This window comes from Agelaius phoeniceus, chromosome 16 (assembly GCF_051311805.1).
Source record: "Agelaius phoeniceus isolate bAgePho1 chromosome 16, bAgePho1.hap1, whole genome shotgun sequence".
Taxonomy (NCBI): domain Eukaryota; kingdom Metazoa; phylum Chordata; class Aves; order Passeriformes; family Icteridae; genus Agelaius; species Agelaius phoeniceus.
In genome coordinates, this window is record NC_135280.1 from 15,216,023 (window position 1) to 15,347,941 (window position 131,919).

General features: G+C 50.8%; 6 protein-coding genes across 13 annotated transcripts; 4 read left to right on the top strand and 2 right to left on the bottom strand.

Moving 5' to 3' along the window:
• Positions 1-2,945: 2,945 nt before the first annotated feature.
• On the top strand, positions 2,946-43,798 carry LOC129127389 (syntaxin-binding protein 4-like). 2 transcript variants are annotated; one of them, XM_077186862.1, is made up of 22 exons: positions 2,949-3,242; positions 4,735-4,808; positions 11,116-11,211; positions 12,010-12,079; positions 13,103-13,177; positions 21,413-21,498; positions 22,552-22,672; positions 25,688-25,829; positions 26,019-26,125; positions 26,872-27,025; positions 28,604-28,676; positions 31,596-31,693; positions 33,274-33,370; positions 35,355-35,482; positions 35,973-36,065; positions 36,548-36,613; positions 36,713-36,901; positions 37,350-37,466; positions 38,586-38,635; positions 39,489-39,619; positions 40,879-40,936; positions 41,703-43,798. In XM_077186862.1, exons 1-22 carry the CDS (start codon positions 3,025-3,027, stop codon positions 41,803-41,805), a joined length of 2,346 nt encoding a protein of 781 aa, XP_077042977.1. In that variant the 5' UTR covers positions 2,949-3,024; the 3' UTR covers positions 41,806-43,798. The 2 variants fall into 2 exon arrangements, with proteins under 2 accessions (XP_077042978.1, XP_077042977.1); XM_077186863.1 differs by lacking the exon at positions 39,489-39,619 and having other exon boundaries at positions 2,946-3,242.
• Positions 43,799-49,041: 5,243 nt separating this feature from the next.
• Positions 49,042-87,870, top strand: SEC14L5 (SEC14 like lipid binding 5). Its single transcript, XM_054644052.2, has 17 exons — positions 49,042-49,127; positions 52,796-52,901; positions 54,911-54,986; positions 68,994-69,143; positions 69,260-69,391; positions 71,514-71,642; positions 72,368-72,581; positions 74,214-74,326; positions 78,784-78,973; positions 79,835-79,923; positions 80,330-80,400; positions 81,043-81,214; positions 81,841-81,975; positions 82,940-83,077; positions 83,756-84,001; positions 84,883-85,061; positions 86,016-87,870. Exons 3-17 carry the CDS (start codon positions 54,924-54,926, stop codon positions 86,119-86,121), a joined length of 2,127 nt encoding a protein of 708 aa, XP_054500027.1. The 5' UTR covers positions 49,042-49,127; positions 52,796-52,901; positions 54,911-54,923; the 3' UTR covers positions 86,122-87,870.
• On the bottom strand, positions 87,407-101,584 carry NAGPA (N-acetylglucosamine-1-phosphodiester alpha-N-acetylglucosaminidase). 4 transcript variants are annotated; one of them, XM_054644059.2, is made up of 11 exons: positions 101,403-101,584; positions 100,671-101,156; positions 97,597-97,736; positions 96,500-96,608; positions 96,141-96,269; positions 95,167-95,375; positions 94,385-94,432; positions 93,941-94,069; positions 92,473-92,604; positions 92,260-92,320; positions 87,407-87,729 (listed from the first exon to the last, which is right to left on the bottom strand). In XM_054644059.2, the coding sequence occupies exons 1-11, from the start codon at positions 101,564-101,566 to the stop codon at positions 87,660-87,662; spliced, it is 1,677 nt and encodes a 558-aa protein (XP_054500034.2). In that variant the 5' UTR covers positions 101,567-101,584; the 3' UTR covers positions 87,407-87,659. The 4 variants fall into 4 exon arrangements, with proteins under 4 accessions (XP_054500034.2, XP_054500029.2, XP_054500030.2 ...); XM_054644054.2 differs by lacking the exon at positions 87,407-87,729 and adding an exon at positions 90,404-91,728; XM_054644055.2 differs by lacking the exons at positions 87,407-87,729; positions 94,385-94,432 and adding an exon at positions 90,404-91,728.
• Positions 101,585-108,471: 6,887 nt separating this feature from the next.
• ALG1 (ALG1 chitobiosyldiphosphodolichol beta-mannosyltransferase) lies at positions 108,472-119,003 on the top strand. 3 transcript variants are annotated; one of them, XM_054643764.2, is made up of 13 exons: positions 108,472-108,706; positions 108,882-108,959; positions 110,123-110,226; positions 110,703-110,851; positions 111,345-111,434; positions 112,094-112,204; positions 114,190-114,305; positions 115,194-115,232; positions 115,798-115,857; positions 116,553-116,663; positions 117,580-117,694; positions 118,389-118,464; positions 118,789-119,003. In XM_054643764.2, the coding sequence occupies exons 1-13, from the start codon at positions 108,502-108,504 to the stop codon at positions 118,921-118,923; spliced, it is 1,389 nt and encodes a 462-aa protein (XP_054499739.2). In that variant the 5' UTR covers positions 108,472-108,501; the 3' UTR covers positions 118,924-119,003. The 3 variants fall into 3 exon arrangements, with proteins under 3 accessions (XP_054499739.2, XP_077042931.1, XP_077042932.1); XM_077186816.1 differs by having other exon boundaries at positions 108,584-108,706; positions 108,850-108,959; XM_077186817.1 differs by having other exon boundaries at positions 108,683-108,706; positions 108,816-108,959.
• A 1,733-nt stretch (positions 119,004-120,736) lies between these two features.
• EEF2KMT (eukaryotic elongation factor 2 lysine methyltransferase) lies at positions 120,737-126,583 on the bottom strand. 2 transcript variants are annotated; one of them, XM_054643798.2, is made up of 8 exons: positions 126,396-126,582; positions 126,252-126,314; positions 125,567-125,647; positions 125,269-125,373; positions 124,518-124,651; positions 123,081-123,388; positions 122,037-122,186; positions 120,737-121,317 (listed from the first exon to the last, which is right to left on the bottom strand). In XM_054643798.2, exons 1-8 carry the CDS (start codon positions 126,477-126,479, stop codon positions 121,217-121,219), a joined length of 1,026 nt encoding a protein of 341 aa, XP_054499773.2. In that variant the 5' UTR covers positions 126,480-126,582; the 3' UTR covers positions 120,737-121,216. The 2 variants fall into 2 exon arrangements, with proteins under 2 accessions (XP_054499773.2, XP_077042934.1); XM_077186819.1 differs by lacking the exon at positions 125,567-125,647 and having other exon boundaries at positions 126,396-126,583.
• A 1,207-nt stretch (positions 126,584-127,790) lies between these two features.
• NDUFB6 (NADH:ubiquinone oxidoreductase subunit B6) lies at positions 127,791-130,572 on the top strand. The gene is made up of 4 exons (XM_054643605.2): positions 127,791-128,089; positions 128,165-128,257; positions 129,255-129,299; positions 130,420-130,572. Exons 1-4 carry the CDS (start codon positions 127,910-127,912, stop codon positions 130,486-130,488), a joined length of 387 nt encoding a protein of 128 aa, XP_054499580.2. The 5' UTR covers positions 127,791-127,909; the 3' UTR covers positions 130,489-130,572.
• The last annotated feature ends 1,347 nt before the right edge of the window (positions 130,573-131,919 follow it).

The window sequence follows — 131,919 nt, forward strand, 5'->3', positions numbered from 1 at the left end:
CCTTCTTCAGATTTTACATTCAAAAATCTTTCTGCTAAGCATACACATATCTGTGAGACTTTCTTGTCAACCTTTCATCCTTCCCAACACCTTGGAGTGGCTCAGCTGGGTCCCAGCTCCATAAGGATCTCAGGCACAGAGCACAGGCCCCGTGCCAGGGGGATGTTTGCCCTCAACACTGTTATACAAATTAGGCCTGGGACCCTTGGGTAGATCATGGGGCCTTACAAATCCTTCCTGAATGTGATCCCAAGTTGTAAACCACTGAAAATCCTCTGAACTGTTTCTGTTGAAAATTCCTCTGATAAGAGACGTGTTAATGAACGGGAGCAGCAGCAGTGTCTGATGCTTTTGCCAGGGTTGGTGTGTGTTTTGGAGGATGGAACTGAGGAACTGAGTGTTTGGAGAGAAAGTTGGAAGCCGAGCATTGCTCCTCTTCCCTGAGGGCCTCTTGGATTTGGTTTTCATTTCTTTTACCAGTTGTGGACAAGCCTGTGGTTTATTGCAACATCCCACCCAGTGGGAAGGACCAGGAACCCCAGCCTGGGGCAGCTGAAGGACTTTGTGTCAGAAATGTGGAGCCCCAAACACATCTGTCTAACCCTGAGTGTAGAAATCATTCCCTGAGATGCAGAAATCAGGGTGGGTGAATTACTGAAGTGCCAGGCAGGAAAATTTCCCCATTTTCCTGCAAGTTTTGGCTTGGCCTGACTCCAGTGAGCTTTCCTGCAATGCCTCTGAAACTGGTCAGAGAAGTGACCTTATCATAGAGCCACAGAATGGCTTCAGTGGGAAGGGATCCTCTCATTCTTCTCCCTGTCATGGGAATGGGCCCCTTCCAACCTGCCTTTGGACATTTCCAGGGATCCAGGGGCAGCCACAGCTTCTCTGGGCACCCTGTGCCAATGCTTCAACTTTATCCCACTGCCATTGCCTCCAGTGCTTGTGCAATCCCTTCCCTTCAGCATCCCTGATTTATCCCAGCCAAGACTCTGGCCCATGGATCAGGGCAGTAACTGTGGGACAATGCATCAGCAGAGTCCCAAGGGATCTGGGATGGTTGTACACAGTGTTTTGGTGGTGTTTTGGTGGTGGGATGGAAATGTCTTATCCTCTGACCAGGAATGTTCTTGATGCATCAGAGGGCCCTGGGTGTGATCCTGAGTGTGAGTGGCTGCTGGGTGAGGGGGGCCCAAAAAGGTCACCCCAAGCTGGGCATGGTGCCAGGGCTCTCCTGCCCCTCGGGAGCTGCTCTGGTGTGGAACAGCTCCCACTGTAGAGCAGGCACAGAGGGAGGGTTCCAGAGCCCAGCATTGAATTCCTGTGCATGTTCTGCCACAAAACCTCCTGGCCAGCCTTGAATGAGGCACCAACACCCAGAGCTGGTGGTCATCAGGTGTTGGAGTCTCCTGCCCTAATTTTTGGCTCTCCACACCCTGGTCCTTTTCTGTGGGATGGCAGGAGAAAGAGCATCTCCCTGCAGTTGGGTTGCTGAGGATGGGCAGGTTTGTGAGGCTCCTGCAGGCTGCAGCACCCAGCAGGTTTGGAGATGGGCCCAGGTACCACCCCCTGTGCTTAGTCTGCTTCAGCCCAAGCCTTGGCAAGGGCTTGAACACATCTTGCTGGGCTGGGGTGGGCACAATGATCTATCACCAGATGTATCTGTTTGTCTAGTAGGCATTACTTATCCAAATTTGATTTTTTTTAGCTAGATAATTTAATTTTTAGGAAAGTTTTGGCCACCTGAAGGTCAAATCTATTCAGGTTTTATATGTCATCTGAATGTCCTCAAGTGAAAACAATTTTTAAAAAAGAAGACAAAATGCAGGAGAACTTTTCCAATTTGTCTTTTTTTGAAGCACTTTGCACGAGACCATCGGGGAAGCTCCAGCTGATAAAATCAGTTGTTCAAGCATGGAACAGCACCATCCAGCAGCTTGGACTCAAGGGATGGTTTGGCAAGGGGTGGCAGTGCCAGGCACAGCTCTGCTAACAAGGGCAAGGGCCACTAATGGGGCCTGGCCAGGAGCCTGCTGAGACACTGGGAGCAGCACGAGGAGGACACGGATGGAGGAGTCGGGGCCAGGAGCTCCCCCTGACCTCAGATGTCCTCCAGAGCTGGCTGGGATGTGGGACCTGTGTCCTCCTGTGGATCCAGGGGAGTTCATTTCCCTTCTCAGGAAAGTCACCAGATCTTTCCCCCAGGGTGGCAGCCCTGCTCCTGCCAAGCCCCAAGGTGGCTCTTCTGGTCCATTTCCATCACTGGCAAACCTTGGATAATTTTATTTCAACCCTCCATCCCACAGGACAGGGGTGCTGCTGCTTCTCCAGCTGGATGGTGGCACCAAGATAGGGATGGAGGACACAGTCTCAAGCTGCACCAAGGGAAATATAGGTTGGATATTAGGAAAAAGTTTTTTACTGAAAGAGTGATAAAGTTCTGGAATGTTCTGCCCGGGGAGGTGGTGGAGTCACCATCCCTGGGTGTGTTTAACAAAGCCTGGATGTGGCACTGGGTGCCAGGGTTGAGTTAAGGGGTTGGGGCTGGGTTGGACTCGATGATCTTTGAGGTCTCTTCCAACCCAATGATTCTGTGATTTCTCTGGAAGGGGCTGTTCAAAGGCAAGTCAGGCTTCTGACCTCCCAGCAGACAGGGGACAGCTGAACTTGTCCTGCATTAAGAAGGAAATCCTGTGGGCTGGAAAAGATGCTAAAAGAAAAAAAAAATCAACATCAACCCTAAACCCGCTAAGTGCCACAGTCTGTTACTGCCTCCGGAGCTCTGCTATGGATTTTAACCCTTTAGAGATGGTGACTGGACCCATCCCACACCGAACGCTGCCCTCCATCCCTGGAGGGGCCGTTCCCAAGAACACATCCCAAGGAATCCCCGTTGTGCTGGGGATGAGGGGCCAGCCCCGCTCCGGCCCCCGCGCATTGGGAAGGAGCTGTCGGGGCCGCGCTGGCTCCGGCTTGCGTAAGCTTTAATCTAAAGTTGGAGATGTTTTGAGCTGATCTGTGTTAATGTTGGGAGGAATTAACATGCATACGGGGAGACCACGTGATGCCCTCCGACCTCCCCTTTTTTTTTTTTTTCTTTTTTTTTCCCATTTTTTTCCCCCCTTCACTTTAACGGATTCCTGCCAAATCCGAGCGGCCGGTGCTGGGCAGGGCCGGGCTGGCACCGCCGCCAAGATGCCCGCGGTCTCTGTGCTTTACAAGGGAGCCATCATCATCAGCAGGTAACGGGGACGGAATTGCTGCACAGAAACCATTCCAGCCCAGGCTGTTCCCTGTGGCTTCCCCCGGAGCGGGGTTGGGATGCAGGGATGGCAGGAGGAGCCCCGGACACCGGCGCTGTTGGGTTTTGTGCTTTGGGGGCGTTTTGTGCTCGGGGCTGCTGGGCGGCCGTGCCCCGGGCTGGGGATGATGATGATGATGATGATGATGATGATGATGATGATGATGATGATAAGAGCTGATGGTATCAAGGAGCATCTGCTCCGCTGGAACTGCAGCCGGGTGCTGCCTCCCCGCCCGCCCTGAGCCGGGCTCGCCCGGGGAATTTCCTCGGTAATTTACTCGAAATACCCCGAAAATCCTGAACCAGCCTGAGCCCAGGGCTGCTCTGCCTCCCTGGGATGCCTTCGAGCTCCATTTTTCAATAGCCAGATGTGGCCAGTTGTTTGTTCAGTCTTCAGTGGGGTGCAAGGATGGCAAGGAGGGGCATTTTTTACATGGAGAAAACGCTTCCAGTCCAAATCTTAGAGGTGGAAGTTACTGGCTTTGCTGGACAGCTCGATATTTTGAGTTTTATTTTGGACTCCTGGTAAGTCCCTGCAGGTTATTCTTACCCTGCATCCTGCTGGATTTCCAGCTGCCTCTTGTTTCCCACGCTGCTGTTCCTCCTCATCCATGCTCAGATCTGGGGCCTGATATGGATTGGGAAACACCTTATTCTCTCCTGGCACTCAGATGCTGGGGAGTGCTTTGGTGCCTCCTCAGCCCTGTTTCCCACCTGGCACATCTGGGCTGGGGTTTCTCAGATCAGGGCTCATCCATCCTGAGGAGCACAAGGAGAAGTGCTGGTGGTCCCGGGTTTGGAGTCTGGCATCTGTGGTTGGGGCAGGGTGGTTTTGGGGTCATTCATCTGGGAGCTTGCCTAAGGTGTTTGGGGGAGGCTGTGGCATGTTTTGGGGGAATCTCAGGTGTGTGATGCTCTTCCATCTGCTCTGGCTTGTGATGAGAAGCTCCCACCAGACCAGGCAGGACTTGGAGCAGCTCTTGCATCCCCTTTTCCAGACCCTCTGCTTGCACTAAAAGCCTTGAGAGTGGATTGTGCCTGTCTGTGTTCATTACAGGCTGTGTTTGTGAAAGTGCTTTATTCCAGAGCACGGCTCTGAGCTCTGATCTCATTTCCCAGGAGCTGCACAGCTGTCCAGCCCTGATAATCTGGGGTAATGAAGCACAGACAGGTCCAGCAGATTTGCTGGGTGGGGAGGATGATGCTCAGCCCTGCACATATTCTCTCATTTATCTGGGCAGAGCTCGGGGGGGCTGCCTGGGGGCTGTTTTGCCCGTGTGGGTGCAATGGTGGGGCTGTCCCTCAGCCTGGGTGTCTGCAGTGCCTGCTGGGCTGGGAGGGACAGTGTGCCCCAGAGTGTGCTGGCTGGGCACCTGTGCCCCTGTCCTTTATGGCCCATGACAGCAAACTGCTCCTCTTGCCTCCCCCAGGACACTCATGGGACCGTACGGGATGGACCGAGCCGTGCACTGCTTCGACTTCTACGAGTGTGCAAACGGGCTGGGTGAGTGCCTGGGATGGACAGGGCTGGGGGAGTGCCAGGGATGGGCTGGGGGAGTGCCAGGGATGGGCTGGGGGAGCACCAGGGATGGGCTGGGGGAGTGCCTGGGATGGGCTGGGGGAGTACCAGGGATGGACAGGGCTGGGGGAGTGCCAGGGATGGACAGGGCTGGGTGAGTGCCAGGGATGGGCTGGGGGAGTGCCAGGGATGGACAGGGCTGGGGGAGTACCTGGGATGGGCTGGGGGAGTACCAGGGATGGACAGGGCTGGGGGAGTGCCAGGGATGGGCTGGGGGAGTGCCTGGGATGGGCTGGGGGAGTACCAGGGATGGACAGGGCTGGGGGAGTGCCAGGGATGGACAGGGCTGGGGGAGTGCCTGGGATGGACAGGGCTGGGGGAGTGCCAGGGATGGACAGGGCTGGGGGAGTACCAGGGATGGGCTGGGGGAGTGCCAGGGATGGACAGGGCTGGGTGAGTGCCAGGGATGGACAGGGCTGGGGGAGTGCCTGGGATGGACAGGGCTGGGGGAGTACCAGGGATGGGCTGGGGGAGTGCCAGGCATGGACAGGGCTGGAGGAGTGCCAGGGATGGGCTGGGGGAGTGCCTGGGATGGACAGGGCTGGGGGAGTACCAGGGATGGGCTGGGGGAGTGCCAGGGATGGACAGGGCTGGGGGAGTGCCTGGGATGGGCTGGGGGAGTGCCAGGGATGGGCTGGGGGAGTACCAGGGATGGGCTGGGCTGGGTGAGTACCAGGGACTGGGCTGGGGTACATCAAACAGCCCCAGAGCCTGGGTCAGGATGTGCCTCCCTGTGTGCAGGCTGGTGTCCCACTGGATCTTGTCTTGTACCTGCCTGTGGTGAGCACCTTCTGCACCTTTTGCAGCTGTGACATTAAAAGAATGTCAAAATCCCAACTAATTCCATGGTAATGGTGAGCAGCCAGTGCTGGGAGCTGTGCAGGAGCTCAGGCCCCTTCCCTCAGCAGGATGAGGGGGAGGGATCTTTCAGAATTTTTTAAATTAAATCAATTAAAATGCTAAATAAATAGAAAAACAGAACCCTCAGCACTCCCCTGCCCCTCTGCAGACTGTTGCCCTGGAAAGCCACCCCAGTGGGGATGGAAGGTGCTTTCTGCAGCGCTCCTGAGGACTGGCATGCATGAGCTGGCTTTGGAAAGTTTGGCCAAGGGGAAGGGAATGAGCACTGGGTGAGTCAGGTGTCCTTCCAGAGCACTCTGAACTTCAAAGCTGGGAGAAAAGGGAAAGGAGAAGGTCACATCCATCAGAACGTGACCAAGTCCCAGGTTCATGACACTCAGCCCAGAGGGATCCAGCAGAGCATTTCTCTGACCTCTCTGTATCCAGTGGGGCTCTGCCATGGACTTTACATCATCTGTGATCCTGCATCAGGATTTCACAGCCTCTCCTGATCCTTAATTGAGAGTGCAGCCCACCCTCCACAGAGCAGCTGGGGACCCTTGGTGACACCCCTGAATGACCATTTGGGACAACTCCCAAGGAGTCACCAGGGAAGCAAGTTCAGGTTTCCTGAGACCTGAGATTAATGATGGATTCATTATTGGCTGTTTCCAGCTCTGGGGGGGACAGCTTTGCTGACTCTTCCCACGTTCATGAGGTTCATGGGAGCTCAGAGAAATGACTTTACTTGGTGAATATCATATTTTAATCTCCAGAGGTGGATTTGGTTGAGTTGATGGGATTTCAGCTGCTGGCTTAGATTAGCTCATTAAAGGAGGAGGCCCAGAAAAGCCTGATGGGGCCATCAGTGACCTCTGGGAGAAGTGACAGATGTGGCAGCCCTTTGTGAGCCACTTCCCTGGGTTCCAGCTCCTCTCCTTCCCCTCAGTCTGGGCCACAGGGTCTTTGCAGGGTCCAGCAGAACCTACAAAGCAAATTGTGGTGTACTGGAGGAAGCTGCAATAATGTGGATTTCCTAAAGCCATCAGCTGCTGGCTTCATCCTCTCCTGTGAGGCTTGGAGCACTCAGGACAAGCAATCATCCTCCAGAAATGATGGAATGGTTTGGGTTGAAGGGACCTCAAAGTCTCATCTCACTGCACCCTCTGCCATGGCAGGGACACCTCCCACTGTCCCAGGCTGCTCCAAGCCCTGCCCAGCCTGGCCTTGGGCACTGCCAGGGATCCAGGGGCAGCCCCAGCTGCTCTGGGCACCCTGTGCCAGGGCCTGCCCACCCTCACAGGGAGCAATTCCTAATTCCCAATATCCCATCCAGCCCTGCCCTCTGGCAGCTTAATCATCCCTCTCTGGTGTGTGGTGCTTACAGAATCCCTGTGCCTGCTCAGAGTGGGTTTATTTGGGAAAAGAAAGTGCCTTTATGAGTTTCTCAAGCTGAATGCAGGGTTATCCCAGCAGTTTCTCAGGGTTATCCCAGCAGTTTCTCAGGGCTATCCCAGCAGTTTCCCAGGTGGGATGCAGGGCTATCCCAGCAGTTTCTCAGGGTTATCCCAGCAGTTTCTCAGGGTTATCCCAGCAGTTTCCCAGGTGTTATCCCAGCAGTTTCTCAGGGTTATTCCAGCAGTTTCTCAGGTGGGATGCAGGGTTATCCCAGCAGTTTCCCAGGTGTTATCCCAGCAGTTTCCCAGGTGGGATGCAGGTGTTATCCCAGCAGTTTCTCAAGCTGAATGCAGATGTTATCCCAGCAGTTTTCCAGGTAGGATGAGGTATGATCCCAGCAGTTCCTTTGCAGCATCACTGCTGGCTGCCAGGTCAGCGTTTGGCCGCGGGTCTGTTGCTCTGTGGCTTTAGGTGCAAACCCACATGTGAACCTCAGCAGAAGTTCAAAGGGGTTACCTGGCAGCTCCTCCTACCTGAACCTCGAATTAAAGAATAGCCATCAAAGGGAAGTGCTGATTAAGGAGCATTTCTCAGAAACACTGAGATCCCATTATCTTGACCTTCATCTGCTTAGGACAGGGCAGGGAGTGATTCACCTCCAATCTGTCCCTTCCTCCAGACAGAAGAAGCTGGCGGGGGCTGCAAGATCAACAGAGGGATTAAGGGAAATGTAATTGAACATTGCCAGCTTAGGCAGGGAGCAGGCTGCCCCTCTCTGTGCCCAGCCTGGCAGGCAGTGGGGTCAGGATGATCCCAGTTGGACTAAACAACCAGATTAGCCAGGACACCCCCTGACCTGTGTGGATCCAGGAGCAGGTGAGATTATAGCCTGAGAACTGTGACTCTGGCATTAGTGGCAGTGGGATTAGAGGCACCAGAGAAGCTTGAGGGTCTTGGAGAAATTTATAGGATTGTTAAAAGCCTAAAGAAAACACAGACTTGGTCAGTCTTACCTCTAAGTCCATCTGGAGTTTCCCTGGCAAACTTTGTTCTGCAAAAGAGAAAAAAACCAGGGACATGGGCATCAGCTCCAGGACCTTTGCCAGAAAGGAAAGATTAAATAGAGGGATCCAAAATAGGCTAGATTATCTGGCCCTAAGTATGACTTAATAAGCATTATACTGGGACTTTGATGCTGTGATAATTAAAGAGCCGTTATTTACCTACACTGGGTCCCAAATAGAAATCTGATTGAGGTAAATGTTTATAAAATATGTAAAAAATTATCATCCCAGGAATGCTGCCACCACAGTCCTGGATGATCCAGGTTTGCTGCCATCCATCATCTGCTGTCCCCTGGAGTGGTCTGAGCCCTGGAATGGCTGAGCCCTCCCTCCTCCTCCTCCTCCTCCTCCTCCTCCTCCCTGCCCCAGTGGGGACTCTCCAGAGGATTTTGGGGGGCAGGACTGGCACCCAGAGCACCTTCTTGGTGAGGTGATGGGTGTGAGCAGTGGGCAGAGCTCAGCAGCATCCAGCTGCTTTCCCAACAAGGGAGTTAAAACTCAGGGATTTTTCCTCCCCCACCCAAGTTTGAGTGTGTCTGGAGCAATACTGTGAGTAATCAGTGATTTTAATAAAAAGATCGGATTTTCTCCTGACATCGTTGGGGATGAAGGAGGATTTGGGATACCTCAGCTATATTAAGGCATTATTACAATTGATTTGCAGACACAAAAGGGAAATGAGTCATTATTGATTTGATATCTCAGCACACACTGGCCTCCTGGGGGATGCTGTGGCTGGGCCTCTGCAAGGTGCAGATTTTGATATTATTTGTCTGATGTGCTTCTTCATTCCTAATTCCTTTGTGTTAGGGGTGAAGAAAGATGTGGGATGAGTTCCTCAGTCATGTCCAGCCTTGGGCTGGACTTTCAGGCTCTGCTCCATCCAGGGAACCGATGGGGCTTTGCTTCTGCAGGACCCCTCATGGTTCCTCAGGCCCATCCCTGGGGTGCCCCTGTTCCCTGGGGTGTCTCTGCACAGCCCAGCAGAGATCCCCTGGCTCCACAGCGAGCACAGGAATGTCCTGCTCAGCATCCCTGGCCATGGGCAGGTTTTACCTTACATGAATGCAGCATCTCTCCCACTTTTGTGCCCAGGTGCCTGACCTGACCCACAGGCTTGGTGAGGCTCATGCTGCTTATAGCTCCTTTTTGGGGGGCAATATTTCCAATTTTAGTGAATTTATTTTATAATTTACTATAAATTATAAAATATTATAAATATAAATTATAATAATATTATAATAATATAATTATTCTATTATTAATTATATAATGATTGTATTATAAATTAGAAAATATCAGTGCCCATTCCTGAGGTGTTCTGCTGTGAGTTCCCTGTTCCAGCAGTAAAACAGCTCCTCACAAGGGCCTGGTTAATGCATTAAGCTCAGTGAATAAACTGCAGCACTCAGGGCTGGCATTTGGAGCTTGGGAAAAGCAGCAATTGGTGCATATAGAAATGTAAACATCTTTATAGGAAATTGTAATAATTTAGTTTTAATCTAATCTAATCTAAAGGTGACTTGAGACACAAAGTCTTTCCCTGGAGGCAGATGAAAGCTGTGAGGGCCTGAGAGCAGAGCTTGGGTTCCCAGAGGAAGGGCAGCAGGGGTGGGAATGGTGCTATGTGCTGAGAAATCCCCACTCCGATCCCTCTCTGTCCTGCCTGTTTCACACAGGGTTCCCAGGTTTTAGGGCAGCAGCTGGGCCTTGTTCCTACAGCCCTGGACCTTCCAGGGCTCAGAGCTGGGGCAGGACTGGCCTGGGGCTGCCTCGGTGGCACTGCCTGTCCCCAGCCTGTCCCCAGCCTGTCCCCAGCCTGTCCCCAGCCTGTGCCCCTGCCACAGCAGCCAAATGCCCGATCCACGGCTCTGGGCACAGATTTGTTAATTAAAGCCAGGCTTTTTAATCCTTCTGTCCACAGCCTGGATCTTCCAAGTAGGACTTAATGAGGCCTGGATAAATAAGTCTCTTGGACCTTTTCCTGCCAGCCAGCTTAGGGTGGGCACAGGGACAGGCCCGTGGTGGCTCTGAGGTGGCTCTGAGGTGGCTCTGAGGAGCAGCAGCCCCGTGCCAAGGCACTGCAGGGCACCCGGGCTGGGCTGTGCCAGGGGGGGCACACATGGAGCTGGGATCTGCTCCTGCCCCAGCTGCTCCCCCAGCCCAGCTCTGACACCAGTGGCCTCTCCTGGGGGTGGCTCTGCCATCGTGTCAGGGGCTGAGGGGCTGCTGGGGCTGGCAGGGGAGCAGAGATGTCCCCAAGCCCTGGGGGATGTCCAGGTGTGCCCAGGGAAGGAATCTCCTGCAGGAACACTTGTCACCAGGAATGATTTGATCTGCAGCAGGAGCAGACCCTTTCCCATCAGTGATGAACTTGGAGCTGCTGGAGAGAGTCCAGGAGAGCCCATGGAGATGCCCCAGGGCTGGAGCCCCTCTGCTCTGGAGCCAGGCTGGGAGAGCTGGGGGTGCTCACCTGGAGAGGAGAAGGCTCCAGGGACACCTCAGAGCCCCTTGCAGGGCCTAAAGGGGCTCCAGGAGAGCTGGAGAGGGACTGGGGACAAGGGAAGGAGGGACAGGACACAGGGAATGGCTCCCACTGCCAGAGGGCAGGGATGGATGGGATATTGGGAATTAGGAATTGTTCCCTGTGAGGGTGGGCAGGCCCTGGCACAGGGTGCCCAGAGCAGCTGGGGCTGCCCCTGGATCCCTGGCAGTGCCCAAGGCCAGGCTGGGCAGGGCTGGGAGCAGCCTGGGACAGTGGGAGGTGTCCCTGCCATGGCAGGGGTGGCACTGGATGGGCTTTGAGGTCCCTTCAACCCAAACCATTCTGTGATTCTGTGAATTTAAGGTTGGGGCTGCGCCCCTCAGGCATGGCCTGTGCCAGCTCTGGTTCTCCTGCCTTTGTGCCATGGGCTGTGCTCTTCCTGCAGGCATCAAGGTCATTGGTGGCATCAAGGAGCCCACTGGAGAAGAATATGGAGTTTATGTCAAGAGGATCCTTCCAGGGGGTGTTGCTTATGCCGATGGTGAGTGGAACACAGGGCAGTGCTATGAGGTCTGAAACCAGCCCAGACTGAGGGCATTTATTCCACATATTTGTTTCATCTCTTATTAGATATTTTGAGTGCTTGCTTTGAGATTTTCCAGTGGTTGGGGGTATTTTTTTAGAGTGGCAGTTGTTCTAACATCTGACAGCAGCCTTGGACTGGCTCGTCAGCATTTGTTCTATTGCTTTGTGTGTGTAGAGCATGACCCATCTCTGCCACACAAGAACTTTCCTGTCCTTTCCCACCTCCCTGTGGCCCCAAAATGACCAGAGATCCTTTTGCAAACTCAGCTCTGCTCTGGGTCACTGATTTCATTCTGAATATGTTCAACTAAGTAGGTATTAGGGGTCTGCAGAGCTCACCTTTTACAACTTCAGCCAAAAAGATCTTTTTTTTCCCCAGCTGTTACATCATTTTTCCATCCAATAAAGGAAAATAAATCCAGAACAGGTGGAAGTGCCTCTCATGGTTTTCTACCTGACCTCGAACTGAACCACTTGACCTCAAAGTGAATTAAGCAAAAGCTTTATTGCAGTTTTCAGCATTTACTTTTGCAACTTCCTAGAGCAGAGGAAGTGCTGGGACCTTGGCACGGGCTGTTCTGGGAGGTTGCAGAAATTCATTTATGGACATCTGGAAAAACAGGTCAGACAAGCATCTCAGGAACAGCCCATGCATTTTTCATCCTGTCTCTGAGCACAGGGGGAATGCCCAGCCTCTCCCAGTCCCTTCAAGCTGTATTTTCCACAGTTTCTATCCATTAGTTTTCTTTTCTAGGGCGCCTGCAGCCAGGGGACCAGATCCTGGAGGTCAATGGAGAGTCCCTAATTGGGGTTACAAGTGAGAGGTACCATGTCCAAATGGAAATTTCCCATTCCTGTTGCTTTTGTGGGATTCTGTGAAGTGGCTTAGGCTGTGGGTTGCATGGAGGGGACACCAGGGCATCATTCTGTGTGCTGCTCCCAAGAGCCAACTTGGAAATGATCAGACGGGAATATTCAATATAAAAACAGACCAGAGAGACCAAATTGTATCTGAGATGCTCAGACATCTCCCCAAAAAGCTGGGTTTGAAACAGCTCCTGGCACCTCCACTCCATCTGCTGCAGCTTCCCAGCACATCCTGCAGCTCCCAGCACAGGAGATCAGCTGGTGCCTGAGCCTGACAGTGCAGCTCCAGTTCCTCCTGGAGCCACGATCCAGCCCCTGAGCTCCCCACCAGGAGAATCATTCCCAGCTCCAGAGGAGCACCAGCACTGTGGGGCTCTCCTTCCCCATGGAACACGGTGCTGTCCTATTGCCTGCCCTGCATTCCTGCACCAGGTGCTGAGGCTGGATGGGAGCAGCACGAGGAGCTGGTCCTGCTGCCAAAGCCCCAGAGCAGCTGGGCTTGGTGCTGTCCATGAGAACATCTCTGTGGCTGTGGGAGGCTGTGCCTGGCTCCCAGCAGCTGCCCTGCCTGCCAGGGGTACTTTTATTTTAACCCAGAAAATGGCTGTCCCTGGGATGGAAGCTTCCCCAGGCTGGGAATTACAGAATCCTGGAATGGTGTGGGTTGGAAGGGATGTTCCAGAGCACCTCATCCCAGCCCCTGCCATGGGCTCTGCAGGGGGATTTGCTCACCACCACTGGTGTCTGCTGGGCTTTGCTATCAGGGATTTCTCACTTCCTGCAGAAGTGGGAAGCCAGGATATGGCTGGGCTGCCCTCACCCTCGCTGCCAGGGCAGGGAACAGAGCATCCAGCCAAAGCTTGGCTGCTGGCAGGGTTTGCCCAGGTCAGGGCTCTGTGCCCGCTGTGGGGTGAGCAGAGTGGGGCCAGGGGAGCACTGCTGGGAGCTGGGACTGACCTGTCATGGTCCTTGTGTTCCAGGGCCGTGGACATCCTGAGGACAGCATCAGCCACCAGCCACATGCGGCTCCTGATCGCCCGCGATGACGACGCCAGGTCAGGGGACACTGGGAAGGGACCTGGTGGCATTCCTGGGCACCACACCTGGAGAGCCTTGGGGGAAATGGGGCTCAAAGCCCACAGGGAGGGCAGAGGTGGCCAGGGGTCTCTGGTCACTGTGCACTGGTGGGAATTCAGTGGAGCTGGAATGGAAGGAGGCAAAGCTTCCCCTGGTGGCTCCCAGCTCCAGCCCTGCCTGGGGGGGTCTGTGGGACGCTCCAGCACTGAGCAGATTTCCACAGGTGCTTCCCCAGGGAGGACCAGGGCTGCTCCAGTCGTGGCTGTAGGGTGGCACAGCTCCCTCAGCTCTGCTGTGGGGTGTTTCAGCACAGAGCTCTGGATGCAGATGTGCAGGCACAGCAGGATCTTCCCTTTCCTTCCTGGGAACATGGGGAAGGATTTTTCTGCTCTCCACTTTTTTTTTTCCACTTAGTTTTGTGTTTTATTGATGCCCTGCTATCTTTTAGGTCTGTCCTTGAGCATGGGTGAGCAACTGGCATGTATCAAACACATTGAGTTAAGGTCTTCCTTTCCCAGAGGTTTCCTCCTTCTCAGGGAGGATGAGGAGTTTCTCCCTAAACCTGTCCCCTTGTTGCTCCCTGGAAAACCTTGCTCTCTCTGGAGAGACTCAGAGGGTTTGGAAGGAGAAGGAAAGAGTTCAGTCTTGTCTTGACTGGGTTTAAGCTGTGTGGGACAATGATGAGAGGGGGCAGAGCTGTGGGAACCCAGGTATGGATTAGTGGAGTCTTTGCTGATATCCCACAGGAGATCTGGCACACTGTGCTGGCACATCCTCTCCCTTGACAGGAGCAGGGGAAGCTGAGGTGCTGCAGGAAGCAGAGGAATGAGGTGGGATGTGGCAGGGTGGCTGTGGGCAGGCTGTGCTCTGCCCGTGGCTGCCTCAGGTCAGAGTCCCTGCTGAGCACACCCAGGTCCCGTTAGTGTGGAGATGATGGATGATTAATGATGGATGCATTCCTTATCCATCAGCTGCTGTGCAGCCTTCCTGCCTTGGCAGAGCAGTGAGAGTGCTCTAATGACAGGCATGAGACTAATTCTGACACAGCAATACACTGCTGGAAGAATTATTTGCTATTAATGACGGGCTGCTTTTAGCCACCCTCTTCCAGGGGAAATGGCATCTCCTGTTATTACATCAAGTGCAAGTCCTTCAGCAGCTCTGAGGAAGTGCTGGGTGAGGCAAGTAGGTCAGCAGGGATCCTCTGCTCCAAGCGGGGATGCTCAGGATGCAGCTGTGGATCACAGCAGTCCCTTGGCAGGGCAGAGTGCCAGTGAGCATCTCGCACTCTCCCAGCAGCAGGGACGGATCCCACAGCTCCATCCCTGTGTCCAGCAGCAGCACGACTTGCTCTGAAACGCTTGATTTCTCAGCCACAGCCCCCAGTTCAGGTTTTCTGCCTCCACCGCGCTCTGTTCCCAGCTGTTCTGCAGCTCCCAACATCCCGAATTGCAGCAGATGTTTCCTGAAGCGCTCCTGGAGCAGGCGTGGCTCCGGCTCCCCCCGAGCCCTGCGGGGAGCTGGGGCAGGCCGGCAGGGCAATGGAACTTTAAGCGATTTATTTGGCCTCCGTTCACTGTTGGTTATCTGTTAAATCTGCAAAAGGTTAGCCAGAGGGAGAGGGGAGAAGTAATCAGTTTATTTATTCCTTTTTCCAAAAGATTTGCAGAGATTTCACTTACATAATCATCTCGCAAACTGTTTAATACACGAATACATATCTCCAGGATTAAGGGCTGTGGGAACATGGGGAAGGATTTTTCTGCTCTCCACTTTTTTTTTTCCCACTTAGTTCTGTCTTTTATTGATGCCCTGCTATCTTTTAAGTCAGTCCTTGAGCAGGGTGAGCAGCCAGCCTGGTGGGAAGGGGCCATCAGCTCTGGGGGTGATGCCTGGGGAGGTGCCATGCTATGAGCTGAGGGCAGCCTCCCACTTCCCCCTGCCCAGCAAAGCACCCCATGAGACCTGAATGCTGAGGAGGACATGGGGCAGAGCAAATTCAGTTTATTTTCAGATCCTTCCTCACCCAGAGCGCTCAAAGCATTCTGGAGGAGGGAACATCAGGGCTCTGGGTTTGGATCCAACCCTCCTGCCAATTTTCCCAATGACTCAGCTGAGTAGCATTTTGTTGTGGTTGCCCTCGGGTGAATTTGAGTCATAAACGCTATTATTTGTCTCTGGAGTTAATTATAGGCCCAAATTACCTGTGCTTTTCATGGCACTCAGTCTCTGGCATGTATCAGATGCATGTTTTGGGCCTGTCGCATCAGCTGGGCTGCAGAGAGCAGCAGTAACGCCAGGACTTGAAGCAGAGGATTCAGATTTGGAGCTGGACTCACCAGGTTTAGGTGATGCTTAAATCTGATTTTGGTCTGTGCTCACCTTCAGCTAATGAGGATAATTTTATTGCATAGTCATAATTATTGTTTATTCATTCTCAGCCTGAAAGTCACAATAGTTCCTTGTTTCTCTGCCTGGCACAGATATGGGCCTGGTCTGTCAGGTTTATCACTGGGAGGAGCCAGTTTGTGCTGCACCTCTGGGTCCTGGCAGGATCAAATACTGAATTCATTGTGTCTCCACACGAGATGCATCCCCAGCATGGCAGGAACAGGGGCTGTTGGGTTAGCAGGGCTCACACAGGCAGCAGGAAGGAAAGGCTGCTCCTCTGTGAGTGCCCTGCAGTACGGAGCAGGATCAGACTCACAGCATCTCTGAGGGTGGAAAAGATCTTCGAGTCCAACCTCTGACTGATCTCCCAGCCTGCAGTGCCATGTCCAGCTGTTCCTTGGACACCTCCAGGGCTGGGGACATCCCCACTGCTCTGGGCAGCCCCTTCCAAGGCCTGATCACCTTTTCCATGGAGAAATTCCTCCTGGTGTCCAACCTGACCCCCCCATGGCACAGCTTGGGGCCATTTCCCCTTGTCCTGTCCCTGTTCCCTGGAGCAGAGCCCAACCACCCCGGCTGTCCCCTCCTGTCAGGAGCTGTGCAGAGCCACAAGGGCCCTCCTGAGCCTCCTTTTCTCCAGGCTCAGCCCCTTCCCAGCTCCCTCAGCCCCTCCTGGTGCTCCAGCCCCTTCCCAGCTCTGTTCCCTCCCCTGGACCCCTCCAGCCCCTCCATGTCTGCCTTGTGAGGGGCCCAGAACTGCCCCCAGGCCCAGGTACAGGGGCAGAATCAGCTCCCAGGTCATTGTGCCCACCCTGTCTCTCCCGGCAGAGGGGCTGTGGCAGGAGCTGGTGTCTGGCCTGGTGTAGATGCAGGACAGTCCCTCCTGCCCTGCCAGCCCTGCCTGTGACAGTGAGAGCTCAGCCCATGGCCCTGTTGTTCTGAGCATTCAGTGCTGAGCTGGCAGGGAGGGCTGGGGCTGACTCCAGCAAGCCTGGGTGTGCCAGGGACAAAGGCTGGGCCTTGGGAAAAGCAGGCAGCCTTTCCCAGAGCACTGAGCTGCACCTGTGCCTGGCACTGCTTCCATCCCACCCGCAGAGAGGGGAGGCATTGAATGGGTTGGGTTGGAGGGGGTCTCAAATCTCATCCCATCCCACCCCTGCCATGGCAGGGACACCTCCCACTGTCCCAGGCTGCCCCAAGCCCTGCCCAGCCTGGCCTTGGGCACTGCCAGGGATCCAGGGGCAGCCCCAGCTGCTCTGGGCACCCTGTGCCAGGGCCTGCCCACCCTCCCAGGGAACAATTCCTAATTCACAATATCCCATCCAGCCCTGTCCTCTGGCACTGGGAGCCATTCCCTGTGTCCTGTCTCTCCTTCCCTTGTCCCCAGTCCCTCTCCAGCTCTCCTGGAGCCCCTTCAGGCCCTGCAAGGGGCTCTGAGGTGTCCCTGGAGCCTTCTCCTCTCCAGGTGAGCACCCCCAGCTCTCCCAGCCTGGCTCCAGAGGGGCTCCAGCCCTTGGGCTCCCCTGGACTCTCTCCAGCAGCTCCAGGTCCTGCTGCTGTTGGCCCAGGGCTGGGGCAGCTCTGCAGGTGGGGTCTCACCTGAGGGGGCAGAGGGGGCAGAATCCCCCCCACTGCTGCCCCAGGGGGCTCAGCCCAGCCCAGGGGGGTTTCTGGGTGCTCACAGCCAGGGCAGGTCCAGCTGTCACCCACCAACAGCCCAAATCTTTCTCCCAGAGCTGCTTTTGGTTCCTTCTCTGCCCTGCCTGGACTGAGCCTTGGAATTGCCCTGACCCAGGCCCTTGGCCTTGTTGTGCTTTATGAGTTTTGCACAGGTTGTGCTTTATGAGTTTTGCTTTATGAGTTTTGCATGGTTCCCCCTCTTCAGGCTGTCCAGGTCCCTCTGGATGCCCCATCCCTCCCCTCCAGGGTGTGACCTCCCCACAGAGCTGGGTGTCAGCTCCAGGCTGGCTGGGGGTGCCCTAATTCCAGTGGAGCCGTGTGAGAAAATCTGCCTTTGTGATGCTTTTGGAGTGCTCTGGGTTCATGGCTCCCACTCACCTGCAGGTTTGTTTTTTTTGAGACAAACCAGTAATTTCTGATGTCACAGGCTCCACTTTCTCTCCCAGCTGTGGTGCAGAGCTGAGGTTTCCAGACGCTGTGTAACCTTTGATGTAGGATTCTCCCTTTGTTCTTCCAGGAACAAAAGGGCAGGACAAAGAGGCATTATGAGATAAAATAACAATTTTCTGCGGGGAGATTGACCCCCTGCTGCTCAATCTGTAGCAAAGTCATCCTGGAGCTGGCTGCTGCTGGCAGACCCCCCATCCCACCCTGGGGCTGCCTGAAGGCTCTCCAGGGCCAAGCTCTATTGCAAGCATCCTCCAGACCTCAAATGTTTGCATCCTAATGAAAAAAAACTGGAGAAGGGCTTGTTAAAATGAACTTTCCACCTCATACAACGCCACGGTTGTTGTTTTTTAATCAAGCTGGGCATTTTAGTCCTGCAGGCACCTGACAATTCACAATGTTTTAGTAAGGGTCAAATTTTAAATATTAAAGACATCTTCTGAAGCTTCTTGGTGTCTGAAAGCACAAAGCAAGGCCTGCTGGCATTCCTTCAGTGTGCTCGTTCATTAATCTGCAATGTTTGGGCATTGTCTGCCCCATCCAGCTCCTCCAAACACAGCACTGAGCACAAAATTAATTCCCACGAGACTGGCACCAGAAAGTGCTTTACTTTCTGCTGGGATAAATGTGTGCCTCAAGTTAGTCATGTGTTTGTGTCCCTGGTGGAACTGGGGCTGGCAGGAGTGACCAACAAAGCAGGAGCTGGGATGGTGGCATTTGGTCACATTGTCCCTGGGCTGGACCCAGTCTCACAGCTCATTCAGGCTCCTGAGAAAATAATGATAAACCTCCTTTGTGGACGAATTTCAGGACACAAAATAAACAACAACAAGGAGTGCTGAGCCCATGCATGTGCTCACTTTATGACAGAGTTTGGCAGCACGGGTTGGTGACGGGGTTTGCAGGGTCACAGAGCTGCTGCACCAGTTGCATTTGCATTGACTAAGAGTATTTCAGCCATTGTTTGGCATTTATAACCTCCTCTGTGCTCTGCTGGATTATTATCTGAGGAAAATAGAACAATAGATGACCACAGAAATACCCAGCCCAAAACAAAACCTAAGTGCTGGTGGCTTGGTAACCACTGGGAATAATATGTGAGATTGCAGCGTGTTGGACCTGCCCCTGCAGGGGTCAGGGAGGGGTAAGGCCATGGCTGTGTGAGCTGCCAGTGAAACTGGTGTGAATCAGCTACAGAGGCTTTACTGGGAAACTGGAATAATTCTGCTGAGATCCACCCAAGGCTCAGCTCAGGGATCAGCAAAGCAGGGGCTGACTTGTCTTTCTGCTTTCCTAGTGCTTGTGGAATCATTTAGGCTGGAAAACCCTCTGAGACCCTCGAGTCCAACCCTTAACCTAGCACTGCCAAGGCCACCATTAAACCATGTCCTCAAGTGTCACATCCACATGGTTTTTGAACGCTTCTAGTGATTCCACCACTTCCCTGAGCAGCCTGTTCTGTTCCAGTGTCTGACATCCTTTCAGTGGAGAAATTTTCCTAATAATTTACATATTTTGGTGCCTTACATTATGAAACTGCCTTCTCCTCATGGACATTAAGTGCAGGTCACACAGGGCTGGCCCCACACAGCTGTCCCTTGATGGGCCACCAAAAATGCCTGCCACTGTCTGAGGGGTAGATCCAATAAGGAATTCCAGTGCTTGGAGAATGGCTTTGATCATCCTCTTGTCCCCCCTACTGTTTTATCACCACCATGACTGGGAGGTCACAGCATCTTCTGGGTGTCCTGGTGGCATCTTGGCTGTTCCTGGGAAGTTTGTGCCAAGAGGTGAAAGCCAAAAGAGCTCTGTGGGACATGGGGTTTCTGAACAAAGTCCTGGTCCTTTTTTAAGGTCATGGGTTTGGTTGATAAAGACAATAGTATGGATGCAAATATTGGGATTCACCAAGGCATGTCACTGAGCATTGTGTGACACTTGGGTTTTAAATTAGCATTAAATGGAATGAATAAGGCATAAATTTGATGGCAATATTTGATAAGGCATGCGCTGGTCTTTGAAGTTTGTTAATGAGCTGGTTGTGACTGGGAAGATGTAAATTACTGAGAGCATTTCCAGCAGGAACCTGAGGAGCTGATGATTCATTCATCATTTAATATTGTTGACTCTAATCTAGCCAATAACACCCAACATCTGTCCTGGTGAGGAACGCAGATGACGCAGCGTCTGCGAGTGTGTCACAGCAGTCTCCTTGCTCAGGGAACTTTGCTGTGGCTGGGTTCCTACAGGTTCACCTCTTGAGCTTGTCTGACTGTCAAGCCTGAGAGGGAGCCACTCATAACCAGGCTTTTCCTGGGGCTATGGCATCAGGAAGGCTCCTTCCCATGGGGATTCCCTCCTGCCTTCAAAGACGACATCTAATGGTGTTACTGTGGCCACTGAAACAACATTTTCAGGGTCTGTCCCACTGCCTGGATGCTTATTAACTGGCATGTGTAAGAAATTAGTCATCCTTGAGGATCTCTCTGCCAAAAGGTCGGATCCTTCAGTTGGGGTTGGGTTATGAAGGGAGAGAACAGCCCCCATTGCAGAGGGACAGCATGAGAGCAGCGCGGCAGGGCTGGATCAGAAAGCTGCCAAACATGAGCATGAGGAAGATGTGATTCCTTTCCAGGCCTCCTCATCTGAAAGGATGTGAAGGGTTCACAGCAACTCAAAGAAAGGTTACAAAAATGAGGCAGGAGCTGGTAAATGTAGTGGATGATGGTAGTTCTTAAGTTCCAAAACACAAAAAAAGGTCATGAGGAAAATCACCTGTTGTGTACAGGGAGTTCCAGCTCATCAAGGGCTCCACACATGGTGGTCAAACTCAACCTGGAACAAAGTGTCTGGTGCCTGGGCATGGAGATCACTTTCCAGGGGATTTTGGGGATGAGATTGCATGCAGGTCTTTGTTGAGCTGTCATGCTCCAAGGGTATAGCTTGTGATGTTCGTGGAGAAGATCATCATGGATGGGTTGGGAGAGTGGGCTGATGTTTCTGCAGGTGCCCTGAAAGCCATCTCCCTCTTTACTCCAGCAAGACCTACAGGATCTGATTTCTGTCCAGGAAAAGAGGAGGTAAAACAGAGAATAACCTGTTTTTAACTGTCCTAGAAGGAGTCACAAATAGGCCAAGAATTTCTGGGTTATGTTTGCAGTTACAGCTCCTTCTGGCAGGGTTTAATTTGTGTGGTGTGTTAGCAAAACTTTTGAGCCTTATAGTTGGGGTGAAAACATTCCCAGGAGGATCCATGAGGAGGGGTGCAAGGCAGGATGCAAGGCAGGGCTACAGTGTTCATCTGCCCTCTCTCAGGAATGACAGTTCTCAGCACAGAGCCTGTCCACAGAATCATAGGATCATAAAGATTGGAAAAGACCTTTAAGGATATGTCCCTTCCCAGCTCCTCTTGTCCTGAACACACTCCAGGGCAGGGAAGGAGCACTCTGGAGCTCCAGCCCATCACAGGAGAGCTGCACTGCCATGAGATTGATTATAGACCTGAAGCCTTGCACAAGCTCTTGAAAGCAGGGTGTTCCCCTTGTGCAGGAGGAAGCTTTGTCTGCTCCCACAGCTGGAGAGCACCAGCCCTGCAGCCTTGGTACCCAGTCCCTGCCATCAGGGGCTCTCTTGCCATATAATCATGTGGGGGGAGTTCTGAGCAGCAGCTGACTGCACCATGGTTTTGTTTGCAGGAGAGAGTTCTCTGAGCTGCTGGAGAAGTTTGGCTCCCAGAGCAACACGGGCTCAGCGCGGAGCTCGCCGGTCCTGCACGGTGGCAGTGAGTAGCTCAGCAGAGAACTGAAAGCCCCTCTCTCTGCAGAGAGAGTTTCCTTTATCCCAGTGTCATTCTGAATGAGCTGTGGTTCCATTTGAGCAGGTGTTGGGGTGGAGGTTTGAAGAAAGCTTGTCCTTATTGCAGACCCTTGGTACGTGCCAAGAGCGTGGCCAATGCTGCCACGGGGTGATCAAGGGAGGCTTGAATTGGGGTCATAACCACTCCCCTGATCCCCAGATTCTGCCTGCCTCATGTGCTGGGCAGGTGACTCCATCAGTAAATGCAGCTGTACATTTTTGCTCTGAATTTCAAAGTGTTTCAGAAATAATTCATTTAAAGATCATTATTTTTCGTTTGCTAATGGGAAATGTTTAATGAGATGCAACAAGGCTGACCTAGCAAGGTGCCAGCACAAAAAGCCATGTGTACCAGGGAAGAAAGCTTTCCCTGCAGCTTGGCATCCCACCAGACAGCTACTGGCCCTTCCCCTATGGCAGAGGTGTGTAGAGTTGGCAGTCCCACGTTGGAAGTGTGTAGGGGGATAGAACATAAAGTAAATAAAAGTAGTAACATAAGTAAAAAAAGCTAGTATAGAAAGTAATCTACTCCCTAAAGAGTTGCAGCGCTGAGCCAATTATTAAGGATTAGGAACAGGCCTGATGTTTACAGGCCACACCTGTAGCCAATAAGAAGTGTGTTATAAAAGAGTGGATTGGTTGGTTAAGGGGAACTGGAGTCAGTTGGCTGCTGTGAGGGCAAGGAAGAGTCAGTGCCTAGAGGAGCTGCCTACAAGAAACATCAAGGAGGTATGAAACTCTAGCAATATGGCACCCTTGCAATGTAATGACAGTAGAACTCTTGCACTATAATGACAACAGAACTGTGCCAAAGAGGCTGAATGTTTCCTCTCCTTAGCCCTATCCTGGTGTCTTTAACCACCATGTGGCTTTCCCCAAGAATCCAGGAGGGCAGCATCATCTCTCAGCAGCAGAGCAGGGGGGAGGGTGATGCTGGAGTGTCTGTGTGCCCTGCACTGACTGTACCTTTGGTGTTCAGGTCGGTACCTGGAGAGCACCTCCTCGGGCTCGTCGTCGCGCTCGCAGAGCCCGCTGCTGCTGAGCCCTGCCAACTCCCACGGCCCCTTCCTGGGGAGCCTGGCGCACGCTCCTCACGCACAGTACGTACAGGGCACCACCAAATGCCAGAGGGATACACCCACTAAAGAATTCCGGTGCTTGTTGAGTAGTTTTGTTCATCCTCATGACCTCTCTACTCTTCTATCACCGCAATGGTTCAGAGGCCACAGCATCTTCTGGATGTGGTGGTGGCATCTTGGCTGTTCCTGGGAAGTTTGTTCCAATGGGGGTGAAAAGGTTCCCAGTTGAGACAATCAATATGTCTGCACCATGCAGCAGCTCCTCTTCTGTGGGAGTACCAGTTGTCAGTTTTTCTGAGTCTGGACTGAAGGCACTTGAGACAGGAATTCAAGTGTTTATTATTTCTTATCAGTAAAACAGTCTCAATACTGTGAGTTTGGCAGTTTTTCATTAGAAGGCACAAAATGGCCAACAATCTCTTGCTACAAGGTCTTTTAAGACTAAACTATCCAATTAAGAACTGACACCTGGATCATTTCCCCTTTTAACCCAATAACTGATTCCTAAGAGCCCCCAATGGGGACTTTTCTGTCCAATTACAAAATGCCACCCAAACCCATGGAGAAGGAGGAAGAAGAAGGATGAAGAGGAAACCCAGGATGACACCCTGTGCCCTCCATCTTGCTTCCATCTACAACAGACTAAAAATCCCAAAACCTCAATTTCTCACCAAATGATACACCTACACTACTCTCTATAATAATTTTACACTTTTGTTGGTTTTTAGTTTATCTTGACTTCTAGGAAACTTTCTCCATGAATGAGGGCCAAAGTCAGTGCTCCCCTGGGGGTCAGAGCACCCCAGAGCAGACAGAGAAATATTCCCTGTGGTGCTCTGGGTTTCCACACTCTTCCTCCCCTCTGAATCCCAGGGAGAGGCCATGGTTTACAGCCAGCTGAGAGGGCCCTGCACATCACCTTGTAAACCACGATCAGACTGTTCCTGCAAGGCTGGTGCTGCTTTCAGGAGGTGCTTTTGGAGCTTGTCTCCTATTGCCCTGCTCCTGGCACTTTGACCCCATGCTCAAGAGCACCAGCACCGCTGCATGCAAACTTCCCTCGTGCCCTTTGCTTTGGGGTCATCAGCCTGCAGTCACCTCATCCTTTGGTGGCCAGAGCATCTCCCAGAGTGTGTTTCCATGTGGCCATCTGCCCTGGCACATTCTGCAGGGTCAGGGCTTGGGACAGGCTGAGCTGGTTTTTCTGCAGTCTCGTCTCCAGGGCCCTTCTCCAGAGGGACAGCTTGGAGGCTGTTCACAGTCATGGAATGGGGACCATTTGTCCCCAGGGCTCACAGCTCCCCTCCTTTGCCTGCACAAACAAGCCAAGGCACTGGTAAAGAGAATCAGCCCTCACTGCAGAACCAGTAAATCCTCTTGCTAAATACCAGCTTATTAGGGATTTGCAGAGGACAAATATTTGGCACCAGAGGTTTAAGCTGCTTGCATGGAGTGAGAGACCCACACAGAGGAGACACCAGATCATCTACTTGGCAGCTGCTTTGTTCAAGCCATCCTCACTGTGCTGTTAATTCCCTCCAGGCTGAGGTGTAGAATCCAGAATGGGTTGGGTGGGATGGAACCTCAGAGATCATCTCATTCCAACCCCTCAACCATGGGCAGGAAAAGGGGCATTTAGGCTAAAGGAGTCTGTCTTGGTGACCTCCTTGCCATGCTGTGCCATGTTCTGCTTGTTTCCATGCAGCTGCCAGGCCCCAGAGGTCCTCCCCTGGAATCACAGACCACTGGTTTCACCTGAGCATTGGTGGTCAGCTGTGAGATTTGGGTCATGGGTCTGTTCATGCATGTGGCTGCCGCCCCTTCTGCTCACCACAGGTTGTCCCCAGGCTGTGACTTCTCACTGTGGCATCACCTGAGGTCCTGCCCCTCCACTGAGCAATGGGAGCTGGATACAATGCAGTCTCACCACAGTCAGTGTCTGAGATTCTGGGTTGAACAGAGCATTTTAATGCTGATTTCATGACATCATTTCCCTAAGATTGTTCACCTTACAGCAATGTTTTTTCATAAGACTATGGCCCATGCACCCCTTCCCCTGGGGTGTGTGAGCCCCAGGGATGGCATTGCTTGGGAAGCCGTGCTGGTGTCACTGTGGGGCATGGGATGCTCAGCTGCTGTTGTGTCTGAAGTTGTAACACGAGGAGCCAGTGCAGACTCTTTGGGCAGGGGCTGCTGTGGAAATAAACTGAAAAGTGAAATGCCAGCTACACCCACCTGTTGCACCCATCCCATTTGGAGGAAAAGGTTTGTTGATTCTCATGCACCACCAAATCCTTCCCCAACCCCCCCTGTTGCAGTCTGCCCATGGGAGCTCAGTGAAATCTCTGCTCCCACAACTCTGCCTCTGCCAGACCTCCCTGCTGGCACGGAGCCACTGCTGTGGCCAGGCCTTGGTGGCCTGTTGAGTCCTGTCCAGCAGCTCTTGGAGGGAAGGGTTCAGCCTGTTTGGTGCTCCTTTCCATCTTCAACTGGGCAAGCCACCTGCCACAGCAGCAGCTCACAGTGTGGTGGGTGTTGCTGTAAAGGATGCCCATTTCTTAGGGCATCTTGCATGATTTTAGGTCCAAATCCTGGTTAAGACACACCCAGCTGTGTGTCCCAAGCTTCACTTTGAAGTTTCCTAAGAACTGCTTGATAGCTGGTCCATCTGTATGTTGCTGTCTGGTGATTTAGTTGGATTCAAGCAACAACCATGTTGATCATTTGTGTGCTTTTGGGTATAAAACCAGGAATGCCAAATATATTCTGGTTAAATCTTTAGTTTCTTCTCTAAACAAGTATTCCCCTATTGGGGATTAGGAAAAGCAGTCACTTTAACAACACTGAACAATGTCTGCCAAAGAACAGGAGGCCTCACTTCCCCTTTCCAACAGCGGGTGGAAGAAAGGATGCAAATAAAAGGCTGGGAGAAGGTAGAAGGATCACACATGAAAATAAATCCAGGCAGTTTGTTCAGTGATATGAGAAGATAACCCAGACCACCTTGAGTCACCTGCAGACTTCTCTCCCTTGCAGCTACTCCATTGACTCAGGAATCCAGAGCATTTCTGTAGCAAACTCCTCTGGCTTGGGGCTGACAATCAGTGGTGGATCCAACAGGCCTGACGGGCCCATGATCTATGTCCAAGAGCTTTTGCCAGATGGGGACTGTTACAAGGTAAGTCGGTGCGGAGACCCTCAGGAGCTCTGCCATGGGCACATTTCCTAGAGGCTGTGGCTGTTCTGAAGCAGCTTTTCTAGGAGCAGATGGATAATTGCATGGACTAATGAGGATTTGTGTTGCAGGAGAAGGCTTTGGGCAGAGATGTCCCTTCTCAATGCTGTGTCTCTCTCCCTGTTTGTTTAGGATGGTCGGCTCCGACCTGGAGACCAACTCATTGCTATCAACAGAGATTCTCTGGTGGGCAGCACACATGAGGAGGCCAGAAAAATAATTGAAAAAGCCAAATTCAGGTAGGCATAGAAAGTATTTCCTGTCATCATCAGGTGCTGCTGAGTCTTAGGCAGAGCACTTCATACCAAGGTTTGGCTTCACGGACACTATTAGCCTTAAATGATTCTTTAAGGTGGTCACATCAGGAATTCTTGAAGGCATGGATCATCCTGAAGTGTAATCCAGACCTTCCCAGACTTCTGGGCCTCATGAGTATCTCCTGCCCAGCAGAGCTTTGAAACAGAACTGAAGTTAAAAAAGGGGGAAAAAGGAGACTCAGCAGAGACCTTATGGATCTGTACAAGAGGGTGGAGCAAGGTGGGGATGGGGCTTTTTTCCCAATTAACAAGGGTCAGGACAAGAGGAAACAGCCTCAAGTAGTGCCAGGGGATGTTTAGATTGGATATTAGGAAAAACTTCTTCATGGAAAGGGTTGTAAAGCCCTTGGCACAGGCTGCCCAGGGCAGTGGTGGAATCACCTAGAAGCGTTCAAAAGCCATGGAGATGTGGCACTGGGGACAGGGGTCAGTGGTGGCCTTAGCAGTACCCAGGAAATGGTGAAACTCAATGATCTGAGGGGTCTTTCCCAACTTTAACCATTCCATGATTCAGTGGAATGCAGCTGGTGGAGATCCAGCTGCACTGGTGCAGGCTGCTCAGGCTTAGGTCAGGTTATCCTGGAGACAGAACCACAAGCACGGGAGCTCTGCAAATTTGTGCCTTTTGTTTTGTTAATAAGATGTTGTGTGTTTGTTGTTTGTTGAAGACACGAGGGAAGCACAGAAGTGGCCTTTATCCCTGGGAGGGGACGGTTACATCCTGGACTGTCAGTGCACAGCAACAGCCCATCCCCACCTCCAAAGGCTGTGGGAAATGGCCTGAGCTCCTGCAGGCTCAAGGTCCACGTCAGGTCCCCAGAGGTAGGTGGAAATTCATCTCTAAAGAGATATGATACCAATCCTGGAGACAGATACCAATCCTGGGATCTTGCCTTGATCAGAGAACTCTTCTTTAGGGAGTCCCTAGTAGTACTTCTGGAAATCCAGTGGGAAGTCTGTGCTGTTGATGTATTTACCTGCAGGCAGATGTTTTAAATCTGAAATAATTTTTTCTCTCTTGGGTTTGAGACAGAGATGGATCTGTGGAGGTAATGACAGGAGTTTCATCTCCAGGGCCTGCATTCAGACCTGTTTCAAGAGTCAGGTTTAAAAAAAACAAAGCCCTTCTGTGGATAGCAACCTGCATCTCATTCAGCACCAGTCATAGGGCTGGAAGGGATCTCTGGAGTCAGTTTGATCTAGGCTCCTAGCCAAAGGCAGGCACAACTCTTTATTCTTCAAGCCCTGTGATGAGGATGAATCCCCAGCATTCCTGCACAGCCCATTCCTGCTCCTGACTACTCTAATGATAAGCCAGGCTCATTCCTGCTGCAAAGCCAAGCTCCACTTTGTGTTTGCAGAGAAGTGTTCGAGCTGTGAATGGCTGGACAGGGTTTAACCACACCACCCTCAGGGTCTGCAGCTCCATTCTGTGCATTTGTCACTCCCCTCCTGGGCTGGTGCCATGCTGGGTGTCCTTTCTGCCCTCTCCCACACAAATTTCCTTCAAAAGAAGCTGGCTGGATGTTCCTTTCATGCAAGACCATTCACAAAACTCCTTGCTTTCCAGACCTGTGGGGACACAGGCTTACATGAATGTCACATATGTGCTGCCTTTGGGTGCACCAGGCTGGAGATGTACCCTAGAAAGGCACCAGAGCCCCTGGAGCTGTGGCTGGGTGCTGTGGTTAGACCCTCACCCCCAGCTTGTGTGGTGCTGTGCACTTGTATGAAATCTCACCATTGTCTGGACTGAAATGGCTCCTTTCCTCACTTTGCTGCTGAAAGATGGAGCTTCTAATGAAGTCTGGACTTCCAGACCAGGGAAAGAGTGCCCAGGCAGGTGTGCTGCCTGTCTGTCTGTCCTCACACCAGTCCTGTGCCCTCTTGGCACCCAAGTCCCCAGCTGGGTCACAGCTCTCTTGGTGGTGCTCACCCTCAGATTATTTTTCCCTCTTCCTTGTGCTTTCAGCCATGACCTAGCACACAAGGAAAGGTGTGAACTGATCTCAGCTTCCTGCCCTGCTCACTGGGATAATTATGGGTTTGGGCTAAATATTACACCTGGCTGTGGTCAGACTTGGGACCTCCCTGCTGGATTGGATGCAGAGCTTCAGGGAGATCCTCTGTGGAGAAACCAGGCAAGGCCAAAACCAGCCCCAGCACTCAAGCACAGTTACAGAAAGGACAGAGCTGTGTGTGTGTGACCAGAGGTTTTGGGGTGGCTCAGCCTGTGCCAGGTGCTCCCAGAGAAACCCCTGGAATCTCTTTAGGCCCACCTGCACAAGGGATGTATGTGGTGCCCTCATGGCTCTGCCTTGAACTCAATCTCCTGCTCATTATTTACAGCAACAGATTCTCCTTAGCAACTGTCTGTGCCATTTTGTCTTGTTTTTCTAGAATAGACGTGAAAATCCTTTTCCTGTGCCTTCTTTGTCTCCAGACATTTGCCCACCAGAGCTCACAGTCTCAGGTGAGTCTTGCTCAACCACTCTCTTTGTGAGGGTGACAAACAGCTGTGGCTCCTCAGAGCTGAGGAAATTACAGAATCACAGAATGGATTGCCTTGAAAGGGACCTTAAAGCCCAGCCCATCCCACCCCTGCCATGGCAGGGACACCTCCCACTGTCCCAGGCTGCTCCAAGCCCTGCCCAGCCTGGCCTTGGGCACTGCCAGGGATCCAGGGGCAGCCCCAGCTGCTCTGGGCACCCTGTGCCAGGGCCTGCCCACCCTCCCAGGGAACAATTCCTAATTCCCAATATCCCATCCAGCCCTGCCCTCTGGCAGTGTAAAGCCATTCCTCTTGTCCTATCACCACATTTTTTATCAGTGTTTCTACTGCTGGAGTGGAATTTAATGGGGTGATAGTGACACTCAGCCTGCTCAGAGAGAGGGCAGGCAGCAGCTTGGTTTACTCAGTGAGTAGTAATTATGTCCATGTTTGCCCATAGTAGCAAAACTCTTCACTAAGGCATTCAAGGACTGAGGTATTCAAGAAGACAAATTCCTCCACTCTCAGCCTGTGGTTCACTTGCAGCAGTGGCTTTGCCCACCCCAGACATGCAGCAGGTTCCCCACAGGCCACATTCCCTCCTGGGGGGAATGGGGGCTCTTGGACACACAGCATAAAAGCAGCCAGGTGGAGAGCTGGGATGTACACAGCAACCCTGGGCTCTGAACAGGCTTTGAGGATGCCCTCAATTGGCCAAACTGGGAAATGGCTTAGATGTTAAATAAATCAGATTTATCTCTACATCCAAACTTCATCCAAGTTTTTGCTTATTTTTCCATTCTGTGTTTCATCTTTATGCTCTGGGTCTCCTGAGCTCTTACCTTTTGTGGAGAGAACCACTCTGTTCATCCAACACTGTGGCAGCAATGGGGGTTGAACCTGAATCACCCTGCAGCTTCCCAAATCCCTTAATACTATTGAGGAAACCTCAATAATCCCCAGAGCCCAGGGAGACAACCTCCACAAGGTACCCCATACCCTTGTGAGAGGAAGATTACTCCTGCCCTGAGGGAAAGATGAACTTTCCCAACAAATCCTGAACAAGTGCTGCCCACCATTCTTGCAGCCTCAAATCCAACAGCCCTTCCTTCCCTGGGACATTGGCTCTGCTTACAAATCCCTGTGCCTTGCTGCAATTCCCCTCTGGAAGGCCAAGGGCAAGCCCTGGAGCTAAACTGTGTTTAGTCCATCCCTGGGACCAGCAGGAGATGGAGCAGCTGCTCCCAGGGATGCTTGCTCGCCTTGGGCAAGTTCAGCAGCTTCAGCTCTGTCTTCCACACTGCCCTGGAGAGGCCCTGGGATGGGGATGAGCTCTGTCCTCCCTTCCTGAGCACCCTGCAGGCGCCAGGGACACTCTCAGGTGGCCACCATGGACAGCCAGCCCTGGTGATGGGGACAGAGCAACCCAGTACCAGCAGTGACCTACGCATGGCCTGACTTAGCTGGGGATTTGATCACTCCAGGATTTGAATGTGGGATGCCAAGGAGGCTTTGTGTCAGTGTTGTCATCCATGGAGACAGACAGGCTCTGAAAGAACCACCAGGCTGGGAGCCTGGGCCAGGCAGTGCCTCTGTCTGGGTGCCTGGTGGATGCCCTGGATATGGCTGTGTCCAGAGCTGACAGCAAAGGCACATGGAGCTAATCCTGATTAGCCATGGCTCCAAGGGTAATGGCTCTGCCCTTGAACTTGGAGAGGGAAGTGCTGCTGGCTGATCCAGCAAACCCATTTGCTGCCTCTTGCTGCTTCCCAGCTGCTGGCCTTAGCAGAGCAGATGGAGGCCTGGATTAGGAGGATTATGCAGCTCCTCTGCTACTCACTGCCTTCTCCTGGCACCTGGGCCCTGCCCCGATGGCCAGGAGGGTGAGGTGTGAGGGAGAAATGCTGCAGGATTCCAGAGGAGCTGTGGGACCTGGCACAACAGGCTCCCTGTCAAGTTATCCAGACCCAGGCAGCAACAGGAATTGCTCCCTGGGTGAATCTTGTGACTGGCACCAGAAGGACCCTTGTCACCTGGGCTGATGGTTTGAGGGTGGGCAGGGGCAGGCACAGACACCCTGCACCCTTCTGGAGTCTGGTTGGGTTCTTCAGGAGCAGTAACACCTCCTGCAGCCCTCCTCCATGGTTCCTTACAGGCAAGGGTTAATCATAATTATGATTAGGTGGGGCTCCCTCCAGGAATGGAGGGGCAGGACTGGACTTTTGTGCTCTGGACCTTTTCAGCTGTGCAGCAGTGCTGGCAATGCTGAGCCAGCTGTTGGCAGCTGGATCCTCCAGCTCATGACAACTTTTCACTAATTCAGCAGCTGCTGCCTCTGCCTCTCTCTGCCTCTGTGCCTGCCTCACAACACATGTGGCTGCTTCTACCCAAAAACCCTGCCTGCCCAGCTGAGGGGAAAAGGGCTCAAGGCTTTTTGCAGTCTTGGGGAGGGAAAAAAATCTCAGAGTGGTGCTTTTCCACATTACTTTTAATCTGTTCATTCCCATGGGTGTCAGGAATTCTTTCTGTTTTTTTTTTAATCAGAGTAGAACAAGAACCAGGCAGATTTAAATTAATTTTTCTCACAATTTACCATAACTCAAAGACTCCACAAAATTCTGTGATTGGAAATTTCCAAAGTGCTGGAAATTTTTTGCAGTTCTTTGTCCCTGGATGAAACATCTCACTTTAAACCATGCAGAAGCCCAGTTTCAGAAGGATTTCCCCCAGTATCCAGTCTCTCCAAGAGGGCCTAGTTCAGCCTTCCAGAGATGGTTTTAGTAAATCCTGGACTTGGATTTTTGCCCTGCTGCACACACTTTATACGAGAGATCTGAGTTTTGCTTTGCAGACACCTCTACCCAAGTTCTTCCCCGTTAATCTTTGGTTTTGATTTTTCAGCACCTGCTTCAGCTTCTAACTACAAAGCAGCTTCAGGCACCAAACCTAAAGTAGCCCTGGATCCCCATATCCGGCTCAAGGATGGAAAACTGGAACTGGTGAGTGGCAGGGTCCCTCTCCCCACAGCAAGGTCTCCTCCTCGTGCACTGTGCAGGAAATAGCCCAGCTTCAGCTGAGCTTGCTGGAGGCTGAGTCCAGCCTCTGAAGGTAAAGAGGGTGAAACATCCTGACTGTGTCCAAAGGGGCATTAAAACATCCCTTGGCTCATCTTGGCTATTTCTTGGTGCTCCATGAAGTTCCAGAAGCCTTTTCTTGGCAGCTGCCCCTCCCTTGGACATCATGCCATTGGCTAAGGTTGTGCCCTCCAAACTTTTGGTGCTGCTGTCACTGCTAGGGTGCCCTCAGGCAGGCTGGTGTGCGGGAGGGAAGGCTGAGACAGGAGTTATCGAGGAGCCATCCAGAACCGCTGATTCTTCCATCATTTCGTGGAGAACACACTCCATGGGCATGGAGCAGAGCTGCCCATGTGCTCACCGAGACCCTGGGGAGGGACAGGGTGCCTTGAGGGGCCGTGTCCCAGTCTGGCACCTTGGGCTCTTCCGGCGTTTGAGGGGGGACGTGGGGCCAGAGCCCTTTGTGCGAGGCCCCGATGTGACGAACATCTGCTGCCCCCCGACGGCAGCGCCGCGGAGCCGCTCTCCGAGCCCGCAATTCTGAAGCGGACCCAGGGTGGCATTCGCACAGCGACCTCTGCTCCTCAGGGGACAAAGCAGCTCCTCTGGCTGGCAGGAGCGCAGCGCTTTGCTTCCCCTTTCTAAGCCGTGGTAGCTGGGGGGTGACACCGACTGGCACAACCCGAGGTAGCTTTGGGGTGGCCAACCCCACCAATATCCCAAAGTCAGGGAGCCTGCAGCAGGGCCTTGCTCGGGGGGTGGGCAGAGGAACGGGACAGCAGAGGGACCCCAGGGCCTTGGTGCTGGTGCTGGGAAGGTGAGCGAGGATCCCTCCGAGCCCCTTCCCAGGGAATTTCCAGGAGCTGCTGTGAGCAGGAGCTGTGAGTGCAGCCTGGCACTCGAGCGTTTCACTAGGGCTCGTTCCCAGAGTCTGCTGAGCTCGACTTTGTCTTTTAAAAGCTTCAGTTGCTGCTGCCAGCAGGAAAGTGGGGCCTGCACAGGCTTATCTGCTTCTGTGTGCTGCCCTGAGGTTGAACTGATAAATATCAGTAGAAGTTAGGGCATCAGGAGTAATGAGAGGGCAAAACATGCAGTGGAGGAGCAAAATGTTTGAATGTCTCCTCTCTCCATGAGAAACACTCTGTTAATAGCTTTTATCTTCCTGGTTCCAAACACAATTTCTGAGCAGTAAGAGAAAGGAGAGGTTGAGCTCTTGCCAGCTGAGTCTTGCTGAAACTCCACTGGTTTTTGATAAAAGTCCTGAAAACTCACTGGAGCTGCAAATCTGGTTGCAGATAAAATGTTCTTGGAGGGATGTGAACCCGTGTTCAGGAACAGACATTTCTGTACATGTGCAGCAAAGGAGAGACTGCAAATCCAATCCAAGCCTGTTCCTTTGGGAGATGCTGCCTGGAGAAACTCAGCACCAAGTCTTCCCAGTGCTTATCCCAAAGAATTGCTTTTCCAGTATTTTTCTTTTTAAAGGCTCCTTGTTTCTGCTCAAGGTTCTGCAGTACCTTGGTCTGGATGTGACTGAGGAGAAGAAGAGGCAGCTCCGGCAGAGCCTGACCACGGACTCACAGGGGACTGTGGCCTATGGAGGTGAGCAGGAGCTCTGCCCAGGGGGATCTGACATTTCTGTGCAGCTTCACTGGCAGCTAAAAAGGGAAAAAGGGACATAAATGGCTGGTGAGACACCTGCCTGGGTAGGGATAGAGCCTATAAAGAGGGGAAGTCACAAACACAAAAGAAGGCATTCTGTAGAATCATGGAATCCTGGAATGGGTTGGGTTGGAAGGGACCTCAAAATTCATCTCATTCCACCAGACACCTTCCACTATCCCAGGCTGCTCCAAGCCCTGTCCAAGAGGACACTTCCAGGGATGGATCAGCCACAGCTTCACTGTGAAACCTGTGCCAGGGCCCCACTGCCCTCATAGGAAAGAATTTCTTCCTAACATCTAATCTAAACCTACTCTTTGTCAGTTTAAAGCAATTCCCATTGCCCTATCATAGTTAAAATCAGACTAAAAGAAAGTTGGTGCAAGAATTTACTTTCCTTAAAATCCCAGCTTTCCTAGTAGGAACTGGCCAGAGGAGACACACAAAATGAAAGCCAGTTCTGCTTTCTGTGGCCTTCCAGAGCATGGCTGACCTACAGGGTCTGCTCCCCAGAAGGCTTTCAGCAAAAATCCAAAACCATCAGCAATGTCCCCAGCAGAGAGAACAGTCACAAGGCATCTGGATCAATGTTTTGTGCAGAGGGAGGGATGGGACACAGAACCACAGCCCTCTCCTATGAGTGACTGGAGTTGTACTTTGTGGAAACAGAAATGAGGATGACTGGGGGTATTTAGCAAATGTGCTGCTTTTGCAGACTCTGGCTCCTGCTGCAGCCCAGGGACCGTCCAGGACAGGCTTCAAGGTGGGATCATGAAGTTCAACAAGGCCAAGTGCATGTACTGCACCTGGGTCAGGGTAGCTGCAAGCACAAATCCAAGCTGGGTAGAGAAGGGATGGAAAGCAGCAGTGGGAGAGGATTTGGGGTGTTGGTAGGTGAGAGCTGGACCTGCCCTGGCTGTGAGCACCCAGAAACCCCCCTGGGCTGGGCTGAGCCCCAGTGTGGGCAGCAGGAGGGGGGATTCTGCCCCCTCAGGTGAGACCCCACCTGCAGAGCTGCATCCTCCAGCTTGGGGGCACCTCAGAGCCCCTTGCAGGGCCTGAAGGGGCTCCAGGAGAGCTGGAGAGGGACTGGGGACAAGGCATGGAGGGACAGGACACAGGGAATGGCTCCCACTGCCAGAGGGCAGGGCTGGATGGGATATTGGGAATGAGGAATTGTTCCCTGGGAGGGTGGGCAGGCCCTGGCACAGGGTGCCCAGAGCAGCTGGGGCTGCCCCTGGATCCCTGGCAGTGCCCAAGGCCAGGCTGGGCAGGGCTTGGAGCAGCCTGGGACAGTGGGAGGTGTCCCTGCCATGGCAGGGGATGGAATAAGATCATCTTTATGGTCCCTTTGTGCCCAAACCATTCCATGTTTCTCTGATTCTGTGACTGGAAGCTCTGGGACCCTGGTGCCACATCCCTGATGGTCCCCACCTGTCCCACACAGCCCCTTCTGCTGTGCCTTCCTTCATGTCTGAAAGCAAAATTAATGTGGATTTTCAAACTTGTAAATTTAACATCTTTTCTAAGTACTGAACTCACTGAGTTGTGTTTTTGTTTAAATCAGCAACATGAGAAATGGTCAGCAGGTGCCTATTGTCAGGGAAATGTGGGTTTAGCTTAAAATTTTAAAACTTTCAGAACCACAGTCGTGAAAACTCCCCTGTGAAAATATCTGGGGTTTTCTGGGTTTTAAAAATTTATTTTTTTTCAGTTGGATAAGGAACAGGAGTCTAATAAAGGCTGTCAACAACTCATTTCAGCTTGATGGGATTGCTGACAAACCCAGGATTATTAGGGAAACCAGTCTGGCATCTCTAAACCCTGCTTGGCACCAGTGGATGGCCCCGAAATCAGTGGCATTTTCTCCTAACCCACAGCAATTTTCTCTTTTAACCTGGTAAAAACTGCTTGTTTCTCACAGATGTTCTCCAAGCACTCAGGGATCTGATGCAGGAGGAGCTGGACGAGGCTGGTCTGGATTCCAGCTCTGTGCTCTTCACTCAGCACGAAGTGGCCAATTTGCTGGATACATCAGCTTTTCACTCCCTGGTCAGTCACCCCAAAGCTCTGCTACATTGAATCCATGGATCTTCCACATGAAATCCATGGAATTCTGAGATGGGAAAAGCTAAGTTACAATTTTCTGGTTGTTCTAGAGTTAGAAAGACAAAGCAGAACTATTAATTAATCATTTTTTAATAGAAAATTCTATAAAATACCTCAAACTTCTCATTTTTAATAAGGAAATAAGAGTATCTATGGGATAATATGAGGAAATAGCCTGGCAGCTATGCAGAAGGAGAAATAGCCATAATTAATCAGTTCTAAGTAATTTCATTTGGCTCACAAAGTGAAAATTCACTCTAGTTCAGCCATATCAGCAATGATGGGGATCAGAGAGTAAAATTCTGTGGGGCAAAATGAACCATGCTGGAGCTGAATTATTTAATGTGCCTTTTGATCTATTGCATTAAAATGCTGCCTCCTTTTTTAGGTGATTTTGATTCAATGTGTGATGAGTCTGTCCCTCTCCTTGCAGACCTTTGACTCTCTCAACTGCAATGGCAGTGAGGACCTGGAGCAGCTGCAGCTGGAGATGAGGGATCTGCGGCACGAAGTCCGCAGGCTGAAGGTTCAGAGCAGATTTCTTGGCTGGGGTGTTCTGCTGTAGCTCTCTGTGGGGGTAATGGGGTGGCCTGTCCCTCTGGAGAAGTCACCAGTTTGCATTCTGTGCATTCCTCGTCACACAGGAGCCTCTCACCCTCCACTCTCCTTAATTGCCTCTTTCTCGCTCTCAACCTCAAAGGAAAACTTATTTGTACTCAAAGCATGCAGTCCCTTCTCAGCAGGGAGTTAACATATTTAAAAAGCAGCTCTCATTAAGAATTCCAGTGTGTGATTAACAGAAGCAGCACCTGTCCTCTCACCCTCACCTGGCTGTGAGCACCTCAGCTGTGTCCAGGTGGAATTCTGCAGGTCACAGCTCTAAAAGCTCTCCCTGTGGGGGGACAAAGTGCACAGAACTTCTGTAAAATAATATTCTGGTGGGTAGGGGCATTCTAGAAAATGTGCTGTCATTTGTTGCTTCTAATCTGGTGAAAATATTTCCCACAGTGTCTCCTGAGAGAAGTGGAGAGCAGCAAGAAGTTGATGGAGGATGAGCTTCAGAGGCTGAACCAAGTTAGTGGAGGGATTTCTGGGGTGCTGGGGTGGGTTTGGGGTGGGTTTGGCAGCTGAGGGGGATGTGGTGTGCTCATCAGAAGTTCCTGGTGCTTGCAGAAGGCGCTGGGGTTCCTGTCCGAGAACCGGAGCCTGCACAGCAAACTGCAGATGGCTGAGGTGGTGCAGAGACAGGCCCACAGTGCCGAGCAGGACTACGAGGAAGTGATCCACCTGCTGGAGGCTGAGATTGCAGAACTGAAGATGCAGCTGGCAGGGAAAAAGGCAAAGCATGTCTCTGAAATAGAGGTAATGCAACCCCCTGGAAAAACCCACAACACTTCAGACTCTTCTTCTGTGGGTTCATAGAGTCATGGAATGATTTAGGCTAGAAGAGATCATAAAGCTCATCTCATTCCAGCCCCCTGCCACGGGCAGGGACTCCTTCCACTGTCCCAGGTTGTTCCAAGCCCCGTCCAACCAGGCCTTGGACATTTCCAGGGGTGGGGCAGCCACAACTAAGGTTACCCTCCTTCTATTTACACAGGAGAAAATGAAATAGCACATAGACCATTTTCTGTGTGGGACCACAAGGCCAACACAGTCTCTGCATCTGTGTTATAATTTGCATAACTTCCACTGTCCCTTCCCAAAGGACACTGCCTTTGCTCATAGCAAATGCCACAAACTGTTGTTTCCAAAAGTCAAGGCTGGAGCATCACCACCCCTTTCTCCTCCTGCTGTGTCCCTGTGTCAGGAGGACATCCTGGAGCTGAGGAGGCAGCTGTCCCTGGCTGATGGCCAGCTACGAAAATCCGAAGTGTCCCGGAAGCGCCTGGAGATCTGCAATAGGAAACTGCTCCTGTTTGTGCAGGTGAGGTGTGCACCTGCCCACTGCTGCAGCATCACCACGGCCTCTTTCCTTCAGGGTGCTTTTGCAAGTCCAATCAACTTCCTGCTCCATAAGCAAGAGGAGCTTTTTTCCCTCTCTCACCTGAAAAAGTCACTGTCTGTTGGTTGGGAGGAAGCAGGGAATGAGCTCAGATCTCCTCATACCCCTGGGAGCAATGCAAACTCCATGGTGCAGGTTTTGCTGGTGGCTCTGCTCTTCCTGGCTCCCTGTGCTGAGGCTGTCAAAATCATCCATGCTCACCTTCCCTTGCTATAGCTCTATAAATAGGAACCTGGAGAGTGGCTTTGCTCTTCCAGAGCTTTTCCCCCTGGATTTCCTGCAAAATCTCACAGTTTAGTCTTTCAATTGGCAGGTTTTCCACTTCATTCCCTGTATTGGGAACACCAGTATGTGTAATTAATGAACTGGCCAGCATGGGAAGCATTAATAGTCAGTGTATCTGCTATGGCTACTGGTGGCCTGTCCCAAGAACTCCTGAAATCAAGCAGAAACAGTGGAGCAAAAGGAAATGTAGAGACTGTGTCCTCTGCTCCAGAGAAGGAAGAATTAAATGCCTCCAGAGCTTCAGCATTATGTGCTACAGTCTGTGCAGTTTGGGGTCAGACTTTGGCAATATATCTCACTTGACTCCAGGGTCAAACATCACAGGATTTCGAGCACTGGAGCAAAATGTCTTCCTTTTCTCTCCACCCCTCAGTAGTGTTGGAGAAGTGCATGGTAATGAGAGCTTACACGTGCAGGTCCAGCCCAGGAGCCAGGGGTTGCTGGCAGCCATGATCACTGAAATGCAGCCTGCAAATTATTCCTTGGAAGAGGATTTTTGTGTTGCATTTCATGTATTTTAGCAGTGGTATTAAAATGCAGAATTCAGATGTGTCTGTAAATTCATGAATGCTGCCTGAGCTGCAAAAGGCCTTGAGATATTTGCTTCAAGGGCAATGAATAAGCAGAAGCTGATTACTGTCATATTAAATCTGATCATCAGGAAAAACCCATGGGGTTTGTTCTCAGGAATTATTCATTCCTACAAGTTTGAAACCCTTTTTCTTTTTTCTTTTTTTTTTTTCTGTTGCATGACAGAACATTTACAAGGTCCTGAGCACACACAGTCATTTACCAGATGAGAAAAGGTAGGAGATGGCTTCTGGGAATGGTGAACAGCAACATGAAATGTCCTTTTCTGACCTTTCTCTGGGGAAGGTGCTTCACACGTAACCTACCCAGAGTTTCTAAGCATACTTTCACTTTGCAAGTGAAACCATGGGAGAAAGATGATCTGGAGGCTGCTGGTGGGCTGGTGCTGGGGGACTTGGGCCTCTGTTCAGGCTTTTTTTTGGAGTGAGGAGCTAAAAGTCAGCTTGGGTTAAATTGCTCTTGTCAGCAGAGACCCCAAGCAGGTTGTTTCAGAGCAGCAGAGTTTTGACCCACCTGCTTTTCCAAACATAAACCAGGTTTTGGCTCCAGGACCACATCCTTTTTTATCAGCAGTTAGAGCAGACAAAGTGTAAGCAAGGAGCTCTCCAGACTCTCAGCTGCATAAATGGCTGCAGAAACAGAGCTCAGGCTTCTGGACTCCCCTCCAACCCAAGCCTATCTCCTATCCCTTGGACATAAATGTATCACAAGTCTGTGTGTGTTTTTAACTGATTAAATCATTGAAAAGTCACTGTCCCATCGATAATGACCAGTCCCTTTAAAAGCCAGTTTTTAAGAGGGCTGGAAATCAGTTTTTAAGTTTCCAAGTTGGTTATTTCTAATATAATGCGGGGGGAATACTTTTGACAAATTCTAAAGAATACTTTGCTATTTTTCTGTAACAAAGCAATGCAAGTGTGTCTAACAGACACTTGAATGCGGAGGGATGGAGATGCAACCCCCCAAACACACAGAATTTATGTAGCAGATCCTTCCTGAGAGGCTGGCCAGGATTGTCAATGCCCATTCTCTGATAGAAGTATTGATGGCACTTTCCGTATTTATAAGCGTCAACCATGAGACAGAAGAGGATAAAACAGATGCAGTCTCAGACACATCTCTTCCACCTTCAGATCTTGTTGACCTTTTGCTATCAGAAGCTAAAGAACTGTTAGCACCAATCCTCTCCAACAAGGACGGTAAGCACTAAATTAACTGCAGAAAGCTGAATCCCAGCAAGTCTCAGGGATCTCTGCCAGTGTTATTGGCAGTTTCCAGCACCTTCCATATTTTTCCATACCAGTTGAGCCTCCCTGACTCTCTCATGCTCACTGAGATGTAATTACCCTATATCCATGTGACTCATCTGTGGATCTGCAATGCAGACTCACAGGGTATGGAGTCAAAGACTTGTGCCCAGGGCCAGAGGAAAGGTGTTTATCCAGGGGAAAACCCCTGACAGGCAGGAGGAGAGTTTCACAGAATCACTGAAATGCTGGTTGAAAGGGACTGCTGGAGATCAGACCTTCTGCTCCAGGTAGAGCCATCCCACCAGAAGGGATCTGCGGTGGGTTTAGCCAGCCAGGATGGAGATCCACAGCCTTCCTGGATGGTGTTCCCTCACTGCTCTGTGACAAAGATCTTCCCAGCACCCAGCCTGAGCTCCCCCAGGGGCAGCCTGTGGCCTCTGCCCCCAGTTACACCGGCTGCACTGCCAAAAACATCTCAGCTCCACAGCCTTTAATTTCCCCTGATGTAGCAGTGGGGGCTGTGGAGTTGCCTCCTGGCCTCCTCTTTGCCAGGCTAAACAAGCCCAGCTCCCTCAGCCCTCCCCAGCCTCTCCCTACAGGCCTGGGGCTTCCCTTGCTGGATCCTGTCCAGTTCCCCAACAGCTTTAAACCCAGGATCCAAACTTTCCTTCTGCCATCCAGGTACCATTACAGCAATGCTGAGCAGAAGGGAACAGTCACCTCCCGTTTCCTTGGAGTAAAAACCAGCCATGCTCCCTTTTCCTCACATCTGTGAGCAAACCAGGGAACAGGCATCCAGCTCCATGGGAGTCTGGATTGGATTTCCCAGTCTGGGACTCTGAGCTGGTCCATAAGCCATAGACCTTTCTTGGTGGCAATTATTTGACACTGCTTGTCTCTTCCCCCACAAAATGAGTGTCTGACCTCCTCAGTGTCATGTCCAGGTGAATGCACAGCCCCAAACAGGTGCCCAGTCCTTGCTCTTTTTGATGCTATTCACCAGCTCAGTGTGGCCACAGCCCAGCACTGGCTTTGTCTCAAAGCACAAGACACAAAGAAGTAATTGCAGCCTTTCAGGAGCACCTCTGGTTTATGAGTGCTGTCAGCGTTTTCTGAGCTCCTGCCCCATTTAAATGTGCATTATCATAATGCAGCAGCATTGGGCATGTTCTCTGCACTAACACTTGGCTCTGTGCTTCCATCTGCAGCTCTGCCATGGGACAGGGACCAGTGCCTGCCTGCTGAAGGAATCCCAAATTACAAGGAGTAGGTGTCAAAACTGCTGTGGTCTGTAATTTGGACAACACAGATACTAAAAATTCCTGTTAGTTTTGTTGGGGGTTTTTAACCAAAACTGTTGCTTGATGACTTTTGATCAGACAGTCTAGGAGAGGCCTCCAGATGGCCATGACAGAGAAATACTGTGAAATTCCTAGACAGAAAGAGGCTTCCTGCCCTGCACGGTGTGAATTCCTGGATTTCTCTTTTGCTTTATAAAATGCTGGTTTTCCTTCAGGCCAGATGGGAATTTGTGGTTCTGTGGCTTGTCTAGCCAGCATTTTTATAGCACACTCTGTGTAAGGGAAAAAGCATCACTGAATATGTTTTTTTTTTTTTATGCTGTGATACTGAGATGCTGTGAAGCTCCAGACAAGGAAAGCAGGTTGACTTGGCTTTGTTTGGACCTTGAACTGTTAAATTTCCCTGAAACCTCTTAAACTGCTTGTATTTAACAGAGCCATTTCCTAAAGTTATCTGAAAGGGCACTTTGAGACCTAAATATCTCCTGCTGCTTTCTTAGCTTAACTCAACCTGAAGATCTGCCAGCATGGTTTTTTGTTTAGGTACAAAGTACCCATTTGCAAATGATAATTTCAAGGTTATGAAAAGCATTTTCAGACAAAAAGGCGGCCTGCACAGTCTAACCAGGCAAGATCTGTGGCTGCTTCTTCTTTCCTAAATAATGAGTGCTATAATAATTACCCTCTGTGTCCTTCTGCCAAACTACCTAAGGCATATTTCTCCTTTTCAGTCACCTTCATCAGAAGACCACGTGGCCCCCTCCTGCAGGCCAGACCAAGAGTGACCAACCACAGCCACCAAGCCCCACAGAACTGCCTAAGAAGTCGACATAAATATCCCATGGCTTGGTGGTGCTCTGAACCATGGCCATCCATCCCATGGGGGTTGGGAAAGACACCCCCCAGGCACCTCAGCTTCCAGGCCAAGCAGACTGAGAACAAGCTTTCTGACACAAGAATCATTCTTCCTAACTATCCAAGACTTCTTCAGCAACCTCCCCTGCGTGTCTACCTCTGAGTTATCGTACAAGGCTTTTTGCTCACGGTTTTGCAGCTTTATAGGAAAAATATTCTCATGAGGCTACAGAGGCCTGGATTTCTGTGGCAGCCTTTTAGAGCTTGTATTCTGGGTAGCATGAATGTACCTGAGGGACTCAGGGGTCTCCAACAGATCCCTTTTGGTATTTCAGATGAAAAACCAAAGTCTATTTAGTGACTGTAATCAAAGCAGCTTAATCCCTAGTGTCCTAGTTGTCTTGGGATAGGTATTTCTCTTTTTATTCTTTTTGTATAGCTTATCCCAGCTGCAGTGCTTGGAGTGGGAAGCAGCAGCTCAGGCAGTTGTTGGCCAGAGTGCAGGCCAGGCAGCAGGGTGCTCTGGTCACAGCGTGGACAGCGAGCCCTCCCTGGAACGTGGCAGGACATAGTGGGCATAGTGAACATAGCTCAGTAAAGGTCCCTGGTGTCACTGGGAAGTGAGATCCACGTGATGCAAGACTGGGACAGCAGTGGATGGGGATCAGATCTGAGATGGGCAGAGGTGTGGAAAATAAAATGGAAACACTCCTCACAAGGAGTTTGCTCTCTGGGTTCTGATTGCAGCTGCTGCGTTCAGCATCTCACAGACAAAGACACAGCCTGAGACCATTTTTCCTCCCTTTTATTTTGGCAGCTCCTGGGGAGATGCATTGAGAAGTTGCAGGAAAATGGGGTACAATCTGGCTTTTACAAATAATTTGTTAAGATTACTTCAAATCTTCTTTGTGGGGGTTCAAAGCATGTGGATTCTTTATTGTTTAAATTAAAGGCTTAGGCAAAATCATGACCCTCACCAGCATCTCCTGCATTCGAGGTATCACTGCACTGCCAAACCAGCAACTGTGTGGTGGAATATATCACATAAATAACCAGTCTGAAATTCTGGGTAAGCTTAATTTCATAGCTTGGGGTAAATCAAATCTTGGAAGTGCATACCTCAGAATATAAATTAAAGGACTTCTTTTAAAAGGAGACATAATCCTTTGGACTGCTTACAAGGAATATTCCCAGGAAGGAGAAAATATTCATCTTGGGATATCCTGTTTAATAGCTCATTCCCCAGTGCTCTCTGCTGTGATGGAATGATAGCAAATCCTGGTGTTACCTGTGGGTTTGGCCCTAGAGCTTTGTTCTCATCTCCTGTGTTACACAGACAGGGAAAGAGGCACACACAGCAAAATCCAGTCTCACCAGTCTGGTGTACCCTGGCTCTGGAAAAACACCTCCAGTTCCCCTGGGGTTACCCAGCAGATCCCAATCTGCCCCTGGCAGGGTCTCTCCAAAAGCATTTGGCTGGAGGTGGCATCCCAGGGAGATGTTTCCAGCCCCTGCTTGTCACACTTGTCAGGGAACAGCACAAACAGGATTTTGGGAAGGAGCATGTCTTGGGTTGTGCTTTATTTTGTGGTATATTATTTCATATACCCAATGTCACTTGAGACACCTGGGAGAAAAGGGCAAAGTTATGGGGGAAACATACCTGTTTAGGCTGCACTTAATCAGCTAGAAAATCAACAATCTGTTGTGGAAATCCATGGAAGTTTCAATACCATCTCTGACAGTCATGGAATTGAGTCATTTTCTCAAAATACAAGTTCTGAACTCCACCTCCTTGAGTGTTCGAAAGGCACAGAACAGGACTGTCCCAGCAGGGACCAGCTACATGGCCTGAAAGAGAAACTCTTGATGCTGCTTCCACAGTCTGTATTATTCCATAGATGTGTATTTAAGGTCCCAAGAAAGAAGATTTTGTATTAAAGCATCACAGTGGGTGAGGGTTTGGATGAAATTGTGTGGTTGGTGCTGGCACCTGGCAAAGGGTGGAAAGAAGGGGATGCTGCTCCAAGGCTGCTGTATTTGGGGTCTCCTGAGCTGTCTGTTTCCAAAAGAGCTGGGAAGTTCTCAACCTTTAAAATTTAAATTTAATAATAATAATTTAAATTTTCAACCTCTGAGGCACAGAGCCTCAACAGCTCTGTGCTCTCAGCTTACTGGCTCTGGAAAGGAAATCCTCCATGTTCCCATCAGCCACTGGAGAGCCTCACGTCAAACAAGGATCAAGCACTGCATGCTTCCCAAAGCTCTTATGTTTCTCAGCTGGTTTCCAGTATTTCCTCTGAATTTACCATATTCCTGTGCCTTTGCTCCAAGCCCAGCAGAGCTCCCTCTCTGTTAACCCTGCTGTTCCAACACCACCTCTGCAGAGCAGTGCTCAGAGCTAAGCTCTGACAGGAGCTGTGCTCCTGGAGGTGACACCGATTTTGGTGACCCAGAAGAGCAAACCTGTGTCAGGCTTTACTCCCAGGCAAGGGGAATCAGGCAGAGCTCAGCAAGGCACAGGGTGACATCTCCTCACAGAACTACCAAGAGGCAAAAGGGGAAATGCATAAAGGAACAAACAGCACAGAAAGAGAAGTTATTTAAATAGGGTGTTCTTTATTCATACAGAGCCTGTCTAGCACTCTACAAGAGAGCTGAATTCTGGGTTAATTTGCAATACTTTGGGCTTGCTTGTAAGGTTGTGGAGATGTGCTGCTGTCACAATGTGCTGTGTTTGTCTCAGAGAATGTGCCTTGGAGGGTCCCAGAATGACTGCACAGAAATGAGAAGGAGTATTTGTGATAAAAATGAGACCTGAATGGTATTAGATCATCCTGAGTGGCCTTCCAGATCCTGAAGGGATCCTACACAAAAGATGGAGGGGGACTTTTTACAAGAACATGTAGTAACAGGACAAAGGAGAATTCTTCACACTGGCAGAGAGCAGGTTTAGATTAGATATCAGGAAAAACTTTCTTGTGAGGGTGGTGGGGCCGTGGCACAGAGAAGCCATGGCTGCCCAGCCCTGGAAGTGCCCAAGGCCAGCTTGGATGGGGCTTGGAGCAGGAGGATGGTGGAAGGTGTCCCTGCCATGGCAGGGAGTGGAACTGGATGAGCTTTAAGGTCTCTTCCAGCCCAAACCATTCTGGGTTTCCATGATTCTATGATAGGCTGGAATATGGCAAATATTTTATGAGCCAAAATGCAGAGAGACCCCCATAAACAGAGCATGTGATAAACTCAAAAAGATTAATTTAAAGAGCATCAGTGGGATCAGCTGTTGAGCTGGAAGCTTTGGGGGTTAAATATTAGTAATGTGATGGGTTTATTTTGTATTTCTCTTATGCAAAGCAGAAATTCAGCTCTTAGCTGCTGGTGGGTCAGAGAGTGGGAGCCCCCTGTGGCTCACAAACCAAACCAAACCAAGATTGGAGCATCCATTTCAGAAGCTGCAGAAGCAGGGAAGGCGGGGCAGGGAGCCCCGGCATTGTCCTGGAAGGTGAATGTAGCAGAGCCATTAGCACAGTGCTCATCTGCAGTCCCACGGGAAAGGAACCCAACCTCAGCCTGCTGCTCTCCAGTTTCATCTCTGCCACCTCGCTGGGTGACCTTGGGCAGCACATTTCATCTCAGGTTTGCACCAAAACCAAACGGGACTGAGAGTGGCACAGGCAAGGCAAAGGCCAAAGGGATCCACGGGGTGCGGGGCAACCTCCTGGCGCCAGGGGGTCAGTGAGGGCTGTGGGGTCCGGTACTGCTGCTCTGCTTGCAGTCAAGAAAGCCGCAATATTTCACCTTTTCCTGCCTCTCAGAACAGCAGATCCAGCTTTTGCTCAGCTCTGGTGAAACAGAGCGAGAGGAAGTGTTAAAAGGTGTCTTGAGCGAGGTGTGGAGGTGCAGAGCGAGCTCCAGCCCAGAACGGTGCGGGGGTGGAGGCTGCTGTGTCCATCCCAGCGCTGGAGGTGTGTGGGGAGCCTCTTTTCCTCCCAGCTCCACTGTGACACCTGGACTGCAGCCCACGTTTGGAGAGTGGAATTCACCTCCACGCTGCTTAAATGGGCTCTAAAAGGCAGGTGAACTTTACTGCTGAATTTTTAAAGCAAGCCTTTAATGTTTAACCAGTGCTGATTTTCTAAGGGCTGTTGGACAGCAGCTCCTCAGAGCGACACTGCAGGAAGGGCTGGGCTGGACGTGTGAAGCTGCCTTTGCCTTTCCCTTTTCCCTCAGGGATCCTCCCCCTGCTCAGGGCTGAGTTACCCCAGCACCTCCATCACAACCCACTGAATTTTCTGGCCTTGCTGACTGCAGCTTTGCCACAAACCTCCTTTGCAAGTTCTTTCAGCTGCTTTCCTAATAAGGTAAATAGGAATAACAATACCATGAACAATCCCTACAAGCTTTTTCCTGCACGTGATGTCCCAATGCACTTGAATTGCTGTTGAATTTTTTAATTTATGCCACCAGATGAGGAAGAGAAGCTGAGACAAAAGCAGAATTTGAAGTGAAATGCCCTTGCAAAGGGAGGAAGTGGAGGCTGAATGATATCTCCAGACCAGATGCCCTTCCTGGAAGACATTCTCCTTTCTAAGTGCAGGAGTTCCTGGGCTGGGCTGCTGGGGGTGAGAACTTCTTTCTGAGGAGCTCCCATGATAAAAAGCTGAGGGTCAGTGCCAGCCCTTGAGGCTAACACCCAGTCCTGGTAGGTGGGAGGACAGTCAGGGCCCTTGGGAATGCCCTGGAGAGTTGGCCCCGTGTCAGGGGAAAAGGCAGCCCAGTGCCACTGGAAAATGCCAAGGTGACCTTCTGGCAGCAGGAGAAAACAAGTGCTGGAAAATAGGAATTATGGTCAGGGCTGCACAGCAGAGAAAAAGATGGATTGGGACTCACAAAATCCAGCTTTTATGAACTGAACAAAAGGGAAACAACCACAATTAGGGCACAAAGCAGTTACAGGCTGGTGTAAATTCTGTAGCATGAAGATGGAAATAGTGCTTTATTTTTTCTTCTGTTTTCTCTGAGGAAATTTAGCAGTAAATGAGGAACAGGAGAGACATACAACTTCTTTAAAAAAGAAAGTTGCTTTGTGATGGGAAATTCAGAATATTTATTTGTAAATAAATACATTTTGTTTTTTATTCTGAATATATATTTATAAAGTAGATATTGCAGACCTTGAGTAACTTTGTGTCTTTTGATGTCAAGTTGTGCTGCAAAGGTCTTTAGGAAAAGTGCTCTGGCTCCACAGGCACTGGGAGCTCTGACATTTGATGGTCAATGGTTGTTTTTGAGCAGTGTCAGGCTGGTCTCCTCAGTCTGAGATAGCAGAGCATTTCAGGAAATATTGCTAAACAGAAATAGCACTGCAGCTTCCTGAAATGCCTGCCCAGATAAGGGGACACTCCACAGCTGGAAGTGATAAGGAGGCAGGAAAAGACAAAGCAGCAGTAAATGTGATGTTACTTCAATTCCAGCAGGCAAAGGGGCACCTGGTCCTTAGGGAGAACCTGAAAGGAGACTCTGAAGGTGCAAAACATTCCCCAGGCTGTGTCCCACACCCCTCTCCTCCACCAGTCTTGGTGCCACACGCCTCTCCTGCCTCAGGACCAGGAGTGCTGCTCAGGCACTCTTTGACACCCCAAAGTTGGACAGCATTGGCACCATTTCCTCCACAGAGCCACGGCCCCAAGGACTGTCACTGAATGGTGACAACTGCCCAGCACATGGCCTGACAAACAGGGGCCACTCACCCTGAGCTGCAAAGCCCCCAGGATTCAGCAAACACTGCACAGGCTTTCAGAGTGGTGGGAGAGGGGAAGCTGAGGGGTGAGGATGCCTCCCAGTGTCCTTCTCAGTCTCACTTGTCTGGGTGATCCCCTGGTACCTCATCACAGAGTACAGTTAGGGGAATATTTGCTCAAGGAGTGGGTTCACCGGTGTGTAATAAATCATGTAATAAATCAAACAATAATACAGTGTATGGAATATTAATCCAAATATTACCGGGTGGGACATGCCTGGGCCCATCTGACCCTTGCTGCTGGGCCAAAGGTGGCAGCTGTGATGTTTCACCTCAGAGATACATTTGGCCGGCTGGATGCTGCAGCTGGGCACTCACAACAAATCCAGGCATAGTAGAAACTCAGTTTACCTCTGGTGGAAAAGGTTCAGGGGACGGTGAAGAGAGAAAGGAGAGGATTCTGCCATAGAGTTTTAATCCAGAGTTTATTCCAGGATGACAGACCTCTGAATCTTGTAACAGCTCCCAACAGAATCCAGACCGCATGGTCCCGTCTCCTTTTAAGCCCGGGGACAGGGGGAGGGGAAAGCAGAGGTTGGCACACCTGGGGGGTTGGGATAGGTGAAACAGGAAATGGCATCACACTGCAACATCAGTGCAGTGATAGAGTAAAGGGCTCAGGTGAGCGGGTCCCTTTGCTCTGATATACCCTGGGAAGAGCAGGATTAGATTGTGTTTGGGAGCTGTGGCTCTGCCTCCTCCTGCCCTGACCCAAGAAGGTTCCTCCTCCTCCTCCTCAAGGGCAGGTGCCAGCTGGGGGAGAATCACAGAAACACGGAATACCCTGAACTTAAAGGGTCCCATCAACATCATCCAGTCCAACACAGCCCTGCACAGGACACTCCAACAATCCCACCCTGTGCCCGAGAGCGTTGTCCAAGCACTCCTGGAGCTCAGGCAGGGTTGTTGCTGTGACCCCCCTGTGGGGTGGTGTGAGCCCATCTCCACACACAGCCCTCGTTATTCTCCTTTTCTGCCCACATGAGACCCCACCTGGAGACGTGCCCGGGGCTGGAGTCCTCAGCACAAGGACACGGAGCTGCCGGAGCGAGTCCAGAGGAGGCAGCAGGATGACCAGAGGGATGGAGCAGCTCTGCTGTGGGGACAGCCTGGGGGAGCTGGGGGTGTTCACCTGGAGAAGGCTCCGCGGAGACTTCAGAGCCCTTTCCAGTGCCTAAAGGGGCTCCAGGAGATTTGGAGAGGGACTTGGGACAGGGGATGGAATGAGAGGCCGAGGGGGAAGGGCAGCGTTCGGTGGGACATGGGGCAGCGCCGTCCCCTCACGGCCAGACCCGCCCGCCCCTCAGCGAGATGGCGGCGGGGGGCGCGGGGGGGCCGCACGTGCGGGGGGCGGGGCCTGCCCGCGCCCCCGCAGCACAATGGACAGCGCCCTGCGGGGGCGGGGCCGCGCGGGGGGCGGGGCCGGCAGGGGGCGGGGCCGTCGCAGCCGCGGGAGCCGCCGAGAGCGGGATGGGTCCGGCCGGGCTGCGCCGCGCCCGCGGTGAGGGGGAGCGGGACGGGCGGGAGGGGAGCCGGGGGCTGGGCTCGGGAATCTCTGGGTGTGGGGGACGGGAGGCGGCCGCGGTGGGCAGCGCTCTCCGGGGGTCCCTCGGGGCCGCCGTGTGAGGGAGGGGCGGGAGGGAGGGTGGGTGTGAGGCTTTTCCTGCCTCGCGTGTCTGGCCGGGTGCGTCGTGAGGCGGCGGAGCGGGGGCGGTGGGTGGGTGTGGGGGCGCCGGGAGCCGCTCTCCTTCGGACACGGGAAGCCGAGAGGGAAATTTTAGTTATAATCCTGTAGGATCAGAGAAGGAGCCGGTGAAGATCGGGGTGGCTGGGGATCCCTTGGGGTCTAAGGACAAAATGCAGCGGTTCTGGAGTTGTCGGGTCGGTGGTGCCGGGGGTCGCTCCCGGCGGGACCCCGGCGCCAGCCCCAGCCGCGCCAGAGAGCCGGGCACGCCGAGCTCCCCGGGGCTCGGGGTTAACAGATCCACCCTGGAACTCGCCCTGAAGTATTTCTAAACTCAAAGGGTGACCCTGGTCAATGGCTGTTAAGTGCATTGATGGATTTAACAGGTTGCCCAGAGAAGCTGTTGCTGCCCCATCTCTGGAAGTGCCCAAGGCCAGGCTGGACGGGGTTTGGAGCAGCCTGGGGTGATGGGGCTGGAACGAGATGGGAAAGGTCCCCTCCAAACCATTCTGTGATTCCATGTTTTCAAGTCAGTTTCAAGGTGAACCAAGTATATTCTCTGGGTCACTTGGCTAAACTCCTCCAAGCAGTAAAATTGGTCTGTAGATGATGAGAAAAAAAACGTGCTTGTGTTGATGGCACCACTTGTCTGGTGGGGCTGATGACAGCCAGCCTCTGTTAAAGGAAAATACAGCTGCAGACTTAACTCAAGGCATGCTGCAGCAGTTTGCTGGTGCTTTGTTGTACTGTCAAGTGAGCTTCTGCCTGGCTCTGCTCTTGATTTACATGTTAAACTGAAGCATGGGGTCCTTGGCAGAAGAAGGATGTGAACTTGTTGAAGTGGGGCCAGGGGAGCCCATGGAGATGCCCCAAGGGCTGGAGCCCCTCTGCTCTGGAGCCAGGCTGGGAGAGCTGGGGGTGCTCACCTGGAGAGGAGAAGGCTCCAGGGACACCTCAGAGCCCCTTGCAGGGCCTAAAGGTGCTCCAGGAGAGCTGGAGAGGGACTGGGGACAAGGCATGGAGGGGGATGAAGCCCTTGCACAGGTAACCCAGAGGAGCTGTGGCTGCTCCATCCCTGGAAATGTTCAAGGGGCTTGGAGCAGCCTGGGATAGTGGAACGTGTCCCTGTCCAGTGCAGGGGGGGAAACAGGACAGGCTTTAAGGTCCCTTCCAACCCAGACCATTCCAGGATTCTGTGTCTCCTACTCTTAAATTGTGTTTGAGAATTGAACTATTTCCTACACTGGATGGATAAATGGATGTGGTATGACTTCCTGTGGAGTAGTAAGGTGAAGAATGAGGGGTTTACTTCAGGAATGCTTATCTCCTGCTGCAGGCTGGCAAATAGCAGAGAGTTAATGTATTGCTGTGCATAAAAGTTCCATGGTGATTCTTTGGTGAGAAAATTACCTTATGAGATGGATGTGTGGAAATATTGGGCATGGAGCTTGTTGTGATACACACATGGAAGAGAAACAGCTCTGAGAGCAGAGTGCTGGACACTGTTCCCTCTCCTTCTTCCCCTCAGCCAAAAAGACTGTTCCCTATTGTGTGGTCAGGAATGCATACATGTTGTTGTTTGGGTGTTTGTGTTGCTTCTCTTTGGTTTTGATCCAGCCAGGACTCCAGGTACCTCTGGCAGGTGTAGGAGCAGTGCCCAGGCTCCACCTCAACACAGTGACCTGCACCCTCCATGCTGCCTCACCTGCTCCAGAGGTGTTTCTCAGGGGCAAGATTAAGCCCTGCCTGAGCAGATGTCTGCTTCTAAAAACTGGTAAAGATTTATTCTGGCACCATTCTGCCTTGAGTCTTCCTTATATCAAGCTTCAAGAGACTTGTTCTTAAGTTCTTAGGTGAAAAAGCTCTAATAAATATCCTACAGCTTGGTACTGTGTTGTTATTCTGTGTGTAAAGCAACAATTACAATATATCCCTAAGTGAAAGGGGCCCCAGGCAGAGGAAATGTCACACACCTTTCACTCCACCTTTCTCTAGGAGGCAGGAGGAAAGAATGCAGCCCTGTGGATTCCCCTTTTCTAACTGGAAATATCAGCTTAGCTGGGTGCCACAGCTGGCTTTCACGTGGTGTAATGGTATTTCAGGAAGTCAAGAATCCTGCTATTTTCAGCAGTTCTTTGTCAAAAACAAAACAAAAAAACCTGCTCATTTCTCTTCAAGATGAAAAGCAGCCACCACAGGTGGGAGAAGTTAATAAAGTCACTTGCTGCCAGTTCCACATCCAAGAGGCAGCCCCAGTGTGCAAGGAGCTGAGTGAGTTCTGTGCCAGGCTGAGAAGCAGGGGCAGGGGGTTTGATTCAGGGATTTCTGTGGATTTAATCTATACACTCATTTCTGATTTCCAACCATCTGGCTGTATTCTGTTGAGTAAGCTGCTCCTACAAAGAGTAGAATAGAAGTCAAACATATGGAAAATCCCTCAGGTGTGCAGTGGGTGATTCTGGATGAGAAGGAAGCACCCAGTCACTGTCACTGCCTGTCCCTGTGCTGTATGTAGTGATGTATAGGCCTGGCTCCTGTGTTGGGGGAGCTTTGCGCACGGGGGGTGCTCCACTGCTTCTTCAGAATCCATTTCTCTGGAATGCTCCCAGAGTTACAGCAGGTGCCATCAGGGGTCCCTATCCCTCCTCTTCCCACCTCCCTCCCTGGAGCACCCAGCAGGTGGATCCCAAGTGTGTAATGAGATCTCTCTGCTTGGCTCACAGAGGAGTTGCTGTGTGGGCTGGAGCAAAGGAGGTGCCCAGGGGGCTGAGGCTCCCAGGGCTCAGTGCTGTTGGCACAGTGTGCCAGGGGATGCTTTGGGAAATGTGGTGGCTGCTGCTGTTTGCTGTGTTCATCTGTGCAAGAACTGAAATACTTTTAATACCTACTTGGGATGGGTAGGGTTGCTATTATTGGGATGGTTGTTAGTAGCCAGATTTGTTGCTTCAATGCATTGATGACTCCAACCTCTGAGCTTTTATCAACTACTCTGGGCTTGGCCAGCTGGGATTCTGCCTTTTTCCTGGTGTTTCCCCATGGATGCTCCAGGTGTGCCTCCACCTGTGGATTGGGGTTTCTCTGTGGTCATGCTGCAGTTCAGTGGGTCACTGCTCTTCACCTGAGTTGTCTTCCCTAATATGTTTTTTTAGCCAGATGCAAATAGGAAATTGAGCAGGGAGCCTGGGCCACTGTAGAGCTGGGAGGATGTTTGAGGAGCAGATAAACTCTCTGGTTGGGTGGTTTCTTTCTGGTGGTTGAACATACCTGTTTATAATTTGAGTGGAACACAAGATGAATTTAAAAACACATCTGTCTTTGGTGCTAAAGCCCTGGGAAGATGCACTCTTGAGCTAGCATGGCCCAGATGCCCAATGGTAACACCTGGGACTTATTGTCCTCATCAGTGCTAATCATCATCTTCAGCTGGGTGTGCCAAGCACCCACCTTTCACTGCCTTTTCTGATGTTTTTTTCCTTTTTTCCCAGGACTTACAGCAGGAGTCCCTGTTGCTTTGAGAAGCACAATGACCATCTCACAGCTCTGTTTGGAGGAGAGGGCATAGAAAGTCTGCTGCCACTGCACTCTCCCAAGGTAGGAAAGATTTCTAGGGCAGGTGTGAGTTACCAGCTGTCATTCTTCCACAGCTTCCTGTGGGTGTAATAGTCACTGGCTCTTTTCTCCAGCCTTCCCTCAGCTGGAGGAGCACAGGGACAATAAACCTGTGGCAGTTGGGTGCAGCAGCTGCAGGAGCAGTGGCTCTGTCCAGATAGCACAGTTATGGCTGCTGAGCTACAGCTTGTGCCAGCCCACTGTTCTGTGGCTGCTGAGCTACAGCTTGTGCCATCCCACTGTTCTGTGGCTGGTGCCTCTGTTTCTGGTGCCTCTGTGGGTGATTCTAGACTGGTCTGTCTTGAGCCTTCCTGCTGTGGAGGTTTCTGACCTTCTCCTGCCGAGGTGCAGGAGTTCCTGGTGTAGGAGGTGAGGTCAGAATAAGCAAGATCCCAGCTAAATATGCTTGAGGAGGCTTCTCCCGCTCAGTTTGTGCTCACAGGAGGGTCCCTGCCCAGCCTAATCATGTTACAGGTCATGTTCCAAGGTGCCCTGTCCTGTGCCTCTTGGCTCGGGTGTCTGATACCTGATAGCAGCCAGGGCTTCCTGGGATGTGCTTGTCCTCCTCCTCTCGCTGCACTCTGGGTTGGATGCTCTGCTGGGAGTTTCTCTCTGCACTGACTGGCTTGGCATGGACTGGCTTTTAGCCCCAGTGAGACTGAGAGACCCAGCAAGCCCTGACCTTTGCTGCTTGGGTAATGTGATCCTCTGCAGAGGAACTGTCTGATCACTGGGCCCTATTTCTCCAAAAATCCCCCATTCTCAGGTACTCAAACTTTTCAAGTCCTTTTTCCCTCGCCCTTGCATAGATTTTACAGTGTGATGGCATCTAGTAGCAATTTTTGAGGGAGAATCTATTGCCTATTCATGTTTCACCTCGGGTTTTGGGCTGAAAATGTCAAGGATAAGTTGTCTGAGTGCTCTGACTGTTGAGTTCAGCGCTACAGCCCAGGGCTGTGTCTGCTCAGCAGTGGAATTTGAGTGGGGTGGAATGAGCACAGTGCCTCCAACCAGCCATCCAGCCTTTTGTGTCCTGATGTTCATGGATGGCATTGGCAGGAGCAGTACAGAGGAATTCCTAAAGGAATTGCAGAAAACAGCCTAATAATGCTTTTTATAATGGTTTGTGCACTTCCCTTGAGATGGTGGTTACTGGTGCATGTTTGAGGGTTAAAACCCAGGCAGGAGAGTCTGAGGGAGGAATCCTGATGAGGACAGTGAGAGGTGGCTGGGAGCAGGGAAATACTGGGACAGGATTGTTCCTGCTCCCTGCAGTTCTTGCTTCAGTTCAGCTGGAGCAGTGGGCATCCAGGCAGTGGGATGTGATTGCCAGCTTAGCATCAGGCATGTTCTTTCTGCATGCTGCTTCCTTTTCCTTCCTTTCAGTGAGCTAAAACCACTGAATCCTACTTTGCGCACAAAAGCATTTAAAACACTGAGGTATGGGAAGCTGTGGAAGCTTTCAATGAGGGAGATTTTGCCCTAATGATTACAGGTATAATGTAGGGAAGGGGGATAGGGGGAAGAATTGCTATGTCGGGTATGGAAAGCTGTGGAAGCTTTCAAGGAGAAAGATCTTGCCCTAATGATTACAGATATAATGTAGGGAAGAGGGATAGGGGGAAGAATTGCTATGTAGGCTCTGTAAGGCTCCTAAGACAGGCTCCTTCTCCAGAGCACAATTTATTCTGGCTTTACATCTCTGTACTGTGCTTTAATTATTGTGAGTATTGTTGGAGCTCCAAGTTGAATTTATTGCAATAGTGTTGGCAAGCAGCACAGGATGCTGGGCACAGCTCTGGACTGGGACTGCAGAGACTTGCCTCTGTCTCTGCCACTCACCAGGCAAGATGTTCTACCTAATAAATAAATCTCCTCTCTATTTGTAACAAATAGCTCCAACTTCTAGTAAGGTCTGTAAAAATCATCTAGAATGTATTGCACTGCTTGATGTGGGGGATCTAAAATGTTCCAATTTGTCTCTATTACAGGTTTGTGGTAAAAATGGTGCAGAAATACCAGTCCCCAGTTCGAGTCTACAAATACCCTTTTGAGCTCGTCATGGCAGTGAGTAACACTCAGCACTTTCCCTGCTCCAGCTGCTCAGGGCCAGGGGGAGGTGGGGGACTGTGGGTTTGGCTGGATGTCTGTGACAGTCCTAATGCAGGGACAGAGCCTCAGCTCCCCTCCTCCAATTTTCCAAGAAAAATAAGGATCAGTATCTCATTATTAAGAATGGCAGCTTAGTTGTTAGAGGAAAAAAAAAAAACCCAAACAAACAAGAAAATCCAACCTTATGTAATTATTCTTTGACAAGGAAGGAAAAAAAAATGACATTGTTAGGCAGGGTCAGTTTGTGGCCAGACACCTTCTTTGCCATATCACCAAATGCCACTCAGTTCAAAATCTGTCCAGATGTGATCCCAATCAGCACTGTAGTATGATTGTATCTACAACTGGATTCTGAGTAATACTGAGCTTTTTGATTTGGTTAAAGGCTGGAAATCTTTGGAAAAAGTTTCCTGTATTGTTCTTCCCCATCCACTCTGTGATTGAACTGTCAGGAGACCTCTCTCCAAATCTTGTGATTTCCACAAGGGGCTTGAGGGCTGTCATTGAAGTTCATTCACTGGTGGTGCAGAAGGCTGATGTTGACCATAGGAGCTACTTTAGGCAGAGTTTCTTTTCAATATTCTGGACTTTGTCACAATTAGGTGTGAGTCAAATACCCTTCTCAAAGGTTTGCTGTTGCATTTCGAGGGCAGCATTTGGGTGTTGTTAGAGGAGCTTGCTTATGGGATCTAGCAAGGTTTTGTTTTGTAATCTGCTGGGCATTTCAGTCAGCTGAAGGAATGCCCAGGTTTGGTGTTTGCCACTTTTAGCCTGCTGCTTCCTCCACTGCCTGTTCCCAGTTCCTTTAGTTTATGGGAGCCCAGCATGAAGGTGGGAAGCTGCAGCTGTTGCAGACAGCTGATGTGATTCCCATGAATGGAAGGGAGAGCCTCTATTGAGTTCCTCTTGACAATGTGGCCTCTTCAAGATTTCTGAGAAATTCATGCCTTAAAATTTGTTTTATCTGAAACAGCCTCCAACCTTTTATTTTAACAGTTAAAACTGGGAGCATCAGTTTGTTCCTCATTGTGAACAGGAGACCCCAAAGGCAGCAGCAGCTGAGAGTGGTTGCTGCTTGCTTTGCTCTCTGATCATCCAGATGAACACTGCTTTTGCTGACAGTTGAGCTTCCTCCCAAATCCACCCCTTTTTCCCCCAGTTTTACCCAGATTGGCCATGTCTGTTCACAGCTAGACCAGTAATGTGCCACAGAATTGCCCTGACCGGTCTGGGGCTGATGTTTGTGGCAGTGGAGCTTTCCTGGCTGTGCTCTTTGCTCTCCCCGTGCATCCTGTGTAGAATAAGACACCAGTGCCTGTGATGAAGATCCTGGGAGTCTTTGCTCCATGCACACCTCTCCACATTCCTGTTGTGTCTATTACCAGGATAAAGCTACCACCAGATGCTCCTCAGTCGATTGGCTGCTAATTGAGGAGGGCTGCCTTGAGACAAATCCTTTGTAAGCTTGTTAGCACATGCCTAAAGGCCAGGGGCTGGTAGGCTTAATTCTGCAGTGCTTTAAGTTTATTTGCTTTCAGTTTTTCAGCATAACAGAACTTAAAATGCCCTGGGAATTGAGGGCTGGGGTTGTAAATGTCATCCTTTATTGTTCAGCAAATCTTAGCAAAGTTGTCAGTGCTCTTTCTTATGAACAAATTCCTTTTCCAGGGTCACCCAGCAGACTGTGCTGTGGAGTAGGGAGCACAATATAGACCCCTTAGCTCCCCCCACGACGTCCTGTGAAAATCCTGTGTTCCCAGCAGGATCTGCTGTTGTCAAGCAGCGTTTCAGCCTTGTGGTGGTCGGTGCAGGCTGAGCTGGCTGCAGGGCTGGCTGCAGGGCTGGCTGCAGGGCTGGCTGCAGGGCTGGCTGCCACCGTTCAGTGCCACCGTTCAGTGCCACCGTTCAGACGAGGCTCCCTCCCGTTTGTGTGGAGGCAGCGCGGATCTCACGGATCTCACGGAGCTGTCAGGTACCAGCTGTCAGTTGCTGGAAGTTTTGCAGGGAAGAGTGGGTGTGCAGTGAAGCTGTTTTGCTCCTCAGCACGTGGCATTGCTGTTAATCTCCTTCACCATAAATCTGACAGCAGCTTCCTCAGCACTGAGATTCAGCTGCTTTCATCTTTTCCCCTCAAATGCTGTGTGGGAACCTTTGGAGTGCCGAGGTCTCAGGCTGTGGTAGGGAAGCAGAGGTTGCAGGGTGATCTCAAGACACCCCCATGTTTTACAGATCTCTGGGCACCCTTCAGCCTGATACTCTTGTGCTTAATTCCTCACTGGGAAGGGTCATCCCTCACAACGCAGCCTGAACAGAACACAGGAAGGAAGTTGGGAAAAGTATTTTTCCCTCAGAACCTCCTGTGTTTGGACCCTAGAAAGCAGTGGGTGTGCTTTACTCACATAGAAGAGCTTGAGAAATAGGGCTGTCACAGCCAAATTTGGCAAGCTGTTCCCTGTTTCTGGGCTCACACACATCCCAGGCCCTTTGTGGAGCCCACCCCCAGGAACAGGGGTTCTCCTCCTTGCCCTTGTGCAGAGGCCATGTGTGTGCCTGAGGCTGTGCTCAGGGATGAGCTGGGGCTTTTCCTGTGATATCTTTGTAACCTGTGTCAGGGTAATTGTCTCTGGATTTATACTCTGCCCTTTGCTAATGCCCCTGCAGCTTGGGTTGGAGCCTTTGCAGGCAGGAGATTTGACGTGTATTCCAAGTCCTTGGAAGAACATTCCCCTCCTTGCTCTCTTTGCCAGTCCTGTGCATCTGAGGAGGTAAAAGGGAATCAGCTTAACAAGTCTTTTCTTGTCATTTGGGAGTTCTGAATTTTTTTCTTTTTTCTTGTCCTTCCTTCTAAAACAGATTTAAGCAAAGGCTGTTTTTTCCACACCTGTCCAAGGTCACTATAGTCATTTCCACCTGCTTTGTTCCTAACTTGGATTCACATTAATGGATCAAAAGTATTATGCTCTTCAAACACATATTCAGTTGCCTGACCCCTTTATACCTTATACTTGAAAAGAACCTTGACTTCTGTTAGGCTTTGTTATCTTGTCATGTTTTTCCTTTCTATTTTATCTTTTTTGTCTGTGTCCTCTTTTAAATGGAGCTATTCCTCCAATGGATTGTCCATGCCTCTCTGGGCCTCATCTTGTCTTCCCTTCAATTAGATCAGTAGATTTGACATTGCATGTCTTCTAATTTTATCTTACAGCCAAGAAAATTCCCAAGTATAAACTTACTTTTAATTTTCTTTCTGTTGTAGTTGGAAAGCTAAAAGTGATTTTTTTTAATGTTATAATGAATGAAAAATCCAGAAGAAGAGGTACCTCTGCCACATGAGTGATGCAAATATTTGTGAGCCTTCTGTGATGTACTGGGGAGGAGAATTTGGTTTGGGTGAGCGAGTCCAACATGCAGGAAATGGCCAAGAGAGAGACATATTGCATATTTAATGTTATTTGCAGTGAATTATTAGGTTAGATGAGATGGCTGGGGCTGGAGGGTTTCAGCTTTGAACGTGGTAGGGAGTTGTGTTCCTGTTGTTTTTAGTAGTGCCTCAGCCCTTCATGCTCAAGGTTGACATTGACCATTTTCACACACTTTAGGGGATTTATAAGGTCAGGTCCCTAAAGCTACAGGTTGGGAATAACCCCCCAGAGACCTTACAGGGTCTTTTGTATGTGATGGATAATTTCAGTTGCTGCATTAGTGGTGCAGATGAGAAATCTCTGACAGCACTCGTCAATGATTTGCTCCTCTTGCCACAGTGCACTTCATGTTCAGCTCTCACTGCTAAGAGCAGTTTATGGCTTCTGCTGCAAGAGAGGGATCTTTCTGCACTACTCTATAAAAATAAGTCATGATTTGGGGAAAAAAGAACAAAGATCAGGCACTGGGAGGTTTGCAGGAGCATCAGCTCCCATTGCCTGTGCAGTTGTATTTTGTGCTTGAGACAAAACTGCTGTGGAGCCCCACACATATGTGCCTGATGTGAGTCAGTGCTGCTTTCTGCTTGACCTCATTTCTTGGTGCTGCCCAGGGCATGTGCTGACACATATCTGTGCAGCTGGGAGCCCGAGCTCTTGGACACACACATGGGAGCCTTGGTGGGTGCTTCTGGGCTGCCTGAGTGCTGCTCATCAGGCCAGGCCAATTCTGCTCCTGCAGCCAGAATTTGGCAGGGGGTGGCTCCTCTGGGGTGCCTCTTTGGTGTGGGGTGTTTCTCATCTCCAGCATCACTCAGAGTCTCTGACAGACCTGTGGCAGCTCAGGAGCCCCTGCCTGGCTCTGCAGGTGAAAGCTGCAACATCTCAGCTCCTGGCCTGCACTTCCAAGCATCTCCCTGACTCTTCTGGTTTTAGTGATGATTCAGTGTTCTTTGAATCACAGAACAGTTTGGGTTGAAGGGACCTGAAAGCCTATCCCATCCCACCCCTGCCATGGCAGGGACACCTTCCACTGTCCCAGGCTGCTCCAAGCCCTGCCCAGCCTGGCCTTGGGCACTGCCAGGGGTCCAGGGGCAGCCACAGCTTCTCTGGGCACCCTGTGCCAGGGCCTGCCCACCCTCACAGGGAACAATTTCTCCCCATCTAACTCTGCCCTGTGGCAGGGTGAAATCATTCCCTTTTGTCCTATCACTCTGTGCCCTCATCCAAAGTCCATCTCCAGATTTGTAGGTCTCCAATGTTCTTTACATTTAGTTGATCTGCAGTTTTTTATTTTGCAGGTAAGACAAAGTAGGAAATTAACACTGCATGGTTCTGTTTCAGCTCGGTATAGTTTGAGTGTCAGAGGTTCTAACAAGCTGAGTGACAAGTTTAATTCAGGCTACAAATGCTGCAAGCTTATTTAAAGTCAGAATTTCCTTCTCATGGAGTAAGCAGCAGAAAGATTCCTTCTCCATCATCTCTACTCTCTCATGCTGCACTCAGGGTCATACCCATGGACAGCAAACATCCATGGTCCCAATGTGAGATGTCTCTCTCTTGTGCCTGACTCTCAGGAGCAGTCCCAATGATTCTCACTGGATTTGGCAGAGGTTCTCACTGCTCTCCCTCAGCCTCCTCTGCACTGTTTGCTCACTGGCAAAGCTTTTGCTCCTCTCCAGCAGCTGAGGATCAGGCCCAGGGTTACATGCAAGAGTCACCATCCAGGACAACTAAAATCCAAATGCATCACTCGTTTCACAACCATCTTAACATTCTTTTGTCCCCAGTGTTAGGAGGTTTGTAGATGCAGGCTAATTGAAAACAACTCCTTTCTGTTTTGGCTGTCAGGCTTAGCTGGAGGAGAAGAAGCTCTGAATGCTGGAGGTCAGGTCCTGACAGGCAGAATTGCTTTCCATACACTTATTCAAACTTATTTTCCTTTTCAGCATCAACATGTTAAAGTTTTTAGATTTAAAGTACCTTTATTTAATGACTTCTTCCTGTTGCCTTTAGCAGATTGAATGTATGAAGAGACTGTTTAAATCCTGGTGTGCAGGGTGTGCTCTCCTCCCCAGTGCTGTGGTGTCTTAAAGGGTTTGATTTTTCACTGGCTGATGAAGTGATGCTCCTGCAACAGAACCTCTGAGCCCCCTTTTGCTGCTTAACACCCAAACAGCTCGGAGTGTGCTGGGAACAGATAAATGCTGTGAGAGCTGGACAATGCACAAGCAGGCTGATGGCTGGCAGGGGTCACATCAGCTCTGTGGGTTTGTCCAGAGTGACAGCTCAATGTGTGTGTTCACAGCCCAGCCAGGCCTCAAAGGCTGCTGCTGTCTTGCTTCCTGAGTGCTGCAGATTGTTTGTCAGGTCACCTACAGTGCCATGGCCCTGATGCACCACAGAGGACACTTTGGGGGGCTCCTGAATGCCAAGGTGGAGTTCCAGGCTGGAATGGCCCCATCTGGGGCTCCAAGTTGTTGTCACTATTATGGTATTGTCACAGCCTGGTTTTAAATAAAGAAAAGTAGAATTTTAACTAAAATATTTGATGCTGGCTCATAGCCTCTGCTTTAGAGTGTGAGCTCTGGAGCCAGGAGAGCATTTGCTGCAGGGAAGCAGAGCAGCTCCTGGCATCTGGAATCCTCAGGAGCAGCAGTGCAGGCACAGAGGGAGCAGCCAGGGAGGTTGGAGTGGAGCTTTCAGTGCAGCAGCTGCAGGAGTGCCAGGGGAGAGGATCCTGCTGCCCTCTCTGTGGGTGGCTGCAGTTGGCACAGGGAAGAGCTTTGCTGTGTCCAGTGCTTGGGAGCTCCTTTGCAGGTGCTGTGATGCAGGTAATGGCACAGCTTTTAGAAATTTTGAAATTTTGAGAAATTTTAGAAATTTTGAAATGCTATTGCTGGGTGGCAGGGCCCTGGAGATGGAGAGAAAATCAATGTGCAAGGGGGAAAAATGCTTCAAAACGGGTGTTCTTTGGTGGTCAACCCATGCCAAACATGACATGAAATGTCTTGATAATAACCTAAGCAGTTAAGAAATTAAGAAATCCCTGCAAAGCAGGATCTGCTTTATTTTTTGTTTATTTGTATATTTTGTTTATTTATTTGTTATTGATTGTTACATGTTATAGGTGTATGTTACAGATTTTTATTGGTGTATAGATTGTTGGGTATATAAAACTTGACAATTCCCCCTTGGATGTGCATGGTCTGTCTGCAGCCATGGGCTGTGCCAGATATTTTAAAGAAGGCAGCTTCCCTCGTCCCTACTTTTTGCTGTGTTTGGAAGGTGAGTTTGCTGTGACTGCCAGAAGCTACTGGGTTAACATTTTATGCACTTAGAGATAATCTAGTGTTGACTCAAGACATGATGCTTCAGTGTGACTTGAAGGCTTGAAACTCTGCTGTCAAGATACACTAAAAATATCCCCTCATCTTCCTGCTGAGCAGCATTTGGCAGCAGGAGCTGGGGGTGATGCTGTGTGTGCCAGCTGGGCTGGCTCTGCACTGGGGGCTCAGCCCCAGGCCCTGCCACCTCCTCCCTTGGCATGAAGCAGATTGGGAGTGAGCAGTAGCTGGGGAAGAGCTGACATTTCTCCTGGGACCGTGGTGTGGGATGGTTCCCCTCAGGTGAGCAGGAGGTGTTTGGTGAGTGCTGTTTGTCCCAGCTGCTGGAGGATGGAAGAGCTTTCTGGGAGGCACTGATGGAAGAACTGCTGGAAACATTGCACATCACCCTCAGTGTGTTGTGTGGTGAGAGCAGAGGTCTCTGGGAGCTCTGCCACTGCTCAGACTCCATTTGCTGGGCAGGATGGTGCTGACCATGGTGTGACTGGAGAAGGTCTGCACTAATTCCAAGGTCTGTACAGCTTTACTCACCTTTTCCAGCTGCAGCATGGAGGTAATTTCCTTGAAGGATGGGTTTTGTCTCAAGCTTAATCTGGCTGGTGCAGGGATGGCAGAGCTCTGAAGGGAGTTCCAGTTCAGAGGCACAGCACAGGGAGACACCTCCAGCTCTGCTCTGTCACCTTTATCTCATCTTCCAGTAGTGACCAACAGACCCTTCTCTACTGAATGTGTAGGTGCAGAAGATAAATTATAAACTCTTCAGCCGGGACTAAAATGGGTGGTAAAATTTAGAATCATAATTAATTCTTACACCTCAACCAATATGGGCTTGTTTAGCTGCTGAGCACAGTGACCTTCCCAAGTTTGGCCCTGAATCATGGCCAGTTTGTATAAATTCTCACAGCAGCTTCTGGCAATGACAGAGTGTCCTTCTGAGTAGCCATTAGTTTGTGAGCCAGCCTGTTTGATTTTGGGGTGAATCATCAAGCAGTAAATGTGTGATGTGACACTTGACTGCTGTGTTTTGCTCTTTCAGGTGTTAATCACACCAGATCTCTGCTTCCTTGCCTTCCCATTTTGGTTTCTCTCTCTCCACACTGGGCTGTGACAAGCAGTGGTTCCTGGATAAGGTGTCACTTCCACAGTTTTTTGTAAAGGCCAAAGCCTTGTGCTGTTGGTGACCCCAGCTGCCCCACACAGAGTTCCTTCCCCAGCAGAGGAGAGAAGAAGCTGCAGCAGGACAGCTTGAATGGGATATTGTTCCTTCTCAGGCAGGAGGTCAGGCACGTTGGTGCTTCCTGGGAGGGCTTTGTGCAGCTGCAGGGCAGGGCCTGGCTTTAGGAGCTTTGCTGTGGCCCTCAGTTGTGCCTCTATTTCAGTAGATGCTGCTGCTCCCTGAATTGTTTCTTTCACCAAAATCTGAAGGAATGAGGCAAATTCTTGGCTGTAGTCCAGGCTGAGATAACACTGGGTCAATGTTTGTAGCCTGGGTGCTGTTGTCCCATGCACTTCTCGCTGGCAAACCTTTATCCTCTGGCCAACAGAAGTGGGGTTTTATTTTCCCTTGGGCCCCAAACACTTTTGCTGTGCATACTCTGCACCTCCTTGAAATAGAGTTCTCTCTTCCCTGAATCAGTGCCTTTCTGTACCCTAAATATGCATTTTGTCCCTCCCACATTGTTCCTTGTATATTTTATCTTACTTTGTGGCTAGTGGGAAGCTGGGATCTGATCTGTTCAAAGCACGTGGATTATTGTGTCTGGTGTGTGCAGACTCTGTGGTTCCCTTCAGCACTGAGACCAAGCAGTGGGAGGAACTGCAGGATGAAATTCTTTTTTCCTAGAAGGCCTGAATCTGCAGAGGAATCTTTATGTATCATTAAAGCTGCTCAAAAGCTGCTCCAAAGGCATCCACTTCCTACTTAAAAGTGATGAGGTGTCTTCATCTTGCTTCTCATCACCTCCTTTCAAAGGGATGATGATCTGGGCATCTTCAGCTCAAAACCTGGTGTTGTACCTCCTCCTCACTTCCCTTCCTCTGAACACAGGAGTTCCTTTTTCCTGGCAACCTGCACATGGCTGTAACATGACCTTGAGGAATCTCATTAATTAATACAGATTTAAACATTGTCTGGTCGTGAAAATTTGAAGTGTTTTAGCACAAGGATGAAGTCTTCTCCTTGTCACATATTTGTGTAATATTGACTATAAATTCTGTCTACATCAGGTAATACTGCCTATAAATTCTGTCTACATCATCACAATTAAGTTTCTTTGTGCTCCACACAAAGCAGTTTCCCCCTCACAGCTCAGGTACTCTTGGAGATCCCATCTCACAGAAGCTGCCCCTGGAAGCACATGGAAAGCATCAGGACCCAGGAGGGTGGAGGGGGTTGCCTCAGGGTGTGCAGGGGGTTTGGCTGCTGAGGTTTTGTTTCCTGCAGTAATTCAGTGGTTACATGGCCCTGTTGTTGTGCATTCCTGAGGTCTCTGTGGTGTAAATTGATTTCAAGGTCACTTCCTAGAAAACCCTGCCAAGGAGAAACAGGAGTAGCTGTTAGAGAGATCCTGCCCCGGCCATGTCCCGTGGCTCCTGCAGGAGCAGCAGTGACACAGCTCCTGAGGTGGAGGGCAGGAGCACTCTGGCACTGTCAGGATCTCTGACACCTGGGGGTGTGCAGGGCTTGCAGAGGGCCCTGCTCTGCAGGGGAAGGGGCTGAGCAGGTGGAGTGGGGGGTGGAAAGAAGGGTAATTTCCTCTTTTCTCTGTGGCTGTGAGGCTTTAGAATGGCATTTTTGGGGGTTGATGCTTGTGGATTTGTATAATTTGGTCTTGTTTGGCATGTGGCTGGCCTTTGGAGTACTGTCTTCTCACAGATGTGGGGTTTGTACTGGCTCCTGAGGATTTAGCCAGCAGCCCAGAACACTTCCAAGCATGGCTTCTTGCATTGATCCCAAGCTCTCCTCTCACAAGCTGATTTTCACTTTTCAGTGTTGGTGCATAACCCATTTGGGATGGATATTTACCAGAGCAGGTAAAACCACTTGGATGTATTTCCCAGGAGATCACAGGACAAAAGCTTGGTCAGAGCACTCTGCTGATTACACAGTCAGCTGTATCACTGTTAATGATTGCTCCTTGTAATTAATCATTTGGCAGCTTCAGTGGCACTAAGGGATCTTTGTTGGGATGCAGAGGTCACTGTCACCAGTTGGAAACATCCTCATCCTAGTTTGGGCTCTCTTCAGTGTGAAAGGAAAATCTGACACTATTGAACCTTTGAGATCTTTAACTTTCCTGCATATTTTAACTTTTCAGCTAGAAATTGTTTCACTGGGTTTTTTTTCATTTAATTTCTTCTTTGTTGAATTTTTTCATTCCAATGAACTGAGTCTAAATGCTTTTTTTTTTTTTTAATGTTTAGATGCACCCAAAATAATTGGTTATAGTTCTAAGCAAACGATGAGTTCTAACAGATTCCAGGTCTCTCTGTCTTCACTCAGCCCTCTTGTGAAATTGAATGTGTAATTTCAGTTTCAGGACTGCAGGGATTGAAATGACTCTTGGAACTGTTGGTCACAGTCCACTACAACAAAAGCACAGATTTTTGCAACAATTCTTTTGTCAGAAATCTGTGGAAAACCAACTTGATTCAGGGAAGGACACTGGTCCTGAGCCAGCACCTCTCGTGGAATGGTTGGTTTGGGTATGAGGTGTTAATCCCAGTGGGGTTTACAGGAAGGGAGGGAGTGGCTTCATGGCAGCATTAATTTTAGTATATATATATTTGTTATATATCTGATTCTGATGTTATATATCTGATTGGAGACTTTAGTCATCCCAGTGTCAGTCTGAAGTGCAATCCCACAGTAGGGCTTTAACACCCAGTGCTGGCACAACACTGCTGTTGTTCCTTCTGGGAAAGGAGAGGCACAGAAGGGAGAGACAAAGCCTAGTTCCTGTATCCTGCTCAGTGCAGAGTTCCTGCAGGAAGGAGCTGAAAGAGCAAGTGCAGGCAGCCAAAGCATTAAAACAATTAATACTAAATACTCTGTGCCTTTCATTTCTCTGGGATGTTCTGTTGTCCACCTTGGACTCTGCAGAATCCCAGAGGAGGAGACATAACAGCTTTGTGATGGCTTGAAAAAAATCAAGTATTTCTCTGTCTTTCTAAGCTCCCTCAGTTTCCCTGTTGCAGCAATGGGCTGTTGCACAGAGAGCAGGATTTTGCTAAGAGGATTCCTGGGTGCAGGAATGGGCTGCTCTCTGCTCAGCTCAGTCTGCAGGGATGGAAAGTCTGGGTGCTCAGGGAACAGCTTTGCTGTGACTGCAGCGTGGGGCTTCAGCTGTCCTTCATGTGATCTCAGGCATCTTCCCTGCTGTATTTTTAGAGCTGTTGTGCAAAGAAGATTAGCAAAGGACTTAATATCGATGTGGATATGGATTCTTTGTCAAATATGGCAGTGTTCCCCCTATTTAGGCAATGTGTTTGGGCTCGTGTCACAGTTATATCACCAGGCTGTGCCCTGCCATGTGCCTCTGCCCTGGCTTCTCTTCCTGCTCCAGATGTTGTTTAGCTGACTGAAAAAGTGGCTGCACTCTTAGGCCTGGTCTTAGTTTTGCTGGATCTAATGACAGTTTATTAGGGAGCCTGTTTCCAGCTGGATCAAGTCCATAGTTAGTGGAGAAAGAAGCAGCTGGGAGTTGAGATCCAGTGGTTTACCTTCAGGAGGGAGCCACAGGCACCTGCATGCAGTGGTGATTTCAGACTGGCTCTTGTGGTCCCTCCATGGTGAGGGGGCACTTACAGGTGAAGTTGTTCAAGTGAGGTTTTTGGAGGGTCCTGGTCCCACTAGAACAGCTCTTGTTTGTCTGGAAATTCCCTCAAATGTTCCTGGCACAGCTGCACCCCTGAAAGGGCAGAATCACAGAATAATTTGGGTGGGAAGAGACCTTAAAAGCCCATCCAGTCCCTCCCATCCCCCTGCCATGGCAGGGACACCTTTTACTGTCCCAGGCTGCTCCAAGCCCCATCCAACCTGGCCTTGGGCACTGCCAGGGATCCAGGGGCAGCCCCAGCTGCTCTGTGCACCCTGTGCAGGGCCTCAACACCCTCACAGGGAAGAATTTCTTCCTAACATCTGATTTAAGGGTGTCCTCTTTTAGTTTAAAACCCTTTCCCATTGTCCCATCAAACTGTCCACCCTTGCTGTGGAGTTGATGGGGGCAGCATTCTCTCAGGGAAGGGCTTTCAGTGACACTTCTTGCAAGTGTGTTGAGGGCACAGGTATGGAGTGACATGGGACAGATTGCCCAAAACCAGTTGCTAAATATTCTGGTATTCCAGTGACCTCTGAAGGTGCTCTCAGCATGCACTGCCCAAGCACTCAGGACTCCAGTAACTTAAAATGGGTGGCCTGAGGAGATACATTCGGTGTGTGCTGGAACAGAAGAGACCAGCAAGGTGAAGGCTTTGGCCTCAGGATAGCCCTGGATGGTGGTTTGGAGTGTGGTGGGTTGGGACAGGGCAGGTGGAAGCACAGATAGGGAGTGTTGACTCTGCCTGAGCAGATGAATGGGCTGGTGAGTGCAGGGAGGAGAGCAGGTACTGAGGTGTGCAGGCCTCCTGCCAGGTGGCCCTGGAGCAAAGGGCACCAGGAGAGCATGGCTGGGAGTGTCCTGTGGCAATGCCTGACACAGATCCATGAACTCCCATCCTAACAAATTCAGCTGCTCAAAGCAGTGAGTGTGCTTCTCTTGGCTGGAGCCAGGTGGGTCTGTGTTGGAAACAGCACGGGAATTTTGGATTTATCTAAACTGCTTTGGTTATTGCTGTGATGAGGAGTGAAAAGCACAGGTAGAAGAACATGGGAAAAGTTCTCTAAGAAGTGTGGCAAAGCAAGCAGGACGTTGCTGAGGGACTGGGAGAGCAGGGTTTCAAACCTGCGTGCTCTGTTCTGGCCAGGACTCCAGCTGGCAGCTGCCTGCACTTCCCTCCTGATACTGGAGCAACTTGATAATCTGAAATAGCTCCTTTCTCGTCCAGAGGGCCGGGAGCAGGAGATCTGGAATGTGTCCTTAAGTGCCTGGGCTATTTTGGGAGCAGGGACATGAATCTGTGCAGGGGCATCCAGGCTTTGCATGGCTGTGCTAACGGGGAGCTGACAGCCCAGCCCAGCTCCAGCATCGGCACATCAGGGTTTGCTTTTGGGGCAGAGAACTCATGGATGTTTTAATTTTTCTGTGCTGTGTAAAATGGTGGTGTCTTCTGGAAGGTGAGAAGATGACAGCAGTCCCTAGAGGAATTGCCTTGGAAAGATGACAGAAACATCTTAGGATGGAAATGTGGAGCTCTGAGAGTCCAGTGGAAGGAGAGCACAGGTTCTCTTCCTGGACCAGCTGCAGTGGAGCTCTGGGCAGCTTGTGCAGCTGCCACATATTTGCAACAGCAGCACAACATGCAAGAGGTTTTTCAGAAATCCAAGGAAAACATTCCATCCTGCAAACATCTTAGAATATAGTAAGAGATGAAGAAGTTAGGGCAGGAGCAGCAGCAGTAGGTACTGCTCATGCAAGTCAACTTCTCTGCAAGTGCCAGGGAAGAGTGGATTTCTGCTAGAGCTGCTAAAGAAGCTTGGAGAAAGAGCTTTTCACAGGGATGTGCTAATAGAACAGGGAACATTTCAGAGCCAGGACAGAGTTGGTTTAGAAATGGATAAATTGAGGCAAAGTGAGTAGCCAGTAATTGGTGTCTTACCCTTGATAGTTTAGGGCAACAAGAACTGTTTGGCACATCACGTTTTAAGGCTTCATACAGACAGTATTGACCCAGAGATTATAATATTCCAGTCTTTAGCCAGCAGAAATCAGCAGAGCTCTGTTTGCTTTTGCTAGTTAGGAGCTTCCTGATGTTGAAGTGATGATTCCCTTCCTAGTATTCTTCAAGGACAGGATTCTGTTTCTACTTCATGTGTGAAGGGAAAGTTATGTTAGGACATGTTTGGCTGGTGACTGATGTGGTGCTGTCCCTGCCTGTACCTACTCTGCTTTAACTTCACCTCTGAGGAAACTGGGGAAAACTCCAGGCTTCAGGGGACTCTGTTTTGTTAGACTTTCACTGTGAGGGAATCAATTAATTCAGAAACAGTTAAAATTGATTTACCCAGAAGCTGAAATTTACTTTATTTTCACCTCTAGGCCTACGAGAAACGCTTTCCTACGTGCCCAGAGATCCCAGTCTTCCTGGGGAGTGAAATCCTGCACGAATCCAGGAGTGAGGACGGAGCCATCCACGTCATTGAGCGGAGCTGCAAGCTGAACGTGGACGCTCCCAGGCTGCTGAAGAAGGCAGGTGGAACCTTGGGAGCAGAGAGGCCTGCATTCTGTGGGCTGGCTCAGATAGCTAAAGGCTCCTAGATAGATAAAGTTACTCTTGTCTCTCTGTGTTTCTCCCTCCTCTTCAGATTGCAGGGGTGGAGCATGTGTTCTTCATCCAGAAGAACACGGTGAACTGGAGAGAGCGAACGCTGCGCATCGAGGCCCACAACGAGACCTTTGCCAACCGGGTGGTGGTCAGGGAGACCTGCAGCTACTCAGTGAGAGCCCTGCTGGGGCTGGCTGTGCTGGGAGGGGGCAACTGTGCACCCACACACTGGGGAAGGTGTCTGAGTGGCTTTGAGCACCCCTGCAACAATGGGATTAGAGACTCTGGGGCTGGAAAGGCTGTTGGGTCCTGAGTGTGGCATTGTTCAATTGCTTTGGAGAGACAAGACCAGGAGGAATGGCTTCCCACAGACAAATTGGACATTAGGAAGGAATTCTTCCCTGTGAGGGTGGGCAGGCCCTGGCACAGGGTGCCCAGAGCAGCTGGGGCTGCCCCTGGATCCCTGGCAATGCCCAAGGCCACACTAGACAGGGCTGGGAGCAGCCTGGGATGGTGGAATTTGTTCCTGCCCATGGCAGGGGGTGGAACTATTTGGGCTTTAAGGTCTTGATGATCTTAAAGGTCTCTTCCAACCTAGTGATTCTATGTGTCCATCCAAACCATTCTGTGGTTTCATAAGACTTGAGAAACTTCTTCAGGTTGATTGTGATTCCCTGCTTGGAGTGAAAGTGGAAAACAGAATTGGTACTCCAGAACTGCTGGTGTTCCCTCAATTTCTTTTTGATTGAAATTCAGGCTGACAAAAACATCTAGAGCTTGGGCATGTCTATAAATCTGGATGTCCAGAATTAAACCCTTACTGTTCATTATTATAATGGCCTGAGCGAAGCCTGACAATTGATTTTGCACACAAAGAAGTGAAAGTTTTAGCACCTTGTTTGTCATTATTTTCATGCTCTAAAGATTTGGAGAAAGGACTTGAGCCTTATTTGTGGCCAGGGCTGTCCGCCTGTGTGGCTGTTTCTGTGCTGTTTCACTGCAGTGCTGCTCTGAGGGCCCAGCCACCATGAAATAGCTCAGGTGTTTCTGGAAGCAATCAGATCCTGCTTGTCTTTCCTTACACAAATGTCCAGCTCCTGTTACTTACCTGCCCTTTTGGCAACTGGACAGCAGCTCAGCTTCTTGGGAGGAAACAGGCTGTGAGGAGCTTCAGGAAGAGAAGTGGAAAAGCTGTGAACATTTTGGATGGTGAGGGTGTTCCTGGGCCAGAGATCCCTTGGTGGCTGCAGAAGGCCACCTAAAAACTGCCTAAAGCATCCTAAAAACTGCTGTAATTTAAACTTCCATCATCATTAAAGGCACTGACAGGTCTGAAATGCTCCCAGGTCAGCTCTGAGTTTGTTACACTTGCCAATTTTGGCTTAGGAAGGAAATGTCAGCATCTGGGCTTTGAGGGGAACAGGGTGGGAGCTGCTGGCTGCATCCCCAAGATGGTTCCCTGCTCTATTTTTACCAGTTCCCTTTTCCCTGCCAGAGTGCACCGGAAGCAGGTTTATTCTCATCTTTCCTTTTCTGCAGCCTTCTCTGAGGCAACTTGGAGAAATATGATCCTGTTCCTGCAGTTACTTAATATCTCCCCAGGGAATTTGTCTTTCATGGTATCTCTGTGTGGGGGCTGGAGTTGTTTTTCTTCCCTGTCAGTTTGTGAACAGCAGCACCTGAAGAGAGGAGGCAGAGCCTTCTCAGGAAATGGTTAAGTTTAAAAGAGGGAAGGATTCTATCATATATAAAGCAACAGAGTGGAAATAAGGGAAAGGTTTGTGTTGAGCTGAAGAGTGGGGAAGCTCCCTGCTCTGCCATGTCCCCAGTGTTTTGGGGAGAAGGCTGATGTTATTGGCTGAGTCTCCCATCCGAAACTAAAACAGAAACCTGGTTTGCATTTTTCTTCTTTGCAGGTGTAGGAGTTTTAATTGCATGTTCCACAAGGCCATTCCTGTCTTTCCATAAGGACACCTTGACATGATGGCTTGATGTGGGCAGTTCCACTGCTCTTTTTGTGCAGCTTTTGCTACTACAGTTCAGGTCTGCTGGGGCAGGGATGGGTTTAAATCTTGATTTCCTTGTGCACATGAAGAATATTGGGTTAGCAAAAGTCTGGATGTCCAGTTCACAAAGGGTTCTCAGCAGGGGAATGAACCTGGCTGGTGACTCCAGGTGTGGCAGTGCCTCCTCTGCCCCCTCTCTGGGGCTGTGGAGGTTGAACAGCCAGTAAGGTGCCAGGGCCATGAGCCATCTGCCTCCATCCCTCCTGTGTTGTGTTCCCCTGGCTGCAGGTTCACCCTGAGAATGAAGAGTGGACCTGCTTTGAGCAGTCAGCCTCTCTCGACATCAAATCCTTTTTTGGCTTTGAAAGCACCGTGGAAAAAATTGCCATGAAGCAGTACACCTCCAACATCAAACGGGTAAGGTGGGCTCTCCTGGCTGCCCCTGGGCTCTCCTGGCTGCCCCTGGGCTCTCCTGGCTGCCCCTGGGCTCTCCTGGCTGCCCCTGGGCTCTCCTGGCTGCCCCTGTGCTGCCCTGGCTGCCCCTGTGCTGCCCTGGCTGCCCGAGCACCCAGACCCTCTGTTTGCCTTTCTGTAAACAGACCCAATGGAGCTTTGTGCCCTTGCTTGTGGCTCTGGAGTCCCTCAGGTGGGCAAAGGAAGGCAAAGAGCCCAGAGCAGAGCTGGCTGGAATGTGGCTGTGCAGGGATGGAGCAGGCTCTGCCAGGGGAGCAGGGCACTGGGTGCTGTGAGTGCAGGGCTGCTGGACACTGAGAACACTCTTCTTGTGCAGGAAGAGAAAGTCCTGGGTGGAAAACACCCCCCTGTGTCTCCAGAGCTTGAGCTTGGGACAGTGGCTCTGTGTGCAGAGGAGCAGGGCAGCTAATTGGGTTTGGGAGCAGGAGGATGGGGTAAAAGTGGTAGAAAGGCAGCTGCATCCATAACTGGGATTTGCCTGCCATTATTGTAATTCATCATTCACAGGAGGCTTTGATACTGGAGGTTTTTTGACAGGATCATGGGGATGGAAGGACAGATTTCCCCTCCGTTTATCCTTAGCAGCATTCATCATCTGTCCTGAGGAAACTCCAGGGCCTTGCTGGCTCTGGAGGAGGCTTTTTCCTAACGAGAGTTCTCCCCTTCAGGGCAAGGAGGTGATTGAGCACTACCTGAAGGAGCTGATCTCCCAGGGGATCACGTTCATCCCTCGCTGGAGCCCTCCCGCGGTGGAGGAGGAGGAGCGAGCCCCGGCGCTGGGACGGGCCCCCGGTGCCATCCTGCAGGAATCCGGGGCTGCTGGCACCAGCCGGGAGCCGCCTGCCAGCCCCTGCCCGCCCCCGGAGGCTGCCAGCCCCGACGGTAGGCACTGCAGCTCTCACTCAGCAGCACTGACCCAGCAGCTTATTTTCATTTCTCTTAGCATCAGGTTTTTCATCTGGAGTGTGGGGGAGGAGGAGGAGGGAAAGCTGTTTTCTTTTTTCAAGGAAAATAAACAATGGAACTTTTTTTCCCCTAAAACAAAAAAGCTGTGCAGGCAGTATGTTTTGGAGCTTAGAAAAAAATGAGGTTTGATCAGCCCTTTAAGGTATTTTATACTTGAAACTAGAGGTGTCTTCAGTATGCTGGAATTAAATATTTTATCTGTTCCAAAATTCATATTCTTGGGGACAGGTTTGGATGGTTTTTGGCCCTGTATTAGGCCAAGACAAACTTGAGGAATGTCTCCTAATGCATTTTTCCCACAAAATCCCTGAATCAAACTTTATCTTTCCATGTGTTGGTCTGATGATATTTTCTAGACTAAATAAAATACTTCTCTGGCAAAAAGAAATAGGAGGGACCTTTGAAATCAGAGTTGTTGTAATAGAAGCAGTTGCTGTCCTTCCTGAGAAGGAAAGGCAGCCCTTGTTTTGTTGAGTGTAACTAGGCAAAAAGCTTGGGATTTGGAAATGTCAGTAGTTCTGCTCTCACCTGACATTCTCTGGGAGCTTTTCTGAAAAAAGATGGGAATCCACAGAGAAGCTGATTAGCAGCAGTGTTTGAGATGAATGTTGTCCTCAGAGTGGTGGGTCCCAGCTAGCAGAAGAGCAGAGTAGCCCTTATTTTTCTGCCCATATTCCTGCTCAGGACAGGATTAGCTCCCCTGGGCCTGCTCCCCACCTTGCTAGCTCTGGGGGTTCCATGGGATGTCTCACTTCCAAATGCAATTTCTGTTATCCTGCTTATCCTATGGGTGTCCAGGCCTCCTTCTGTAGGTGATGGCATCTACTGGAACCTTGTTCCTGACAAAGAGCCAGCTCTGAGGTGTCCCCAGCCCTGCTCCCTGTGTCTTCCACCCCAGCTGCTGCCTGGGCTGCTCCCCCCAGCTGCCCTGTTCTGCTGGCTGGCAGCTGCCAGCCCTGGGTGACACCTCCCTCTGTCACATCCCTCTGTCCCTCGGTGCTGGCAGTCACCAACCCCTTGTCCTTTGTCTCTGAGCTGGAGGAGCTGCTTGGTGTGCACAGGACTTCTCCTGCCAGAATCCTCCCTGGCTGTCAGAAATGTGCTGTTGTTCTCCCTTAGTCTCTGGTGTCTCTGGGCAGAATAATGGCTTGGTTTCCCAGCAAGTCACTTGCCACTTGCAAGCCACTTGCAGTTGTGCATGAGATTTAGGACACATGGAGATGGAAGTGCCCAGGTCTTGGAGTGGTTGGTGAGCTGAGTGCCAGAGCTCATGACAGATCTTTTAAAGCTCCTGCTGAAGCAATTCAGGGCTGAATGGAATATTGGAGGCAGAGCCAGGTGGGGTGATCCAGCTGTGATCCAGCCCATGCTGCCATGGCCTCGTGCCCCAGTCACCAGGAGAGTTTCCCTCCATCCCTCCCTCAGGCTGCTGGGATGAGGCTTCTGAGCAAATCCCATGTAAACCATAGGGAGCCCAGTGTACAGAAGCACGTGCTCCCCTCCCTGCTGGCTGTGCCAGTGTGCTCTGAGCTGTTGTTTCCCCTGCAGGTGACAAGCTGGACGCTGATTACATCGAGCGCTACCTGGGCCAGCTGACCCCGCTGCAGGAGAGCTGCCTGATCCGCCTGCGCCAGTGGCTCCAGGAGACCCACAAGGGCAAGGTGGGTAGGGCACTGAGGGGCATCCCCAGCTGGGATGGGCAACCCTGGGTGCACAAACACACAGGGGAATGAGAGGCTGCAGTGTGACACCATGGGAAGGGACCTGGGGGTCCTGGTGGATGTTGAGCTGAGCATGAGGCAGCCCTGGCAGCCCAAAGGGTCACTGAGGGCACTGTCCTGCTCTGCTCTGTCCTGGACACCACAGTATCAGAAGGTTCTAAAACTGTCAGAAAGTGTCCAAAGGAAGAACATGAGGGTGGGGAAGGGTCTCAAGGGGAAGCCATAGGAGGAGCAGCTGAGGGCACTTGGCCTGTTCAGCTGGAGGAGATGGAGCACAGAGCTCACTGGGGCTGCAGCTCCTCCTGAGGGGCAGCTCCAATCTCTGCTCTCTGTGACCAGGGACAGGGCCCAGGGAATGGCTGGAGCTGGGCCAGGGCACATTTAGGTTGGAGATCAGGAAAGGTTCTTCCTCCACTGGGTGCTGGCACTGCCCAGGCTCCCCAGGGAATGGGCACAGCCCTGAGGCTGCCAGAGCTCCAGGAGTGTTTGGACAGCGCTTCCAGGGATGCCCAGGGTGGGATTGTTGGGGTGTCTGTGCAGGGCCAGGGGCTGGGCTGGGTGATCCTTGTGGGTCACTTCCTGCTCAAGGATATTCCATGCTTCTCTGATATTTCCCTGAGAAGCAGCAGGAGCACTAAGGGACAGGTGAGTCTCTGCTCTGCTGGAATGTCCTGGGCTCCTTCTGGTTAAAGGAAAGTCTCTGTCAGACCAGCAGGGTAACTGATCTGTGCCTGGGAAAAGAAAGGGTCTAGAGCAGCTTGAATGCCTCAAATGGGGTTTAACTGCAGATTTCCTGATGGAGAGGGATTAGGAGGGAAGGAAAGAAGGACCAAGGATAGCACTAGAGAGAGTAGTTGGGTGGGCTGAGTAGATAAAGGATGCTCAGGAAGAGGAGCAGGTGATCCTGCTTGGAAGCAGAGAACAGCTGGATGAGGTTTCAACAGTAAAAGCTTCCTGGCTTAGAAGGAATCAGCTCAGTCAGTCAGGATGGGTTAGGTGAGCTATTCTGCATTCCTGGCTTTGGGAAGATTTTCATTCTTTTTCCTTTACCTGGCCTTTCCAAAAGACACTGCTGCTTATAAGGAGCTTTGCCAGCCCTGCGTGCTGTGCTGTATGTCTCAGAGCTGAGCATGTCTCATCTGAGTACAGGGAGTCTGAGCATGATTTAGAATGCTGTTTTCTCTTGGAAAAGTAAATGTGAATCACCTCTGTAGAAATAAAATGTAACAAAGATTTAGTGCTATTGTTCTGCTGCTGTAGAACTCCTGAAGTTCCCTTGTGTGTGAGCAGGCACGTGGGTTTTGTTGGTACCCAGCAATGTGGATGGAGAAACAGCTCCCAGCAAACCTCACTGTGAAGAGAGCAGGAGGTGTTGGGGCAGTGTGAGAGGCTCCCAGCAGCTGATAAGCTCCAGACACCAACAGCGCTGTTGAATTGTAAGAGCAGATAAATTCCCACCTCCAAACATCTGCCAGATCTGGCCAAGGCCACTGGTGTACAGTGGCATCAACAGCAGCTTGGATACCTTGGACAGAAGGGTGGGGGCTGCTGGAGGCAATAGAGACTGCAGGAATAGATGTGTGATATATAATATATTGTATAGATACACAGCTGATGTGGCAAAGGGCCCCTTGAAGGGCTGTGACACCTCCCTGGCAGCTGCTCTTGTGTCCCTGTGATGCTCTGCCCCTGAGGAAGGAGCTGGGGCTGGTGGGTGAGCTGTGTGAGCAGGAGCAGAAAAGGGGCTCTGCTGGAAACTGCTTTTGATCTGTGTCTGCCTGTGATCCAGCCTCCAGGCAGATGAGAGGCCCTGGACAGGCAGGGACAGTCCCCAGGTGTGAGTGTGCTCTCAGAGAGGACAGGAGGCTTTTCATGGAGCCCTGAACAGTGAAGTGGTGTGGGCTCCACTGGGGTAGGAGAGATCTCACCTAGTGGGTCCTGGATGGGAGGACATCCCAGAGACAGGGAGGCTTTGTCCCTGGTGTGACCTGCAAGGATCCTGCTTTCATCTGGAACAGGCAACACCTAAAACTTTGTTTAGGTTGAAAAGTATCAACCCACAGGTTGGTTTTCCCCCTCCATGACAGAGGCTGGGGAAGGAAAAAGTGAGAGCACATAAGCCAAATGTGGAGCAGCTGCCCCTTGGGTGCCTGGAGCTGGGCAGGGAGTGGCAGCCCTTGTCCCCTGAGCTCTGCTGGAGCCCTGGGAAGTGCAGCTGAATCCTGAGCTCTGGGAACAGTGAATCTGCCTCAGGCCTTGGGGTGGCCTTGCTGGGCCTTGTCCCCAGGAGGATGTGGGCACACAGGAGGGGAGGTGCTGGCTACTGAAACTTCAGATTGAACCCCCTGACTGCTCAGCTGCTTCTCCTGACAGAGCAGGCCAAAATCAGGAGCTTATCCTGCAAGGCTGGGGTTGTCCCTGGAGAGGCTCTTACCTTGCTGTGCCAATCTGTTCTTTTAATTCAGAGCAGGGATGGCCTTATTCCTCTATCAGAAATTATCAAAAAATAGATCTCCTGTTTCTTGGAAAATGGCCCTTCTTATTTTTGTCCTCTGTCCTATTTCACTATCTTTTCCCCATTCCTTCCAAAGCAGGCATTACCTTTACAATCAGATATGTTGTTCCTTAAAAAATCTGAGGAGTTGAAGGAACAAACTGTAAATGGTGTTAAAATTGCAGCAACTTAAAGCTCTGTTCAAGGCTTTGCACCATGCAGGAGAGTGCAGCAGTTTTACCAGGGAATACAAAAGCAGGCTGAAATTAAACCTTCGTTTTCTTACATGTGGGAGTTACTGCTTTGGTTGGACAAGGATAAAAGACGAATTCTGCTGTGGAATGAGTCTTCTTGGAGCTTCCTGCCTTTGGTCCAAACAGAAGTGCTGGATTTGCCTCTTGCCTGGAGCCCTGCACAGGGGAGGTTTGAAGCAGGAAAGTATCAAACCTTCCAGCAGCCATCCCCTCTCCTGCAGAGATGCAGGAGCTGTTGTGGGTGTCTGGGCTGGGCCTGATAAGTGACAGCTGCCTCTGAGCAGCAGGAACACAAACCTGAATTATCTGATGAACATTCTGCTGGCTTTAAACTTGCTGTCATACTGAATTCTTCTAAATACTCCCGAGATCATCTTTGGGAAGGCTGCCCTCTCCTTTCCAGGACACACAGATGCACTGTTAGAACCAGTGTTAACCTCCCCCCTGCTCCTAAGGTGCTTTTAGATTGGTTTAGGCTGCCTGAACTCTGCCCCTTCTTTAGGTGAGCCAATTCTTACCATCTCTTGCTTGTGAATCCAAGATTGCTCCCTCCTGACACTGCTGCCAGCCTTGCTTTCTACCCAGCTCTCTGCTTTCTACCCAGCTCACTGCCCTGAGCATGGCAGTGGACAAAGGAGCTTTGACTGCTGAACATGGGGGTTTGTGTCCCAGCAGGGCTGGGAGTGCTTGGGTTGTGCTAGCACAACATGGATACTCTGCAACAGACAACCCCTGCTCCACAGAGCTGGATTTTTTTATGGAAACTTGTAGAGAATGAGGCCAAACACTTTTGGAGAAGTTGGAGTGAGGGACTGTGAACCCAGCAGCACATGCAGCTCTAATCCAGTTGGATTTGCAGCTGACAGCCTCTTAGTCAGATTTGGCACTTCTGTGGAATCCATCAGGTTTGTTGTTAATTCTTGCTGCTTGGCACTCCTGCAAAGCTGTCTTTGATTCTGCAGCTAAAGAGAACATGGCAGATCTGGAATGAGCTGGAATAAGCCATTCTGCAGACTTGCTTGGGGAAGCTTTTGTGCCTGTGATGTGAGGATTAGTGCTAGTGCTGGGGTGAGTGATTGGGAGAGGGTGTATTGTAGTTTGGGCTGATTTGGATCAAGAGTTATTGTGGTGTAATGGGGCAGGGAAGCCTTTGAAGCACTCAGCAGCTTTCCTGTTCAAACACCAGCAGCAGGGCCTGCACAGGAGCTGGAATTGCTACTGGTGGCATCATTCAGACTGCACAGTTGTGATTCCTGCAGTGCCTGGTGTGCTCAGTGTTACCTGTGGCTGTTTGTTTCCTGTTTGCCCTGGGCAGGTGAACTTGCAGCTCCCTGACTTTCACACAGTATTTTGGAGATCCTTGTGGATAACCAGCCAAGGGAAACATCAGCCAGCCTGGGGTTTGCTGGAGCTCCTGGGAACTGCCCTGGGGAAGGGCTTCCCACAGCCAGTGAGCTGGTCCCTGCTGTTGTGCTTCTGCACCCTCTGCTGCTTCCAGCTGGGTTAGCTACAGAGGGAGGGAGGCGGAAGGGAAATTTAATGTTTGCTGTCTTCGTTTGAAGAGATCAAAAAATGGTGTCAACTGCAGCCTCCTCTGCAGGCCAGATGGAACATTGCAGTGCTGACCCTGGGGCTGTCTCTCCTGGCAGATCCCCAAGGACGAGCACATCCTGCGCTTCCTGCGCGCCCGCGACTTCAACATCGACAAAGCGCGGGAGATGCTGTGCCAGTCGCTGGCCTGGCGCAAGCAGTACCAGGTGGATCTCATCCTGCAGTCCTGGAGACCCCCAGCCCTGCTGCAGGAGTACTACACTGGGGGGTGGCACTACCAGGACAAAGGTGAGTGTTGCTGGCTGGGGCTCTGTACAAATCACCAATGGGATGGGACTGCTGAGGAGCTGCCTTGAGCTGTTTGATTTTCCACCATCAGCCTCATTACATGGTTGTGACAATGGGAAGATGCCAGCAGCTCACATCTCAGGCAGCAGACCAAGAACTCAATGTCACAACTCACTTTATAAGTTTTCTGACCAATCCCACAAAGCAAAAGCACATTGACAGTAGTTCTATCCAACCACTATAAGCACAGGTACCTTTGGGTAAACAATGCTTGCTTATTTTGGATACAAGGCCTGCTTGTGAGCCCTAAAACACAATGCACAGAGCTCCATTATTAAGCTTCAAACTTCCTAACATCTCACTAGATAAACTTTTCTGCAGATTAGGGTGTTATTCTAGACAAGCATTAATACACAGACCATTGTTCTATTTATCCTTACTTTTCTACATTTTACATAATTTTTCTGCTGACCAATCTCATGGCTACTGCTTGGCTCCAATCACAGTTCAGCTGACTCTGAGGCTGCCTTTTGCAGCTTTCCCAAAACCCTCTGATTTTATGGATTCCCACAGTGAGGAGCTGCCCCTGGCATCTCACTGGTGGCCTGGTATGTTGAGGAAAGCTGTATTGACATTTTTAAAGTTAACAAAGCAGTTCAGTGCCTATGAGCAACCACTCTGCTTCCCTGTAATCGTATTTCTTCTGCACAGATCAGTCAGTCCAAAGCAATTTCTCTGAACAGGTTGCTTTTGGCAGTGATTTTTATCCTTTTCAAATATTTAATGTGGCTTTTAAAAAAGGTATGAGAGTGTTATCCTGGGAGACTAAAGTGCTGCCCTCTCTAACCCCTTTGTTTGAAGATGGGCGGCCGCTCTACATCCTCCGCCTCGGCCAGATGGACACCAAGGGTTTGGTGAAGGCCCTGGGAGAGGAGTCCCTGCTGCGACATGTGAGCTGTGCCTTTGTGTGTCACCTGTCCCCTCAGCATGCTAGGGAGTCTTGTCATGGTGCATCAGGAATCCTGGAATGGTTTGGGTGGGAAGGGACCTTAAAGCTCATCCCATCCCAGGGACACCTTCCACTGTCCCTGGGATGGAACTGTCCAACCTGGCTCCTGTCCAACCTGGCTCCTGTCCAACCTGGCCTTGGGCACTGCCAGGGATCCAGGGGCAGCCCCAGCTGCTCTGGGCACCCTGTGCCAGGGCCTGCCCACCCTCACAGGGAAAAATCCCTTCCCAATATCCCCTCTAACCCTGCCCTCTGCTTTCTGGATTTTTAAAAATAAGATCTCCAAGCCATCCTGGTAACTCAGCCATTCTCAGGCTAATCCCTGTCTGTGCTGTCTTTGATTCCAGGTTCTGTCCATTAATGAGGAAGGCCAGAAGAGATGTGAGGAAAACACCAACATCTTTGGCCGCCCCATCACGTCAGTATAATTGGTTTTAATTGGTTTATAACTGGTTTTCCTGGGCCCTTGCAGACTCTCAGTGCCATGGTGAAGGATGCTGCTGTGGTTTGGGGTGATGTCCTTAGGGTTACAGTGCAGACAGCAGTGTGTCTTATGGGCTGGATGGGGACCACACATATATTTATAAATTTATTTGTTGGACTTAAATGCAGACAAATCCCACAGTTTTGTTGGACAACAAGTATTGATCCTTCCTTATATCATTTTCATATCCCATCTCAGAATAATTTAATCTTTCTGTCTTGGTGATTTTAATCCACATCTTTGAAATTCTGGGGTTTTTAATACAGGAGCCTGTCTACCAGATTCCACCTTCATTTAAAATGCATTTTGACATTATTTTTAGCAATAGGCCTTCATACCTTCACCACCTTCTTCCAGAGTGACAGATGTTCCTGTCCTTGGGGTTGGGTGTTTGTGTTACCTGGAGCTCACCTGGATTCTGCTGCCCAGGTGGAGATGTGCTTTTATTGGAGCTGCTTGTGTCCCTTGTTGGCTTCCCTGGGTCCTGCACGGGCTGTGGGGTCACTGTGGATCCTAAACTGCGCAGCCACCACACTCTAAAGTTCTGACAGGTCTTTTTCTGCCTGTTTGTTTTAGATCCTGGACATGCCTGGTGGACTTGGAAGGGCTCAATATGAGGCACCTCTGGCGGCCTGGGGTGAAGGCCCTGCTCAGGATCATTGAGGTGGTGGAGGACAACTACCCTGAGACCCTGGGGAGGCTCCTGATTGTGAGAGCACCACGGGTCTTCCCTGTGCTCTGGACCCTGGTGGGTGAAACCTGGGCTCTGCAGGGTCACTGCCACATGTGCAGGGTCACAGATAGCTCCATCAGCAGAGGCAGGGAGGGAAATCTCCAGGCAGCTTATGGGGAGCTCCTGAAGAGCCACAGCAGAACCAGGCATGGGGTACCTGCAGCTCACTGGGTTCTGGTCACTGCCATCCACCAGGACAGGATGAGAAACCTGGATCAGAATTGCCCATTCCACCCAACCTTGGTGGGCTTTCATATAGATGGGAAAAGACAGATAGCTTTTAATCTAATGCTGTAGGACACTGAATGGTAATATGTAGTAAGTAATAAGTAGTAAATAATAAATCTGGTTCTGCCTGGTGCCTGCTGACTGCTCTGGCAGTGTGAGAACATGGTTGTTACATTTCTTGTGAGGTTTGTGGGTGAGGCAGTGACTGCAGACTTGCTTTACAGGAAGCAGAAAGTGTTGTGAGATAGTAATACAGAGAGAGAGAACATTTTCAGTTTGTTATCCCTCTCTTTGGGAAGTGCCTCAGAGCTGAGAAGCTCTGCACACTGCTGAGACATGTTGTGAGATGGCTCAGCCAGTGTCCCCAGCTGCCCTCAGTGACAGCCATGTCCTGTGTGCCCTTTGTCTTTCAGGTCAGTCCCTTTATCAATGAGAACACACGGCAGAAGTTCCTCATCTACAGTGGCAATAACTACCAGGGCTCAGGAGGGCTGGTGGACTATGTGGACAAGGATGTGATCCCAGACTTCCTGGGAGGAGACTGCATGGTGAGTTTTCCTTCCTCTTGTGCAGGTGCAATCTGGAACTGATTTCTTCTTCTTCACCCCCTGGCCTTCCACTGCCTTCTGGAAGGGGTTAAGCCTCTGTGCTGGCCAGCATGGCCCTGCTGTGGGCACAGGGCAGTTGATTTGGGCACAGAGAGCTGCCCCCTGCAGTGCTGGTGCTGCCCTGGGATCCTGGGCTGTAGGAGCGTCAGGGGTAGCACAGTCAGACACAGAGATCTCTGCAGCCAGGTCAGGAACTTGGGGTTCATTGCAAAGGGCCTGGGGGCAGGGCCCTGCTGGGAGCTGCCAGGCACAGCTGAGAGTAGGCCCCAGAGAAGAGAGGGGGAGAGAGGATGGGAGGGTAAGAGGGTAAGAGAGCGAGGTTCCCATTACAATACAATAAATCGTCTTCTGTGTTGAATATTCTGATTCTCACTAACCAATCTAGTACAAGATACAAATCCTATAGCATTTACATACAGCCTATAAGAATCATTACATTACCATACTGTGTTACATTTTAAACCCTATAAACTCCTCTTTGGGCCCCTTCTGCCAAGCTGTAGGGTCTGCTCTGACCCTTGGAGCTGTCTGCAAGCAGAGGGTGTTGTTTCATCAAAAGGGGATCACCTTCAGCTGGCCATGCCATTGTTTTCCCATTGTTCAGGAACTGAGGTATCTCAAAGCTTGCTTCCATTTCAATCTCACTTATAGTTTCTATATTCTCAAATTCTTTTGCCAGGCAATCATATTTATAAGGCTTTCCTGTTTCATCTTCCCCAGCACTGGAGCAGGGTCAGAGGGCAGCTCTGCAGGGAGCTCACAGAAACCTCGGTAGTTCCCATGAGCTCAGAGCCACTGTGCAGTTCTGGCTCAGCTGAGGGCTCAGCCCATGTCTGACAGCAGCAGGGGTTGCTGGCTCACTGCTGGAGCATGCTGAGCCCTGTTTGTCTGTGTGATGTTGCAGTGCACTGTCTCAGAGGGGGGGCTCGTCCCCAAGTCCCTGTACCAGAGCGAGGACGAGCCGGAGAACTCGGATCACATCCGGCTGTGGACAGAAACCATCTACCACTCTGCCAGTGTCCTCAAAGGAGCCCCACACGAGGTACAGAGCACACCCTGAGCTGCTGGCATGGCACAGTGACATGTGTCCCCTCTGCTGGGGCTGCTGGAGCAGCCAAGGGCTCGGCAGCAGCTGCTGTTCCTGCAAGGGAGCAGCTGCATGTGTGGGAGTGAAGAGAGCAGTGTCAGCAGCAGAGTCTCTTATCTCTGCTGTGGCCTGATCTTCTGTAAGGTCCAGTCTCTTCCTGCTCCTCCTCCTCCTCTTGGGAGAAATAAAGGACACTCAGTTTCCCTTGTGATAGTTCAGCTCCCATTCCCAGCAGTGCAGCTGGGACAGTAATGGGGGTGATAAAGGAAGGTGTGTGCTGGGAGTCACCACCAAACAGGATGTCCCAAAAAGGAGGAAATCAGTGTTAAATCAGCCTTGTGGGCTCTCTGATGGGGAGTCACTCTGATTTGGCTCTTTGTGCCTCACTTCCACTGAGGTTTTCCTAGAAGAAATAACTCATTTACAAGCAACTCTGATATGGGGAGAAAAGGTAAAAACTCCTGAGTGGGTGTACTGTGGTAGGGTTGGGAGTGGGAGGTGGTGTGTATCCCCCTCAGGAGCCAGGACCATCACCCAGCTGAAGGATTGTGGAGCAAAGTCTGTTTGCCCCAGAGTGGGGAGGAGCACAGTGCTGCCACCTGAGCACCTGACCCTGTTCTGTTCCTTTCTTAGATACTCGTGGAGATCCTGGAAGGGGAATCTGTCATCACCTGGGACTTTGACATCCTGAAGGGAGATGTGGTGTTCAGCCTCTTCCACTCCAAACGAGCTCCTGAGCCAAGTCACAAAGAAGCCACCTCACCAAGTCCCTCTGGTGCAGGGGACAATGTGCAGCTCATTGACAAGAGCTGGGTGCTGGGGGTGGATTACAGCCGGGTGGAATCTCCCCTGGTCTGCAGGGAAGGAGAGAGCATCCAGGTCAGTGGGGTGGGGTCCTGCCATGGCCTCAGAGTCCTGCCAGCTCCAAATTCCTCCAGGGAGGGAATTGATGGTGTGGGAAATCAGGAGCTGCTAGAAAAGGGGGCTGTGGTCATTCCCAGCAGCAGGGAAGGGGGGATTCTGCCCCTCTGCCCCACTCAGGTGAGACCCCACCTGCAGAGCTGCCCCAGCCCTGGAGCCAACAGCAGCAGGACCTGGAGCTGCTGGAGAGAGTCCAGGAGAGCCCATGGAGATGCCCCAGGGCTGGAGCCCCTCTGGAGCCAGGCTGGGAGAGCTGGGGGTGCTCACCTGGAGAGGAGAAGGCTCCAGGGACACCTCAGAGCCCCTTGCAGGGCCTGAAGGGGCTCCAGGAGAGCTGGAGAGGGACTGGGGACAAGGGAAGGAGGGACAGGACACAGGGAATGGCTCCCACTGCCAGAGGGCAGGGCTGGATGGGATATTGGGAATTAGGAATTGTTCCCTGTGAGGGTGGGCAGGCCCTGGCACAGGGTGCCCAGAGCAGCTGGGGCTGCCCCTGGATCCCTGGCAGTGCCCAAGGCCAGGCTGGGCAGGGCTTGGAGCAGCCTGGGATGGTAGAAGGGGATGGAATGGGATGAGCTTTAAGGTCCCTTCCACCCAAACCATTCTGTGATCATTTTCTAGATAGCCTGTGAATATGAGAAATCCTTATTTAAAGTGAGTCATTGGAGACTCCAAGCTAAAATTCTTACAGAAATTAAGCTAAATAAGCTTTTTCTTTTCCTGCTGGTACTACAGGGCTGTGTCTCAGGCAGGTGAGACAGGTGAATGACACCTGTGCTGGGACATTCAGCCCTTCCCCCAGCCACCCCTGCTCACCTGCTGTCCCTCCCTCTCTGCAGGGCTCCCATGTCACTCGCTGGCCTGGCTTCTACATCCTGCAGTGGAGGATGCACGGGCCCCTGCCCTGCTCCAGCTCCAGCCTGCCCCGTGTGGACGATGTCCTGGCCTCCCTGCAGGGCTCCAGCCACAAGTGCAAGCTCATCTACTACTACGAGGTGCTGGCCTCCAAGGACTTCAGGTAGGGCATTTACAAGGGGTTTACTACAAGTTGCACTGGGGGGGTGAGTTAAACACTTGGATATCAGAGACCCCCATGGGGTGAGTTTCACTGACAAGTGGATGGACACAAAATTGGTGGCATTTTTGCAACCAGTCTCCCCTGGTGCTGTAGGTATTTAAGAGCTCCCTTGAATCTGTGTCCACCAGTGAAATTTGTGCTTTGGGTCTTGCTTGCAGCTGCCTGAAGAGCAGGAGATTTTTGACTCAAGAGGGTTTTTAACTTAGTTGGGAATATTTTGCAAAGCTGATTTTGGAGTAATTGAAATATCAGCTGGGCTGTTTCCCAGATGATTTTGTTTGGCACTTCTGGGCAGGTGAACAGCCAGCCTTGGCAGGGTGTGCCTGGCCCTCTCCTTCAATGCCAGAAGCACCTCCCCATCTGTTAATCTGAGCTCTGTGCAAGCCTTGGCCCTTCCCTGGAGCTGGAGGAGGTGTTGGGCAGAGCAGATTTGAGGGTGGTGGCTTGAGGTGTGACCTGGCCAGGTCCTGTGGGGTCAGAGCAGCAGAAATGCCTCTCTCCAGTCCTGCTCTTCCTTGGGCTCTTCCTGAGCCCAGCCTGCTTTTGGCAGGAGGAGCTGGGACTCTGGTGTTCAGTAGCCTGGAGTCCTTGGGTTCACAAGGCTGCATCTGGAGTCCTTTGGAGCTTTCCTTTCTCCTCAGGGACAGCTCCCAGAGGCTCCAGCTGTGTCCCTTTCCCCAGAACAATAGTCAGAGACAAGGACTAATATCTGTAAATGGGAAAAAATGTCTCTGACTGATTAATTTTTCATCATGACACAGAGATTCTTAGAGAGCAAATGGGAAATGATGGGCCACAAGCCCTTGTGCAAGGGCTAGAGAGGGGAGCTGATCTGTGGGAGGAACCCCTTCACTGCAGCCTTGCTAACAGCACTTCTGTTCTGTCCCATCCCAGGGGATCCATGTCCAGCCTGGAATCTTGCACCAGTGGCTTTTCCCAGCTGAGTGGAGTCACCACATCCTCCAGCCAGTCCCAGAGCAGCTCCCACCTCTCCAGATAGCAGAGCCAGGGCTGCAGCACCAGGGGCACCCGGGGCTGCTCCAGCCCCAAACCAAAGAGCTCCAGGGCTGAGCCGTGGGGCAGCCGCAGCCATTTGGACACAGAGAGGCCTCTGGGGGCTGCTTCAACCACAAAAAACTGAAATTCCAAGGGCAGGTTTAGGGGTTTTGAGTCTGCTGCCTGCTCCTCAGTAGCCTCCTTCACCACCTGTGGGTTTTGGTGCCTGTGAGTTTGCAGGAACCCACTCCAAAGGGCTTTTCCATTGGTTCTTTCCCCCAGAGGAGGCTGATGTTGCCTTAGCTCCTGGACCTTGAGAGAATTCCTGGGTGGCAAAACAAGGGAATGTCCTGGCTGCCCACAGGGTTCTGCTTCCACACTGGGCAGTCAGGGGGGCATTCCAGGGGCAGGGCCTTGGCAGGAACTGCCAACACCTGGGTACAGGCAGGATGGTTCAGAAATCAATTCCAGGCCACACCAAAAACCTCTCCTGGTCTGGCAGGATGCTCTGGGAAATGTGTTGGATTTTTTTTAACCCTGCTGAGAAACAAAGTCAAAAGGTTTTGGTTTTTTTTTTTAGAAATTCCAGGCATTGAATCTGCCTGCAGTGAGTGGCATCTTCCAAACTATTGTTTCTTTTTACTCAGGTTCACAGCAATAATGAGTAGGTCTGTCCCATTCCCGAGTGGATGGGAACTGAATCCAGTCCTAAAGGGCTAAGAAAAGCAATATTTGATTTCCTGAAGGCACAAGATTTTCTGGCAGTATTACAGAACTTGCTTCTTCTAAACATGAGCTCACTTGAACCATTCAGAGAGGCATGTATGTATGTAAGCACTTACTGAAGCCTATTTATTCTATACTAGCTTATTTTAAATTAATTTTTAACTTATTATGTCAGAAATGGCTATTTATTAAATACAGTCACCTTTTTTAATGGGATGAACTTTGTTTTAGAAAGGAATAACTGATTGTCTTCAATCCCAAGCAATCTTTCTGCTTGGGTCCTGATCTTTGTGATCAATGGATGTTCTTGCAAAAGGGCTGCATTGGGTTAAGGGCTTGTGTCACCTTCCTTGTGAGGAAAGGTGAGAGTCCCGTGCTTTTTTAGACTGTTTTTTAGGGTTAAGAAACAAGGATTGAGTTCAGGAGTTGTCATGAAGATGCACTGTCTTCCTACACACCAAAAATGCCACGTTTGTCCCTAATCTCTGATTGTTCCTGTAGTCAGGTTGGGGAGCAAAGTTATCCATGTTCTTGTCCAGGTGAAAAAATAATGAGAGCAGGTGTCAAATATTCACCAAGTTTTTATTCAGGAATCTGTGAAATTGTTCCTTCCCACCCTGTTTTTTTTAATCACTGGTTTTGAAGCACCAGGCTCTGCCAAATGAGAAAAGAGCCAAAATATCTGGGACAATGGGAGACAAAGAACTTGGCACGGTTTTGAGTTTTTTAAGGATTGGAGCCACTGCACCTTGCATCTCTCCCTGTGAACAGGTAACTTTGTTATGTAGAGCTCAGGGAAGTTCTGATTTCCAATTCTCAGTTGTTCCATAGACTTTCATGTTTCTCCCAGACAAATGAAACTTCTGTCTCTGGCATTTCAGCATAACTGGAATCTGATAAAGAGGGACAAATGTAAATGTAATTCCCACCTTTCCTCTGGGAAGACAGGAATTTTGGAAGCAAAAGTGCATGTGTGTATCCCTCATGGAAAATCCTTGACCCAGAATAAAATCTAATTTTAAAAACAGTTTCAGACTCCCAAAGCCCCAGGAGCAAACCCAGCCCTGTCCCCCTGTGCTGTTTCAGGATTGTACCTTCCCTTCTCACGTGGTTGCAGTGGCAGCATTCCTGTTCCCTGGGTTTGCTCTGGGTAAGAATCTCTTCCTTTGCCCTAGATTTTTTTGTCATTTTGTTTTGAAATGTGGGATATGCTGTTTTCTACCCACCAGAAGTCTGAGTTTTGTCAGTGAAGGACCTTGGTCCCTGGCAGATCTCTGAAGGGTGAGGTCAGGGATGGTTCCACAGAGTGTTCCTGGCTCTGGGGATATCCCAGTCCCAGTTTTTCCTCTTGTCCCTTGGCAGTCCCACTCCTGTGCCCATCAGAGATCATCCACAGGTCTGTGAAGCAGCTTGTGACCTCTCCTTGGCAAGGCTGCCTGGTTTGTCCCACCTGACAATTTACTCTGAAACCAATTTAAATAATTCAATATTTTTTTTCCTTTTCCTCCTGAATATTAACAGGAAAAAAGGGAGCAACAGCCTGGATGCTGTGCTGTGCTTTCTAAACCTGACCTTGTGAACTGCAGATACCAGAGACACAGAATTCTTCTACATCACCTTTTCCCCCTCAAACTACATCAGTGTGCTTAGAAAATAAACTCAGAGTTTTCTTCACAGTGAGCTGAGGCTGGGAGGGATTTTGGATCCTCAAAAATCTCCTGAGCCAGAGCCTTGGGCAATGGGCTCATTGTGGGTGATGCAGCAAAGCCCTCCCTGCTCCCTCCCCAGCAGCCAGGCCAGTGAGCTCGGGCTGTGTGCAGGGATGGAGCTGCTGGTTAAAAAGGGGCTCCCAGAAAATTGGGGCTGTCCCTGGTTCAGATATTCCCTATGCAAACACAACACCTACCTCAGAGCTGGGGCCATGTCTGTGGTGCAGGGGAGTGCAGGATGCTGTGCCAGGGTCACACAGCCACATGTGGCACCTTCATTGCCAGAGTCCTCCAGGTGTGCCCCAATCCCTGCGCCCTGGCCAGGGCTGGGAAGGGCAAACACAGAGCCTGAGTGAGGATGGACGCTGGATGGCCTCAGCTGTGGTTCAGGGCACGGTCCTGAGCCGTGTTTTGCTGCTCTCCGCTGTGAAAAGGGCCCTGTCCCCGCCGGAGGAGGAGGGCAGAGCCCCGGGGCACCAGGGGCGGCTCCAGCCCCGGCTCCAGCCCCGCAGGTGTCACCGGTGCCGGGGCAGCGCTGGGAGTCGGCTCTGGGGCTCTCAGGGAGGCACCAGAACAGCTCAGCCATTCCTCAGCTCAGTCATTCCTCAGCTCAGTCGTTCCTCAGCTCAGTCGTTCCTCAGCTCAGCCATTCCTCAGCTCAGTCATTGCTCAGCTCAGTCATTCCTCAGCTCAGTCGTTCCTCAGCTCAGTCATTCCTCAGCTCAGCCATTCCTCAGCTCCTGAACTCACTGTTGGGAACAATTCCCCACGGTGAGCAGGCCAGGCACTCCTTAGTGACTGAGATGCAGCTGTGCTCTCTGCTCAGCCTCTCTGGTTCTGTCTGTTCCTTTTCAGGAAGTGTGGATAACAATTTGTAATCCCAGTTTGGTTTGTTGGCAGAAGATTTTGAAAATGCCATAATCCACTCACAATTCCCAGCAGGAACTGGTGAGCCCAGCTGTCCACCACACTGGGCTGGGAAGCTGCTGGGGCTGAGGCCAACCCTGCTCCAGGCAGGGAATCCCTCATTTCAAAAGCATTTTATGAGCTCACACTGCTTTAATGTCCCAAATGTTTGTACTGTGGGCAATTAATGCAAGGAACAGCTATTAGAGATTTACTTGACAGCAGCTGTCAAAGACTCCTGCATGCAATTAGCTTTAATATTCCTCCAACACCTTTGTGATGCTCCTTACATCTGATTATTTCTCTCTTGGAAGGTGAAATTGGAATCAAGTCACTTTTGCTGGCTTTTAGTGACACCAACACCCCCTTCCAAGCTTTCAGTTACACCTAAGTTAAATGGGCATTAATTAAGTTTTTTAGCAGCACTTACTTTCTCTCCTTTGCAGCTGGCTTTGGTTTTATACACTGAAATCCTCATTTTTCTCAGCCAAAACCCTCAAAGCTCCTGTAAGAGCCCACTGCAGGGCACTGAAATAACAGATGTCCTCCTGTGATGGTGTCTGTGTGTCCTGGTAGAGCTGTACTTTTGGGTATGTGGGAAATAAAACATTTCTGAGAACATGTGGAATTGTTTGATTCAACTGTTGAAATTGCAGAGCAGTGAAAATTCAAGCCTGTGTGCTGCTCTCTTTGCCCACAGAAGCAGAGGGAATGCTTGTATTCACTTTTTCCTGCTTTTTAACTAAAATGTTTGGGGTTTTTTCTACAGAACCAGCATCTTTTGTTTCATTTCCTAGCACAGAGTGGGCTGGAACAGCACATCCTGCAGTGTGGGTGTTATTAAACATAAAAGAGCCCCTGGGTTCCACTGGGGGGCTGAGGTTAACTGGGAAAGGATCAGCTCCTTCTGCAGCTGCACATCAGGAATTCTCAGTTTCAGGCAGGTAGCACTAAAAGACTTTATTCAAGTTTCAAATAAACTTCTGTAAATCATAGAAAAATAGAGTCTCTTGGTTACAGGCTGATTTGGTGCCAACACTGGCACAGAAAATACACATCCTTTACTTGGAGAGGTAAAAAGGGAGTGAGTGCATAAAGGTGTGTGGGGCTCAGACAGGCTCTCACCCCTCTGCAGCATCCAAGGGGCTTGGCCAAGGCTGGTTCCCTCCCAGGGAAGCAAATTCCAACACTGTTTGAATGGAGCTGTGCAGGGATGTGTTCCACATTTCTCTGAGGAGAGCCCAGCTGGGGCAGGGCAGCCCAGTCTGTGCCATGCCAGCCATGCCAGGCTGTCCCTGTCTGTGCCCTTCCCCACAGGGACAGCTCCAGGCTGTGCCAGGGTCCCTCAGAGCTGGGCAGAGCCTTTGGCACCTGGGAGCTGGAGAGATGCACAGCTGGAACCTGGGAGGGCTTTTTTGGTGCTGTGCTGCAGGAGCTGCCCCAAAGCACAGCACTCATCACCCTCTGGGGCTGCTCTGGCCTGAGGATTGGTCAGAAAACACCCCAGCCCTGCAGGGACTGTCACAACCCTGCATGTCACCCCTGAGCCACCACCACAGCCAGGACAGGAGGGCTCTGCTGCCACTGGCTGCTGCGCCTGCTTCAACATTTTAGAACAAACTTTTGGTCACTTTTCTGATTAAAATCTGAGCTTAGCAAGGAAGGGCAGACACTGACTAATACCCTTCAGCCCAGCTTTGTACTAGAGGCAGTTTAACCAGCATCTTAAAAGCACTGCTCAGGTGAGCAGGGATCTTTCAGAGCTGCTGTGACCTGCATCCCTCACCTGTTTGCCTCCCATCTCCTTTCCTGCTGCAGCTGTGGAATTCCCTCACCCAAGGGATGTCCTGCATCCCCTGATGCTGCAGTCCTGGCTGCTGGGGCAGCAGAGGAAAGGAAACCACAGCCTCAACAGGGAGTTCCTGGGCTGAGGTTCCTCAGGCAGCATCTGAGGCTCCCAGTAGGAACAGCCCCAGTCCCAGTCGGTGCTGAGGGGCAATGCAGGGTGAAATCCCTCATCCCATCCATGATTCTAAAGGAACTCTTGGTTTGGGTCCTGAGTGTCCTCAGGCTCCTGAGTGTCCTCGTGCTCCCAGGCAGCAGAGGTGGGGCTGTGAGGGGTGTCCCCGTTGATGTCCCTCAGGGGGAGGTAGCGATAGTCCCGCTGCTGCTGCTGCTGCCGCCGCCCCTGCAGCACCAGCCCCACGTTCCCCAGGGCACTCAGCACCAGCAGCAGGGCCAGGGCAGAGCTCAGGGAGAGCCACGAGCTCCTGTGGGACACAAATCACAGCAGCAACAGCTCACCTGTGTGCCCAAGTGTGCAGAGGACTGCCCTCCCTTCTCTGTGTTCCCAAGCTTGTGGGCCTGCTCTCAGGCAGGACAGAACCACAGAACCATTAGGGCTGAAAAGCCCTCCAAGATCATCGAGTCCAACCATTGTCCCAGCACTGCCAAGGCCACCTCTGACCCATGTCCCCAACTGCCACATCCAAATGGCTTCTAAATCCCTCCAGGGATGGGGACTCCACCACCTCCCTGGGCAGCTGTGCCCATGCCTGACCACCCTTCTGTGAAGGAATTTCCCCAATATCCAATCTGAACCTCTCCTGGCACAACTTGGGGCTGTTTCCCCTTGTCCTGTCCCTGTCCCCTGGGAGCAGAGTCCGACCCCCCGGCTGTCCCCTCCTGTCAGGAGCTGTGCAGAGCCACAAGGTCCCCCCTGAGCCTCCTTTTCTCCAGGCTGAACACCCCCCATGCTCTGTGGCAGCCTCTGAGATGCACAGTGAGCACCAAACACTTACTCCGACAGAGAGAACTTGTCTTTGCTCTTCTCCTTTTCCAGGGAAGCCAAACACTGTCCAGCTGGAAAACAAAGAGAGAAGAAAGGTGGGGCAGGGTGTAAAATTCCACTAAAAAAGAGCAAGGTTAAGCAGAGCTGCTGACTAAGCAAACATCATTATGCACTAAAGCTGCTCTTCCAGCTTTTCCTCAAGCCCCAGCCCATGCAGGGATACCTCTGTGTAAGTGCTCCTGCAGTGCCCCGCGGTGGCTGATGTTGCAGCTGCCCGTCTCGGGGTCACAGGGACACGAGTGGTCACACGCACAGCGGCTCTGGCAGCTCGGCCCAAACCAGCCCGGGGGACACTCTGGGGATGGGATCACAAAGGGATTGGTCATTGCCACAGCTCCACCTGCTCTGAGAGCACCCAGGCTGAGGCTGCGGCTCCCTCAGCTCAGCCGAGCCCGCAGCAGCCTGGGAGCACCATGCTGGAGTTCAAGGCTGCTCCTTGGTGTGCTTCAGAGGGAAGTTTGTGTAAAACTGGGATCACAGAATCATGGAATGGTTATTTGAGTTGAAAGGGACTTTAGAGCTCATCTTGCTCCACCCCCTGCCATGAGCAGGGACATCTTCCACTATCCCAACTATGGTTGCTCCAAGACCCAAAGTCCAACCTGGCCTTGGACACTTCCAGGGATGGAGCAGCCACAGCTGCTCTGGGCAACATCTCTGGGATGGGATTGGCTGAGTGTTCCCAGGAACACAACATCACTGACAGAACCAGCCAGCCAGGAAGTTCACAGCCCCCTGTAATTCAATTGTTCACTCAGATCCAGGGGACCTGGAGTGGTTACACCAGGCAGAACACTCAGCACTGGCCCAGGGAGTGTGAGGGTGGATGGCTGGACAGCCCTGTGGAGCATTCCCCAGGCTCTGACCTGCAGCACCTGAAGCCTGGGCTTCAGCAGGGCCTGGTGCAACACCCTGGAGCAGAGGATGTTTTGTGGTCACTCAGGGGCTCTGGGAAAAGAATGCAGTTCTTTGGGGCTGAGACTGAACAGGAATCCACAATTTTCCATTGAGGAAGCAAACTCCTCTTTCCTCTCTGCTCCTTCTGTCACAGACACATATTATGAAAAATCCTTTCCTTAAGATTTTTTTCTCCTGAGAAGCTGAAAGGTCTCAAGAACAAAATGTAACCAATGGTTATCTGCTGCTGTGGAATGCAACAATTGCATCTTTGATTAGTCTCATGTGGTTGTTTCTCATTAATGGCCAATCACAGTCCAGCTGTCTCAGACTCTCAGTCAGTCACAAGATTTTATCATTCAATTCTTTCCTTTGCTTGCTAGCCTTCTGATGAAATCCTTTCTTCTATTCTTTTAGTATAGTTATAATATAATATAATATAATATTATATTATATTATATTATATTATATTATATATCATAAAATAATAAATTAGCCTTCTGAAACATGGAGTCAGATCCTCATCTCTTCTCTCAGGCTGGGACCCTTGTGAATACCACCACACTCCTTCCTCTCCTTTTTAGCCCATTTGGGTAGGCCAGGCAGGCCCAGAAGAGCTGGGAGCCGGCTGGTGATGTTCAGGCCTGAGCTCCCTGGCAGAACTGCCCCCAAGAGGCGGCTCAGAGGTGACACAAAGCGCTGTCCCCAGCCCCAGGGGTCGCTGTGATCCTTACCATGCTCACAGCTGGTGCCGTAGAAGCCGGCAGGGCAGGAACAGGCGCCGTGCACGGGGTCACAGGAGCCGCCGTGCTGGCAGCGGCACTGCTGGCTGCAGGACTGCCCGAAGGAGCCAGGAGCACACGCTGCAGGAACAAACACAATGTCACCAGGGCAGAGGTGAGCAATGCCAGCACACAGCCCCAGCTCATCCTGTGGGGGATGCTCCCATAAGCTGAGTGTGTGCCCTGAACAAGGAGCAAGGACTCGAGTGTCTCCCACCAAGCCAGCTGTAATTGCTGCAGCTGCATTGAACTCACACTGCCAGAAACGAGCAGCCCAGCCCACAGGGCGGCCTCTCCCTTCCCTGCTCCCCCCCTCGGGCAGGCAGCTGCTGGAAAGTGGCTCCCACTGCCCCTCCCTGGCTGTGCAGAGGCAGGGGAGCAGCAGTCAGGATTTACCTTCGGTGCAGTTGCTGCCAGTCCAGCCGGCGTCACACAGGCACCCAGCTATGCAAACATGGAACAGGCATTACTGACAACAACAACAACACAATTACAGGCAGCAAGGACTTGAAATTAGGAGCCTCTGCCTCTTGAGGTGCCCTCTTACCCCTGCCAGAAGAGGAACCCTGCACTCAGACAAAGGGTGGGTTCACAGCCCCCCTCCCCAGCTGCCACATGCAGCAGAATCCCTGATGGGATTCCCTGGGACCAGCTCTGGGGCAACACCTGCACCCACCAAGCTCTGCCCAGCCACTGGGGCACACTTGAATGAAAGTGGAGTCAGGAGGACAGGAACAGGGAAACAGGGATGGGCACAGAGGGGCAGAAGCTGGGGACACACATTCCAGCAATCCCTAGGCTCAGATTCATGGAAGAGTAGCAACTGCACACTTGTAAAAATTATGAAATAGGAGAGGCAGATGAAGAAGGAACAGTGAGAGGACAGAAGCAGCTGCTGTCACACAGCAGAAAACACAGCCCTGCCCATCAGCAGCCTCACAAAAAACCCAGAGCACAACCCTGGGGCAGAAAAGGAAACTGAGGTACAGAGCTGGCTCCTAAAGGCAATGTGTTCTGGCCGTCTGTGCCTCGGATGCTGGAGCAGAGGGGAAGCAGCCCCACCCACCCCGCTGCTGCCTGGCACACTGTATTCCCCCGGGCCATTCCCCAGAGATGCACGGCCAGGTCCTGCCCCTGCTGCTCCCCGGGCCCCTGGGTGCCACCGGCACGGGACTCACCGGCGCTGCAGACGCCGCGCAGGCTGCAGTTGGCAGGGCCGCAGTCCAAGGTGTCACAGGCGGGTCCCGCCCAGAAGGGGCTGTCGCAGCGGCAGCGCCCGGCCACGCAGAGCCCGTGGCCGCTGCAGTCGGGCGGGTCACAGCCCGGCTCGTGCACGCACACCACGGTGGAGATGCTCCGGGGACAGCGCCACATGCTGTCAAAGGAGCTGGGGACAGCAGGGGGGACAGCCTGAGCTCACCCTGCACTGCCCGGCCCAACCAACACCTGTCACACAACCCAGAGATCTCCTCCTGAGCCACACTGCCAAACGTGAACATTAACACTGGGGAAATATGAACATCAAACTGCACTGGAGTCAATGTTTTAACTGAGTTATAAATCCCATCTGATAGGTATCATTTCAAACATGGAATTACAGAAGCAACACAGTCCCCCTTAAAGCAGTCCCAGATTCCCTCATTTTGGCACACATTTTCCTGAATGTTATTTGCTTTGATATACATTACATCACTGTAGTTATGGCAACTAAATGTTAAATCCCTTCATGTTTACAGTCAGAACTGACTAAAAAGTTGAATTTAAAACAAAAATATTCTTTAGATTTCCTCCAATGAGGAAGGGCAGGGTCTCCCAGTCAGTGTTTCTCTTCCATAATAATAAGCTGCTGACAGATCTCTGCTAATTCCCCTGGATGTGCAGCTCTGAATCTCCCAGACTAAGAGCTGCTGCATTATCCAATTCCCACATCAGCCACTCAGTCACAGCCACAGCTTTGCTGCCTGTCTGGAACCAGCTCAGCTTTAATCCTGGATGACTAAGTGGAAAAAACATGGAGTCACTCAATCTCTTTAAATTCTAGAGCCGCTCTCTCCTGCCTTTGCTGTGGCCTCCCAGGCAGGCCAGGCCGTGGGGCTGGGCTCTGCAGGCTGACAGGAGCAGCAGGGCCCTGGGCAGAGCCAGCAGCACCTACCAGTGCTCAGAGGGGTAGTTGGCCAGGGTCCCGTTCAGGACCAGCGTGGCAGAGCCTCCACCATCCAGGTTGATAGCGTTGATCACTCCCTGCTGCTTCAGGAACTCTGCCATTTCCCACAGGCTGACCCTGCAAAGCAGAGGTTGGTTGGTGATTTGCCTTCAGTGAAGCTGTTAGATCAGGAGCCTGCTGCTCTCTGTGGTGGAAGGGGAAGCTCTCCCATCCCAGGCACCCTGAGGAGGGCTCTGTGAGCCTTTTCTGGCTCCCCTGAGCTCTGCAAATCTCTGCCTTAAAACATGTCCCTGACAGCTGCAGAGCCCCTGCAGCCCCAGGAATTGAGGACCTTACCAAGCCCTTACCCTCTGGACTCTGTCTGTCCATCCACATGAACCAAGACCAGCCGGCCCTGACGGTCGTGTCCCACTGCAGTCCTGGCTGAGATCACATTGATGAACCTGTCAAAGGTTCCTGCAGCACAGGGAACAATTCACACTCAGCTGGGGCACACAACGGGCTGCTCAGACACTCCTGGCTGCAAAGAGTTCCCAGCAAGGGCCTCATCTGAACTGAAGCACAGGAGAGCACAGCCCAGCCTCCTCTCATTCATCCAAGCCCTACAAAAGTGCTCTTGATTAAGTTTTTGTCTGGCACAGGGACAAAGCAGGGGATTCACAATCCCTCGGCTTCATATTCCTTAAGAGGCACCTGCTTTGAGTTTCTGGTTAGACAGGATATTGGAATTCTTGGCTGGGAGGGTGGGCAGGCCCTGGCACAGGGTGCCCAGAGCAGCTGGGGCTGCTCCTGGATCCCTGGCAGTGCCCAAGGCCAGGCTGGACAGGGCTTGGAGTGACCTGGGACAGTGGAAGGTCCCTGCCCACAGCAGGGGTGTGGAGTAAGATGGTCTTTAAGGTCCTTCCAACCCAAACTATCCCATGATTCTATGAAAGTTGGAGCTCTTTGTGGCATTCACATTTTCTGTAAAATCCCTTCGCCCAGGATTTTTCTCCTGGGAAGCTGAGAAGCCTCAGAGAAAAGAGAAACAATTGTTATCTCATTTGCTTCTCCAGTGTTTTGTTCATGTGGAATGTGTTTGGAGATTGTTTACCCACAGGTGGTTGTTTTATTGGGTTCTGCTGTGAGTTGTTTTCACTCTTTGGCCAATCAGAGCCAAGCTGTGTCAGGACTCTTTCCAGAATCAGGAGTTTTCATTATTATCTTTCTAGCATTCTGTAAGTATCCTTTCTGTATTCTTTAGTATAGTTTAGTATAGTATTCTTTAACATAATATAGTATCATAAAGTAATAAATTAGCCTTCTGAGAACATGCAGTCAGATTCATCATTCCTGCCTTCATCTGGGGCAGCCCAAACACAATACCTGTTAAGCACCCTTGTCCCCAGAGTGCCAGGGGACAGAGAGCCCCTGGGCAGGCTGCAGCCAGGCCCACAGAATTTACCTGTGCTCTGGATGTCCCCACACTCAGCTGCCCTGCTCTGGTTGATGTACAGCTCTCCATCCCTCAGCAGCCAAACCACGCCGCTCACCAGCTGCACAAAGGGGTTGGACTGGTCCAGGACATCCTCCTCGGACAGGTAGCTGGGAACAGAGGGCACCAGGGTTACCCACAGGCACTGCACACCATGGTAAAGCCTCTCCTGCTGCCAGCAGGCTCCTGAAGCAGGGAGGAGGGCAGGAAAAGGCAGAGTGAAGGACAGTCCCATCCTAAACCAGGGGCCAAGCAGTGTGAAACAGCACTTGAGCAGCCAGAGCAGCCCCTGCTCTCTGCTCTTGTGCACAGAGCCACAGCTAACCATGGTCCCAGGCCACTGTGCCTCAAACAATGGGGCCAGCAATGGCAGCAGTGTGGCCAGTGAATCTGAGCCAGGGTAATGAGCAGAAAGCATCTGGCAGAACACAAGGACAGAGCTGTGGAGAGTCTCAGTTCAGTCAAAGAGAATTCTCCCAGGCTTCAGGCCTGGCAAACTTAGAGAGGAGGAATGAAAACAATTATTCTCTCTCTTTCTGTTCATGTTGTTTGTAGATATGTACCTTCAGAGTGTGCTATTCATAGCTCCCCAATAGTGTGGAAGGTTTCTACTTTGAGACCAGTCGGGTTTCACCTTAGTGATCTTGGTTATAAAAGGACACTACCTCTTAATAAAATCTCTCTTTTTTGCCTTCTGAACCATGGAGTCATTTCATCCATCCCTGACTCAGCAGCATCACAGAGCCACTGCCAAATACTCAGGGATCTGTGGCAGCAGCTGGAACATCTTGCTGCCTGTCAGCTTCTATTCTCCAAAAATGTGACATCAAACAGCTTTAGAGAGCATTTGGAGCTACAGCATCCAGCCTGCCTGCAGCTGCACTGGATGGCACCTGCTCCTTCCATCTGGGAAGGAGGTTCCCCTGCTCCTGAGACAGCAAAAGGACAGTTCAGTGCCACCTCCGTGCTCAGGTGTTGTGTCACCACAGGGTGCTCCCCGAGGGATACTGCTCTCTCCTGAATTGGGTGATGGGGAATACCTGCCCCAGGGGAGCCTGGGCTGGGGGATGTTTGCAGCTGAGGGGATGAGAGCAGGGGCTGCACAGATGTGCTCTGCCAGAAGTTTTGGGTTTAAAGGTGACTTTTCTGATGTCCTGTGGGAGCTGGATGCTCAACTTTTGTTTGGTATCCATGGCTGCAGGCAAACAAAGCTTTGTGCTTTGTAGAAAAGTGTAATTGCAAACACCTGAATGGCAAACATGCCAAACAAATTCCCTTTTCCCATGGGAAAGGAACAAGACAACATGAACGTGGCTGAAAGTAGATCAAACTACAAACAGTTTGGGCAGGGACTGGCAGCTTCCAAAGCCTGGATTCACCCACTGTCAGCCCAGGGAGCAGCAGCTTTGCAGGGTGGGGTCAGTGCCCTGGGCTGTCCTGCTGGCCGTGATGCAGGGTCAGAGTGAAGGTGTGAACGACTTTCCCCACTGTCCCAAAATTACTTACACCCAAGCTATTTTTCTGATCATGGTTTGGAAGGCACAAAGCCACCAAAGACCACGACAGCTCCTTTTAACAGGGACATCCAGCCAGAGCTGGGGAGCAGCAGGGCAGAGCTGAGCTTAAGGACTCAAGAGTGACCCTGAAATTGTTGTTGAGCTGAGAAGCCCCCTCGCTGAAGGGACATGTCACTGACCCACCCAGCCCCTCTCACACATAAATCAAGGCCATGGTGCTCAGGGCTGCCAGAATGGCTGCAGGGTAAAGCCCTGGCTTGGCACATTCAGTGTGGCTTTGCAGGGATCCTTCCTGAGGTCTGGGACTGAGCTACCAGCAGGGTGGAGGATGCAAATTCCAGGCTGCTGCTGCATCTTCTGAGAGCAGCAGAAGGGTCCTGGGAACCCTTCTGGGACTTTCAGGATCCTCCTGCTGCTGGGGAAGGGCAGCTCCTGGAAGCCTTGCACTCCAGGAGAGCAGTACAGTCTCTCAGTCAAATATTCCTCATCAGAGGGTGATCAGAACTTCTGTCTCCATCTGCTTGGGGAGGGTCACATGCCCAGGTGGGCAAGAAGGCCAGTGATGCCTGGCCTGGACCAGCCACAGTGTGGGCAGCAGGGCCAGGGCAGTGACCATGCCCTGTGCTGGCACTGCTGGGCACCTCCAGTCCTGGGCCCCTCATGACAGGAAGGACACTGAGGGGCTGGAGGGGTCCAGGGGAGGGAATGGAGCTGGGAAGGGGCTGGAGCACCAGGAGGGGCTGAGGGAGCTGGAAAGGGGCTCAGTCTGCAGAAAAGGAGGCTCGGGGGGACCTTGTGGCTCTGCACAGCTCCTGACAGGAGGGGACAGCTGGGTAAGGGTTGGGCTCTGCTCCCAGGGAACAGGGACAGGAGGAGAGGGAACAGCCTCAGGCTGGGCCAGGGGAGGGTCAGGTTGAACATGGGGAAAATTCCTTCAAGGAAAGAGTGGTAGGCACTGGGAGAGCTGCCCAGGGCAGTGGTGGAGTCTCCACCCTTAAAGTGTTCCAAAAAACTGTTAATACGGTCCGTCACAGGTTTGCCCAGAGAGGATGCGGAGTCTCCATCCTTGGAGATGTTCAAAATCCAACCAGACATGGCCCTAAGCAGCCCACTCCATCCAACCTGTGCTGAGCAGGGTGCTGGATGAGGCACCTCCTGAGGTCCCTTCCAAACCCAGCCAGAGCACACACACTGCACTCTGTGTCTCCTCTGCAGGAACACAGAGCCCTCTCCCCTTCTACCCCACCCAGTGTCCCCACTGCAAGCTGGGAGAGGAGACACTGGAACCCAAGCAGCTGGAGATCAGCACTTACTGAGCTTCTCTTCAGCCTAGGACATGAGCCAAGGGCCACAGAGGTATCTAGCTCCACCAGGTACAGCTAGAACATCCCTAGCTTCAGCATTCCAAGTGAGCTTCTGCTCTAACTGGGGAGGCCAAGGAGGCAGTGCTGGGATGAGCTTCCTGCCCAGTGACGCCTGAAAGTCCTCAGGCTAGAGAGCATTCTCTGAACACCTCCCAGCTCTTACCCGAACACCATGGTGCCATCTTTCCGGATGCCAAACTGAGCGTTTTGTAGGCCTCCCGAGTCTCTCACCAGCCTCCCATCGCTCACAACATTCCCGAGGCACTCTCCGGTTTCCATGTTGAAGTAGCCGCCGTTCTGGGCCACCAGACACTTCCTGAGCTTTGCAGTCTCCTCCACGGGGGCTCTGCGCTGAGCCCGGCAGCCGCCGGCGCCGCCCGGCTCCAGCACGGAGAAGGTGCTCAGGGGGTTCCTCACGAAGGTGAAGTGCCCGTAGATCACCTTGCGGTCGCTGCCCTCCGGGTGGATGTACGAGACAAACGTCCTGGTGACAGCCACCGGCCCGGCCGTGCTGTTGTCGCCGGGCCACGCTTCGTGGGTGACATTTCCGTACTTGACGGGCTGGCAGTCCCTGACGTGCCGGTGGCCGTGCCGAGGGCCGTGCTGCCCGGGCGGGTACGGCTGCAGCGAGGGCTCGCCGGGGCCGCTCCTGCAACGACAACACCCGGTTGCCCCAAGGCCGTGCAGGCAGGGTGGTGAGAGCGGCGCAGCTCGGGGTGGGCACGGCCTCGCTGACACCCAGGCCCGCTTCTCCCGCGTCCCCGCTGAGACCCGCCGCGGTTCAAGGGCGGCCGTCCCGCCTGGCACCGGCTCCACCGGCCCGACCTCAGGACACCGGGAGCTGCCGGAGCCGGGCACAGCCGCGCCCCGGGACAGACGGTGCCCAGACACTCACCCGGCGCCGCGGGTCACCTGCAGCGAGCCGAGCACCGCCAACGCGGCCACCAGGACCGTCCCGACCCCCGCTCGCCCCGATCCCCGTCCCGGGGCCGGGCCCGCCCCGACCCCCGCCCGGCCGGGACCGCCAGCCGCGGCCCCCGCCGGCCCACACGCCGCCATCTTGGCGGGCGCTCGGAGCGCGGGCGCCGGCACCGCCCCCTAGCGGCTGCCGGGGCCGGGCGGGCGTCGGAGCGGGGCCGGGAGCGGGACAGCTCCCCCAGGGACACGGGACACGGGCCGGGAACCGGGACAGCTCCCGCAGGGACACGGGCGGGAACCGGGACAGCTCCCACAGGGCGGGAACCGGGGCGGCTCCCCCAGGGACACGGGCCAGGAACCGGGACAGCTCCCGCAGAGACACGGGACGGGAACCGGGACAGCTCCCACCGGGACACGGGCCGGGGCTGGGCAGAGACACGGGCCGGGGCTGGGACAGCACCCAGGGGGCGGGAACCGGGACAGCTCCCACAGGGACACGGGACGGGAACCGGGACAGCTCCCACAGGGACACGGGCCGGGGCTGGGGCAGCTCCCACAGGGCGGGAACCGGGACGGCTCCCACAGGGACACGAGCCAGGAACTGGGACCGGGACAGCTCCCACAGAAAGACGGGTGGGAACCGGGACAGCTCCCACAGGGACACGGGCGGGAACCGGGACAGCTCCCACAGAGAGACGGGCGGGAACCGGGACAGCTCCCACAGGGACACGGGCCAGGAACCAGGACAGCTCCCACAGGGACACGAGCAGGGAGCCCGGGCTCTCTCTCCACAGCACCTCTGACCCTCACGGACAGCACAGCACCTACGGCCCTTCCAGCCTCTGCAGATCCATCACCCCTCTTGGAGGACTGAGACTCTGTCTGTTTTCCAGAAGGGAAAAATACCTACACTGAGGGAATGATGGTACATTGAAGCAGCTCTGGGTCATCCTGAATCTAACTTCAGTGAATCTAACTTACAGAATCATGGAATGTTTTGTGCACAAAGGGACCTTAAAGCCCAGCCCATCCCACCCCTGCCATGGCAGGGACACCTCCCACTGTCCCAGGCTGCTCCCAGCCCTGCCCAGCCTGGCCTTGGGCACTGCCAGGGATCCAGGGGCAGCCCCAGCTGCTCTGGGCACCCTGGGCCAGGGCCTGCCCACCCTCACAGGGAACAATTCCTAATTCCCAATATCCCATCCAGCCCTGCCCTCTGGCAGTGTAAAGCCATTCCTCTTGTCCTATCACCACATTTTCTATCAGTGTTTCTACTGCTGGAGTGGAATTTAATGGGGTGATAGTGACACTCAGCCTGCTCAGAGAGAGGGCAGGCAGCAGCTTGGTTTACTCAGTGAGTAGTAATTATATCCATGTTTTCCCATAGTAGCAAAACTCTTCACTGAGGCATTCAAGGACTGAGGTATTCAAGAAGACAAATTCCTCCACTCTCAGCCTGTGGTTCACTTGCAGCAGTGGCTTTGCCCACCCCAGACATGCAGCAGGTTCCCCACAGGCCACATTCCCTCCTGGGGGGAATGGGGGCTCTTGGACACACAGCATTCCCCTTGGCTTATCACATTGCCAACGTCCCTCCCCAGCTCTCTTCAGGCCTTGATTCCATAAATGAGGTGGGACAAGGACAAGAACTGTGGTATTTGCTGGGTCCCCAGGATGAAGGAGGAATTGAGAATCTGACTTCATGTTCTGAGAAGGCTAATTTATTATTTTATGTACTTATATTATATTAAAGAATGCTATACTGAAACCTATACTAAAGAATAAAGGATACAAACAGAAGGCTTAACAAGAATGATGATGAAAAACTCATGACTCTCCAGAGCCTCAACACAGCCGGCTGTGATTGGTCATTAAGTTAAAACAATTTGCATGAAACCAATCAAACAATGAGCAGTTGGTCAACAATCTCCAGACCACATTCCAAAGTTGCAAAACACAGGAGAAGCAATCAGATAATTATTGTTTTCATTCCTCTCTGAGGCTTCTCAGCTTCCCAGGAGAAGAAATCCTGGTGAAGGGACTTTTCCAGAAAAGATGACAGTGACAAGGAACCACCCCTGTGCCCTGAGGCTGTACTGCTGCAGGAGAGCCCAGGGCTTTCATAGCCAGTGGGTTATGCCTCAGCTTTCCCAGGATTAGCACACCTGGTTCAGATAATAAATGTGCTGCTGTCTCAGGTGTCTTGCAGGTGGAAAAATGGAGTTTTGTGTCACAAATTTACCAGAAAACTCCCTTAGGGCAAGCCAGTGCATTAAAAGATCTTAGCCAATGGGTTATTATGCCTCCAGTTTTATTCAGCCATGGAGAACTGCAGGTGTCCTGCTTGTGTTTCCAGCTGGAAACAAGCTGTCCAGTGGAACTCCACGGTGGCCTAAAGGTGGTTTTCATGGTCTGAACTCAGCTCTACATTAAGCATGAGTAGAGCTGCAAGTTTGTGCTTGGTCTTTTGCTCAAACAGCTTCACCTTTTCACAGAGACCTTCATGAACTAAGGGTTCCAGTGGGAGGCTTCCACCCACTTCCCAAACTCACCCAGTCCTTTCCATGAGAAAAGATTACAAGGCTTACAAGAGAGCCTGGAATCACAACATGCAGTGTAGAATCCATGAGCCAAAAGCCACCTTTGGAAGTCCACAGGGAACAGAAACCTGTTCCAAATTGGAATGAAAAACAAAGCAGTACTTGAAAAAGGAAGTCTCTCCTTTCCATATAGTGCATTTGCTTTTCAATTACTTTCCTCTCTAAAACAGCTCCTTCCACCTAATTAATACTAAAGTGGAGTACAAGGGACTTGTTTTTCCAGAATTGCTCAGAGGAAAGGGTGGCATTGCCAGAATTCCAGTGTTTGTTTGTTTTGCAGTGACACATGATTTCCCCACAAATTGAGATAACCACCTGCTGTTAAAGATAACCAGTCTCCATTCCAGGTTGTGTCACAACCACAGTCATGTCCCAAAATGCAGGGTTTAAAGTACATGTGTGTGCAGAGGCTGAGAAAACACCTTGTGACCACATTGAGCTTTGGTATGAAGACACAACCCCAGCCCTAACTGAAATCTAAGTCAGGCTCCAAGTCAGAATATCTCTGCTTTGTCCACTCAGTGGAGGTCAGCAGTGGGTGTTTTTTTCTGTAATCAGAGTGAATATTATGAGAGGAATGTGCATGCTGATGTCTAGAGCTAATACTAATTCCAATTATACATTGGAATATAAGGCAGATATTCTTCTGTCTTGAGCCTGAAGTTCAGTCCAGCTCTGAAAATGTGGGCATGACCAAAATTAGGAAGTATTTTATTATTTTCCTGCAATCTGAAAATTTTGTGTTGTGAAAAAACTTACTAATTCGAATTTTCCTATGGCTGATAACCATACTGGCTTTGCTTTTCCTAATTATCTCCCTTCTTCCTCTTCTATGCCCTGGGAGGAATAAAAAATGTAATTCTATAACCAAAACCTGTACCTGTCTGAAAAGCTGTCAAAGCCAATACAAACCATTCAGGGGAAACTGTCTTTGGGAAGTTATATAAAAATTTCCTAGGTCACTTCTTTTACCTTCACTCCTTCCTTAGGGATTTTTTGGGTGAGGAGAAAATGAATAAAGCAGATTAAAAGCAGCTGGTGAGGTTAAAAGGCAGCAACTGCAAGAATGGTGCAGAGTTTGGAGTGTTTGAGGAAAAAAGAGTACTAAAAGTGGCTTTTCATGTAGTGGGTTGGAATGAGATGATCTTTAAGGTCCTTTGCAATCCAAACTCTTCATTGATTCTGTGATCCTGTGCCATTTTCCCTTTTGACAGAAGGTTGGAAGGCTTGGTGAAAAGTTTATGGGAAACAGCTGACATTAGATGAGGTAAAGCAGGTGCTGAACAATAACATTAATTTAGTATTTTAGAACATGGGGACTGTCCCTAAAGGAACATTAGGGCTAGTTCTCCCTTCAAACCCCTGAGGTTTTTCATCTCCAAGGCAAAGCCCAGGGGTGTCCCAGCAGCACCAGGCCTGGCTGTGGGCTCAGTGCTGGGACGCCTGCAGTGGCACCTCAGACCACCTGGAACAGCTTCCAAATTGAGGCTGTTCTGCAGCCAGTTCCTTTCATCTCTGCTGTGGCGGGGGTTGTGCTTTAGAAATGGAGCAAAAAGAGAACAAACACGAGAAGCAAATTGCCTTGCTGTTAAAAATGGCCATAATTTATCCCTCATGATATAGCACAGTGCCAGTGCTCGCAGCCCTTTGGAGTCAGGGTGAGTTTGTGAGGATTGTACCCCACAGTGCAGGTGTGATTGGTGCAAATACTTGTTACTGGGATAGTCCATGTTATTTTTTCAGTGCAAATAAATAAATAAAATTTTTTTAAAAAGTGGGTTTTAAAAGGTTGCAACTTCATAGATCATGTGGCTGCTATATGAGTAACCAGAGTAGCAGCAGGCTGTCATGAGATTTGCTTGAGACATTTGAATTGGAGATTTCTGGGATGAGAGAAGATCCATTTGTGAGAGGCATTTTGGCTGCTCTGTCTCTGTTTATTGCACTCACTGCAGTCCATTGAGGCAGGGGGACTGTGCATGGAGCTTAAACAGACTATTTCTAGGGTAAGTGCAAACAGCATTTCCAAACTTTCTGAAATGGTCAGGAAGAAGAGACAGGAAAAGGCTGTTGTAAAAGAGAACTGCTATTCAATACACATGAAAAATTCTCCAGGCAGAGATCAGTAGTGTCTGAAAATGCATTTCTCTCAAGTGTATCCCTGTTCTCAGAGTCTCAGCCAGAAGTGATGACTGCACCTTATTTATCTTTCTCCAGCTAAGTACTCTGAAGATGACATAGGTCAAGAGGACTTTTATTGCAACTCTACCTTCATAAACCAAAAGTCACTGCATCCCTAAAGCTGTAACACTTGTAATTTTAAGTATTTTGGTAACCTGCCAGAAAATACAGCTGTATGGAGTCAGAGTGTTATACCTGATAGCCTGCAAGAATCCATCAGTCCCTCATTCCATTGCAGCTGGGATATTTGCACTTGACTCAAGGAAGTAAACAGAAAAGCAATTTACATTTTGCATTAAAATGGTACAAGCAAGGAGCTGTCAGGTGAGATAGGAGGGATTCCCGCAAGATCAGACCTCCTACAGGTTGGAATGGATGTGTGTAACAGCAGGAGGGGGTGTGGGGCTTTTCTTGAGGAAACCTTGGCTCCCTAGGGAATGGGCACAGCCCCGAGGCTGCCAGAGCTCCAGGGGTGTTTGGACAGCGCTGCCAGGGATGCTCAGGGTGGGATTGTTGGGGTGTCTGTGCAGGGCCAGGAGCTGGACTGGATGATTCCTTTGGGTCCCTTCCCACTCAGAAGATTCTGTGATTCCATGTTTTGTCAGTAGAAAAATATGCATTCCAAGCAGAATCTTTGAACAAACATTGCAGGCTTTATTTTGCTGTGGAACCAGTCTGCCCACACTTGTAATTAGTTATATGTTTTAAAAGGGAACAGTGGTTTCATTGTTACTGCCTACTTGCTGTTTGGCAATATGGAGAGTTACACTGGAAATGCAACATCTGACATCTGCCTTTGTCAAAGGGGGAAAGAAACCCTGGGACAGTGGGATACCATTCAGATGGGGAGCCACAAGGTCTGCAGAGGGAATCCTGGAATGGTGACATTTCCTGGTTGGGAAGAGTCTCACAGGGATCATCCAGCCCAGTTCCTGGCCCTGCACAGACCCCCCAACAGTCCCACCCTGGGCATCCCTGGCAGTGCTGTCCAAACACTCCTGGAGCTCTGGCAGCCTCGGGGCTGTGCCCATTCCCTGGGGAGCCTGGGCAGTGCCAGCACCCTCTGGGGGAAGAACCTTTCCTGATCTCCAACCTAAACCTGCCCTGGCACAGCTCCAGCCAGTCCTATCTCTGGTCACCAACATGTTTGTGTCTTTATCCCTGTTTGTAGTGAAGAAATATCATTTGCTCTCTGCATTGTGTGACAATCCTATTGGATTCTTGGCCTGTCACCATCATATTTTCTGGAAAAATCCCCTTGCCCATGATTCTTCTCCTGGGAAGCTGAAAAGCCTCAGAGAAAAAGGAAAACAATATAATCTCATTTGTTTCTCCTATGTTTTGCTGTGTGGTTTGGACATTGTTTACCAACAGGTGATAATTCATTGGTTTCATGTGACTTGTTTTTACTTAATGACCAATCACCATCCAGCTGTGTCAGGGTTCTGGCAAGTCACAAGTTTTTCATTATCTTTTAGCCTTCTGTCTGTATCCCTTCTCTATTCTTTAGTATTCTTTAGTATAGCATTCTTTAATATAATATAGATTATAAAAGAATAAATTAGCCTTCTAAGAACATGGAGTCAGATTCACCATGTCCTCCCTTTGACAGGGACCTCAGGAAATACCACACTTGGCCAGTACAACTGAACTCAGTTTTAAACTTTTGTTCAACTTAATGATTTCTTCAACGTGTTGTTCAGTCACTTCCATGGTGCCAAGGTAATGTGGCAAATGCTTCTCTTGGCAAGCTTCTGTTTGTTCTGTATTTCCATCAGAAAACAGGGATCAGCAAACTGAAAACAGATGGAAATTGTTTATTAGGTACACATATGAGAAACCAGTGGGATGCAGATGTTGAAAGGATTTAGTACCTGGTAGGATCAGGGATTGAGACAAAAAGTGAGGGATACCACAGAAACATGTAGAGTATTAACTCAGATCCAGAGAAGGGCTGGTTAGAGTTTAGCTGAATTCAAAATAAGGAAAAGCGCATGCATTGGTTGATAATGGGACTGCACCGAAATGACCCCTGACTTCGAGATGCTCTAAAATGTCCGAGGAAACCCCACACTGCGGACGAGTGTTCAGTGCCGCTGTAATTAATTAAGCCCCGTCTATGCTGTAATTAATGAAGCATTCGCTCGGTAATTAATGAAGCATTCTCTCGGTAATTAATGAAGCATTCTCTCGGTAATTGCCGGTGCCGCGGCCCGCCCGGGTCCCCTCAGAGCGGCACCTCCGCTCCGCCAGGGGGCGCTGGCGGCGCGCCCTTCCCGCCCTGGGCGCTCCAAGATGGCGGCAGCGGGGCCGTGGCCGGCCCTGTGGGCCGTGGTGGCGGCTCTGCTGCTCCTGCTGCTCTGGCGGCGGCGGCGGGCGGGCGGCGGGGGCCGGGTGTGCGTGGCCGTGCTGGGGGACGTGGGCCGCAGCCCGCGGATGCAGTACCACGCCTTGGCGCTGGCCCGGCACGGGCGCGAGGTCGCTCTGCTGGGGTACCTCCGTGAGTGAGGGGCGGCCGGGGCCGCGGGGCCGGGCGGGGCGGCCGCGCCGCTGAGCGGGCTCTCCCCCCGCACAGAGCCGGCGGCTGACCGGGCTCTCCCCCCGCACAGAGCCGGCGGCTGACCGGGCTCTCCCCCCGCACAGAGCCGGCGGCTGACCGGGCTCTCCCTCCGCAGAGAGCCGGCCGCACCGGGACGTGCTGCGCTCCGAGAACATCCGGCTGGTGCCCGTGGCGGAGCTGAGCGGGCTGCGAGGTGCGTGAGGGCCGGGGAGCCGGGGCTGCGGGGGAACGGGGGAGCGTAAAGAGCCCACAGTGTGTGCGGGTCCAGCCCCGCCGCACGCCCGGCTCCCACCCTGCTCTGCCTTTCTCTTTAAACAGGAGCCGCTGGAGTTAAACACTGCCGGTACATTGGTGCTGTTCACGTGCACAGTGAAATGGGGAAATGATTTTCATTCTAGTTCTTTCTCCCCCACCTTGTGCTTACCCCTGTTGCTCAGAGCAGCTGTGGCTGCCCCTGGATCCCTGGCAGTGCCCAAGGCCAGGCTGGGCAGGGCTTGGAGCAGCCTGGGACAGTGGAAGGGGGTGGGATGAGATGAGCCTTAAGGTCCTTTCCAACCCAAACCATTTAACGAGTGTAGGATTTCATTCTACCAAATACAGAATGAGAATTTGTGGGGATCACAAGATGTTTACATGGCATTATAGTGATCATAAAATAAAATCACAAAGGTTGGAAAAGCCCTCTAAGAACATTGAGTTCAACCATTCTCCCAGCACTGCCAAGGCCACCTCTGACTCATGTCCCCAAGTGCCACATCCACGTCTTTAAACCCCTCCAAGGATGGGGACCCCACCACTGCCCTGCGCAGCTGTGCCAGTGCCTGACCACCCTTTCCATGAAGAAATGTTTCCAATATCCAACCTAAACCTCACCTTGCACAGTTTGGGGCCATTTCCCCTTGTCCTGTCCCTGTTCCCTGGGAGCAGAGCCCGACCCCTCAGCTGTCCCCTCCTGTCAGGAGTTGTGCAGAGCCACAAGGTCCCCTCTGAGCCTCCTTTTCTCCAGGCTGAGCCCCTTCCCAGCTCCCTCAGCCCCTCCTGGTGCTCCAGCCCCTTCCCAGCTCTGTTCCCTCCCCTGGACACCCTCCAGCCCCTCAGGGTCCGCCTTGGAGTGATCCAGCATGTCCAGATCCCTCTGCAGAGCCTTCCCACCCTCCAGAACATGGACACTCTCACCCAGCTTGGTGCCATCTCCAAATTTGCTGAGGGTGCACCAATCACTTACCCAGGTCATTGGTAAAGTGTTTCCATTTTCATGTTATTCTGCCCCTGTCTCTGCAGAGCTGGCTGGTTCTGATGTTCACATTTCTGTGGGGAGAGCTGTAATTCTCTTACCTGTTTTTCTGTCACTTGCAGTGGGGCCAAAGCTTTTGCAGTATGTCCTGAAGGTGCTCGTGCAGTCAGTGCAGTTACTGTACACATTGCTGAGGATGGATCAGCCATCCTATATTCTCCTCCAGGTATGTTTTGTGTTGGGACTAATTTCAATACAAATTTCAGTACAAATAAATGGTGCTACATTACAGGGTGGTTTTACCCATCTCAGACGTTGCTGTAATTATTTCAGAGCTGAGCTGGCCTCATCAGTGGTGTTAACCTGTATGCAGGTATTTTTTGGCTCTAAACTTTGATTTGTTAACAAGTCAAGTTTTCTCTTCCTGTTAGTTGTTGTTAGCTTTCAAACTTCATTGCCATGGGTAGCAGTAAAGAATAAATCTTACTGGAAACGTTGGTGTGTTTATTGGAGGGGAATTTTGATCTTGATCCAGGGTTAAATTTGAAATACCTGCCAGTGTTCATAAGTGAATACAAACAGTCTCTGTTCATGAAGCTCCTTTAAGGTGATGCAACTTCAATTTGATTTTTGCTTCTGGTATTTGCTTTGTGTTTGTCACTTGGTCACACCTGATGCTATTTTGGTTTTGTTTTTGAGCAGAATCCCCCAGGCTTACCCAGTATAGCTGTTGCCTGGGTGGCAGGGCTGTGGTGGGGGAGCAAACTCATCATAGATTGGCACAACTATGGGTACAGCATCATGAGCCTGAGTCACGGGAGGAGCCACCCACTGGTCCTGGTTGCAAAATGGTTTGTGCACTCATTTCTGCTCTCTATAAATGATGTGCCTTGGTGAATTCAGAATGGAGGCCAGTGGAGAGGATGTAACTGGCACAGGGAGGGGTTTCTGGCCTTTGCTGTGTGGTTTCTGTGCTGCAGCTGCTTTGTTGAACACGTGGGAGGGAGTTGCAGGAATTGGGCAGGTTGCTTTTACCTACCTATGCAAATGTTGATCTTGTTATTGGAATTTCTTTACATGTCCTGGGTTTTTTATTCTCTAATGCTGCCTTACACTCCAGCTCTTCTTTGAGCAGCTCCTTGCTGAATAGAATTGGTTTTGTGTAGTTAAAGGCTTTAAAGGCTTTGGAGAACAGGAGTCCATCAAAAATTGGCAACTAGATTTCAGTTCTGAGGGCAGTTGGGTTTCTTTGGGTTTTGTTTGGCTTTCACCAAGCATGGGCACTGGGAGCAGTTGCTGCAATTGCCTGCCTGTGGTTGCTGACTGATATTTCATTTCTGTCAGGTATGAAAAGCTTTTTGGGCGCTTGTCTGACTATAACCTGTGTGTCACTGATGCCATGAAGAAAGATCTCTGGGTGAATTTCAAGATAAAGTAAGTCATGTGCCTCAATTGAGTGTGTGTGTGCTAAGTGAATGACAGAACAGATCCCTGAGGATTCAGGATTCAGAGGGATCTTACAAAAGCAGCTCTCCTGAGCTCACCCATCACCACTGAAACACATCAGCTCAGTTTTGTGATGGGCCAGTGTGGTGTGGCCATTCAGGAATCTTCATCATCCTTCTGAGCTGACACATCCCAGTGCCTGAGGTGGCAGTCCAGGAGCCAGGGCAGTTTGCTGCAGGCTGCCTGTGGAGCCAGACAGGGACAGGTGTCACTGGGGTTTGAGCAATTACTCTGGCCTGCCAGCTTATCTTGAGGGCTTCAAGATCAGGGGCAGTTAAGGAATAAGTTTAAAAATCAGGACAGTGATGTCTGCAGTTCTTACAGGTGCATTTCACCCCTAGAATAAGCACACAAGAAAGGGGTTCTTTGTTACTTGTGCCCACCTTGGTGTGTTCCAATAAACTTCAGGAATACAGGAAGTTATAAGAGTCAAAAAATGAATTACTTTGCTGTATAATTAATTTTTTTCGTTAATTTTTTAGTTTTCGTTAATTTTTTTTTCTGATTACATTGTTGCAGCCTGCCACTGTACCATGTGCATGTTGTTACATCTGTATCTTATTTAAGCTGCACTTCTTTCCTCCCAGGGCTGTAACATTGTATGACAGACCAGCCTCTTATTTTAAGGAAACACCATTGGACCTCCAACACAACTTGTTCATGAAACTTGCCAAGGACTACGAGCCCTTCAGACCACGGTATGTGCAAGTGCAGCTGCCCCTGCATCCTTCCCCAGGGCACATGGAGCTGTGGCACTGCACTTACCAAAATCCTTGTGTGGGGTATTCTGACCCCAGCAGGCACAGGGGGCACTGGGGTGCCTCAGTGTCCTCATAGAGCACAACAGCACAAAGCATGAGTCCATCAGAAGGGTGCAAGAGAGATTTATTACAGCAACATGTTGCTTTTATACTCTTGCAAGATATTTACAGTCACTTAACATGCACATTCACTGCCCATTGGTTATAGGAAAGAAGCAAAGTTCTGTCATTCTGTGAGCCAGCTGGAGTCTGTATCTCTTTACTTTCTCTCCTTCATCACATCTCCATGGTGACAACCTTGGTGTCTTCCTCAGGAGAGATATGGGGCTTTCCTTTACCATCAGGAGGCCCTTGCTGGCTCACAAGAACAGCACAGAATGTCTCTCCTACACCTTAGCTGTCACTAGAGAGGCCAGCAGAAATGAGATGGTTGAGCTGTGGTGACACAGGTGGTGAGATGGTTGAGCTGTGGTGACACAGGTGGTGAGATGGTTGAGCTGTGGTGACACAGGTAATGAGATGACTGAGCTGTGGTGACACAGGTGGTGAGATGGTTGAGCTGTGGTGACACAGGTGGTGAGATAGATGGTTGAGCTGTGGTGACACAGGTAATGAGATGATTGAGCTGTGGTGACACAGGTGGTGAGATGGTTGAGCTGTGGTGACACAGGTAGTGAGATGGTTGAGCTGTGGTGACACAGGTGGTGAGATGGTTGAGCTGTGGTGACACAGGTAGTGAGATGGTTGAGCTGTGGTGACACAGGTAATGAGATGACTGAGCTGTGGTGACACAGGTGGTGAGATGGTTGAGCTGTGGTGACACAGGTGGTGAGATGGTTGAGCTGTGGTGACACAGGTGGTGAGATGACTGAGCTGTGGTGACACAGGTAGTGAGATAGATGGTTGAGCTATGGTGACACAGGTAGTGAGATGGTTGAGCTGTGGTGACACAGGTGGTGAGATGGTTGAGCTGTGGTGACACAGGTAGTAGAAGTGTTTTGTTCCTAAAGCAGTTGGCACCAGCACTCAGGCACTGTGCTGAGTGTCTGGGCTGGAGCTCTGCCTCCCACTGAGCCCTCTGCAGTGCTTGGATGCTTCCTTAATAGCATCCCTTCCTTAATTACTGTGCACAGCCTTCAGGATTTGGTCCAAGGGTTAAACACTTTCCTCTGGCAGTGCAGGATGTCACCTGCAGCAGATGGACCAGGGAGTTGACTTCACCAAACTAAAGCCTGAAAAGCAGTGAAATCACAGTGCATGGTGGGGACTTTTTGGAAATGCCCAGCTCAGAATGTGTAGGTTTGTCACTATAGGACACGAAACAACACGAGCACACACTGCTGCTCTCAAGGTGAAAAAAGGGAAGTTTATTTTCTGACTCCAGCATTTATAGATTTCCAAAAGTGCCAGTGGATTGGAGGGTGAAAGTGCTGCCTCTGCAATAACACTGGACAAACTAACAGTCTATCAAATTTCTCTTCCTCTATAAAAGAATGCAAAACAATAAGTTATTTACAGAAAGTGTGTGAGCAAGTTCCTTACAGGAATGTAAACATCAAAAAGCTTAGAAAATCTTAAAAAATCAAAGCAACATAGGTTCTGAGTTTAGTTGAGTAAATGTGCTGTTGGGCTCCATGCTGTGGTAAGTGTGAGACAGATTGTGGAAAGGGAGGCTGACTCTGCTCGACTTGTGAAGGGAAACATTTGGCTGGAAAGTGGAATTGTGCCTGTAGCACCAGGGAAGAGGGAGAAACGGCCTGTCCTGTCCTGGTATTTCTGTAGTGTAATGATTCTGTTTCTAGACACGTTGAGCAGCCGATCTGAAGGCAGATGTGTGGGAGTGGGGCCGGTCAGCAGAGCGCTCCCTGCTGTCGCTGGCCGTGCGCAGCTCGTGCTCAGCCTGTTGTGTTTCCGTAGTACAGAGCTGCGAGTCCCGCTGCTGACAGATCGGCCTTCACCCAGAGGGATGGCAGCGCTGGCAGCGTGCGCAAGGCTGGGGGCCGGCCTGCCCTTCTCGTCAGCAGCACCAGCTGGACAGGTTGGGAATCGCTTCTATTTTCCATGTCAAATAGGGTCTCGGTGCTTCCTCACACTTGAAGTTGTGTTTGTCCTTTGTTTTCCTGGGAGAATTTGAAGACGAGGTGTGTATGATGCAACAAAATGTTGTGTAACTTAAATAATACTACAAATGTATGATTTTTTTTTGAAGTTGGATTTTAATTATAGAGCTCAACTTTAAGAATAATTAAAAGAGGTTTCTTGCATGTTGTATGTTGTAAAACAAATTGAGAAACTCAAATATTTACTGAGAGCACCCTGCACCCTGAAGGTGCCTCTGCCCATGGCAGGGGGCTGGGATGAGCTGAGCTTTAAGGTCCAATCCAACCCAAACCAATTTGTGATTCCATGATTTCTGATGATGTTTATTATATAATTAGGTACATTTTTTCCCTCTGTATGAGGAAGGGAACAAAGACTGGAAACAAATCCATTGCCAGTGACCATGGCCAGGATTGTCTTTATCTTTGAACAATCAGGGCAGTTTTTACACTTAATTCTCAGCTTTAGAAACTAGAAAATTTTAACTTGATAGCTTCAAAGATGTAAAGTATTTGTAACTGGTTTATCTGTCATGTTGCCCACAAGGGAGATAAATAAACACTGTGTATGGTTATGGACTTTTATTTATGAAAATAAACTAGGGGATTTTTTAAATAAACTATTTACTAAAACGTTTAGTAAATTTTAGTAAATAGTAAAATTTTAGTAAATAGTAACCTTTAAGTACAAATGTACTTAACCTTTGAGTACATGGTATGTGTTTAAATTGTGTAGGTGAAGGTGAGGAAAATCTCAATTGTTATTTAAAGTAAAAAAATTTAAATGGTAGAAATATGAATGTTACTAATAAAACCTTCTCTTTCAGAGGATGAAGACTTCTCAGTCCTTTTAAGAGCTTTAGAAGGTTGGTATGAAGGAATTGGTATCACTCTTTCAAAGAGGTCTTCTGGACATCTAAGAAGGGTTTTGCTAAAGAGCAATGCTTCTATGTTCAGGTGAAAATGCAATTGTATTTGATTAATTAGCACTAATTTCAGATTAGTAATTGAAATACAGCAGTGCAACATCTAAATTCAATTAGAGGAGTTGTCAGGGAGAGTTAAATCTCCAACTGGCTCCTGAACTGCAGTTTTATTTTCTGAGCTATTACATCTACTCTCCACAGGTATCTGCTAATGGGAAGGGAGGGAATACTTTGTCTTATCTTGTAGACCTTGCAGCTGCAATTCTAAATTGATCTATTGAAGCAACTGATTGGGGAGCAGTTGAAGAAATGCTTCATGCATAAACAGCCTGATTTATTTCTGGAGGAGTCTGTAAATGTTAACATTTCTGGATTTACTGCTGTGTTACTCATGCTTGTAAGGAAATTGCTTGTAGTGGGAAGCTCAGGAATTAATGCATTGTCACCACTCTTCAACCAAGCCCCCTGAGATTTGTCAGCTCTGACCAGTTTTTATCTTCTCCAGATTATGAGAGGTTTATTGAGGAGGGAGCTGAGCTTCCAGCTTTGGTGTGTGTGATAACAGGTGAGAATGTTTGTCTTACAATTCTTCCAGTGCCAACAGAAGGTTTAGTTTTGTTCTGGGCTGACTCCTCTGTTGCTGGTGGGAGGGAGGAGGGACTGTTGCCTTTGTGTCTGGTTATCAGGACGGTGATTTCTAGCTGAGTTATTGCACCATCCACCAATTATGGCACATCCTTAAAGAGCCTCCCTGTCTGCTCCAGCTCTGCATGAAAAACACTCTAAGGCCAATGTTGAGATGATGCTGCAAAGGCAATGTCAGGGGAAGCAGCCTGAGCTGTGCCAGGGGAGCCTTAGACTGGATATTGGCAGAATTCCTTCCTGGGAAGGGTGGGCAGGACTGGCACAGCTGCCCAGGGCAGTGGTGGAGTGCCCATCCCCGGGGCAATTGAAAGCCCTGTGGGGGTGGCACTCAGGGTGTGGGTCAGTGTTGGCCCTGGCAGTGCTGGGGAACAGTTGGGCTTGATCTGAGAGGCCTTTTCCAACCTTAAAAACTCCATGATTCTACATTGATGGGAAAGTAATTGAAATACTGAGTAAGAGAAGTCCATGTGCACATTCCTTTCAAGGAAACTTAAGATTTTTCATATCTTTTTAGGGTATCACAAGTGTTGTATCCTGTTTGTGCACCTGATCCAACAGCAGCTTGCATTTCACTGTTTTCAGTCATCTTGATAAAACCTTTTCTGTTTTACACAGGTAAAGGACCTCTAAAAGATTATTACAATGGGCTGATCCAAAAGCTGCACTTGAAGCATATCCAGATCTGTACTCCATGGCTGGAGGCTGAGGATTACCCTCTTCTGCTTGGTAAACAGTGGGGGATGGAAAAGGCTTGAGCATGTGTGGGAAACAGCTCAGCACAGTTGCAGGGGCTGATGCAGACTGGGAGAAAATAGTCAGGAATGTTTCTGGTTAGTGACAGGATATTCATGGATTTGACTCATTCCAGCAAAGAATTGTTGGAAATTCCTCTGGCTGGCTTTTCCCTGCTTTCCCAAGTAGTAGCTGTGGTGTTTCAGCCTGTTCTTGGCACTCTTTGTTTCTCCCAGCTGTGCTGAAATACAGGTGCCTGTTCTACTTTACCTTCAGGGTCAGTCCAGTAAATGAAATGAAAATGTTGTTGGCTGAGCAACCAAAAGTAGTTGAAATTCTAAATTAACATGTCATTGGAATGTTATTCCCTCAGCATCTTCATTGCAACAGCATAAAGGGGGAGTAATAGAGTTATAAATATATATTCAATGTGATCTTCTTTCTGCAGGGTTAGAGCCTGACAATTTTTGTGGCTGTAAAATACTGTTTATTTGGTCCTTTTTAAATAATGAACAAAATGTCTGTAAAATCAGACTGCAGTTCCTGTGTTTGAGCTGACTTCAGCTGGGAGAGGTCACTAGTGAGGTCACATACTGATGGGGTTGTGATGGGGTTTTCCTTTCCTTACCCATTTTTAGCAGATTAGGAGGCAGAAAGGCTGTTTTAAGATACAGAAAACTTCAAAATCCCCTTTTATTTAACATGCACCCACTTATTATTTTTCTAAAACATAACTAATTTTGAGCCCCAAATCACCCTGTGCTTTATTTTTTTCCCTGATTGCTTGAAATTGTGTCTGGGTAGTTGAAGGTTTCACTTGCTCCATCCAAAGCAGCAGGAGAATGAAGGTTTGCAGGAGGACAGAAGATCTGCTTGCAGAGAGTTCAGACTGTGTTGTGTTGGATTTCAGGCTCAGCAGACCTGGGGGTGTGTCTCCATAAATCCTCCAGTGGTTTGGATTTGCCCATGAAGGTGGTGGATATGTTTGGCTGCTGTTTACCTGTGTGTGCAATACATTTTGAATGGTAAGAGCTTATTCTGTTCCAGCTCAAGGCAATCACATAAAACAATATTCTTACAAAGCCAGAGTTCAGCAGCTACTGCAGGAATTCAATGAGATTCCTGTATTTTGCCATTTTAAAAATTAAATAAGATAGAAATCAAGGTTGATTTAAGTTTAAAAGTTAATACTAGTTTCTAAAAAATTGGGAGCATTTAATGCAAGCACTTGCCTTTAAAAAAGTCCCTGTATTCCATTTTTTCCATATATTTAATTTTAAAAGAATCTTTCTTCTGCATAGACACACCTGTTCAGTGAAAGACTGAGTGTATGCATGGGCATTTCTGGAATTGATGGTCCTTGGGAAAACAGTAGCTTTACAAAAGAAGATAAATTCCTGTGAAAATTTCATGATGGGTCATGGACAAATTTTCCTTGTGGAAAAAAAATCTAGTTTTAAAGTAGATAATTGCCCTGGTTTTTAATGGATGTCTAGATGAGTGGCACAAAGACAGAATGAGGGCCCTTTGGTACAGTTGTGGTAGGTTTGGTCTGACATAGAAAGGAGAAGTCTTTAACTGTTTAACACTGCCTGTTTATGATGTCAGGTGTGGGGCCATAATGATACAGATACCCTGGTCTGGTCCTTTGGATGTCACTGTGCAAATGTCCCACTTGCTGCTGTTTGCCTCTCTCTCCTTTTGTGGCTTTTTTCACAGTTTACATGAGCTGGTGAAGCACAATGAGAATGGGCTGATATTCGGGGACTCACAGGAACTTGCAAAGCAGCTGAAGGTAAAGGCTCTGATTGATTTCTTTCCCCCAGAAATAACCCCAGAGGTGCCACTGTGTGAGCAGCCCTTTCAGATCTAACATCACCTGTGTGTTTTGCATTCTCACAAGGCACTGCCTGGCCTGGTGAGCATTGTTTGCCTCACTTCTGTGTGAATGTGAACCTGAAGCTGGCAAAAGCATTTCAAACTCTGTCCTTGTTCTCTCTTCATGGGGCCAGACCCCAGAACTGCAGCTGTAGTTGAGGGTTAACACTGGGGAGGCTGGAATGAGCCTGAAATGAAACATGATAGTTATTTTTCTGTGGATTTGTTTGTTAAATTACAGATGCTTTTCTTGGATTTCCCCAGCCTGGAAGGAAAACTTGCCAGCTTCCGAGAGAACCTGCGCGAGTCGCGGCAGCTGCGCTGGGACCAGAGCTGGGACCAGACTGTCCTTCCCTTGCTGGGCAGCAGGGAGTGACTGGGGCAGGGGGTGTCAGACACATTCCTGCAGCTGCAGGGGTCTGGGAAACAGTGAATAAAGATTTTGTATTGTCTGCACTTAGAGTTCCTAATCCTTTTCTTGGCTCTCACACTCCTCCTTTACAGTTTCAGCTTCCTGGGTGAGTAGGAGGTGCTGGAGGTGCTGAGCTGTTTGTTCTGTGAGAACCTGTGCTGCTTGAAGGGCCCTTTTTGGTGAAGATCCTTGAATACAGATAGAAACTATAGCAGCTTCACCTCCTGTACAGTCAGCACTTCAGTAGGTGATTTGGGTATGGTTTCTTTGGCACATGGCAGATGCTTTTCACTGGAGTTGTTTCATTTCAGCTGGTCAGTTCGATGGCCAGCAATTGCCCAAGCACTGAATCCTCCTGGGTGGATTTATTGGGACAGAACAATTTTGTTTCCAAGTTGTTTTACCTTTTGACAATGTGTGCAATGTGGAAGCACAGCACAGGTGTGTGACAGCTTTACTGGACACTTAGAGCAAAGCAGAGCTTGCAGTGAGTGTTGTCCCTGTACTCTGAAATGAATGTCCCCATTTACCTTGGGAAAGAACTTAAAATTCCTCTCTTCTTGAACAGATGGACAGAAAAGGGAAAAATAAACCCAAAATACATGAACAAAGTATCTATAACTTAGTCAAAAGGCACTTTGCTTTGTGAGTGCTTACTCAGGTACAGCCTTCAGCTTTTTATTAAGCTCAGTATTCACATGCAAGCCTAATGCTTAAAAGGTTTTTTTCATCACCTTTTTGATGATAAAATAGATGTCAGTCATTGGTAAATGTACTTGGCTTGGACTGGTTTACTGCTCCTCAGAGCTCCTGCTTCAGGCTGGGAGGTGGGGACTGGGCTCTGCACCAGCAGTTTTGAACTCTGACTGAGCAGCTATTGAATATCTGCTTCTGTCAATAGAGAAAAGGTGAAAATAGGGTCAATTTGCTTTACTGCAGGAATTTGGCAAAACTTCCAGCTTATGGATTGAAGAATGATCCAAAAAGATTGATTTGCCAATTTTTTAGTGTTCTTTTCCTGTTTTCAGTCAAAATCCTGTTTAGAGGTTTGGCCATTCCTGTGCACATGGAGGTAAATTAGGCACTTCTCTAATTAAACAGTAATGGCAAAGGCTTTAGAGAGGTTTCCTCTTCATACAACAGAACTTTTTAGATCCAAAATGAGCTCTATACTGAACCATTGTCTTGAATTTTGTATGAGGGGAGATAAAGGAGCTCCTGTGTGGGCTGCCAGTTTGTGTATACTCTGGAAATAAAACCTCTTGAGTTCTTTTTGGGGACAGGGAGCCAAAACCTGGGCTGGGGTTATTTCTGCTTGATCCCAGCAGTCATGGTCTCCTTAAGCTTGAAGAATAAGAAGATTCTTCAGGTCTCAAGTTAGGTATCATCAGTTTTCTATCCATTCCTACAGAAGGAGGAGGAGGTTGAAGTTTTTTCATTTCATTTTAAGTAGTTTTTAATACAGAGAAGGAAGCTAAAAGAGAAGAATGAGCATCACTTTGATGTTTGTGCTTCAGGACCAGTGCTGCCCAACAGAACAGGGATGAATGGATGATCAGAGGGTTCAGAGCAGGGGAGCTCAGTCCTTCCTTTTTGCAGGATAGCTGGAACACTGCTATGGAGAGTGATTCCTTTCTCATTGCCAGCCCTGCCTGGATTCCCAGCAGCCACTGTGGAAGTGGCAGTCCTGTGAGAGAAAGGGCCATCAATTCTGACTTGTCACCACTGCAGAGTAAAGATGCACCTGAGTTACAGCACAGTCATCCTGGGACACAACTACAGCTACTGGTCACTGTTTATTGGGGGTTTTTAAGCCAACCCAAACTGCAAGTATACACAGACATAAAGCACCAGAGTAGACTATTACAGCTGGTTTTAAAACCAAAACCCATTGATTACTGTGAAGCATTGCTTTGCTCCCTTGTCTGGGGATATCCTCACCCTGTGATCCTGCAGGTTGCCTCCAATATTCACAAATCACAACACAGTTGGGAAAAATCCCTGCTTGAATTCTGCTGTCTTCTACAGAATCCAAGTGAAGTGTGATTGGGGCTTTTTGGTTTCTGTTGCTTGAAGTTCAGTCACTTCCTAGGGGCAGCTGCAGGCTTGGATCCATGCTGGGAATTAGAGGAAGGACTCCATGTGTCCATGTGTCCAGCTGTATCCTCAGAACCTCCTTTCCAGAATTCAGGATAATCTTGTTACAGGGCTGACACAGCTCCTGTTGGTCTCAATATTCCAGTTCTGTTTGCCAAGCCTATACAAATAGCTGTAGAATAGTTACATCTGGCTGCACATCATATAGAAAATTACAGCTGCTGTGGGCTGGAATCACCTGCCACCTGATCCCAGCTTTATCTGTGAAGAGAAACACTGGGAATCATATTTATGCCAATAAAATGAAGAGCAAAAGTTGCATGACAAGTTCTGTAAGAAGAGATCTTTAGCATGCTGTGATTGTCAGGCAAATGCTTATGAGTGTTTTTGTAAAAATCCCATTAATGCCTCTGCTGAGCACTCAGTGTCACTTTGTGAATTAACCAGAATTCCACAGAATATCCTGAGCTGAAGGAACCCACAGGGATCATCAGGTCCAGGTGGTGAACACCAGCTGACACTGCAAAAGATAGGCTTTAGAAGTTTATATGAAGAAAAATCCCCAAATGTATTTTATTTAATCTCTAGGTGGGGGTTTTTGTCAAAAGAGAAAAGGTGAAAATAGAGTCAGGTCAAGGAACAAGTAAGGTAAGATAAAGGGTTTAGGCTGCATCTCAGGTGTTATCACTGACAGTGCAGCACTGATGGCTCCCTCCTTTAAGCTTAAACCTCTTTTTACTTTCCTATTGGCACCAGATTACAAATCATCCCTCACAGATGTGAGCTGTGATAGCCAGGATGTACCCAAAGGTGAGCTCCAAGATGATGAAATCCATGTGCAAAAGCTACTGCTCCTAAATCCAGCTCTAGGATAAGATCCTGCCCTTGGACAATGCTCCTGCTCCTCTCTACAACAGAACAAGTAATGGGGAAAGGCAAAAAGGCAGAACTACTGCACACTGGATGGAACAGGCACCCACCCAGCTCGGCCTGGAACAGCTGATACGTGTCTGGGTTTCGGATTGTGGAGGCAATGAACACCTCAGGAGCTTTCCTGTCTCCTCTGGAGGTGGAGAGTTTCTGTAGCATCCCAATGAGGGCTAAAATTATCTCAGGATCATACACCACATCTACAAAAAAAAAAAAAAGAAACATACAATATTTATTGAGAATTGAGCAAAAACCAGAATAAAAACTGCAAAGCAGAAATAAAATCTTCACAGTGTGGAGAATATTGACATTTTATGGGCTATGCCCCCATCACTAAAAATCGGTGCTCCTTTTAGTAAATGGATTGTCAGATATTTTATTTAAGCCCATCCTAAGGGAGGCAGCAGAACCACTGAGTGTTGGTGCTCTGCTCCCACTGCCCTTGGCAAAACAAACCTGCCTTGTTAGAAATGAGTGGTTTAGAGGCTGCTGCCAAGGACTTGCAGATGTTTTCATCTGGAGTCATTCCCTGGAGAGCAGAAATGGTGGTGAGAGGTCAGGGAACACCAAGGGGAGCAGAATGCTGATGCTCAGGGGGGACTGTTTCCTACACAGAGGTGTGCAGGTGTGTGCTCCACTCCAGGTCCTTGTGCTGCAGTGAGTAACAGCAAACAGCAGAGATGTCAGTGCCCCTCAGCTCTTGCCTTCAGAGTGCAGCTGGGGCTGGTTTGGGCACTGAGCAGTGTCACTGCCATTAGGAACCATGCAGTGACTTCAGTTTATACAAGTCCCATTTGCTGCATCCTGGGGTACCTGGGATGCCAAAGTCATTTTTGCACCTGGATTCTCAGGTTTTTCTTTGCAAAGCTCCAAATCGGGGTGTAAGTCCTACAGCTGAGACATTCTGCTCTCACTGGGTATCACCACCATCATCCTACTGCCACTAGGTTCTCCATTACTGGATTCTTTATAAATCTCCCTCTGAATTTATACACAGACAAGTACAAATAAGTCTGGAGCTGGCTGCTGTTATTTGTTACTCCTCAGGAGGCTGCTGGGGCCCTGCCCAGCCCTGCTCCCTGTGGCTGCAGTACCTGCTGCAATGACAACGTCAGCTCTGAGAGCCAGCAGTTGTTTTTCTGTCACTGAGCCCCAGTCAAGCTCAGCCACCATCACTTTTGGGGTTTGGCAGCTCTGTCCTTCCCCCTCCTGCCCTTGGGACTCTGTTTGGGTGCTCCAGGTCACGTCAGGCTCTGGGGTGAGGCCGTTCAGCTGCAGGTTCTCCCCCAGCTGTTGGAGAACACGGGGGTGGCAGTCACTGAATATGAACGTCCTGGGCTGGCAGCTCTTGCAGATGGCAATTCCAGTGAAGCCAATCCCACTCCCCAATTCCAGGATTGTCCTGAGGGTAATGGAGTAAAAAGTACTATCAGGACTCTGCATTGAGTTAGAAATCAAAACATTCTAAATATAATTAAAGGTAAAATCAGTTCCAGATAATTACAATAATTTTTGAGTGAACTATCCACAATCTAACCTTTATGCAAAGCAGCTGGAGAGTTGGGAATAACTGAGGGTGGAATTGTCAGCATAAAATTAATTAGCTGAATGCTGATTTCTGTAAGGCACAAAGCATTCCCACCACAGGGAGGAGAGACATTCCCACCTGGCCTTGGCCATCTGCAGCACAGTTGTTTCCACCTGAGCTGGCTCTCCAGTTTTTAGTCAGTGGAGAGAAACAGACACTGAGCAGCACAGTTCCTTCTCCTGTGAGCTTAATTATTATTAAATTATCTTTCCTCAAAACTCCTTGCTCATCTTGACTGCTTATAAATAAATTGGAAATGATGTGATCAGAGCTGCACACTAATCTAACACAGATAATTCTTGGTGCATCTCATCATGAGGTGAAGGTCATTAGTGAAATTACTGAAAACTGAACAGCTGACCTCACAGAGCAGGTCAGACTGCACAGTGTAAAGGTTTGATCCCAAATCATGTCCTAAATCAGGTCCTCTCCTTGGTTAAAGTTTGGCAGAACAGACAAGAGCAGCAATTACTCAGCAGCAAAAGGGTGTAATTTCAGTTATTTTGGGTGCATAGTCTGTTATTAAATATTTATGTTATTAAATTACAGTTGTGTAGCTCACAGAATCAGAGGGCTGGAGCCCCTCTGGAGCCAGGCTGGCAGAGCTGGGGGTGCTCACCTGGAGAGGAGAAGGCTCCAGGGACACCTCAGAGCTCCTTGCAGGGCCTAAAGGGGCTCCAGGAGAGCTGGAGAGGGACTGGGGACAAGGCATGGAGGGACAGGACACAGGGAATGGCTCCCAGTGCCAGAGGGCAGGGCTGGATGGGATATTGGGAATTAGGAATTGTTCCCTGGCAGTGCCCAAGGCCAGGCTGGGCAGGGCTTGGAGCAGCCTGGGACAGTGGGAGGTGTCCCTGCCCATGGAATGATGTCCCCTCCCAGCCAAAGCACTGTGTGGTCCTGCAGGATCACAGCTCTTTGTGCAGCCCTGCTGCTGCCATACCTGCCCCTGAAGAGGCTGGGGTTCTGCAGGGCCCACTGGGCCAGGTGCAGGGCAGCCTCCCAGGTGAGGAGCCCCGTGGTGCCCCCGGAGATCAGTGCCGTGCTCTCGCAGAGGCTCACACAGTCCCCCGAGGGCTGCAGGGCACAGGGAGGCAAAGATGCATCAGCACAGGCCATGACTGAGAGCTTGCAATCAACAGGAGCACCTGGAAAAAGGCAGGAAGCACTCCAGGCTTCAGGGTGTGTGGCATTCACATTCCCTGAAAAAATTCCTCCAGGCTTTTCTCCTGGGAAGCTGAAAGGCAGCGAGAGAAACCACACAGAAAAGGAAAACAATTCTTATCTCATTTAATTCTCCTGTGTTGTGCTTGTCTGGAATGGGTTTGGAGATTGTTTACCCACAGGTGATTGTTTCATTGGATTCTGCTGTGAGTTGTTTTCACTCTTTGGCCAATCAGGGCCAAGCTGTGTCAGGACTCTGGAAAGAGTCAGGAGTTTTCACTATTACCTTTCTAGCATTCTGTAAGTATCTTTCCTGTATTCTTTAATATAATAATAGTATAGTATTCTTTAATATAATATAGTATAATGAAATAATAAATTAGCCTTCTGAGAACATGAAGTCAGATTCATCATTCCTGCCTTCATCGGGGCACCCTGCATTTACAATAAAGGTGGGTGTTTATAAAGCAAATTATTGCTTTATTTGGGTGAGTAAATGTGGTTTAGAACAGTGCAGAGTCAGTTTTTACCAGTAAGTAGTTTTTGTAACAGTGAGTAGATTCTTCTTCTTCTTTTAGAACATCTGCCAGTGCCTCATAGAGTTCATCCAGGGGTTCAGCTGCTGTGGATTCAAGCTGTGGGGGAAGAGAACAGGGCAGCCCTGAGCATCACATTGTCATGAAAGACAAAACAATTGCACTCTAAGCCCCATTTTAGTACAGTGAATTTACACTGAATGTTGTGGTTGGTTATTACATGAGGCATTCTCAAGGGAAAAAAAAAAAAAGAGAAAAACAAGTGAAAAATAAGCTGAAAAGCAAGAGGTACCTTTTTGATGAGCTCAGTCAGGAAGCACCTCCTGTACTTGGCTGAAGGGGGATATTTCACACACAGAGGGTGAAGAATTGTCTACAATGAGAAGAGCCATGGAAACCAATTACCCAGGGCAGGGCTTAGGAAAGGCACTAAGGACCACAGGAGGACCATTAATTGGGTCTGGGTGCCATGAAATACTTTGGAATTTAGTCTGTACAAGAAATGCTAAGCCAGAAATTGAAATGGGATCATTTCTGACAGGTCTGTGAGTTTACATTAACTGTGGCCACAGATTTCTTACTTTTTGTGGCAACAAAAATATCCCTTTTCAATTGCACAAAGAGGAAAATAGACTGAAAATAATCCAATTTACTCTCCTCCTTCTTTTGCTCTTCTCTTCCTTCTTTCCGTTTTGGTTTGCTGCCTGATTTGTGATCTCCATCCGCAGGACAGTTTAGCACGCCCATTCCCTGTATCCCGAACATCCCGGAGCCATTCACCACATCAGTGCTGCGGCACGCGGCTCTGTTTTGATCTAAGAACACCCAAATACCGGGCAAAGAAGGGAATCTGCGGATCTGCGGGGCCTAACGAAACACCGCGACACCGGATCACTGATCTCCGGATTTCTGAGCAATTCCGGCGGATTTGGGACACCCCGGTGATGGCTCGGGGGTGACTCCGAGCCGCCCCTCACCTTGTGCAGAATATCCGCCAGCAGCGCGGAGTCCGGCGCAGACCGCAGGCTTTGTTCGAGTTCCTAGAACAGGATAAATAAATAAATTAATTAATTAATAAACAACGCCGCGGTGCCGCCTTCCCCCGCCCGGCCCCTCCGTACCGGCCAGGGAAGCGAGCGGAGCGGCCGCGCCGCCAGGAAGCGGCGCTGGAAGCGCACGGCCAGCCCCGGGCACGGCTCGGCCATGGCCCCGCAGCACACACGGCCGGGCAGGGCCCGGGTCCCGGGAGCAGGAGCCGCCCCGAGGGCGGAGCGGCGCCGCCCCACGGGCCCGGAGCACGGAACGGCCGAGCGGGGATCGAACCCGCGACCCCCGGACACGGCTGCCCCACAGAGCTGCCCGGGCCGCAAGGGGGCGCCACGGCCCCGCTGCCCGAGCGGGAACGGAGAGAGCGGGAAACACCGGGATGGGGGGAATCACACACCGGGATGGGGGGAATCACACACCGGGATAGGGGGAATCATACACCGGGATAGGGGAAACACACAGCGGGATAGGGAGAAACACACAGCGGGATAGGGGGAAACACACAGCGGGATAGGGAGAAACACACAGCGGGATAGGGAGAAACACACAGCGGGATAGGGGGAAACACACAGCGGGATAGGGGGAAACACACACCGGGATGGGGGGAAACACACACCGGGATAGGGGGAATCACACACCGGGATGGGGGGAAACACACACCGGGATGGGGGGAATCACACACCGGGATGGGGGGAATCACACACCGGGATGGGGGGAATCACACACCGGGATGGGGAGAAACACACAGCGGGATAGGGGGAAACACACACCGGGATGGGGGGAAACACACACCGGGATGGGGGGGAACACACACCGGGATGGGGGAAATACACACCGGGAGCGGGGGAACAGCGGGAGCAGGGGAACACAGGAATCAGGGGAACATCGAGATCATGGAGCACTGGCATAGGGGAAACGTGGATCAATGAATCATTGAGATCATAAGAACCATGGAAACATTGCAATTTATGGAATCGTGGAATCACTGGAAACACAGAATATTGGAATAATGGAATCAGGGGATCATGGAATGGTTTGGCTGGGAAGGGTCATTGGGGACCAGCCCATCCCACCCCTGCCATGGCAGGGACACCTCCCACTGTCCCAGGCTGCTCCAAGCTCTGTCCAGCCTGGCCTTGGGCACTGCCAGGGATCCAGGGGCAGCCCCAGCTGCTCTGGGCACCCTGTGCCAGGGCCTGCCCACCCTCCCAGGGAACAATTCCTAATTCCCAAGATCCCATCCAGCCCTGCCCTCTGGCACTGGGAGCCATTCCCTGTGTCCTGTCCCTCCATGCTGTTGCAAGTACACTTGCCCTATCTGCTACCTCCGGGCACTGGAAGAGGCCACAGCTGAGTCCCCCTGCACTGTCCTTTCCCCAGACCCTCCCGGTTCCCGGGCTCCCCTCACGGCAGAGCCGCCACAGCCCCGCCCCCACCTCGGGGGCCTTGCCTGCCGCGTCACCACTGCGCGCCCCGTGACGTCACCGCCGCGCGCCGCCGCGAAGGACACGGCGCCCGAGCGGGACCGGAGCGAGCCGAGTCGAACCGAACCGGAGCGGAGCAAGCGGCCCGGGCGGGCTGAGGCGCCATGAGCAGCCTCGCGCAGGATGAGAGGCTGCGGGTGCAGCAGCTCCGCGCCCTGCGGCGCCGCTGGCTGCGGGACCAGGAGCTGAGCCCGCGGGAGCCCGTCCTGCCGCCGCAGCGGCTCGGGCCCGTGGCCGCCTTCTGGGAGCGCTTCCTGCGGCCCGGGGAGCCCTGGCGGCAGCAGGTGAGCGGCGGGACGCGGGCACCGCGCGGCCTCGCCCGGGCCGCTGGCCCCGCCTGACCGTCCCTGTGCCCGCAGGTGCACACGTTCTACCAGGGCGGCCGCTTCGTCCTGCTGCGGGTGCTGCTCCCTGCCTGGGCCATCACCTACTACCTGAAGTACCATCTCCGGGTGCGTGCGGGCCCGCCGGGGGGAGGGAATGCCCGGCAAGGGCCGGGGGATGGAGCGGGAGTGGTCCCACAGCGGGTGGGGGAGGGTGCTGCTCACATTCGGCTGCAGATGAAGGTTATTCCCCGTGGCCTGTTCACCGCCTGTGTTGCCTTGCTGGGGTAGCACTTACATATAAATTTAGTGTGATACTTCATCCCATAGAATCACCCTTGTGACACCCCAGCTGCAGAGCTGCCCCAGCCCTGGGCCAACAGCAGCAGGACCTGGAGCTGCTGGAGAGAGTCCAGAGGGGCCCACGGAGATGTCCCAAGGGCTGGAGCCCCTCTGGAGCCAGACTGGCAGAGCTGGGGGTGCTCACCTGGAGAGGAGAAGGCTCCAGGGACACCTCAGAGCCCCTTGCAGGGCCTAAAGGGGCTCCAGGAGAGCTGCAGAGGGACTGGGGACAAGGCATGGAGGGACAGGACACAGGGAATGGCTCCCACTGCCAGAGGGCAGGGATGGATGGGATCTTGGGAATTAGGAATTGTTCCCTGGGAGGGTGGGCAGGCCCTGGCACAGGGTGCCCAGAGCAGCTGGGGCTGCTCCTGAATCCCTGCAAGTGTCCAAGGCTGGACGGGGCTTGGAATAACTTAGAATAGTGGAAGGCTTAAGGCCCCTTCCAACCAAAACCATTCCATGATTTATGGCAGTGCCCAGCTTCTCCTGTGATCGAAGCAGAAAAGCTGTGTCTGAATTGTTCTGTCCTGCAGGAACAGCCCTGGGAATAACCAGGGCAGCAGTTGGTGTGGGGAGGGAAAGGGGCCAGCCCTGCCCACCCTGGCAGGTGGGACTGCTGCAGCCTCAGGCATTTTTCTAAGTAGTGGAAGGTTTAACAGGACTTGTGCTTAGCACAGTTTGTATCCTGGAAGGGTCGTGGTGCCCATTTTGAACACCCTTTGTGCTTCCTCCAAGTAACAGTGTTCTCTTTGCCCTTCCCTGTGTTCTCCCCTGCTTCCAGAAATCGCCGCACGGGGTGGTTGTGACCAACCCACGGATATTCCCAGTAAGTCTCTCATGACCTGTCTTATCTTCCAGCTGTGTCACACAGACAGGAAGGGGTTTCCAGGGAGCTTTGTGCAGCACCTGGGAAATGTCTAGTGACAGCTTTCCCAAGGGATGTGCTGGGTCCTGTGGGCAGCACAGCAACAGTGGGTTTGGGCATTTTAATCTTATCTCAGTGTCTGTTTCAGTGTTACCTCTCTGTAGAACCTGGCTGATGCTGCCCCTCCTGGGTGGAAAATACAAACATTCCCTTTGGGAATGGGTGTTCAAAGCCTCAGTGATTATTAACACATGGAATCACACAGGAGTGGCTCTGCTTCTCCTCGTTAAGCCCTGAGAATGTTGGTTCTGGCTTGGTCCCAGTTGTCCCTGAAGGTCCTCACACTCAGGTGTCCCCAGAGAGTTGGGCCACCTCAGCTTAGGACAAGTTCCATGAAGCAGAGTGTCACAATGTTTGGTCTTTTCTGTTTCCAGGCTGCTCTGAGCTGTTACTGATTGGTGTAACAAGTCAGAGGGCAAATATTCCTACAGAAGATCAGCTCTGCCCTTTCTGACTGCTGCCCATTTCTGGCATAATACCTCCTAATCATGCTCTATCTAAAATAAAACTATAAAATATTCCATCCCAAACAACCACAAAGCAACATGCTGAAGGTCAAGCTGTTGGCTTCTGTCTTCAGCCTCATTTTTCATTTGAGTTAGGTCAGCTCAGCAGGCCAAGACTGTGCCTAGAGCTGGAACAAGTGGCACTGGGGCAGCAGGTTGATTTTTGAGGGATTCCATTGCTCTCCATGGCCTCTGGGCCATGGGGTTGGACTCACTGATCACTGCTGGAGGGGATTATGCAGTGTTATAAGTAATTTTTAAAACAAAACAGCTCAAAATGTGTGGCTGCTGTTCTGCAGTGAAAACAAGGGGTAAAGCAAGTACAGGCTCCAGGAAATTTTGCTGTGATGTTACTCCAGCATTCTGGGGATGTTGGGGGAATGAGAGTGTTCTGAGTGAGTTGTGCTGAGATTCCTGCCTGGAAGTGGGGACAGTTGCAGGTTCCCTGAAGGACTGGGCTGTGCAGGGGGAGTCTGGATGCCACAGGGAATGCTCACCATGCTCTCTTCCCACAGGGGGACAGGATTTTAGAGACTGGAGAGATCATGCCACCCCTCAAAGATGAGCACCACAGGCACCACTGATGGCCAGGAGCTGATTTCCTCTGTGGGTGAACATGGCCAGAGCTGCACCTGCTGTGTCTCTTCCATAAAAGAGTCTTCATTGTGCATTGTCTCAGCTCCTCTGTCATTTACTGTCTCATTAATCCGTGTCATTCCAGGTGCTCCTCCTGTGGGAGTTCATCATTGTGGATCCTGGGGATCTCCAAGGCCCTTACTCAGCTCTCAGTGAGACCTGGCAGGAGGACAATGTGGGCCTTGGGGTGACAAGAGAATCACTCTGGATCCCGGGGATTTTGGAGTAGGCTGCTCCAAGGAGCAGAGCTGAGGCCCTCACACACACTTGGTTCTCCGCTCCCACTCTACCAAACCCTTTCTACCAACCCCTTCTGACAGACTTCCAATGAAAACATAGCTTCCACCTATGTCATCCCACCCCTCTGCCTAGGGGGGTGGCAGAAGAGGCACTGCTGCCAAAAACCCTTTTTACCACTCTTCCCTCTGCCTTCAGCTCTTTCTGAGGAAGAGTCTCCAGCCCCCACATCCCTGGGACACTTTGTACTGGGAAGACTGGTCTCTTAAAGAGCAGTGATCCCTGGGGGTCCCTCCCAACCTGACATATTCTATGATTTGAAGGCTTTAGTAGGTACTTTGGGGATAGGAATGGTTAAACCAGCAATCCAAAGGGTAACCTGGGCAGCTGTGACACAATTCCCTCATGGAGCCATGAGAGAGCAGCCCAGCCCGTGTGTGTGAGGAGCAGGGGACAGGTCAGAGCCCCTGTGCTGTTGTTTGGGGACAGCCAGACCCCTCAGAATGGCTCTGGTGGGGACTGGAACCATCAGGGCCATGGCAAACATGGGTAAAACTGCCCAGCACTCCAAGGAGATGAGGGAGGCCATGGACCCCAGGCCCTTGCCAAAGCCATATCCCTTTCTTTCCTTGGGCAATCGGTGGCTCAGGGTGGGACAGCACTGAGGAATGAACTGGGGGGCAGTGGGATCCTCTGGGTCATCACTGGGGAAGGTTGGGCGTCACTGGGGGGGCGGGAGAGTGAGCAGGGGCTGTAGGGGAGCACTGGGAAAGTAGAGAGTCAAGGGGGAGCCTGGGTGTTGAGGGGTGCTGGGGTTGGTAGAGGGGCTGCAGGAGGATGAGACCTGTCCTTCCCAAGGCCCTGGGGGTCCCTGTCACCACCCCTGCTCCAAGGTGTGCCCAAGGGCCACAGTGAGCTCACCCCCCTGGCCAGAGACAAGGGGAGGCCTTCCCTCCCTGGGCTCCCCTGACACCCCCACCCCACTGAGGACAGCTGGGGTACCCCAAATCCCCAAGTCTCCATGCACTTGTGCAATGCTTGTGAGGAACTGGGGACTGTGACATCTCCTGGGGACACCACACACCCAGGGGAATACTCTCAGAGCTCCCAGATTCCCCCAAGAAGGCCCTGATACTCCCCAG

What these genes read in the sequence shown, in the direction of transcription:
- LOC129127389 (XM_077186862.1), top strand. Translation starts at nt 3,025, where the DNA reads ATGTTGGGAGGAATTAACATGCATACGGGGAGACCACGTGATGCCCTC. An exon ending in GCCGGTCCTGCACGGTGGCA is followed by an intron (nt 21,499 to 22,551) that starts GTGAGTAGCTCA and finishes TTTGGTGTTCAG; the next exon opens with GTCGGTACCTGGAGAGCACC. An exon ending in ATTGAAAAAGCCAAATTCAG is followed by an intron (nt 26,126 to 26,871) that starts GTAGGCATAGAA and finishes TGTTTGTTGAAG; the next exon opens with ACACGAGGGAAGCACAGAAG.
- SEC14L5 (XM_054644052.2), top strand. Translation starts at nt 54,924, where the DNA reads ATGGTGCAGAAATACCAGTCCCCAGTTCGAGTCTACAAATACCCTTTT. An exon ending in TCCCTGTGCTCTGGACCCTG is followed by an intron (nt 81,215 to 81,840) that starts GTGGGTGAAACC and finishes TTTGTCTTTCAG; the next exon opens with GTCAGTCCCTTTATCAATGA. An exon ending in CTGGCCTCCAAGGACTTCAG is followed by an intron (nt 85,062 to 86,015) that starts GTAGGGCATTTA and finishes GTCCCATCCCAG; the next exon opens with GGGATCCATGTCCAGCCTGG.
- NAGPA (XM_054644054.2), bottom strand. Translation starts at nt 101,566, where the DNA reads ATGGCGGCGTGTGGGCCGGCGGGGGCCGCGGCTGGCGGTCCCGGCCGG. An exon ending in GATGGCACCATGGTGTTCGG is followed by an intron (nt 97,737 to 100,670) that starts GTAAGAGCTGGG and finishes CTCTGTTCCCAG; the next exon opens with CTACCTGTCCGAGGAGGATG. An exon ending in CGGCACCAGCTGTGAGCATG is followed by an intron (nt 92,605 to 93,940) that starts GTAAGGATCACA and finishes TCCCATCCCCAG; the next exon opens with AGTGTCCCCCGGGCTGGTTT.
- ALG1 (XM_054643764.2), top strand. Translation starts at nt 108,502, where the DNA reads ATGGCGGCAGCGGGGCCGTGGCCGGCCCTGTGGGCCGTGGTGGCGGCT. An exon ending in CTGGTCCTGGTTGCAAAATG is followed by an intron (nt 110,852 to 111,344) that starts GTTTGTGCACTC and finishes CATTTCTGTCAG; the next exon opens with GTATGAAAAGCTTTTTGGGC. An exon ending in TGTGCAATACATTTTGAATG is followed by an intron (nt 117,695 to 118,388) that starts GTAAGAGCTTAT and finishes CTTTTTTCACAG; the next exon opens with TTTACATGAGCTGGTGAAGC.
- EEF2KMT (XM_054643798.2), bottom strand. Translation starts at nt 126,479, where the DNA reads ATGGCCGAGCCGTGCCCGGGGCTGGCCGTGCGCTTCCAGCGCCGCTTC. An exon ending in TCCGCTCGCTTCCCTGGCCG is followed by an intron (nt 126,315 to 126,395) that starts GTACGGAGGGGC and finishes ATCCTGTTCTAG; the next exon opens with GAACTCGAACAAAGCCTGCG. An exon ending in TGACGTTGTCATTGCAGCAG is followed by an intron (nt 122,187 to 123,080) that starts GTACTGCAGCCA and finishes TTTTTTTTGTAG; the next exon opens with ATGTGGTGTATGATCCTGAG.
- NDUFB6 (XM_054643605.2), top strand. Translation starts at nt 127,910, where the DNA reads ATGAGCAGCCTCGCGCAGGATGAGAGGCTGCGGGTGCAGCAGCTCCGC. An exon ending in GGGAGCCCTGGCGGCAGCAG is followed by an intron (nt 128,090 to 128,164) that starts GTGAGCGGCGGG and finishes CTGTGCCCGCAG; the next exon opens with GTGCACACGTTCTACCAGGG. An exon ending in CCAACCCACGGATATTCCCA is followed by an intron (nt 129,300 to 130,419) that starts GTAAGTCTCTCA and finishes CTCTTCCCACAG; the next exon opens with GGGGACAGGATTTTAGAGAC.